A 144,179-nucleotide genomic window follows, 5' to 3' on the forward strand; every position below is an offset into this window, starting at 1 on the left:
TTCATGAAGGATTTTTTTTCTTTAAACCTCTCATAACACAAGAGGGAAGGAAAAACCAGTGCAAAACCAGAACATTTATAACAAATGAAGCTTTTTCTGAAACAAAGTGGACTTCTGTAAGAGCTTATAAATGGCCTGCAGGATTCATTAACCTCCCCAGGCTCAAAAATGTATCAGGACAACAAAACAAAACCGACACTGAGGTGGCAAACTAAAAGGGAAACAAAATAAGGGTATATATTTCAGTGGGCCAGGACATAAGCCAGCTTCTAATGGAAGGGTTAGGAAGAAAATTCCTATATATAGCAAGGTTATTCGATGCTTGTCCACTCCAGGGATCCTTACAATTTTCCCTGAGGCACTTGTCCTGGCTATTCTGGGTGTGAGGATATTGGCTCAGATATATCTGCGGCCTGACTCTCTGTGCAGCTCCTATCATCTGTGTTTACATAATAAAGGAAGGCATTTTAATAGTTACTCCAAATTATTGAGTAGTCTGAAAAATTAGTATTGTATTTGCTGCAATTTCCTGCAGAATTAGGGTCTTTGTAAGCCTGAATCAGAAAACAGAAACATTGTGTTGAGAAGTTAAAAGCCTAAAAAAAGAATTGGCCATCTAGCTACTAATAAAATTAGAAGTTTCATAGACTTTCAGGCCCAAAACCATCACAACAATTATCTAGTCTGTTTACCTGCGTAACGTAGGTCACAACCTCCCACTGTAATTAGGCTAAACAGTACCTACTTCTATTTCAGCTCTGTAATAAAATACTTAAGACAATGGTTTTGATTTCAAGACTTGAGGGCCGGAGAACCGGACACATACCTAAGTTGGGGCTTTCCCCCCTTCCTCATTCTGAACTCGGCTACATTCTGCACTGAACTGCTCCATTGCAAATCTTTTCTTCCAGACTGGAGTCCATGACTGACAGCGCCTGCCAAGTACTCGTACATAAAAGAATTGTATTTTCCTTACTCTTGGATAAACTAAGCAGACTAGACTTTATTCTCTCACTTAGCTAAGTTTTTCCAGATTACCCATGCCGCTTTAATCAGCTCTGTCTGGGGTGTTTTAAGGGTTGGGTTGGTACAGCTTCATTTTGTGTGTCTTGCGGCGGGGGAAGGTTTATTCAATGATTAATGCTAAAAATCAATCTTCATCTAGATCCTTCTCCCAGCACAACTGAGACTTGTGTAAGGGGTGCACAGTAGCTGGTGTTACAGGCAACTGTTGGAGACTGTCCTCCCATGCACGTTCTTCTGTCCGCCTAGAAAATACTTAAGTTGTCTGCAAAACATACTACTGCTCTGAACGTCAGGTAACAGCTACAGCAGAAACATAAACCACACACCACACCTTATTAGCATACCATAGGGCAATGGCTGGAGTAACAAAACCCCTCAGCTACAACTTTAAGTGACAATGGAATCAATACACAGTATTGGAATAAACAGAAGTGGGAGAAAATTTATTTGCCAGAAATTAATCCAGCACTGGTTAATTGACATTGTTTCAGCAAATATTACTACAGGCTTGTGGGCAATTAACAGAGCTTAGTTTTAAGACTCTGATGGTCTAGTAAAATAATATTTATACTTATTTTTATAATCAGTTTTGACTAAGAGACTTTCTGGTAAAACAGCCCCATCCTAATTATAGCATATAAGGTTCAGTTCTGAAGGCTCTTAAAATTCTGCTTGTCAAGTGTAGGCCCTGTAAGTCACTGGCTGTGGCTTAACAGAGCAGAGCATTGCACGCAAAATGTGCCACTACTTTTATACCAGCTGCCAGGGAGTATTTAGTCAAAACAGTGGCAAAATAGCCCCCAAGCTATCAATTCTGTTCTACAGATTTTAAGTTTGCCATTTTCAATGCAGGAAAATCACCGTCTCATCCAGTGGAGGAAGTTTTCTTTCTTTTTCAGAAGGATGCACAACATCTTGTGCACTTAAAGATTCAGGTGCAGAAGGACAGCCCCTATCTACTAGGTCTAGGTTCCTCCCCTTCAAATACTTGCTGATGAGGAAGACCCGATGTGTCAGCCTAAGAGAAACACAGAGATAAGGGAACACAACAAGAACAAGAACAAAAGCATCTTCAGGGTTTTCAAGTGTGGAGAGAGAAGGAAACCCAGCAGCTTCACCTTGGGGAACGCAGGGGCAGGCTGGGGGTTTCCCAGTGCTGCTGTACCTGTCACCTCCTCCTCGGGAAGGAAGATGTGTGCAAGGAAAAGGAACAGGCTTGCTGGCGGCAGGTGGGGCGTGATGGAAGTTCATCAGCAGAAGTGTTTAACTGCATCTGAATCAGAAGTTTCAGCTTCTAACCTCTTGCGTGGTGGAGTCTGCTGCTTCTGAGGGGAGAGCCAGGGGATGAAGGGGAATGATTCTTCCCTAAAAAACAACGAAGATTGTGTGGCAAGGGAAAGAAAGAAGTTCCAGGGTGTAGCAAGCAGATGAGTTAGACAGCCAAAGCTCGGAGCTGGGAGTGTGCAGTTCCACCAAAGACAAGACAGCTGGAAGGAGGAGTGAGCAGCCAGCCACCCCTCAGAGGTGAGGAAAACCCTGCTAAGGGACTGGGCAGCATTTATTTCAACTCAAAGTCACACCTAGCCTAGAAACAAGGACACTGTGGGGAGAGAAAGACTGGTTTAGAAACTTTTCTCTTCTATCTTGCCTAGCCATTTTGAGTCAATATTCAATGCATGGTCTCACTAATGCTGAAAACAGAAATCCTACTGCCCTCTGCTCCTACTTGGCATATCTGCTCAAAGGATCAAATCTGTCCTTTATTTATAAGTATTTATTTACAGTGGGAACTCCTATACAGCCAGCAGTTGCCAGAGTCTCTCTTTTCAACGCCAGTGTATTCTGGGATAATTTCTTTTTGTGATAAACATCTGTTCCTTGTGGCTAGATGACCTTCCTTTTGCTTACTGTCAAACACACTCTTTACTAAGTGATTTGGACTACTCAGTGCCTTGTCCTCATAAATAACAAATTGGTAGAATAAAAGGATTTGTATTTTATTTCATAGTGTTTATGAAAATATTGTACATTGTTGAACAGATCTGCAGAATTATGCCAGTTAACTGCAAATGGGAAATTTTCTCTTCAAAAGCAATTTAGTATAAATTGCCCTTGTGCAGTTTTTCTCCTTCAGACCCTCAGGTGAGATTACAAAACCTCAACAATATTTTGTCATACAATAATCAGCCAATCTCATCGAGTTTAGTCTTGTAGTTTTGTTTAGCAAACCCACTGTTGCTTTTTTTCAAAGCCACGCTGACGGGCCTTACTGAGGTTAGCTTATTATTTACTTATTGCACAGGCCTAGAGTTTGATCTTATTTATCACTGTCACAATGTCCACTTTTTTGGAACTTTCCCAATTTTCCAAGGTAAACTTAAAAATCTGTACATCACAATCCAGTGAGCTCCTTGCCACCTTTAATGCTCAAAGATCAACTATCCATTCTTGTCAGCCTTTAATACCTGCGCAATAATGTAATTTACAACAAATCCTACAATTACTCAGCTCTACTAGATGCTAGCACTAGCTGCTCTGAATTTCCTGACGTATCGCTTCTCCAACCTCATGGAGAAGTCTCAAACCAACTGGCTAACGGTACAAAAGCAGACTGACATTAGCAAGAACAACTGACCAAAGAGACCTCTTTATTCCGCAGAGAGCCTAAGGACGTAAGGGAAATGTAAGTACTAATGGATTTTAGCTATATAATGATACTAACAAAAAAGCTTTTTTTTCAGGAGGAAATACTGTGATCTCAACAGTAAACTACAGCACGTAACACATCTGAGCATCTCAGGCACCTGTTTTTGCCCACCCTTCAGACACCCGGTCCATTGTGAGCCCCGTTCTTACAGCCCTGCCCATTACTCTGCAACTTCTTGTAAAGGAAGCTGCCCATTTACAATCAGCCAGAAAGGTACTTTCTCTGTATGCCCCATGGGCTAAGCGTGCTATTTTATAGTATATTTGAAGCTCACGGTAGCTCTCAGAGAGGCAGGGGGAGGAGGAGGGAGAGAAACACCTGGAACTGGGACCTAACTGCAGCAATGCCCCTGTGCCCTGAGCTAACCTGCAGCAAGCCTTTTGGTACATTTCACAGGGTGCATTTTTTTCTTAAATCAAGAAGAGATGTTTCTTTGTAAGCCAGGGTGAGCACACATGACATTCATGTACCTTTTTTATTTGCTGCCTCAGCTGAAATTAGTGCTATTTAAAAATGCAGAGCATCCTTTCAGAAAACCTGTGACAGTTACCAGAAGAGGAAAAATACAAGATAGAGTCCTGAGAGATAAAAATTTATTTATATCTGATCAGCATGTCATGATATGGTCACAACTTCATACAGCTGACATTCTCATAGCCAAAAGAGGGATGTTTTTTCTTTTAAAAATACATTTTTCTTTCCAGCAGAAAGGATTTTTTAAAACAAACATTTCATACTAGGCAAGAATTAAAAACAATGGCTTTTTCAATATGACAACACGGCTGGTAAGCACTGGATCCCCCACCAGTGTCTCAATATTCAGATTTCAAGTTTTCCCTCCCACTTTCTCCCTCCCCCTCCCCGTTCCCCCCACCCCTCACAGAAAAACACCGCACAGAAAAACAAGACAAAACCCAGAAGGGAAACAAAGAGGTAGACGCAACTACAACCATGGCGCTGTTTTGGAAATTGTGCAAGATGTCTTACTATGCTCCACGGAATTCTTTTTCATTGTTTGATGTTGCAGTATTACGCACCAGCAGCTGATGGGAAAGGCGTCACAGAGCTGAGCGCTACCATTAGCGAGACATGCCAGGGCCACAGAATGAACAGCGCTGCTCCACTCGATATTGCTTTGCCTAGCTGAAGTTGCTTAAAAACAGAGCACTCTGTTAAAAAAATACATGTATCTCCAAAATGATTACAGCCTTGCTCACAAAAAGGTTGGATTCACATCTTTCTAGGATGGTGGCGATCCAGCGTCGATGGGGGCCCAGGTTCTGCTCTTGGTGTGCCCTCAACTCTCAGAAACGTGAAGAGGACTCATTGCTACGCAGTGGCCTGCGGAGAAACTCTGCAGCCCGAGCGCCAGCAGAGTTTCCAGCGGGTGCGGGAGTGAGGGGGGGCTGCAGAAGCTGCTTTCCCCCCTCCTCCCTACTGCTCCACTCCTCCCCTTACCACTTCTGGCATAGAAGCGTTTGTCTCTGTGCCCTTTCTGGCACAGAGCGTCCGCAGAACGCTCTAATCAACGTTATCTATCACAAATTAACACTGCAGCTGTATAGTGAACCAAAGTGTTATTTTGTTATTTGCTGTGTTTATGGTAAGCACAACAGAGAATGTGTATCTATTAGATATAAGCACAATAAATACAACCAAAGAAATTCACCTCATCTATCAAGGATCAGAAGCACATGAAATAATCTTGAAAAAAATCAACTTTATTTTTGCCACACAAAAAAAAAAAAAAAAAGGGAAAAGACACCTAAATAATCTCTGTAGAGAAGTGCTGCTTCTGGTATCTGTCTACATTTCTGAAAGACATCTTGACTGCTGGAAAGATTTGATAAAAAAATCCAATTAAATAAATTCAGTAAAATAATTCCAAACGTGACCAGCCCCTTGCAAAATCATCGAGAGTCTCTACAGGCTTCTGCATCCATTTTATCACACAAAACAAAAATGCAGGTAACACAGGAGGGAAGGAAAAATTGGAGGTGAAAATAACTGGTATTAAGAAAACTAATTTTTATCATACAAAATGAACACCATTGTAGAGTAATTTTAAGGAAATAACTCGCTTTAATAGGACAGTTCTTCAGTGAATAATTACTTCATTATCCAATGATAAAATAAAAAGGTTTAAGTTTAAAATGCATAGAATCCTTTTAAAGACTTCTTTTGTATCACAGCCAGGTAGTCTACAGTTTTTACAGTGAAAAAATAAAGCTGCTGAGAAGTGTTCATAATGTATGCAGACATTTTAAACCAGAGTACGGTTTCAATTTTGCTCTTCCAATTGTTCTGATTTTAAAAAAAGTGTAAAAACTATCAAATATGCAATTTTGCAAAATAACCCTTTATTTCATATGGCTCCATTATTTCCAAACAATACAGTACCCCAGATGTATAATTATGTTGTGTGATTGTATCAAATCACCACAAAATCTCCAGCTGACTATCAAGAGAATGCATCCAACCCCCGTCTCATGATTTGGAAATCCCAGTTTTAAGTACCTTTGGTCCCAAAAATTTTATGTCAAGGCAAAGTGGAGCAGTTGAATCCTGTCACACACAGTGATCGGTATCTGTATTATCTTCTACAAACAGGTGAAAAAAGTTAACAGCACTTTATGGCAGTGTCAGACAAAAAAATAAAAGTTACATCATTTGCAAAACAAGTGAATAATGAACAGTACCCACAGCGATCATCGTATTTGTACTGCAATTAGATGCATCTTATTTTTGATGCTGGGGGTGGAGGAGGGAGGATGAAGCTTTTAGTTTTCCAGTGAAATCTTGCCTTTCAAAATTTGGTGAGAGCAAGTTAAAAAAAAAAAATCCCTCCTGCAAGAGACATCATTGTTACAATCCTTGGCAGAACCGTACGCAGAGTCCAAGAGACCCCGTCAGGAAGGGGCACTCCCCAGCGGGCACTGAAGGAAACGCCGCTCGGTGCGAACGGGCTGATACGCTTCATGTCATGGGACTCGAAGAGCAGTAACGCCAGGCCGTTGGGACTTACATCGTTTCAACTGTAACAACTTGTTTATGAACAATTAAACATAGAAACATACAGATGTTTTGTGTGCAACCCTGGCAGAGAACCATCTTTATTCACAAAACACTCCAATCGCTGTGTTCTCACTTCTGTGTGCAACAGCTTTCAGTGAAGTGTTTTTTCTGTGAATTTTTCATTCTTTATCACTTTATACATTCTTCCATTATATTTCTCCTAATATAAATTCAAAGTGATACTAATTAACCATTTTGTGATTAACATAATTCCATTAACATCCTTTTCTATCAAACGCAATTTGAACTCTTCAGAAGAGGAAGCGCATGGATGGCGCAGCAACGTGCCCACTAGGTCTGTAACGCTGGCCAACTGCCAGAAGGTAGAACCGCACCGCAACCCACAGGAATGGACGTGTTACACACTAGCCTGCTAAGCTCCAGCCTTGACCAGCATGGTATTTTTAGCACAGAATTTCCTATCTATTTTATCCATTTTATGTTCTTCACTTAATAGAAAAACTTTTTACCTAATTTATTCTCTTTAATGAAGCAGCATCCAAGTTCACGCTGGGAGGGTACTTCGGAGTTTCCTAACAACGGTTTCATTCCACTGTCATCTACAGCAACTCAGCCGTAAGGAGACACACCGTCAGGCGCTCTTCACATTTTCCAGTGCAGGCAGAAAAAAAGCCTAAGACCTAATACTATCTCCTCACCTGACTGAAACAACAATCAGTGCTTGAAAACAAATGTCTCGCAATAGTAAGAACTACAGAGGAACAAACTGAAAATGAACAGGACCAGATAAATCAAATGATTATCTGAAACATTATTGCGCATTACTGATTTCTTTAGGCAGCATGTGAACACTCACTATTGACTGGAATCCACTGGAAAAAAAAACCACACCTGCATTTGAAAAAACAATAGGCTCTTACGTGGAGTTCACAGGGTCTATCTATAAAGAACAATCTCCTGATGTGAGTTACTGCTGTGCAATCTGCTTATATAAACTTCCCTTTTTATATCATTCCAGCCTGTCCTAGCTCAAACTAAAACCAGCTCTACTATGGGCATCTCTGTGGTTCTGATCAAACCACACGCTGGAGGACAGAAATAAGTAACTTGCCATCTGCATTGTGCAGTCTGGAGAGTCCGTTTACGCCCACCTGCAGCAGACATAACCACTTACACGGTAACAGCACGGTGCTCACCCAACACCCTCCTGTAAAATGGCAGATCAAATACATTCATTCTATCAGCTGTACTTTAGCAAGAGCAACAGGAAAAAAAAGTACTCCCAAGACTGCCTCCCTTTCAGGGCATACCTCTTTTTAAATGGATTTTACTTTACACCAGAATTCAGGTGTGTGACTGGGTGCAAAGAGATGGGATTTAGAAACAGTATCTTGCCTAAAACATGAAGCTGCAGGCAAACAGCGTCCTTTGCCTCCCAGCTGTAGTGGTTCTTTCAAGTCAATGAGGGGACTCATAGTTCAGGGGAACCTCCTACAGTGTACCACTTTGCAGCCCTCCCCACTGAGCTCCCTTAGGATAACACTGATGCTTCTGGGGGGGTAGGGGTGGCATCTTTGAGAAGGCATTTTTCCATTAAGTCGGGGAAATTGGCATTGCCTCATATTTTGGTAGGCTCTTAGCTCCTGCCCAAAGGGAACACTGGCTGGGTTTTGTATTCTGCACACCACCCACTGTGATTCATGTAGCAGGAGAGGGAAGAGAGAAGGGGGATCAATATTGCTAACTCAGAGCCAAAACTACGGAGGGCTTACTTTGTTCTCAGTAAAATTACTCTGTAAGAGGCAGTATGCCAACATCTGAAGTTCTGGCTATCCTGCTTGTATTTAGAGAGATTAGTTTTATTTTAGGAACAGCTCTCTCAAATCTGCATATAATCACATAAACACAATGCCAACTAGACCATACATCACTGACAGCCTTTCAAAAGTATCCTACGTTACCCATCTGAAAGTGTCTTCCATTCCAGTTTGCCTTTAAATTTAACTCATCCTTCTTCCAGTAACATTTTAGCATGAGTGAGCTAATTAATACTGCCCTCCATGTAGTTAATTCAGAGTATTTACCATACTTTTTTTTTTGCAGCAGTATCTTCATATCGATTTATGATAGCAATTATACCTATTCTTTCTTTTTAAGAAACTAGTTGGTCTTCTATTATTCCTTAGCAAAACACTAAGGTGGTTGGCATTGAATTATTTAAACTCTCCCACAAGTATATTTAGCACTGTTGCAACTAGCGGGGGAGAAAAAGGCCTCTATAAACCACTCAAAGGTCACCTTGGTTGGACTGCAGTATACAAAATACAAAGGTGGCTAAAAATCACCAGCAGACCTTCAGAAACAGCTAGAATTGCTCTGGCGTCCAACGCATGACAAATAAAGCTTTCCCCTACTCCCTAAGTTTTATGTCTTTCCTTCACTGTATTTTCACCCTTAAAAGTGCATTCTGAAAACAGATAATGATTATTGAGATACATTCTGAACAAAAAAGGAAAATAAACCAAGCGACTTTATATTTTCCAAGTTTCCTCAGAATACGAGATACTGGTAGCACACGGGATTCAGAGAGCTGATGGTGAGCCCACAGCAGGGATGGGCTGATTCATCACACGTGGATAGCTCCTACTCACACAATGACGCTGCAACGCTTTTTTGATGACTGAGTACTCACAAAACACACCTGACGCTGGATCTTATTTGGGTCTTGGGTTTAGATCAATGTGTCTAATACAACAACTGCTGACTGCGTAGCCGCAAAGATACCACCACCAGCTCTGTCGAGTATCTTTGACTCCAGCACAATGAGTTGCAATAAAGTACAAGTTGTGCAAATGAGGAACCTCTACCACACCAATGCTGTACAGACTACTGAAGAGACAAGTTGCTGAGTTTTCTGAGCTCTAACTACAATGCCAAGAAATACTTGTGGTGACAGAGCTTTCTTGTCACAGACATTCTTCTACGGTGGTTGTACGATTGCACCTTTTGTCCAAATGCTGAATTTTCTTAAGTGTGGGTGAGAGTATACATTTTTAAAAATACAGACAATTCTTAAAATAATACATCATCAGGTCACTATGTTACTGATCTTCACTTTTAGCGGAGTTTAAAATTTCCCCGAAGAGAGGTAAGAGTCCGTCCAGTATTTTCCTTTACTCTTGAATATTCACATTTGCACATAGAACATGATACTCATTTGCAAGAGCCTGGATTCCCACTGTGTCCTCAGGTCCCAGCCACTTTTAAAATAGGCAATGATAAAAATACTGAAAGATGCAGTACCACATACCGCCTGACAAAAATGCAAGTGATTGTATGCCGACTAGCCACAGGTTACTGAGGGTCATCTCCCGAGAAATAGCTTTTGTTTGACCCTGCAGTGGAGGAAAAGCTCCTAAAAGAGAAAAGAAAACACATTTAATGCTTCTGTGGCAGGAACAATAGCCTTAATGCACGATTCCTTATCATCACTGTTTGTCCCAGCACCAGTGCCCACAAATGATTCGTTGGTTACTTCTGTATTATGTCGTTAAACTTTCAAAAGATTCTCCGGCATTATCAGTTACCTTCAATTAAAAAACAAAACCAACCAACATCTTAACTATTGAGAACAATTTTCATTCCATTTGGACATAAACTTTAAGCATTCCTTAAAAGCAGCCATCCTCACTGTATTCAACCTTTGCAGGGAGATCCGACTATCAACTAAGTTTTCTGTGTTATTTTTATTTGAAGTTTTATGACCAAATTGAATGGATTCCACATTAAACTTTACAGCTGCTGGGTAATGATTTTGTATACTGCAAAGAAGCAACACACATACATTCTCGAGGTTCCTCTTGAAAATACACACACACACACACACTTTTTTTGTTTTAAACAACAGCTTCCATGTGTTGTTTGAACATTCATTGGCCAGTCTGTCATGTAGACTAAGGAAACATTGTAATTTGCCATGTACTTGTCCAGAAAGATTTTACTGAAATGCCTGTTTAGATGAGAAAGATTGACAGGAGATAGAGCTGACATAATTAAAAGATTTCTTTTTCCCTATTTTCACTTTTCTTGACTTACAACACTAAATTAAATGTGTCTGAATTCATCAGAGCTTTATGATCATAAACAAATTGTTTCCATATATTTACATGAGCATATTAAATAATCTGTGTTACATTTTACTGAGATGCACAAAGCCTAGATGATATGAACCACTTTGTTGTTGTTAATCCTGAACAGCGGATATAAAAACTCTGAATGTACCAGAGATGATGATGCACTTGCTGCGGCATTGTGGAGTCTCAACTACTCATAGAACAACAAGAGATGAATGATTCAAAGAGTAAAGATATAGCAGTGTCAATTTTTAATCTCAGAAACCACACAATTTGGGCAATTAGATATCAGCAGCAGCTTCTCTCTGCTTCACATTTGCAATCACCAGAGGAATTGTAATCAAGCATTGAAGACAAAGCTTTTCTTCCTGTATGAATGCTCTTAAATTAAAAAAAAAAAAAACAAAACACACTATAAAAAAAAAAAATCATCCTCTCCCTGACAGGTATTTTCACACATGGGCAGATTTGCCACACCATTTACTCCCCAGTAATTTTCACTGCTAAGCTTCGATTTGACCACTCTATGCTACAGTTGTTCTTCCATGGCTCATTTCTTTTTCTGTACCAACACTGACCTTTGGTTTAAATAACTTTCCTTTTTCCTTGCTACAGATAGCAACTGTCTCTTCCCCCTCTCCCAAGCCAACCTGTATCTTAGAAAGAAAACAATCCTTCACTTTCCTAGCTGAGACAAGCCAAGCACTTTTAATTGTCCTTCACAGAAATGACTCCTCCTTCCCCTTAATCATCTTAGCACCTATTATCTGTCCCTCTTGCCCACTCAATTCATATTTCTTGAATGGGGATGATGGACCTGTATGCAGAATTTCCAGGTGAGGTTTCCGATTTGGTACATGGAAGAGTATTCCTGTAGCACTGGTGAAAACCCTCTCCTGTGGCCCTGTAGGGTGACATGGCTGACATTTTTAGTTACATCACACCAGTTGGCTTATGATCAGAGCAAATGAGGAGCATGACGACTTCAGTACACAATTACTCATTTCCATCTGATAAGCTCCTAGTTTACAGGGTTTTTTTAAATTAGTCTCCAAGTGCTTTTGTCCTGCTAAATGTAATCTCATTTGTGTTACTGCAGCGTTCAAGGTTATCCTGCTGAAGACTTCAAAGAAATCACAAACTTGTCAATACAAGCTTTCCACTAGCTGCTAAAATAGGAGTCTTTGTGTTGCTTATACGTACAGATATTAACTGTAAACAGTTTTAATTTTATAAATGAAATGTGTAAAATGCACCCATAAGAAAGGATAGGACAGTATCGTTTCCAAGTTTTAGACAGACGCTTTGCTTAATTTTAAGAGGTCTAATGTTACAGGTTTTTCCCAGATCAATTAAAGTTCTTAACACTTTGGAATACAGGAGAAGGGAAAAAGGAGTTTTAGGCTTTGTTTCTTCCTCTTCCCAAATAAAAATAAGCCACAAGAATGTATTCCTACTGATGATATTGTCAATGCAAACTTTTAAAGCTTCATGTAGCATCAAGTATTACTCCAGCTTTATGAAGTAAGCTTTACAAACTAAGACAAGTTCCTAAGCAGTGTTTTTTTAAAAAAAAAACAAAAAAAACAAACAAATGCTGAAACAGCCCTAAGTCTTAAAAACACACCAACTTGAGACAATGTAACGCATCAATACAAAGCTGGCTCTTGAGCAGCTTTAGGGGGGAAGGGTTCCCCTCACATTAGGTCTCTGGACTTTTCCAGGGGCTTTCCCACAACCGCAGCAGCACTTTTGCAGTAAGCCAACAAAAGTAATGCAAGCAAGCTCTCAACTGGCATAAATGGTAGTAACTTTCAATTATGCTACTTTATGCCTAATAAGGTCCTATGTCACAGCATTTATATTTAAAACATCTTATTAATTCATACTGATTACACTGGCAAATTATAACCAATTATTCTATTTTGGAAGCGCATTTCAATGAACAAATCTGATTATATTCATTACACACTGAAATTTTCGTTTAGTTAGATTTTTGGGTAGGACTTATTTTAATGGTATTTGTGAAATAATGTCTCAGCAACAAGAATTCTTTCCCTCCTATTGTCTACACTTGTAGTTTTAAACAGGTTCAGAAAGTTATTTGTCTAATAAAGCCCAATATATGCATTTGGATGTGATTTATATAGCAGGGTCTGACTTTTGCCATCAGTGATGGCTGAGCGACAGCAGTATTTCATGAAACAAAATACAACTCTGGGTTGTTAAAGAATCCTATTAATCTTTTTAAGCACTACAATTGATAAATTAAGCGCTCAAAATCGAATGAAAGCAGTGTTTGCAATAAATCATCTAACAAAAGTACCGTCTTTGTTTAACATAGTCACTCTGCAATATTAAACTCAGTTGATTCAGGAGACTGAATGTTTTCCCCCCCTCAACAACTGTGATACTTGCTAATGAAGAGATTATTTTTCTTCAGAGACAAGTTGCATCATTTCATCTGGAGTCTTCCTACTCAGTCTATGTTTGATAAACTTCCCTTCCTGTACGTCAGAATAAAACTCTATTTTTTCCTCTCTGGATTTTCTTTTTCTCTTCTATTATGATGAATTCCTCTGTTTTATATTCTGAACACACCCCCACACCTGCTGGAGGGTGGATGACATACTTCAGTATCAACTGGATGGAAAAAAAGGGCCTTGAGGAAACACTTCTCCAGCTATAGTTTCAAAGTATCTACCTGATATTTTAAATCACGTTTGCCATTATCCCTTCAGTAACGTTATTAATGCCCTAAATTTATTTAGATTCCTCTGATCCATTGACACTGAAAGCATATTATGACAGTCGTGATCCTCAATACCTCGCAGCAAGGGGGTCAGTACTGACAGCACAGGGCTCCAGATCAAGACTCCAGAGACTTTATGCTATGTCATTCGTACAGATCCTTCCAATCACAGCATCTTTCTGTGTAGCCTAACAGGAAATGAAGAGGACTATGGTTTTGGATTAGACCTGCAGGCTACTTAGATCAGTTTTCTCTAACAGTACAAGCGCCAGAGAAACATGCTAAATAGCTGCACCACGCAGATAAAATAACCTGCCTCACATCAGACTCCCTTACAGAGTCTTTCTTAATCCCTTTTAGTCAAGAACTTGCTCATTTTAAACCCCGAAGATTTTATATCCCCTCCAAACTTCACATAAGCTCTGAATACTTCTACTATGCATGTAAATGTTTACTACCTCTTTGCATCTCACCAAATTATTCCACTCAATGAAACCCCATGGCAGCAAGTTTCACAGCTGAACTATATGTTATTGCAGAAAAAAAAGAGGATTTCCTTAGATATGTTTTGAATGTGCCAGCTGCCAAACACCACCCTATTCTAATGTTACCCAGGCAATTTACTTTTCCTAGATAATTTTTTATCAAACTTTTTTCCACATAAAATGTAGTAATAATTGTATCTACTGTATTCATGTGAAGAATATATATGAGTTCTTAAACCATTCTGAGATCCTTGCAAGAAAAGACACTAAGAAAGCACAATTCTCTTTGCTAGGTGTCATCCTACCGGTTTCATAGAAATGTGTCAAGAGATCCTCCTTTTCAATGAATCGTTGATATAGCCAGTGTGTAAGAGCTTCAGGCTCTGCAGGTACATCTTTAACTGGAAAAATCCTACCAAAGAAAGAAACATAAATTAAACCTAGGAAATGCATTCCGTATGAGAAGAACAGAACTCTTCCCTTCTGCCCCAGTCCACCCCAAAACAGATTTATACCAAACTCTTGTTCTCTAACTGCATGGTTCATTCTCTCTGTAATTCACAGATCACATAGGTATTAAGGATACAAAACTGGAACATTCCAGGTTACCAGCCGGATGCACACAGAAGACATTGCCATTATTAGCTTTTATCAAATGCTGTAGTACAGCATTTGATAAAAGCTACTAAGTTGCTGGGGTCTTTTTAAATAGAATACCACCACACTGTATTACTATCTTTTAAAAAATACAAACCGAGAAGCAATGAAGTTTATGTACTGAAACATAAATAGAAGACTGAGAAGGTTCATCCACAGTTTTGAAGAAACAGTTCTTCAACCAGCAGAAGCCACGTAGCGACATCACTGAGTACCAATAGCAATTCTGTGCCACAGAAAATGAGCTCTCTGTGCTTTTCAAAGGATGCCAGCGTCTTTGTTTGAAATTTCTAAGGCAGGTTTTACACTGAAAACTGACCATGTAAGTAAGTGCACTCAAATATTGCTGTTCTATTTTAAAAAACCTGATGGTTTGGTACTTCTACACTGAATACTAGGTCTACTTAGAAAATCAGATCTGCAGGGCAGAGTTCACTCAGATACTTACATACAGAAATTCCCAAATAACCCACCATATCTTACTGGATTTTCTTCAAAATAGAATTTCAAGTCTTACAGAAATTGTGAAATCTCCTCAGTAGACCCTAAGTGCCTTTTGATATACACAAGAACTTATATATCCACTATATTTCACTAGGAGGCCAATGCAGAAGAGATTTGTGTATCAGGCTACCCTAAAAAACCTTATATTCTGAAATGGAAGACCTTTACTGCAGGTTTCTCTTTCCGGGTGAGCTCCCATTTACTCTGTCATCTACGCCATGCTTCTATTTTCATTAGTGGATTTTTCATTTCATTTTTCAACACAGTCTTGATTATACTGAAAAGAATTTGAAGTAACACCACAATCATGTGGGCAGTGTCTGAACATATATGGGAATGTTAGACTACAGAATTAAGATGCTTCTGAAGAATGCTCCTGCTGCTGTTACTGTTTTCAACATCTTTGCTTGCTTTGTTGCCAAGTCATTTATACCTCTTCCTTTCAGTTTTATGCATGGAAAAAGCAGCTGTAGAGTGGAGGAGAAAAGCAGCAAAGCATTGCTCTAATGAGTGAATTAAAAGTAATGGTGCTTCAGTATACAGAAATAACTTCAATACCATAGAGTCATAGAATATCTCAAGTTGGAAGGGACCCACAAGGATCATTGAGTCCAACTCCCAGTTTACGCTCTTATATGGACAACTTGAACTCACAGCAGATCCACCGTTGCTAAAGACATCTGCCCACAGTTAGGGCCAAGAGGTACATGAGGAAGAGAGAGAGACAAAGAGAGAGAGATGAACAATTTTATTTACCAAGTATGGCATTAACACGAACTCTGATATTTCTGTAGCCTTTGTAGCAATTCTACCTACATCTTTCTTACACTGCAGAGTTCTCTGCGCTCTAGTAAAGCCAGTCTCAGTAACCAGAAATTAGCAACTGTTACCTTAGGTAAAATACAGTTTGAAGAAAAGTCTTTGGTCAAAGACAAATACTATGAAATAGTTGGTGGTGCAGTAAATGGCTCAAGTCCTCAGCGTGCATATTAAGAACAATGACAAAGACATGTAATAACTATTTTATCTTGAAGTCCAGATGTTGTAAAGCAGATTAAAATTAAACCACGTACAGGCAAGTAAAAAACACACCCACAGAAAGAGGACCATTTCTGATGACGGTATAACACTAACACAGGCTTACTCTCTATCTCCAAACACAACCGAGCTGCCAAGCACTATTTTTACTCTCTTTTGCCTATCTGCTGTGAAGAGATAAAAAGACTCAGCAACTGAATATTGTGTTTCACAGTATATTTTTGAAGGACAGATGCTTGCTTACACAGGTTTGAAGATGGTTCAGAACTAACAATGCATGTGTGGGCTCAGGACAGAAGTTTAGTATTACCTGGCTTCACATACAGTTTCCACTGTAAGCTGAAGATACTCTTCACCTCCACCTTCACTTCTCAGGGTAACAACTCTACAGCTCAATAAGCTACTTGAGCCTGGTATTTTTTCCAAGAATGTACCTTCTAGTCTGAAAACATTATCACAAGATCTTACAAGATACTCATTAGAAACAATTTATAAGCTGGCACTTTAATGGAGTAGCAAAGTAGCATAAGTGATACCAATATTATGAGAGACTAATGGAACACAGAGCATCACTTTCCTGCTTGAATCCATCCAGGCTCTTGGATGAACCAATTCAGTACCAGAATACATCACTGTCTGAATATAAACTCTGCTTCTTAAAGTTTAAGAAGCAATCACCGTTACACTCAGTTTGAATTAATATTAATGCAGAGTAGAAAACAACCGGTTTTCCAATAATGCTGCACTGGCTGTCACAATTTAGCAACGGTAAGTGCTAGTGTATTTAGAAGCATTTTCAAACATATTTTTAGATAATCCAGAGTTATTTTTACAAGCAGAACATTCTTACTAATGACTGAGCTGAATTAGAGATGAAATGTTTAAAAAAATCCTTAAACTCTGGAAACAAGCCCTTCCTGTACTAGATAAGGTGAAGCTAACCCCCCCTGTATTTATACTAAACATATTGCCAATATCATCATTCTCTGCCCATCAGATGGCTCAGCTGGCATCTGTGTTTTAAAAGAATACCCTCTTTAAGGAGACTGGGTTCAGGAAAGGTAACCGAGAAAGTCTACTGTTACAAAACTCCCTACACAGATGATCCAAAACAATGGTGGAAAGCCATTGCTCTGACTGGAGCAGGGTCATCCCCACCCATCAGCTGCGAGGTCTGCCAGGTCTAGTGTTAAAAGATGCAGGAAATAGTTTCTTCTTTTCAATGAGATATGTAAATAGTTGTCAATGTGGTCACAGCATGAGTATCATTTTGGTTCTACCCCACCTTTGGGTACCCAGCATCAGGAACACCCCTAAAAGCTGATCTCCTCAGGAAAATAAAATGTTATCACCACATAGAACTGTCCTTACAAGGAACAAGGTCAACATATAATATCTGAAGCTTCTAGATTATCTTGGACACTTGAATCTTTCTAGCTTTTGGACAAAACCTCACATTGCACGACAACAAGAGCATCTTTGTTCCTGGTGTGGCAAATAAGGAATTTAATAGCACTGGATAAGTTGTCCAGAAAATTCAAGTGAAATGGAAATGCCTCCTTTCATTTCTCATCAAGGGAACAGCTGCTTTGCTATCATCAGGGGGAAGTGGGGAAGAGGATAAACTTCAGTAAAACAGTGCCACCACTGTTAGAAGTGGTGGTGGTGGAAGTAAAGACGTACTCCGCTGGGTGTCTGCAAAACTGTCTCAGTAATGAAGCATTATCTTCTAGGTGGAGGTGACAACGGCCATAGCTGACTGAGGGACAGCAACTTTCTTAAACCACTACACAAATGTGTATCTGTCCTGGTTTCACCTGGGATAGAATTAATTTTTCTTCTTAGTAGCTAGAATGGTGCTGTATTTTGGATTCAGTATGGGATTTGGTACGAGAAGAATGCTGATAATACACTGACGTTTTCAGTTGTTGCTAAGAGATCAAGGACTTTTTAACTTCTCATGTCCTGCCTGTGCACAGGTACACAAGAAACTGGAAGGGAGCAGAGCCAGAGGAATGGACCCAAACTGGCCAGTGGAATATTCCATATCATACAACGTCATGCTCAGCGTAGAGATGAGGGTTGGCCTGGAAGCTCCCTCTCTCACTTCTGGGATTGCAGCTTCAGGATTCTCTTCTCTGGAATTGCTAGCTGGGAACAGGCTGGGCATCGGTCAGAGGGTGATGAGCAATCGCATTGTGCATTACTCGTTTGTATTTTCTATTATTACTATTATTGTTGTTATTATTATTATTTTATTTCAATTATTAAATTGTTTTTATGTCAACCTAAGAGTCTCCTTACCTTTATCCCTCCAACGCTCTCCCCATCCCCTGGGGAGGGGAGGGTGAGCCAGCAGCAGTGTGGTGTTTGGCTGCTGGCCGGGTTTAAACCATGACAGTATCTATGTTCCAAATCAGAATATATTAGCATAAATGACAGTCCAGGAAAGCAGAAAGAATTTTTAAAAAAGGAGCTATAACTGCCAAAGACATGTATGTTGGCATACATAAGAAAACATGGAGACTTACCTACTGATAGGCCATTTCTCAAAAGATACCAAATAATTTTCAGAAATTTGGCACTTTCAGAAACATTTAATCTCTTTTAAATTGTCCTTATTGGAGAAACAACCTCTGATTCTGTATTAAAATTCTAAAGTTCATAGATCCCACACCTTTAAGTACTAACTGCCTTTCATCATCTGTCCTACGCTGAAGTTCTTTACTACCCCCTATTCTTTCTAAATCATAATATAAAACTCAGCATGATGGGAGGTTGTTGGTAGATCTCAGGCATGACCAAAAATAAGTTACTTGCATAAAAAAGCATATTAAATTATACTGCTAAACTGGATGCCCTTCACAGACATTTCTGCAAAACTTATTCAGCAACCACAATGTATTCCATCTTATTTATAGCTAGGAGTCTCATTTATTTCAATAAATCTCTATCAATGTAGACACAAAACAAGAACTTCCTCAGTAGCCAAAAGCTTATTTCAACAACAGCACAGTACAAAAACTGGTACGAGAAAGAAAGGTGACACAGTACTCATCTGCATTATGGCACAAAGACAGCTGAGTTAGCTGGAAATAGTGTGGTACTTTCATGCAGCATAAATGCAGCCATCCTCTGCGGCAGAGGTGGCTATGGCTGGCGCTGACTTCGGGGCCTCGACATCACAATCACTATCACACAGGGCAAACACGGGATATGGTCATAAAGGGCAGGACCCAGCAGGAAGCTAACACAAAAAAACCCAACTCCACACCATTCTTGATCAAGGGGAAGCTAAGCATCAGACAAGCTTCATACCCAGGGTTTTTTCAATTTTTAAATTTCAGGTTTTGATAACAGAACTGCAGCACATGGGAAACCTGACTATTACAGAAACTTGGGAGACCAGCTGGGAAACACCAAGTCAGTTAGACTAAAGAAGTGACTGTGTAAGAAGAAAAGAAATAATCCCAAAACTCAACTCACTGTGGGGAAAACAGTGGGAGCTGAGAATAGTAGCCAGTATGAGGTCTTGCTACACAGACACCAAACCACTCAGCTTACTTCTGCTGAGTGTAACTGCAATGAATCTGGATTTATGGTCAACGCACATCACAAAATGACCCAAGCACAAAGCTAAACTGTTCTGAGAAGAGGAAACAAAGCTTTTCAACAGACTCACTAAAAGGCAGGTCTCATAGTCATGCCTCTAGTCAGACATGCTTTGCACCTTCCAGCCCTTTTTTTCTTTTGGTGCTTACTGCTTTAACAGATGGGTTGAAATTTCCCCCAAAAATCCTAACACAGTTTTGACCTGGAAGAAGTCACTATTTTCCTTTGAGTATTATGTTGCAGAGAGAAAACCCAGTTTTTCCAGCACTTTCCAATGAGTTTTGAGTCAAGTCTGCTAGGGTCAAAAAATTATTCCATAGTTAAAAGGGTAAGTTCTCAAGCACCTTTGTGTTTTGAAGAATCTGAAACTTCATTAATTGTCCTTTTTTCTAGGGAATTTTATTTTGACATCCTGAGGAAAATCAGGCCACAGCTTAGCCTAATTATGAACTTCTGAAAAATGTAATTTTTACCAAAATTTGAAGTTTGAAAAGCAAGGCTCAACTCATTATCAAAATTGAGCTTTCAAACAAAAAAAAAAAAGATTAATGGATTAGACTGTTCCTTCTCTGCCATTTCCATCAGCTAGAAAAGCATCTAAAAATGAAAACATAAGGCTGCTTGCTATGTCCTCCACACTCCTCTGTTGCTCCCTAAGCAGGATGAAAAAAAAAAAAAATAATCCTGCAGTAAAAGGACAAGCTATGAGAAAAGGAAAAAACACTAGATTTGAAAGACCGTAAGGCAGAAAGAGACAGGTTGTGACCAAGTGGGACAGCAGAAAGGACTGAGCGACCAGAACAAAAGAGGCTCTGCAATCTCCTCTGCTCCAGTTCCAGTAGGACAGAAAATGTTGCTTTTTTCCCCACTGCTGTCATACTTCAATTCCTCACTCTGGACTACTCTAAAAAGGGAAAAACATGTTTAAATCCTGATTCTCCTTTCATACAGTAGAGATGGCATCTGGTCAAAACAATTCTTTACTTTTCCCAAAGGGACTTTTTAAATTTATTTTTTTTGCTATAACTCAGGTTAAAGAAATGATAGATGAGAAACTAGCATGTTAAAGCACACACTCAGAACTTTCTCCAGGAGTTTAAAAATTACCTCTAAAATTTATTTCAAATATAATCTCCCAAAATATTCCAAATTACAAACAATATGAAAAATTTTATTTCATTAAATGAAGGAAAAGGGGGGGATTAACAACAATCCAGACATACTTGATATACGTTTCATAAAAATTTCAGAGGACTTTATGTCAAATGCAGAAAAATAGAAACACCTGTGATGTTTTCCATCTTTGGAAGACATTTCTGACACTTCCATCTTTTTTAAGATGAAGTCCATTTTACCTTGGGTTTTCCTTTACTAACTGAGTTTGTTTCAAAGAGTTAAAGAAATGCACCAACTTTACAAGGGACATCTCAGAGCTCAACATAGCATGGCCCTTTTCAAACCTCAGTCACTGATTTAATCCTTGCCTACACTGTTAAGGACAAAGAGTAGTTAATACCCAATTGTTATCAACATTAAGAATTACTGAGGAATCACCTCAAATTTGCGACCTGCAGAACAAGTGCTGGCATTCCCAGCTGACAATCCCAGATACTGTAATGCTCTGTTTCATCCATGTTTTGGTCTCCATGTGGAGGATGAACTTAAAGAAGCAGTTTAGACTTCCTGGTCAAGCTGAACAGCTACACAGGTCTAGAGTATCATCCTCTGCCATGCGGCTTGACCAGCTCTCAGGGAGCAACGCCACACACAGAAACCTCCCAGGATACTTTTCAGGACATTAAAAGGTATCTCTGCATTTTCAAATAGAAGTGCCAGGGACTAGAGGAAGAAGGCTGACATGGCAAGGATCAGCTAGCTGGTCACAAAGTACAGCTGTTTGTAGCATGCACTGTTTAACCAGCATAAAGGGGTTTGGTGTTTTCCCAGAACTGCTAGTGATGAAGATCTGACACAGAAACAGGCTCAAGACATCACTGTATTTTCAGACAAGTGAGGACGCTACCTAGGAGACACACATGCAAAGCTCCTGAGAGACAGTTTTCCACTGACTGTACCTGTAAGTTCAAAAATAAGTTCTAAGAAACTGATGTCAGCCTACTAGGCTTCAATTATCTGGCTTCCCAGCCCTGGAGAAGGTTCAATAAAGTGACAGCAGAGCTGTAAGGTTTTCTTTAACATCAGAAACCCTCTGGGAAAGAACAGTTGTTCCCTACTCTTCCCTGTCCACCACCCCCAGTTTCCCAGGTACATACTCCATCTTCAGAGGTTCTCAGTGGTACCAACAACTCTGTTCAAATCACGAATACATGATTTAAAGTTGTCAAAACCCTGAAGGTGCCCATCACATTACAGCATTCTGCTAAAAAAATAACCCTAATGAGTAAAGTCAGGTGATCTGGGAAAAAATAAAAAATAAATCAGTTACTGTAATGCCCTGAAGGGAAATTTCTGTATAAGCAATAGAAAAGGATGATGCAACATGAGTAAATTCATGTACACACGCTGTTCAGTTGCTCTCTGCTAATCCTGCCATGGATAAATATATCCTTTACGTAAAACAGAAAAATATTTTCAAAGTCACACAAAAATATCTAAAAATAAATTTTATTGTCAAAAACACTGAAAGTGAAATTTCACTGTATTCATTCCAGACTACAGCTCTAATTTCAGATACATTACAAGGTCGTAGCATATCATAGCTAGATGATACGCTAAATCCGGATAAAAGGATACAAAAGTGCTATGACTTTTTTGGTATAGAACTATTCTGGGTAGTCAAAGAGAAGAGTTGCAGAAGGACCTGACAATAGTTGCATATGAAATTAAATACCAGTAAGTGCAAGGCGATGAACACTGGGGAAGGAAAAAGCACCAGCAGCTACGCATACACTGCCACAGCTTCTAAGATTAGCTATCATTACTCTGGTAAGAGATCTTGAAATCACTTGGGGAATTCAGGATGTCAGTCAACTCACAAACTAGTTATAGCAGAACCAGAAAAGGCACAGACAAAAGGAACAAGATAACCAAGGAAAGGCTTTTGTGTAAGGAGACACCAAGCAGATGAAGACTTGTTGGGCTGGGAGGGGGACAGGCACAGCTAAGGCCGGATATCAGAAAGCTCTGTAAAATCACAGGCCACAGAGAGCATCACTGAGGAATGATTCATCCACTACTGGCAGGACACAGGAAACAGGGTGCACCCACCGAAGGCATCAGGTGGAGAACCCAGCACAAGCAAAAAGGAAGTGGTCCTGGCTGCCACCCTCGAGAACAGTTACACATTGTCATGGGAAACTGTAGAAGTCTAAGCAGGTTAAGAATGGTATTAGACAAGTTCACGAAGGCCAGGTCCATCAGCACCTACCAAAAGCAATCCAGATGCGATGCCTGCTCAGAACATGTTACAGCCACCACGTGTTTACGTGCAGAGGGATGGCGCACGGGCTGCCTTCCTGCGCCTTTGCTGCTACTGCCTGCTGTCTGAGCCAGGGTACTTTATCTTAAAAACATCTTTAAGAACTGCTACCCTGCATCCAGCTAAAGCCCTTAAAGTCCAGAGGACACATGGCTCAACTTGACGTGCCAATTTAAGAATTACAAGGACTGGAAAGTTAGCCAAAGCTCCAGTTAAATCCAAGACACTCATTTCTCATTTCAGAGGTATTACATCCAGCTCTCAGCCTTCAGAGACATGCCGCTGCATCAGTTTCCATTTGGGGCATACTTCAAATGTTTTTACAGGGTCAGCCATAACAACTAGAGGTTATTAAAGGGAAAAAAAAAAGAATCAAATGGAGAGCCTTGTCCCTGTCTAAACCAGTGATTAAGACTCTCTGGAATAAAACAACAAACCTACACCCAACAATAAACAATTTCTAATACTTTTTCTTAGAATTTTAGTACTAGAAGAACTGTAACATTCAAGTTGAATGCAAGGAAGGTTACATCATCTTTACGCTCATGCTCAAAAATAGCTTTTGAACATATACATTTAGAAGCAGGAAGTTAATTCAACTTAAGATAACGTCTTCTCTCTTTTAAAGGAAGTATTTTTGGATATACTCTTTAGTAAAATTCTAAATACATTCAACTTGCAATTATCCCAGAGATCTGAGAGAGTCCTAAGGTGATCTGAATAAAGCACAATAGATATTATGAAATCTTGCATAAATTAGGGTGCAAGTATGTTCACCTTTGGAAAAACTTGAAGGCAGATTTCTGTAAAAAGCAGGGACAGATTTAAACATGGCTGTGGAAAGAAGCTCCAGTGAGCAGCCTGTATTCTGCATCACACAACACTGACACAGCAGTGATGCTGGAGAAGGTCACTCCCAGTTAAACTGCCACCCAGGGGGATCCACACAAGGATATCTGAAAGCTTACTGTAAAAGTCTAAAAGCTCCTGAAATCAGCAAAAGGGAATTAAGACAAAATAATGTAATTTTGGGATAAAACGTGATCAACTTATTTGGTATAGGAAGAGTGTTAAAACATTTCTGGAGATTTCAGACTGGCAATTAACTGAAAACCAAAAGCAAAATGCAACTTATCTCTCCGTTAGCTCAAGTCTTGAGACAAAGAACTGCTGAGGAGAAAAGTTTTAATAGTATCCCATCCCAAGATGTCAATGAGATTTTCTACTATTTCCAGAGTGTTGCTCTGCTCAACTATTAAGAGGATGCTTTGAGTTAAAAAGCTGACATTTCTTTGTCAGAAAGTTAAATACAACATATAACAATCTCTCAGGAAACCTGTTATTTAATAACATGGTGATTTTTAATTTGTTGTCATTATTAAAAAAAAAAAAAAGTTGGGTTTACCAGCACCTTAACCTAGTCATGAAACATATTTCTCACAACTATATTCAGCCACAGGACATTAGTCAAAAACCTAAATGTGCTAAGATATGGAATGGTCACTGAACTTTTCAAAAGAAAACCGTGCTATGTTTAGATAATAGGAGTTGCCCACCTGTGTGAAACACACATAAAAAAGACATCGCTACTGATTTCCCATATCCTGAAACATGATGTTAGTGATTTGTGAATACTTGGTTTTTAACATTTCAGTTCAATATAAGAGAGAAGGTTTATTTCCTACCTGTAATGTACATGTGTAACTGTTGGTTGTCGGTAGCCAAGAATCCAAGTCTGGATGTCTATAGGTTCACCTTTGGGATACGCAATGGTTGTATCTATCACCCATTGGAGGCCTTTTGATTTACTCTCTAGGAACAAAAAGAAATGTGAGATTAAAAGTAATCAGAAAGTGCATGTCACTCATTTAATAGTTATTCCATTTTTATATTATGGAGATGAGGTATGGGGCACAAATAAAATAAGACAGCCAAAAATCAAATCCAGCTTTCATTACAGAGCACAGAAATACTCTTACAAACTTCAGCTAGACCAAGATTTTATTTTCAGTTATTTCTGTTGTTCTTACATATTGTAGTACACAGAATAGAACAAGTTCACTCACTGGGTATGAGTATAGTCACACAACATGCTGGCCCAAAAGCCAAGTGCCTTCCTCCATTCACCAAAAGGAAAACTTCAAAAATAAAAATCCAACTTTCTTGGTCCGCACTTCAAGCACATTTACAACTAGGCCTTTGTAAGAGCTCACAGTTGCAGCTCACTGATGAAGCAACAGCCATGCAGATCCCTCAAAGGTTCTTAAAAATTCGAGTTGCAGAATAAAGAGGAAATATACCACTTTGTGTATTAAAGAAAGCATAAAGTAGAACATGGTCAGTTTTTACAACGGAGAGGAGATTGCATCCACAAGGTCCCAGAAAGACTGATACAATACATGTTCATACGCTGCTCAGCATATTCAGAAACTGGAAAAAGGATCAAAGGAGGTGAAAATATTTACTATGAAGATTATTCAGGAGAGTCAAATTTAATCTGAACACAGGTTACTATCAGCAATAGTCAAGGTCAGATATCAACCTAGCCGTGACCTCTCTGGCACGTCTTCAATTCACAGGTTTGCAAAGAGGGAGAGCAGCAGATCTGGAAAGCAAACTAGGAAGGAGGGGCACATTGCCAAGAAGGCACTTTGAGTTTAGCGTGTCAATTTTATATCTAATCTGTGGAAACTGGAGCTGCCTTGTATCTGAGGTCATGTTATGTTTGGGCTAGTATAGTAATATTCTTACTTAATCCTTAATACACTAGTATAGTAATATACTTACATCATACCCAGCATTTAAAGCATTTAAAAAGTTGACTATTAAAAACAGCCACTTGTTGGCAGAAGCATTTAAGAGGTGTTAGGTCTTAGTACAAAGTACAAGACTTCAAGCCTGCAGCTGAGACAGCTATGAAAGAAATATGATAGAGGTTGACAAAAACACTGTTGGCATGAAGAACGTCCACAAGGACAGTTCACCAACTTTCTCAACACAAGAACAGATATATTCAAAATGAAGCTAAGAGGAGAAGTTTTGAAAGCAGAGAGAAAGGATTCTTTGTGCAGAGGGGAATAAAACTGTGGGGAGCCCCTTGCCAAAGGATGTCAAGGATGCCAGGAGTTAGGCTCAAGAGGAAATTGGACAAGTACATAGAAGAAATCCATTGGAGGGTTAACTAAACAGGCAGAAACCCCACCTGTCCTGGGAAACCTACCACACTGGAAACAGTTAGAAGCTAGAAGAGTATGTGGGAGAAATACAATACATGTTTGCTGTTTTCACACTCTTTCCTCTGATATCCACTTGGGAATCACGGAAAAGATGTTGGGCTAGACAGATGTTTGGTCTTGCCCAGAATTGTCACTCAAATTTTACAGAAGAACTACCGCACATGAAGAAATCTGCAACACACAGTCTGAGGTGCACTCTAAAAGCCACAGTTACTAACACCAACTAGTACACCCATGCAAGGACTGACTTGCGAGTTTCTACCTGCATTTAATTTAATTTGCATTTGATTTAATTTGCATCTAATTTAATTAAGCACAAGAAGACAATTGCAGCAACGCTATCACGTATATCTATGAATTATTTTAACAAGCAGCTAGTGTTTTCATGGTGTCTACTCAACAATGGAGTAGTACTGCTTTTTTACAAATGCACATACACTACCTGACAATAAGGCTAGGCAGTATTTCCTAATATTTAGGTTATGAGTTATTAATAGCATGCAACGTGCTACTCCAAAATTTGACCAAGGGCAAGCTACATGGGTCAAGCTGAAACATCCAGTGTCACCTTCTGGAAATACAGTATTTTAAAACCCTGACAGACACGTGAAATGAGACCACAAGGTCCCATTAGGGGCTCCAGGCTTGCCAGCATCATGACAGAGTGCTTGTCAAGTCTCTCTTAAGAAAAGCACTAACTATGGAGTCCTCCATTTTAAAAGTAGCAATGTATTAGAGAAAAGCCAATATGAAATTAATAGTAAATTCACAGAAGTATTCATTTAGAAATGGATTTCAGAACAAACCCATTCAATTTGTTATTTCCCAGACGTAAAGTAGGAATGGATAAAGACAAGTAAATTGTCTGAGTAAGCAACAAAGATCATTAATTGCAATTAAAAACTGCCAGATGAATATGGGCACATGATCTTATTATTTACAGTAAAATGTTTTAAAATCATTTATTAAATATTTAGCTAGTATTTCAAACTGTTCTTTCAGTGGCTAATGGTTCAAACTTCATTACGGGAAGACTCCTGCAGCCCTCTTCTGTGCTGATTTCCTACCTTCTGCTTTTGTGGAGCAGAGCTGCTGCATGGATTCCTCAGACCAGCTCCAAACTTACCTCCAACCCCTTTCCAGGGCAGGGTGGGAATTAAAACCTGCCTCTGACAGCCCACCAGGAACCCCAGGTTAGAGACTGGGGGAAAAAAAAATAAAATTCTGAAGGTAATGTCAGCCTCCACAGACCCTCCTTTAGAGCAAGCAGGTGTTAGTGCAGCTACCTCCACGTGCAATTACCAAGGCGTGCTATCAAATCTCAGTCACAGGCATATTTCTGCATGCTCTGGTTTAAAATAAGTCTTACATAATCATCCAAGATCTCATACTACCAAAAAAACCTAAGTCACCAAGGATTTCAGAAAATTAATTTTGAAATAAATCTTCTTGTCCTTTTTGGGGAGTTATACTGTATTGTGCCCTGTTCATGAGCACATTTATTTTACAGCCACAAAGCTCTAATAGATCCTGAAACTGAAAAAGAAACAGACAATTGCACACAACACAAAGGGGTAGGACCTTAGTATCTCCAAGGATGCTGCCTTCAGGCCTAAGAAGACCTTTGAACAAGAATAAACCCTATTACTTTTTAAATGGAACACACTAACAGGAACTCAGAACAGAAAGATTGCTGCATTACTCAGGTCTGGCATCTGTAGCTGAAAAAAAAAGGGAGTTGCAGTTGCATATACCTGTTCAAGAACTCCTCTTGCCAAGTTTAGCTTGGGCAACACAGCCACAGATGTTTCCAACAGCCAAACCCTTTTGAATTTTCTACCTACCACTAAAAGACACCCTCATCCTTCATTTCTAGTACCTACTGAAAGATCGAGCAGCCTGGCTGCCAAAAACTTCAGCAGAAGAAACTGCTGCAGAGACCAAATTTAGGCTGATCTCTCTGAGGACTAGATTTTCTTCTGTGGTGTCAGTCTGCTTGCCACTTTCAGTGTAGGTGGAGGATTTTGATTTCTCAAACTGCTTCAAAATGTTAGCAGTTTGATTTTTTTAAAATAGTACATAGCTGTTCAAAACAGGCCTGCAGGCATCTGTCCTACACAGTTGCATCCAAAGCATGTAGTAATAATGTACCTTAGTATGAATGGTACATACTTGCCTTATGAGTGCTAAGACAAGACTGAACAATCACATATATTAGCTTTCTAGCCTAGTCAAAAAAAATCAAAATAAAATGTAAACAGTCTCCTAACTTTTTGTTTTGGATTTTTTTTTAAGTCACCATCAGAGGCAAATCTTCATAACTATTTTTTTCCTTATTTTTGTTCTAGCTGTGGATTCGGTGATAGTAAGATCTTCATATTTAGTTATGAAGCAACTTACCATCAGCATCTTCAAGACACCCACTTTGTCATCCTCTACAATCCTCTCACAGCAGATACTTGACTGTCTACAATCACAAATGTAGCGGGGTTCAGAGCTTCTCTTCGTCCCTCAATATCCTCCCTGGGGTTACTCTCAACCAATGCTTAAAGCTGCTATGAGCAGGACTCTTCAAACCTGCCAGCAGATTGTCAGTGTTTACTGCTGAGAAAAAGAGCAAGTTATAAAGACAGGTTTCAGCAGGAAAACTCACTCCAGCTGATCTCTGGATGGTGCGATACTGTCGGATTGCATCCGGAGTGGAAAAGAATGCATCAGTCAGGCATGAACTTGGGGACTGCTGCTTCCACTTGAAAAAGAAAATATTTACTACAATTCACTAGTATTCAGGTGTGGTTTCCTGAACACTTATGTCACTCTAAACTCAGTGAAAAGAGGCTGTTGTCTCCCCCTGCATAGCAATGAGCTCTTGTAACTTGCCACTTGATCACACGAGGACAAGTAGAGGACAACTGGACCACTGACCTTAAAATTAACTCTCTTCCCAAAGATTAGCTCTCAGACTGAACATCTTACTCATTATCCCAAGATCTCTCTGTGACAAATCACCTGGAACAAAACAAGCAGCCCCTTTTCCAGGATTAAAAAAAAGTTATTCAAGTCACATTCCTCATATAACAGTGAATCAAAAAGTTTGATTAAAAAAAAAAAATCAATTACAAAGTCCAGTGTCCAGCTCTGCAGAAGGGAAAACTGAATTTCTCTGAGAAAAAGCATCAGAACTGAATGTACTGTGCTGCATTTGAAAACAGTAAGATAAGATTTCAATAGGGCTCTAACCAAGCTCACAGCAACCTCTTATCAGACCAAAAATTGCTGCACAGTAAAATAAAGCAGAATTAAAAAAAACATACTAGAGCAAGGTTGATCAAAAACGAGCTCTGGAATGCATATCTTCAGTGAACAATTGCTCTAAACTCCTTTGAATTGCCAGATGTTTAGCACTTTGAACTAGCTCTAAAACTCACAAGATGATCAATTCTTATTAACTAAAGAAACACTGTACTTGCAATTATGTCAGAGACTAAGCGTTATCTTAAAAAGGTAAACAAACAAAAAAATTCAAAACCATAAAATAACTCCAGCCACACACACATCAGTCCCTACAGGGTTATGGTGTGACGATGGCTATGCATCAAGTATTTTTATGCTGCCAGTATTTCTATTCTGCACTGAAACCTTCTCCTGGAATGCAGGCGCTGGCAGCAGCATTCTGTTTGGGGGGGCACAGCACATCTGTCCAGAGGGATACTTTCATCAGACACCAGAGTTAACTTAACACCATGTTTTCAGGGACAGACACCACTTAACGACATTGTCTGTACTTTCTAGCTTCAAAAGCACTCAAGCCATCAAGTGAGAGTACTACCTTTCCTATATGTTTTTCCATCCTTCCATTTATTTAGGAATAAAATTGTACAATTTCATTGAAATTAAACAAGTGTTTCAAAAGGCAGCACAAGCAACAACTGTTTTAGTCATTTAATTTAGCATTTACTAGCAATAAGTTAAATTTTACACCGATGAACTTGAGACTTGAATATGAAAGAAGGCTTGGAAAACTGTTACGAGGAAGAAATTAAGAAAATAGAGGCTGCTTGCCTTGGAAAAGCAACAGATAAAGAACTGATCAGTTTAAGTACAAGAATAATCAAATAGTATTGATCATCTAGCTCAGGAACATTTGTTCTTCCTGTCACTTTACAGAGGAAGAATCAGGTAATAAACTGTGGGAAACTCATAACTAGTACAAAAATAAACTGAAAAGGGGATTAGATATTAAGAATACTAATACCATAATTAAGGCTAATGAAATTCTGGAGAGGCTACTGAACCTCGTGCTTCACAACATAAACCCACCTCTACCAAAGGGATGACAGAAATCAGATTAGAGACTTTACAGAAGAAGGACAGATGATGTAGCATTTAGTTGTTGCACAATTCTTGAACTACTATTTGAAGGCTCTAATTCCAGTGACATTTGATGTACAAAAGCAAGCTAGTGGGCTGGGAAGCAGTGGGGTGACATGATGAAACCACTGTATGCAACTTGGTTTGTACCAAATTAGGGTGCAGCATAGCAGTATATTAAGAATGAACCATCTTTTATTGTAGTTGCTTTTGTCGTCTTCTTTCACCCAGTATTATACACCATTCCAGTTGAGAAAGTAGGATGGTATAAAATCTACAATGGTATAAGAGCTACAAGGATAATTTTAAATGAATTAAGTACAAATCAGATGACAGCACTCAAGAACACTGCAACTGTGTATCATGACTCATTCTAACATAACTACTCAGGAAACTCAACAGGAAGAGGACATAATTTTTGCTGAGGAGGAGTTACTCCTAATTTATACACCAATTTAATCAAAATCGGGTGGGGGAAGAACGTGAACTCCCATCATTATCAGTAAAGCCTGGTGGTAACAAAAAGATTGAGAGAATGATAAATAATGGAGAAGAAAGCTTATTATAGTAAGCTGAATAATTTGGTAACCCAGGACACCAGGAACATCATTAAATAAGACAATACAGAGCACAAGAGAAGTGGTGCAGAGGAAAATTGGTTTTGGTGAACCATGAAGTTCAAGTGCGATGCTACTGACACACAAGCCACTTCCCAATCAAAGGAGTACAGTAAGAATGTACAAAAAGTATATATGCAATCTCTATGCAAGACACTGGCAAAACCTTTACGCTGTATATACTACATCTTGTTCTAGCCCACAACTCAATGGTGGTAACCCAAAGAGGATACAGGCAAGTTTTGATTTCACTGAGCCAGGTTTTTTCATGTGGTTAAAAAAAGGGAAAGATAAAAGAGATAAAAAGTAAAGATGATCACTAACTTGTAGGCTTCCAACTTCATATTATAACCTTATCAATTTATACAATTATATTTCATTTAACTGAACAAACATTCTTCAAAAATTTCTTAAGTAGCAAGAGTACAGTAAAAGCACTTGGAAGGCAGAAGATTAGAGGAAGTCTTTTATAGATTAAGAATTAACCTTTTGTACGTCTCTGAAAGGGAAGTTTTACCTTGCTAGAAACATTTTTGTGAGCTTAAGGGAGGACTTAAAATATCTCATCTTCGTATGTATCAAATATTACTCTTTCCTAGCATATAAAGTCTACTTTCACATGTCTTTTTCATCCCTTTTATTATGTTTTCATGTCCTAAAACCACATATTTCTTTCCTATTTTTGCCCACTTATCTTTCCTTCTGACTTTTGAGTAGGATGGACAGATATGGTTCCATTGTATTTCTGAGACAATTCCTTTATTTTAGTACCCAGTTAGGTCAACTACTATCAAATGCTCATTTCTCCAGAGTCTGAATCATGCCGCTTAAAAAAAAAAAAAAAAAAAAAAAAAAAAGCCAGGTTTGATGTTGAGCTTAATCTAAGAGTATGAAAATATAAAATTGGTATTTGATGAGTGCTTTTGGTCCTCTTCCAGAACTAGAAGGCCTGTAATTCACATTTGGGGAACTTCTTACCTTTCATATCTTTTTGCCTTTGAGATGGGGATAAATAGAACAGGAACAGGCCAAACTTTTCTCCCTTAAAAAAACACCCTTTTAACAATGACTAGGGTATTCTGTTTCTCTTTTAAACCTAAAAATCTTCTAAGACAACAAGGGCTTTCTTCAGCCTTTCTTTTCTGAATGTAGCCTGAAAGGAAATGTTCTGATGCATTCCACAGCTTGATTTTCAGTTTGTTTAAAGTCTTCCCTCCGTTCCTGCAAGAACATCATCTCCATTCATTTCCTATGTTGACAAGATTAACTTCAAAACTAAAAATCTGGAAGCAATTTCTGTATGAGGCTTCCTGCTAACCCTGAAATCTGAACTTCAGCACAGAAAAAAACCCAAAGTCATCTGCATATGTGGCTTCATTAGGATGAATCTTTTGTTCAAACTGCTAAACGATTATAATAATTTGTCTATGGAAATACCAGCACCACCCATCAATAAGAAACCATCACAACCCCCCAATCCATTGTTTCTATAATAAGTAACAGAAATCCACAACTAGATTAAGTAAAATCTAACCCTGTTCTCTGAACGTGCGAAGAAGTTAATTTTAAAAATTTAGACTAAAAGCACCAAGTCCCATAACAACAGGCATTATTTATATCCCAGCTATACTCTCCCCTACAGCCCAGGCATCCCAGAACAATAGTCTTGCAGGAACATTCTTATTCCCTCATAAGTCTTCTAACATAAGACAGCCAAAACAATCCTTCAAATCTAGTCATCAGTGACAGCTAACAGCAGCAACCAAGGGGACAATCATCATAAAAATCTTGTAGAGAACAGAAGAACTTGAACTCAATAGAAAATAGTTCAAGAAAGAGGAATGAAGTATACAGTACTGGAAGCAAAGAAACTTTTGAAGACAGAAATAAAAATTTGACCATAGTTTGCATATTCCAGAAATACTTTTACTATAGTTCCATACTACCACAAACCAGTGGAAACCATCAATCATGCTGAAAGGAGCAGCCCACCTTCTTGCCCACTCTGGGTGCTCATTCCAGTATCTGCTCTACCCACCACGTCTACAAGACAAACATTCATGCAATCACACTTGGACATTCAATTTGCTTTTTATCCACAAGAGTGAAGTGGTCTTTACCTTTTATCACAGCATCTCTGCCTGCTGGAGTTCCATTTTCTTGTGGCGCTACAAGTGTTTTCAGAATTACTTGTGTTGCCCCAAGTCTCGGTAGGGTGACATGTTTAAGAAATGGCAAATTGTTTTTCTTGGCAAATGCCTGGCTTGTTTCTCTCCTCTTCCTAAGAAAGCCACCCTCTGGAAATAAAACAATCCATTTCCGATTACGGCTCCTGTAATATTTTTCTAGATGCTCCTTGAGTAACACAAGCTGGTGGTCACGGTGTGCTCTTCCCTATAAGGATAAAACATTAATTAAATAAAATGAATGATTAAAAGAGGTAACATTAAGACAGATAATTATTACGTTTCTATGATTCCTCTCTCTTTTCAGAGATACAAATAAGCCTCTATTGACAAGACAAAACAATACTCCCAGAATACCCACTGGTGCCCAAGTTAGTGCCACTTTACAGAAAGGCTGACAAAAAGCCCTTGAAATTGAAGATGAAGTTCCCAATTTGATGACTTCTCTGCAAGAGCGACATCCAGACTGTAAATGGGAACTCCACATAACAGGAGGATATATTTACAGAATTCTCTAGCTGTTACTGGGTCCCAAGTTGAAATTGCTATCTGAATTCTGCAAAGACAACGTAGGGGTCAAGCTATGATTTGGAGGTCCACGTATCATCAGTAATTTCTGCAAGCCAAACAGTACCTTTGCTTACACATCTTTCATGCGCCTCTCCCCACATCCCGTATTAGAATAGCAGAGGTAGCCAAAGACACAGCTGGACCTCAAGACCAGGCTTTACTGCAGTTACCACAGTAGAACCACAGATTTCTCCTAAACCTGTGCTGCTTGAATGCTTAGTCTCAACTGAAATCAGCACACTGATGGAAGCACTTATTGTTTGAGAGGGGGGAAAAAAAAAAGTATTGGGCTGTGATGTTTGCAGGTTTTTCTTCTTTAGGAGAAACTGTTGAGTAGGAAGTAATTTTATTTGTGTGAACTTAAAGCCTACAGCAATAAAATGAGATGCCCTAGCCAACAAGATATTGTATGACACTAGCTTCTAGTTTGGTAATTAGCTGTATATAGGATCTAGCCAGGTGATAATTAAACCTGAAGGACCAAGGGGAGTTAAAAAAACCAAAAACCAGCCTTCATTCATTCCTCCTCTTTGATGTATTAGCACAACTTTTTCACGTAAGACAATAAGATTTGTCCTTAATTACTGCAGAAGTATCCTCAAGAAAAATTCTTCTTTTCCCACTTCCACACACAGCAAGAGCAAGCTACCCAATTTTTCACAGGAATTAATTTACATCAATTATATTTGAGTGCTCCAAAGTGACTTTGCCAAATCACTCAAAAGACACAGGAGTCCAAAATTTAAGCTTCTCTCAGCAGAGGTGATTTTAATTCTCTGAAATGTCAACAAAACTGCCACAAACCTTCCACTCTTTGGTGTGGGGTGTTTTTTTTTTGGCAAGGAAGAGGGAAGGAGTGGGGTTGAGTGGAAAACAACAAGAAACAATATTTTACTGAAGACAAGATTTCTGAAAGTGTTTCTCCTAGATTTTGAAATCTCACAATTGCAATTACTTCCAACTTACTTCAGGAAAGGGAAGGAAAAAATCTCTGGCTGCTCATATTAATGCAATTAAAGAGCAATATAAAAGTCTCAGTTAGAACAGCCCTTTCCCACAGGACTCCAGGATAGCACAGCAGTTAAAAAAAAAACAGCAGCGAACAATAAACTTTTTGAACATTAGATATTAGAACTCTCCAAAACATAAACAAAACTAATGAATACAACTGGTGGATAAATTGCATTTAGCAAATACCATGAGGTTTAAGATGCTGCTGTTATACAGAAAAATCTACTGGACTAATGGGAGAGAGGAGTGTTTAAAAGCAACTGTGACTAGTGGAATACTGAAGAGTCCTGAAGATAAAATACAATTAACATACTGTCCAGAAAGAAGAGCAAGTCATACAGAAGCAGAAGCAGCTCCTTATTACAACCGATTCTTGAAGACCATGGCTAGTTGATCACCACCACAGGGAACAGGCTCAGCCTTCTTTCCTTTAGAGGAAAGAAAACAGGTAGCAGCAGGCTGCTGACAAATCATTTAGGATGCCATGCACTTTGTATCACCTATGTGGCAAATTACTGACAGTCTCGGTTTCCAGTAAACTTTTCAGCAAGAGAAGAGAAAACACTATCAACTTCTAGTAGACCTCAGCAGCATTCTGAGCAAAACTGCCTCTGGTGCTGTTCATGAAAATGAGGCCAATGTACACTTTTAACAAATAGGATGTATTGTACCATGATCAAATTACATTATTTTACAGGGAAAAAAAAAAAGAATTATTTGCTCATCCAAATATTACTAGGCCTTTCTATAGTTAGGCAGAGGATCATTACTCACTCACCTTAAGTTTTTTTGGTACACCCAACAGCTAATAACAGCCAAGAAACATTTTATCTTCGACTGGTTTATATTTAGATTCATTATAACATCATTTTATTTGTGATGTTGCATGTCTCAGCCACTTTACAAAAATGAGGAAAAGCCATAGTTTTTGCAGCTCACTAATGGTTTGGTTTTGTAACTGGAATTGCAACACCACATTCAGAAATTACAATTAACAAGCTGACAGCCATGTGTACCTCAAAATTTATATCTTGTGAATTTTAACTACTGAAATAGATTTATATTTTAAAAAGTGTCAAGCCTTGTTCTTTCTATATTCTCACAGTACACAGTTGTATATCTCTAGAGACTCTTATTTTATTATCTAAATTTGCCTGAGGTTCTCTAACCATGCCTCTAGTCTTAGTGAGACATCTCACTTTAGCTCTGTGTAGCTGTGATTAAGTACTTCTTTATTTCATTCTGAGTAAATTAGCTTCCCCTTCTCTGCAAAGTGAAAATTCATTAATTCTCTCTGGCTGCCCATACATTTTAAGTCCAGACAAATAAAAGTAAGGAGAGGAAAGAAATGTGTATGCTGGATGTTGCATAACTGGCAGCAGGTTCACACTTATCATTGTACTTTTAAGTTTCTACTTTTAGAGTGCAGTTTGATCAACAGCTACCAAACAACAAAAATAACCCCAAATTGTTAGAAATAGTCTGAGGTTTTCAGTTCTTAACATTTGAGATGCTGAGCTCAACACACATTCTTTCCCGATGCTCAAATAATAATTAACCTTCAAGAATCAATTAATTACTATTTATGCAGGTCTACCACCACCTTAAATTGGTCTACTGCCACGTCATCATCAAAATGGACCGTCTTGCCTTTCCTTATCTGAAACTCCAACAGCCAGAACAGTGACCTAACCAGACTCATTGCAGAGCTTCAAGGCCACTAAGGAAAGAAGAGAGGCGCCAACAACGGGCAGTCAGAAGCGGAGAGACAAAAAGGACTGCCCATGTACTTTGCTTGTACACCTCTCATAAAAGGCTCCCATCACAACTGGTTCCATAAACATTTGTGTCTAGGCGAAATAATAAAATAAGCTTGGAAAAAAGGCAGTTTCAGAACAAAGCTCTACCCAAATACACACATTACCGCATAGCTATTTCATCCTGCAAATCATCCAGGAGGTAATGTATAAGTCCCATAACACCACAATGTTTGAAATATAAGGATAAATCAAACCACTATTACATGTTTCCATTTACCTGTCTTATAAAGAAGTCCCCATGGATTAGAGACACAATGCCAAAGTTTGTATACTTAAAAATATGATCCATCAGCCACATCATCTGACGGACAACCTGAAAAGTTAAAAAAAAAAACCTTCAGTAAATATCAAGTGCAGAGAATTATGTATATACTGGTCACATTGTTGTCACCCTTGCAACAGCAGTAAAACTAACAAATACGTACAGAATGAAGTTCTTTATGCTCCAAAGTATAAAGCAGCACAGGTGCTACACTTCTCCCTTAAGTGCAGAATTAAACAGCTGCCTTTTTGTAATATACAGTTCTACACTATTAGCCATATGCCAGAGTAATTTCTACTCCGACTTTTCACACAGGTAGTGTAATGCTTCTTGCCGACATACCATGACAATTTTAAGCCAGCTGCAAACTAAAACTATTTTCAGTGTTTGTTAAAGTATGCAAAACAATACAGACCTGTGTTTGAAATGCCCAACTGTTTTATGTCTACCACAAAAGCATATTTCCTTATATCTTTTTGTACTTGGCAATTTTGGGGATGAGATAACATTGCTCTCGTGCCTCTGATGTGCACATGCTCCATACATGCTCACTCTATCTTTGTACAGCAGCATTCACTGAGACCTATGTACAGCCCACATGCCATTACTGATTTCTCTCATGGCAGAGAAGCCACATGCACCCCTGAGAATTTCATTACGTCATGCTCCTTGTCCTGGCCAAGAAGGATGGTAAGAAGGCAAAAATAGAGGTTGAGCCATTAGATTCACCTTGACCATCACTTCTTACAGGACAGTGAAGGCAAATACTATACCTGTTCAGTCCTTTGAGATTTAAAATAGAAGAATTACTCCAGAAGAGGTAAATAACAGAAGGGAAAAGCTTCTTCACTCACAAGGTCCTTCCCCTCTACAGCCCCTACATGTAGATTTTGAGAGGGGTAGGAATTGGCTCTCCAAAACCAGAAAATCCAGTGTCTCTTACATACTCTCAATCATACACAAAGCTAGCTGCCGCCTTTACTCTTCCCTATCAGGCCACACCACAACTGATTCAAGTTCAGTGAAACAAAGTCATATAACATAGTACTCTTCCATTTATCACTATCAAAAAAGCATATGGAGAACCATGACATTTCTCTGCCAGTAAGAAGATCATTTTTTGAATCTTAAACAGGCACCTTCTGCTTGGCATCTTTCAGTTGTCCAAGACACATAATTTGAGGCAAAGAGAGAAAGAAAGCGGTCTAAGAAATAAGGATTTTCTCTAGAAAATACAACGTATTGTTCATGTATTAGTTGATTACATCTACTGCTAAAGTGTACTCTACACTTCTCCTCAAACACCAGAGGCTTGCACAGTAACTGAAATATTCAGAATCCACATCCATGCCTTCAACAATACTAACAAAATAGTTTGATACAGTGAAAGATGGTGGCTTTTACTTGTTTTCACATCTTCACGTGTCTATGTGTAATTTGAAGAAAGCAGATCATATTTTGTACAGGAATTCTGTTTTGTAAAAGCAGCTCAATAATTTGCAATTTGTATCTAGAATTGCATCAGTAAGTCTTTCTTCCAAAGAAATCTAATTATCTCTTGGAGTGCTCTGATTACCTATTCTCCCTTTTGACCACAGAAGCTATAAATGAATCCTGGAGAAAGATAACTGCCACATACCCTGTTTCTTTTACTTATCCGTAAACAACCACAGGCAGACGCTCAGCAAAATGAAGTTTTTCCACATTTGCAAGAACATACCTGCCAAAGAACGTTTAAGATACTTTATTGCCTTAGACATATAGCTGATCTCCCAATGGAATCTGAATGTCGCATTTAGAAGCTAGTTATCCTTGCCTAAGAGTATATTAAGAATTCCTCAACTTTTGTGGTTTTTTACTACTAGCAAGCTTTCTATCTGAACATCTGGAATAATGCAAGACCACTCACTTCTGGACGCTCTATCATCACTAGAAGTGGAAAAGGAAACCATGTCTGAGAGAAGAGGACAGCTCTCAAAGACATGAAAGGTTTTGCTTTGGAAACGAGCACCTGTATCTTCTCTGTGACATGCTAGTATCCTTTCCTGCCTGCCAGTGGTATTTCTTACTAGATGCTACACATCCAAGGGAACAAAGACACACTATGTATTTGTGAGTGATAGAAGAAAAATTAGTTCCTAGATATATCCTCACTTGAGACTAATATTGGTGAAATGGTTTCTCATACAGCTATCCCCGGGTCTGTGTTAAATAAAAGAGAGGATCTTAAAGCAAAAATTCTTCCCTGCAGAGATTCACATTCTTTCCATTTCAGTAACTTAGAAAGCCTTAGGGAGGGGAAAAGAAAAGAAAGAAAAGGTGTGCCCTAAGGACAAGAGTTTTAAAAAGCATCACTGAGAGGTGTTATTGCTCTTCAAGGCACTACAATATCCCAAGTTCATGCCCGCGCATGAGCCCAAAGATGACAGGTATAGGGAACCATATCCTTTGAAAAACACCACCAAAATTCCACTGATGATAATTTAGCCTGCAGCAGTACCCATATGACTGTCAGTGTTCACCTACGACTTTGGCATTTTGACAATTATTGTTCTATCAAGCAGAAGTTAAACCAACATAATCTATTTTATACAGGAGAGGATAGCAAGCTTAATGATCTGCTTCCCTGAAAAGAAAGGGTTTTTGTCTTTTGAGGAGTCAACACTGGTCCCTAGATGTTTTGTGGCAATCCTGGAGGAGGAACTCTTGCCCAGCAATGCTAGTGCTCTTCTCCTCCCATACCAATTTTTACTGGTTTTTTATTTAAATGATGGTAGGTTTATCCTGAAAGTTGGATCATTGCTCTTCAGAGTCTGAAGTCCATCTCACCATGTTTTAGGTGACATGGGGCTTCTAACTAGCATCCCTGGACTACCTCAGCGTTTTTGAGGAGGAGTAATGCGATTGTGTCAAAGATCAGTGCGACATACAAGTTATAACTAAGACAAAACATACAGGCAGTCTGCTGCAAGTGGGCTACAAAGAGGCAAACTCCAGAGCTCAGTGATTACAAATCTGCCTATAAGCCTAGGCAGTGGTTAGTACAAAGAAGAAATATTTTTATGTATGAATTAATGAATACACACACTCTAACACATAAAATCAAAAAGGAGGAGTTCAAAGAATAGGACACAGTTATCTTCTTTGCAATCAAAAGTCAAACTAGATTAATGGATATTCATTCTGTTCTGCTACCAAGGACAGAACAGAGGACACTGCAAAATACTGGTGCTGTCTCTTCCATTTAGTATCCTCAGGAATGAAACAATGCTTATCAGATAAGTCTCTTATCACCTGCATTTCAAGGAGGTTTAAGCAAAGACATTCAGAAGTGTTTTGAGCACAGATTCATAGTTGGTTTAGATTGAAAGAATTTTTGGATGCCGTTTCAGGTCCTTTTTGCTTCATCCTTCCTGCTTAAATAAGTTCAGAATGTAGAAAAAAATTTTACCAATTTTATTTAAAAAAATCCAGGAGCCTCCTATTCACAGACCCACTTTCATTTCACACTACACAGATTTCATAACAAAGCAACCTGAATAGACTGACTTTCATCTTTCAAGCACCTCTAATTTAACAATGAAACCTGGGAATGCATGTCTTGGAACTTGGACTCTAACAGCTGCAAGCTCTACCTTTTTTTCTCTACTGCACCCTTCCTGGCACTGCTTTCTGCTCTAAATCAGAAAAAACAGCCACATTTATCAGTCCTAATCCAGTCAGAAAGCAGTAATAGCAGCATTTTAACCTACTTCTCTTTGTTAAACACATAACCTTTAATGCTTATGAGACCTCAACTAACTTACTAAGTTTAACACCTACTTTCACAAATTGGAACAATTTCTTGAACTATCTAAAAAGTATAATTAGGCCACTTCTGATTCAGCTGAAATCTTGCTTTGTGGAGCTTGCCTTATGGTAACATGTATCAGTCAAATGATACCAGTCCAGTCCTTCCATTAAAATTGTAACTTTTAGCTAAGTTCCACTTCCATAATAAAGCGAAGTTCCACTTTCCTTATACACATAGGTGAATCTGAAAGACAGGAAACATCTTAATACATGTATTTTATCTTACTGCTTAGTGAGATTAAACTTGCTTAAAACAGATAGGCTACACTGTCATTTATATATAAGAATTTATAAAATACTAGAAAAAAATACCATCACAGTTCCTGACATGGCCCTTAGGAAACATTGTCAAGTTACAAGAACGTTTCAGTATTCTACCTCACTACACAGAAAAATGTAGAACTTTTAAATCGAACGCTTCTGATGCTTTAAATTAACATTTTCTAAAAAGCAGCATTAAAGAATAAGTGCTTGCAGACTACATCTGGTTTCAGTCTGTATTGGCTGGCAAAGCAAGCAAAAGAAGTTCTGGACTGCCACAGGAGGAAGGTCTTCCTAGTTCTGCCACTGCACTACCACTGCCGAGAGCCTGCCTCTGGTAAGCTGTTTTACTTCTTTGTACACTCTTCTGTGTGAAATGTGAGCAAGACTTTCACCTTCACAAAATACTCTGAGAGCTAAAAAGTGTTGCCTGAGTGGTAAAGTGTTTAGGAATTAATGCAGCTTAACCATCCTAAAAAAATAAAAACAATTCTTGGAAATTACTATCATGTTACTAACAGATGAATATCAAGGTTGTGAAGGACTCCATCTTAAGTTTAAACTGTATTTAAAGAAAACTGCCTAATTTAAATAGTTGCCTATTGTATAATGATTTCTTTTGGACAGGTAGGATTGGCGTTCTTTTCCTCCAGTGTTTTCAGTCACTCAAAGACAATTGTCTTCTGTTCAGAAATATGAAGCATGCTATTTAAAAACACCTGATTCAGCAAGTTCTATCAAGGATAATCTATCCTGATCTTTCTCATTATTTTTAGCCCCTTGTACTACTCATGCTATATTTTAAGTATGTGTTGAAGCTTATACTTTTTTATTACTTTATTAGCTAAAACATTGAAGCCATACGAGGTCTGGACGTACATATTCCAAGAGCAATGACTGCAGTTATTTAAGGGAAAATATAGTGATTTTACAGATGTTTTGCTTTCCTGAAAACCTGCAAACCTAACAGTTTCCATGGTGAAGATTATTTGCTATCTCGATGCCTCCCTCCATTTTGAACATCTTCTGCATTCACTGAAACTTACTCTGTCTTGACTTTTAGCTATGGAGTCAAACAGAATAAATATGGCTTAGGTTTATATATACACTAGCATACATACATGAGTCAATAAAGTGCTATGATATTTAAAACACCTGGGACATCAATAGTCAAGATTATATGCAATACATATCCATAGGACTATATCCTCACCATTGTGTCTTCATCACAAGATTGTCCTATGTATAATTTTGATGAAAGGAATTGAAGAGTGTTTACTCTCTCATTCTACTCATTGGGGTACCATACAGAATACCATATATGTATACCTAATTTCCTCAATTCCAAAAGAAATTAAAGAAATTAAAAGTACTTTTAAAATACAGTCTTATCTAGGCAACAGTAGAAAGTCAGCCATTAATCTCTGCTCAATCTTGAGTGGCATTTTCATACTTTGATTTATGAGTTTGTTTTGCTTGAGTTTTTTATTTCGCTTTTAATCGACTCTGCTGTCATAAGTAAGATCTGAAAAAATTTCTTTAAAAAAATGTTCAATCACTGGTACAGATACAGTGTATACACAATCTATATTAATATACACTAAGAAAAACAGTGCCAGTTACGAGTTATGTAGATGCAACAAAAAGCAGTTGTTGTTTTCCTTGTTTCTTCACTGTATGGTTGCAAGAAAGAAGACAACACTAAGACAGACACAGCTAATGCATTTTTTCAGTTTGCCAGGTATGTCTCCCATCCTTTGTAGTCTAATCATACATACCCGCTTCCTCCTGATTTGCACATAGATTTAATTTCCCGTTTAGATCCCATACTCTAGTTTCCAGCATTACACTCCCTAGACATGAATTTTCTGAATGGCAATGCAGGAAACAATTGACATTAGTTGCATTTCTGACCAAGAAATGCTTACGAGTTTGTGAAATAAGAGCTCAAGCAGTTTTGACCTTAGCTAGCTAGCTTAGCTTGGACATATTCTCATAGGGAAGTCACTTTCAGTTTCTGAACTTCTACCAAAATCACACACACAACTTGCTTCTAACCTTGAGAAAAATTTCATGATGGAATAAAGTCATAACCAAGGAGCTAGACCTGCGCTCATTTGAGCAAAATTGGCATGAGTTGCATAAGGGCATGGGGTGAGGGGACAAAGTCAAGTACATGATTACGTGCAAGGAGATCTGCTTCCCTCTATGTTAACCTAGACTGGATGTACACTGACTCAGTTCATATTTGACCTTCTTCAAAGGCAACATTCAAGGTCTAAAACCAGCTTCAAGCCATTGGCGGTCATATTAAACCAAATCTAAACAAAAACCTTCCTATTCAGGGCCTTGAGATTATTTGGTGGATTAACACACAAACCAAACGTCAGTCATCAGGACCACACACAGATGCAAGCACACCCAAGGTAACAGGTCGTGTACACAGAAGCTATCCCACTCCCCAGTTGTAGCCTACCGTGCCTTTATCCTGAAGGCACATCATCAGAGTGCAGACGTCACCCGTTGCTTGATGGTTCACCAGCACCATGGCTTCATCTTCTGATACTGCTTTAACATCATCACCCCATTCCACTACTATTAAGAAAAATAAATAAAAAGGTAAATTTTACAATGACCACGTGGAAATTTTACTATCAACAAAACAAAAAACCCAGAGACCCCACACCCAGACAATTATAATAAAGAAACCTACATGCTACATGTCAATTTAAATTGGCACATAGCATAAGATAGGAATATTAGCAAGACCATTTTTCCAAGCAGAGGGTATCCAGCTTAGTTTTAAATTGCATGCGCAGAATAAGAACAAAACAAAAATATTCTACCAGAATATACACACTGCGATTGATCTTTTTGTGTCATTACACCATTCTATATTTATGGTCTCAAAATTACATAAGCTTTTGACCCAGCTTTCAAATTCAACTGTCTCACCTCATTAAATTAAAAAAAAAAAAAAATCACATTGTCAAAAATGTTTTTTTTGTTGTTCTTTTTAAACTTAGCAGGCTTGCTTCATTTCTATACTTACTATTATTAAACCACTCTGGTAAAAGAAAAACAAAAAAATCTGTAGTTGGATCATTAGGTTTAAAATGCTACATTAAACAAACTTAGTAATTCAAATCTAAACAAGTTAGCTATAGGCAAGAAAGCGGGTTCAGAAAATGCTGCTCAGATGACAGAAACTATTAGTCACTATTTTGCAGGCCAGAAACCAGATACTCCAGTGGCAAGAATGATGTCAGGAGGAAGCTACAGCTGTTGATCATCCAACATTTACACTGACTACAAAAAAATATGCTGAGGTAAGGAAAAGCAGTTAAAATTGATAGTTCCATCATCACAAAGTAACTAAATAGAGAAAGAGAAGACTACCTCCCAAAGAAGAACACAGGATGAAAAACTAGAAAAAGTCTGTTGCAAATTAAAGACCAGACTATGTCTAATGCTGTTACTGGGGCAAAGAGACAAGTGAGTAGAGTCTGGCCCTCCTCAGTAAAAAGGGATGATTACTGCAATGCAAGGGAAAGGGAAAGGATGGGCAGGCAGAGTAACTCTATGAAGTTCAAAAGGAAAAGATGCATTGGCCATGCATACAGGATATGATTATTTTTCTGTGTTTGTTCAGTATCTTAAGTGGTTCTTACCAGCTATTATTTTCATTTCTGACATCAAAGGAAATCTTTCACCTCCACTGCTGAATCTTTAGTACTGTTATTAACAGGTCTCCAGGCAGTGAACAACTCTCATCACAGGACAATTAATTACTTTACTACTATCTGTCTTTTAAGCAGTGATTTAATGATGCAAAAGCAACAGGCTACACACTGAAGACAAGAAGCATCCATGCATAGCTTCCCTGTCCTTGCAGAAATATAATTAGCATCACACCTTTGAAAACTGCCACTTCTATTACTTTCTAACGGCTCCCAAATTAGTACTGGATTGAGACTTGAACACAAAAAAAAAAAAAAAAAAAGTGGCATTTTGTTACAAGTAGATAGAAACAGACTAGAGATATGAAGGTGGGGAGGACTATTCATTCAATAATGTTCAACCTCCTTTCCTTTCCCTGGGCAATCTAAGCGTGGATCCCTTCTTATTCTTCTCAACATGAATTTGGAAGATCCCCTTTATCCCTCCTCCTCAATTATGTGCAAATTCCCTCCAATGTCCTCTTAAACTCCATGGAAGTTAGGAAAGTGCCTGGCACTCACAATTGACAGTGCACTTTCCTTATCAAGTATTTCACCTGTGGCAGTACCCCATAAGGCAAGAAACCAAGATGAGACAAGAATTGTTTTAAAGGGAAAGGAATCAACCACATACTGATTTTGAAATTATTACTTCAGTGTCTTTATTAAGCAACCAATATACAATAGTCTTACTGAACTGTGGCTTTCCAAATGTAATAAACACTAAGTAATAAATACATTAAGCATCTGCTAAGTAAGGTTTCTCACAAGTAGCTAATTATTTCCAAATAAAATTACTTTATTTCTAGATCACTCAGAGAAAAAATTGATTACTATAGATACTTCCCTGGAACATATCAATTTATACCACTAATCCTTTCTACTGTAGAGCAGTTGAAAAAGAAACTATTTTTCATCTTCAAAAAGGTTTCACAGATCTAACTTTTTGAAGTATTAAAGTAAAGTTAATGAGTGAAAACTGTAAGCCATGAGAATTAGCATGGAATTGAAAACAACTAAAGAGGAGAACTTATGAAGCTTCATTTGCTAGGAAAAAGTACATCTTTAGCATACTAGGTGAAGACTAATGTCTGACTTTGAAACTTTCAGATAGGCCCCAGTCAAAGAAAAACAGGGAAAAAAAGCTTCTGCTGTTTCCTAGAGTGTTTTACCTACTCTTGTTAAATACAATAGATGGTAAAAACACACAACCCGCTTACAATGCACTAACAAGTTTCAGCTGAGAAGTAGTAAAAAGGTGGGCTCTGTTATCCCACTCCAAATGCAAGGTTAAAAAAAAAATGTCATTTAATGCTTTAATTGATTTACTCAATTCATTTTATCTATCAACTGGTCAGGCTAATAGCTCAACTTCTGTGGCTCTGCTGACAGGTAGTAAGTTATTAAATCACAGTGATTCAGCTGGACATCCTCTAGTCTCTTTTCCCTCTGTCATTTCTCCTCAGGCAATCAGGCTGCCTCTTGTGCTTAATAACGCTTTATAGTCAATTGATTGACCCGATTATCAAGGAGAAAAGAATCAGTTTGTGCAAGTCCTTCACAGAGCATTTCTGGATCAGAAACAGAACAGCAAACCACAGAAGCGTGCAGAAAAACCACTGCCATTACCACAATTTTTTAAAGAAGAAAAAAACCTCTCATATCTAGAATTTTAAGTTCACAGTGTCCCTTTAAAATCAGTGGGGGGAATATATGCTTGTCTTCAATTTTCTCACCACACTGAAATTTTCAAAAGGAGCACCTTTTGCTTTAAGAAATACTTGTGTTATTACATTCCTCCACTGCAGTTGGAAACATTCAAATCAAAACCTCAGCTGCATGGCAGCAGAACCAGGAACATTGCTTTGCTCCACTGTAACAAGACAAAAAAACAGTTCAAAGACAAATATTTGTCACTCAAGGGCCTGAAAACCAGCAAACATTCCTTCACAGCTTCCTTCTATTGCCAGGGCACATCTTATAAGGATACCGGTTCTGTCTTACAGCCTCGCAATAGTTAGATTACTGCAAATGCAGTTTAACATAGTGAAGTAACATAAAGGAAGACTAGAGCAGGAGATCAGTTTAACATGGTAATTTGAAATCATGGTAAACTCAGTACCAAGAAAATCTGGTAATCCTGATTAGTAATAACATCTCTTACCCACAAGATTGAGATGCAAGAGTGGTTTAGCTGTAAGAAAGACTTCAATTGTGACTTAGTGTTTTAAGCAAAAGGCTTCTCCAGTAAAGGATGAAGACAAGTTTCCTTGCAATGACATGTGCCATAGGACAGAAAGATTTACCCTACTCTTGTAACAAGAAGTTCATCAAGAAAATATTTCATATTATGAGCTGCAAACTATGCTTTTTATGGGCTAGTCTTTGCAAAGCTTAAAGAAGAAAATAAAAGCAGGAAGAGCTTTTTCCACGTTTTTACTGAACTATTGCACATCTAAATGTAGCAACTGAGAGTTCTCAGAACACTTGGCTGCTTTGTAATCATGTCCTTAACATAACTGTGCGCATGTAAGGGATGCTATGAATAAATATTCAAGCACTTTAACTGCAGTATGTCATTAAGGCTGGGCAAATGAATACTCGGCTAACAATTTGGTAGATCTGTTTTACACTTTTTAATATACCTGGCAAGAACGGCAGTGTAGTATTCTGCACAGTTGCCCAGCAATTATTATGAACTACTTCATTTTGCATATTGCATTTTAAAACTTTAAAAATGTTCTGAAATTTATGACTGTCTCTTCTTCATTATAGTTAATTGTTCCACTACAGTGTGTGCTGTAAGAATTGGCATAGATTTTATTGGCATCTGAACACCTTAATTTCTGATGAGTACCTGGGGTTATTATTTCAAAATGTATTGAGTTTTAACTTCTTATTTCCCCACTGAATTGAAAAGAAAAAAAAACCAAGGCGCCTCCTGCCAGAAATTTCAACAGCAATTAGGAAATGGGCAGTGAAGGAACCAGATGCAATTCTCATACTAGCATCATCCAAATCTAAAAGCTACCAATATTAATCCCACAAATAAACATGAAAAGACTGATGTTTTATGGCAAGGTCAGGGAAACTCTTTAAGTGATCTAATCACAATTATTAAAAACCCCCAAACCCATAAAACAGCTAGATAAATCACCTGAAAGTTATGATATATGTAATCATATAATTGATTTGGATATCCACTTTATTTGCCATTTAGATTTCAGTCTACACACAATATTCAGTTTTCTCTAGAAAATGAAGAACCTTTACTCTAGAACTTCCCACTCCTTAGTTTATTTTTCTTCTGATCACTTGTAATCACTTGCATCCATGAGGCAAGACTTCAAGAAAACCTGTTCCAAGAACTTGCAGGTTGTCAACACTTAGAACTGAACAGTACCACCTTTTTTCAATCGCTTGGAAACCTTCAGTAAAAAATAAATGGCATTATTAATGGACAGCCTCCTTTGCTTCCTCAAAAGCCACCCTGCTTTCTAACAGAAGGAACGTCATTAGGTATTCAATAGTCACTGTAGCTCATGACAACCAGGTTTCTATGTTTTAAACACTCCTCATACTCAAGTACTTGGTTCTGGCAAGTTGCAACGCTGCTTTACTGTTATTCACAAATGACTCGCCAAAGCATGTTTCAGCTAGAGTAGCTCTGTACAGTTGTTAAATTCATTTGTGTCTCCTTTATAGATGGGATTCTTTGATAGTTGGCATTAAGAAATCCCAGAAGTGATGCCAAAGGTTAAATATTGCTTAGCATGCCTAGACCGCATTAAAAAAAAAAAAAAGGATTAAGACATGCTAAAGGTGGGTTTTCCCTCTTAACAGAAAGGTTAAGGCATTTGTCTCTGAGTTGGTTGCCTACAGTGAAAAAAACAGAAAACAAACCATGGACTAAGCAAATCAGCATAGTGAGTTTTTTTACATTTATTAAGCGTGTATTTTAGGGTTAGAAGGTACTTAAAAACACTTATACAAAATCAGACACATACTGTTGGAAAAATAGCTCTTCCTATCCCACGCATTCTTTCTAAAATTCATACTGCCAAGGAAACCTTCATACACTGTCTCTGAAGTACACATGAGACATACAGCTGATCAATAAAAGTACAATCCTGAAAAGGAGGCAAAGAACACACATACAACATCGTATCTCATTAAACACAGCTTCACTTATCTTTCTTGTCCCATTAAACAATGTATCCTTATTAACAAAAGTACTGTAAATTTCAATGCTATTACAATATACACATCTTAAGTTTGCAAAAATACAGTTTCAAACAAGATTTTGATATCAAAAAAGCATCTTTTGCATCTGACTTGATTCAGACTTTTATGATGATAATAAACTGACCTGCACTGACAAAGTTTTCCTCTTATTTCCAAGAAAAATGCTTATTGTAGAGAAATGCTTATTGTAGAGAAGTCAGAGAAGCAGCAGCAGCTGGGGAAAAGATGCCTGCAAATAAAAGGAGACTGTTCCTACAGTACATGTTAATAAACCAAGGCTGGGTTTAAGATGTCCCAGTCACCATCTTCATTTTCCTGCGACCAACCATTTTGCACCCAACTACATTTCATTGTAGGAAAGAATGCACATTTCCTTTTGCTTTCAGTCCCATTCTTCTTAGCTTTCACCTTCTCTTTCTGCAGTTTACAGACAGATCTGCTTTGTGGAGAAGAGAACTTTGGCAGTCACAGTATTTATGCCCTAAGTCAACCCACACTCTCATTTCAATTAACTGACAGCAAGAGGTTTTAGAAACAGGAGACGTTACAACAGAGACGCCCTGGCTCTTTCATCTTTCTCACCAACCCAAGAACCATGTTTTTCCTAAGTACAGCAGTTCCTTTTGGAAATAGGCCCTAGTGATGACTACTTTTGAAGACTGACTTAATTTTCCTGGAGTGCATGTTCAAGACCTCATGGGTACAGTTTGCTTGAGCTCCATAATTCACTGGCACAAGAGATGATGTTTGTGGCTGAAGAGAAGGCTCCTTTTACCCATATGTGACTGAGAATCAATAAAAGCGAAACCTTAGCTCACCTTCAGTGAAGCAAACTTCTTCCACTGACTTCAGTACAGGCAATATAATTTCAAGAGCTTCTCCATAATTAGGCCAGGCAACCATAAGAAAACTTTTAAAGTTAACAAATTCTGCCTGCATAGACAAGCTATACTCACTACAGATATTTAAGGAATCATTCCAATATATCTTAGGTCTTACAAGAACATACCTTTCACTGGACATATCCTCCACATTTTGCGGGAGGTCTCCTACAGCTACTTTATACCACTCCCACAACACTATTTGAATTATAGAGGCACCAAAGTCCCACAGCTCATAGTTCAGATCATCCAAACTAGAACCCCAGTCGTATATGGTGGTTACTGCTTCCAAGGAGTGGCACCAGACAGGCAACGTTCACAGCCACACAGGCAAATGTAGACTGTGAAACGTGAAGATTGTGATTGATGTCAGCTTTCATGACTATGCTGGTAATACACTGTAGCAGCCGACAAGCAACTCCACTGTCTGTTTTGCTGCTTCTATTATTAGAAAAGCAACTGCAAGACTGAAGAATGGGATGGAGAGCTGAAATCCTTTTGAAGTACCTCGAGCTCATGAGTCAGACCACTCACAGAAGGAGCAAGCTGTACAGCACATTCCTCCCCGGTGACAGATAAAATACATTAAGTATTAAGTACCCAGAGGACCATCAACGCATTCATGAACTAATATCCTAATGCTCTAATACCTTACATACTGTAGATGTTATAATGGCCAGGAAAACAAAATCAGTTTGTTTGAAGCCTAGAAAATGAAGCAGCAAAATGATGGGGTGGTCTCACAATTTTTTCTCACCATGAAAGAATAATTTTTTACATTTTTAACACACTTGGGAAATAAAACATCAGAACAACAAGTAAAAGTTATTAAGGGATACTGAAATCAAATAGTCAGGGTTGAAAGTTAAAAAAACAGTTCTAAGAAGTTTCAAAGTATGCACAAAAAATTACCTAGTTAGAAGCACGTAGTCACCAAGGTCCTAAAAATGACAGAAGAATCTGAACCAATGGTAAATATACTTCAGATTAACTGCTATCAGTTCAGTTTATATTTAAAGCTGGTACTCAGTACCATTTTGGTGATTCTTAGTTATATTGTGGAAAGAAACACTGTCAATCTTTGTTCAAAAACATTTACTTCCAGCATCAAATAAAGACAAAGTTTACAGCACTGTCTTTAAGATGACAATAAACCAACAAGATGTATATAAGCTTAAAACAAACTTTTGGCTTTTGCTGGTTAAAAGCTTCTAAAGACTCCAGGGATGACCAAAAAGCTGTAATACCCTAAGTGACAGAAGTGAAGAAACGTATTTCCATAAAACAAGCATCAAAGACACTCTGAATAGAAGGATCTCAGCTAAGTTGTTACATAGAGCAAAGACAAGATTTGTAGCTTACTAAGGCTGCACAATTTTATGTGGTGAGAAATCTCATTCAGCAACCACTGGGCCAGAAGAGCGCTTGTATGAAAAAATGTCCCAAAAAATTTTGGTCCACAGATGTTTTATTGCTCCCTAGACAGACACTACAGATTTTAAAATTTTAAGGAGAAGAACCAAGACATGTAACGGTTTTTTATAAGTTTGCACTTTCTGTCATTCAACCCCAAGGTCAGAGACAACAATGGAAATGCCACAGTCAATCCCTCAATGCAGAGGTCTGGCACTTCCCTAAATAGACCTTTCTGTCAGACAAGGCTGTGGGTCCTACATTTCAGTCTCTGTCTACAAGGATAATTTTTACAAGTGAGGAAGGATTCTCACTGCTCAAGCACATGACTATATACTAAATGCACAGAACACTTTTCCATTTTTTTAAAATGCAAGGGTCAAACTCTTGAAGTTTCACTGGTAACACTGATGTTTACTCTTAACAAGAAGGTAGCCCAACATCAAATTTGCATAAGTTGATACCACAGTCTTAGAAGTCCTATTCAGCGTTCTGTATATTGAAACTAGAGTATTTTAAGTATGGTTACAATGCCAAATGCATCCTAAGCTCAAAGAAAACTATATCTGTAAGACTGCCTCATGAAAAATAGACTGGCTTTTTTAGAATTAAAAAGAAAAATTACTTTGAAAGCAGGGCAATTTCAGAATACAACACCTTTATAACAATTCAAGCTCTGTAAAAAGTTAAGTACCACAGAAGAGCAGTGAGAAGAGGAAAGTGTTTCTTTTCTCTGATAAAAAAAACATACCAGTGCAGCTGGGTAATTAAAAAATGCTACAAATACAGAGCTTGCTATTATTGTTACCCTTATCACCCTTTCGAGCGAAGAACAGTTGGCTGCAACTCATATTTTTAATAACTTGAACCCAGCAGGTTACTACAGTACTTCACTCATACTCATCTGCCCCATTACCACTGCTGTGCACCTAACCAAGCAGGAATAGAGCAGACAAGCAGGGTCTGACATACCAAACACTGACAGGAGCAATTCAATAAAAGTGCCATGGCATTTTTGTTTTTATTTCCCTTTAAAAACTACAGGTATCTAAAAAAATTCCCATCTGCTCTGTGAGCTAGAGGACTTGTTCCCTCCTGGATTCAAGTCAGAAAAAGTCAGAGGCAGGCTCTCCCTCTATATATATCTGAAAAGAGTGAGAAATAAAACAGGAGGCAAGTGGAAGATTCATTTAGAGCACAAAAAAAAAGGGGGGGGGCAAGCTAGTCTGAAATTCAGTATGTCAACACTGGGACTTGAGCTTTAAGAAGGAAAGCTGTAGGAGAGAAAATCATCACCTCCAGCAGCACAAAGACCATCTGGAGGTCAGTCACTAGGGTTGTACCCTAGGGTTGGTACTGGGACCAGTACTGTTTAAGAACCTCATTAGCAGCCTGAACGACAGGACAGAGTGCACCCTTTACAAGTTTGCAGCAAGCTTGCAGACAATGCAGAACCGGAAGGAGTGGCTGACAGGTCAGATGGTTGTGCTGCCATTCAGCGGGATGTGGACAGGCTGGAGAAATGAGCCAACAGGAAACTCAGGGAGTTCAACAAGCAGACGAGCCAAGTCCCACACCTAGGCAGAGTCTTTGCAGAAAAGGCCCTGGGATCCTGGTGGACAAGCTGACCACAAGCCAGAAATGCATCCTCATGGCAAGCAAACAGTATCCTGGGCTGCATTAGGAAAAGCATTGCCAGCAGGTGGAGGGAGGTGGTTCTTCCCCTCTGCTCAGCACCGGGCAGGCCACATCCGGAGCACTGGGTCCAGTTCTGGGCTCCCCAGTACAATATAAGACACAGACTTACTGGAGTGAGTCCAACAAAGGGCCACTAAGATGCTTAAGGGATGGGAGAATCTTTCATATGAGGAGAGGCTGAGGGAGCTGGGCCTGTTCAGCCTGGAGAAGAAAAGACTCTGCAGGTGGGTTCTTACCCATATGTAGGTACCTGATGGAGGTGTGGGGAGAGGAGTAAAGAATACTTAGCCAGACTCTTTCCTGCAGTATCCAGAGGCTGAGAGGCAATGGGCACAAATTGAAACACTGGATATCCCACTTCAACACAAGGAAAAAAAAAGAAAAAAAAACCCACATTTTTACTGTAAGAGTGGTCACACACTGTCACGGGTTGCACAAGGAGGTTTTGGAGTGACCATCCTTGGAGGTATTCAAAGCCTGACTGGACATGGACCTGGGCAACCTGCTATAAATGACCTTGCTTTGAGCAGGGGGTTTAACTATATGATCCTCAGAGGTCCCTTCCAACCTAAACAATTCTGTGATTCTGTGATCTACAGCCTGACACCAGGAGGAAAAATGCAGTGTTAACAGAATTCTTTCTTAATGGATACCTTCAACTACAACAAAATTTCATCATGCAGCATGAAAAGGAGCAGCCTTTACAATCCCAAAGCACGTTACAAATACAAACTGGCAAGGTTGTCTTGTCTTACTGCCACAGAATTGCAGCAAAGATAAAAATTTGAAGGATAATTCAAACCTTAACATGGAAGAAGCAGAATATGATTCACCTAGGATCAGCAGACTCGGGCAAAAAAGTGGGACCAGTAACCAACAACATAAACTTGAGGCAAAAATGCATTTTAGCCTGAATAAGCCATTGCGTTCACTGCTATAGAGTCTCGAGATCTTTATCCGAAGACAGAGATCTTTGGGTCTTCATTTATATCTTTACCTGTATCTTTAGCTATATTACAAAATACTACGGCAAATTAAATTACTCTATTGAGATTGTTTTGTCTGCATGTCAAAAATGAAGTATGCAGGCAGCAACATTCAAACTGAGCTACTTTTAGTTACTCCAACACCAAGACATTCAAATTGCTACTTAACACTCAGATATAGCTACTGACACCTACTTAAACATAAAACTTAAAAATTAGAGTAGTAACCAGTAAACAAAAAACCCCAACATGTAAAGTGAGTCGGCCTCAATTACTTCCCCTGCTCTCTTTAAGATGTTATTATTATTATTCCCATTTTGGGGAAGTTTCTCTAACACTTGAAAAACAAGAGAAAGCCACTGCAACATCATGTGAGTATCTGTGCAGGTGAAAAAAAAAAAAAAAGGGGGGGGGGGGGGGCGGCAAGCCAGCACAATCAGAGCTATCAGAAGATGGGATGGTGGGGCAGCAAGCACCAGTCAGACCAGAATGAATCCTTATGGAACTGTGGTCTGCTGCACTGGAAAACCTGCTGGGCAAGTCTGGTTGGCCCAACGAGCAAAGCATAACCAACACGAGTCACCTAAGTTACCTTCGAAATTCCTATTAATTTCTTCTTAAAACAAACAAACTAACGTGGTCTTTAGTGCATAGCAAGTGTAGAATTTTGTTCTTTTAAAAACGTTAGAACATGTTAAAAATGTGCAATCCCCCACTCTTCTCCTTTTCCCTTCAAGCTTAAGTATAAAAGAGAAAGAAACTTATTTGTTATAAAAGTTTTGTAGCCATGTGCCATAGACACTACAGAACCCCTATCTACTCAGGGACAGGGTGACAGCTGTTTGAGTTTTAGTGGGCTTTGGATTTGTTTGGGGAAAGCAAACTAAAGAAAACATTTTCTCCCTAAGAGAACACTCTGAAAGCACACCCTCTGTCACAGATATATGTACTGCATTATAACAATAACTTGAGCTGTCTTTGCAGAGTCAACCCTCTAGGCAGCAGAATCTACCCAGGGGCAGTATCAAAAACTATGATACTATTACTACAGTTTCCTTTTGAGTCACTGGCAATGGTATGCGTTACTAATTTGATCCTGTTGCTTGTCCTTCCAGATGTGAAATTCCCTGTGATGTCAAAGAGTCATTCATAAGGTACTTCACTTCCCTCAACTGTTAAGGTGGCTCAAAAAGTACTGCTACCATATCATACAGTCTTAAAAAGCTAACAGATACAGGACAAAAGCAGATCTTTCCCAGTCAGGTTTCAGGGGAGACAATGCCCAAAGAATACAGCCAGGTTCACAGTCCTAAGTAAGGGGATACTTTTCAGATTGTGTAATCAACACCAAAACCCAGTATATCCAAATCAACTGTGTGAAAAATCCCATCAGGGTAATGGTCTATGCAAAGCAAATGACTTGTGAAATAGCAGTCCCGTTTCCTCCAGAGAAACAACTACCTCTTTCAAAGCAGGGGGAATGGTTGAAACCTGCTTTGCAGCCTCAGCTTTTAACTCTGAGGATCTTGATCAAAAGAGAAACAGAAGAAATGCAAGATGCAAACTAGTTGGGTCTAGTGCAAACTGGCTAAAACAAATGAACAAACAACAACTATCGTACAGGACCACAGGACTCCCACAGTTTCCATTCAACTGTTCGGCCGCTTACACAGTGCTGCACACTGCAACACCACAGGACTTTCTATTAGGAATCAAACTGCCTTCTCCATACAACAGAAATAGAGTCTGCACAGCGTAGTCCAGAATAATATGAATACTGGGGAAACCGGACAAAGACTCCACTGGAAAAAAATGCACCCACAAGACAGAAGCAAGCCTTCAAATAAATGATCGGGGAAAATCTGTAATACTGTTTTAAGAAGAAAATAAGACACTAGCAGAGTCTGATGGCTGTAAAAAATAAAAATGCAAATAATCTACTATCATAAATAGGTAAATAATTGGATGTAACCCACACTAGTTTCTTTGCTTTTGCTTTCAAAGTGGACAGATTCAAGTCCTTACTGCTTCTGGACAGCATTGCATAAGACTTGAAGGAACATGTTACAAAAAGTTTAAGTATATTCCGTGATAACTGTTGGACTGCCCAAAGTGAAGTCCTGTTATTTAAGAGGGAGCAAGCTCTATTACCACAAAGTTCTGCAAAAATTGCTGTTTAGCTCTTAAAAAAAAAAAAAAAAAGAAGAAAAAAAAAAGTGAGGTATTTAGAAAGCCACAGTTCTAGCCATACAGAAGATTCTGCTCCTACTTAGTCTAGATTTCCAAGTCAGGCCAGTTGGAAATACAGCTTTAAATAGCAAGTAACTGGTGACATATAGCAATGAACCTGCTCAGGAAGAGATGGCCATTTCCTCTCCTTTTAAGATTTGTAGCTTGCAAGCTTCCTGTATCATTTCAAAGAAACCAGAGCATCTAGAAGCTTTTCAGATGTTTTTCCCAAAAAACACAGCTGCAGAAATAACACGACATATTCAGCAATCTTACAACAAATATCCCAAGGCTGTTGAATATCAAGTCTTTCTGGGGACAGCAGAAGAACTCAACAGAATTTAGTTATTATCTACTGTGGGGATATAAGGGACCGGAGAGGCTAGCTAGCAATGAAAAGACAAGAGCTGGAAGTCTCATTTCCATTTTTAACTACAAGTTTTAAGTTACTGTATATTTTGGGACCATAAACTTTCCAGAGCGCTATACAAGAAGCTCATTCAGGTAAAAGATATGCAGAATGCAGAAAATTGGCACTGGATTGCACAAAAAAAGAGAGCAATTTCTCACAGAAGCTGATAAAGCACATTATTCTACTGCACTTTTATCGTAGCTAGCGAGATTACTAATCAAGTTATCAATTTCATGGTTTTCTGGTATCCATGAAATTCTCTGAAGTGCCTCAGGGTTTATCAAATACAGAAAACAGAAAACTGCAATAGCGCTGGAAGTGAGCAAACATTACATTTTCTTTAAACAAGATGTGAAACTTGCCTAAAACTCCAAGTGAGAGTTTGCATTCATGTCTCCCTACATACCAAGCCTAATTAAATAGCACAGTGAAAAAGCCTGATCAGCCCCCAAGCACTCAGCTACTGAGCTCTAGATCTGTACCACCAGGACTGGGCGCAGGTATGCCAAAAGGGTACACATCAGGAAAAGCTGCCAGAGTGACTATAGGTAGGAACTAAGACTATGCTTTTCAGAATAGGTTAAAAAAAAATAAAATCAAATTATACTACTGAGCAAAGAAACTGTTTTCCCAGTGTTCAAATCTAACTGGGCTCAGAAAAACATGATTTTGTATATATCCTTTAAATAAGACATATTGATTCAAAAAAAATACCAGATCTTCATCAATTTTTCCTCCTAATGGAAGCAAACTGCATGACTTTAATCACTGGCTGAAGGTTCAAGTCAAGAAAACAAACAATACTATTACTGGAAATCAAGATTCTGAATATTTTAAGATCACCCCTGTATCCCACCTCTGGTCATGACCTTCTGCTTATCTAAATCAAGTTCAGTTACCTCCCAGTTACCTCTTCATACTCTTCAGGTCTTGCTTAAGTTACTACAAAACACTGTTGATGCTGTCTCGTTATACAGCTGACATTTTTCAGCCCAGCTCGCGATACAGTACAAATAATCACCACATAAAAGTAATGCCAGATGTATTTGGAAAACACTTTGCTTTTAGATTATCTCTGTTAAATGGCCTCCATGTGAAAGGCAAAAGGCCATTCTGTGCATTTATTGTCTCCCTACAGTGACCTCAGAACAGAGGAGCTTGTCTCCACTTGAAGGACATTGACCATTTAAACCACTTCAACTCAGTCAACTCTGGACAGAAAAAACAGCTATTGAGCACCTGAATGATCATAAGAACAGAAACACATATTCAAACAGTGTATTTTGAGATTGCACAAGTAGCATAATCTAAAAATCAATATCCTCAAGCAATAAAACTGGCTACTAATCAAACAGCTGCACCATTTTCTCCCCCCCAAACACCTCTGCATCATCCTCCAGTTCCAGTGGGTTAGCATTGCCATACACCACAAAACAGAACTAAGTCACTGGACATTTTCAAGTTGCAATGTGGAGGGGAAAACTTAATAATGAAAGGCATGCAAAGAATCAAAAAGTAACTGGATACAGATGCAAGGAAGCAAAAGCACAAACCTTTTAAAAGAAGCCTTAAGTGTTTGCACTGTTAGGTTTCAAGGACTTTATATTAAAACTTCTCACCCACGCTACAAACAACAGTCTTCACAACAAAGAAATTATATCATGAACAAGAACTGTAAAAACATTTCCCCTTGGACTTTTTAGATTCTATGTTCATTTTTTTTTTCACATAATGGATTTTAAAAAGGCCAGGGGGAAAGCAATGTTCAGTTACCACAAATTTAATCAAAATAACTTAATCATAAAACAGTAAAAAGCTAATGATGCAGATTGACATAACAGCAAATTCCTGTATTCAGTTTTATGTTTCTGTTTATGCAAGTCCCATTATTAAAACAAGAGGCCATAGTAAGTTTGAAAAACATGCTGGGAAGTGTATGACAATCATCCTAACTGGGAGCTTAAGCTAGTACTTTTGCTGGTATGATGGATGCAGCAAATGATTCAAGCCAACAAAGCATCTTACCATACTTAATTTACCCCAGGTTATCCTATACCAGTTCAACAACTCTTAAGAGTTAAGTGTGTGGCCACGTTTCAGGTTGCCAGTAAGCAGAAGTCCATCATGGTAAGATCAGAAGCAACACCTTTAATGGTACTCTCAAGCTATCACAGATGAAGTAATTCGCAGGAAAACACAGCCTCTCTCATTAGATTCTTCTAGCTGATGTATCTCAAAGCAGCAGCAGAAAGTTTACTGTTCCGAATTTTAAAAAAAGTTTAGCTCTCTGGCATCTGTTACTATTACAGAACAAATAATCCTCTTACACCTGCTGACAACTGCAAAAAATACCTTGGATCTGTGGCTGACAGTCTTGGGAGTTTCAGTAGTACTCTTTACTGACATAAAATGGTCGGACTCGATAGAAAGAAATTTATTCAAACATTCTGAATGGCTAGCTCCAATACCTACCTTTCATCCTCAGCACACAAACTAATATTCAATGCACCTTTCAATGAAATACCTAGGTCCCAATTTTGAAATACGATGCTGCAATGACAGTAATTGAAGCTTCTCTTCCTCTCTCTCTTCTCCCTCCTCAAATTAGAAAAAAGTCCACATTGCAGATCAAAAAATTTTTCTATACATTGGGAACAAATGGTAAAAATGACAGCAGACAAATGCTGGGGGAAAAGAAAAGAAAAAGAGCAGACTTCAGAATACTTCAATTAAAACCAGTACTTCACTGCAGAGCAGTTTCTCTGGAGCACCCCTAAAGGGGTTGAACAACAGAGTTGTGAAAGAGACTGTGGAAATTGACTTCTCCATTTCAAATACAGCAAGTGTGTCACAAATGCAAGAAGATATTACAAATCTCAAAATTCCACTTTACAATTAAATGATTAATATGAATAGTCCTAAGCCTGTGGGTAGCAACAGGCACTGTAAGTACTTTACATGCAACTTGGCACGATCTGTGGCTACAAGTGCCTTGGCTTACTCATGAAGCACTTGCCCAAAGTGTTACAAATTACTCTTTCCTCAGACAACAAGTAAACTAGGCAAAAATGAATTTATTCAGGCTGCAAAAGTCTAGCACTCCCACAGAGTAAGAGCTTTGGTCAATACACTTCAAACATCAAATTCTACCTATCCAACGAAGTCCTCATGCTTTGCTGAAAGAAACCCTGCCTCAAAGCAAACCCAGTGACTGACCAGACACTGAGATTTACCACATTGTTTTTGCAAAGTATCAGGAAAGGGTGGTAATGGGACTGGAAAAGGAAGGAGCAGGCCACCTGCTATGGTTCTTGCTTCACCACAGCAGTCACCTAAATAACCCTTAGCCTTCCTACAGTGACACACAGCAACGCCACTCGTGGTTATGTGAACTCAGCTCTGCATTTTAGCTTTTAAAGTTCAGTAGGCTGTTAAAACATTTGCAAAGAATGTAAGCAGTAAAGGGGGGAAAAAAGAAAGGCTTGTTTCAGTATTTTCTCCTTCTGAAATAAATGAGAGACAATAGTGCTTCTCCAGCCTGTAAAAATTTTGTCAAACTCCAGAAGTCCAAGGTAGGCATCAAACAGTCTTTAAACTCATCCAAGACAATACTTACCTGGGTAAAGGTCTTGCTGTTGTCACATTCCCTTCCTACATTACTAAGTTAGGAGACCGAATTATTAGGTTTGATGATACAAATATAAAAGTCTCAAATAAAAAAAAAAACAAAACCAACTCTGTTTTCATGTAATCCACTACATGCAAGAGGCTTAACAAACATTTATACTAACCATACCTGCATCTGAAAGCATTTTTACAAATGTAAACTGAACTTCATGGATATTTCATGTTATATTAGTGTATACACAGGTTACAGTTATATTTATTTCCAAGTAAAGTTGTTGCTAGGAGGAAAAACAACTGAATTTTATGCCAGAGACAAGCACAGGAAATAAAAATGGGTATGAAAGAAGAATGCGTTTGGAAAGGAAATTGGCAATTACCAGAGTTGGAGTTTTGCCAGGCCATCTATATATATTTATGCATACCAAAATAGACCACGTTCAGGTACAAAACTCAAGAGGCCACCTTTCTAATGTAATGCCTTCACATGTGCTGCACAGTGGTACATAACCCTTCTTGACAGACTCACATGCTGCTTACCACCCACACCATTGCTCTCTCCCAGGTCTCCCCAAATACACTCAAATACACCTTGAGCCTCATGTTTCTACATGTCCCTGGGTCAGATTCATAACTGACTTCTTTAGCTCTGCCCTGCCTATAGTAATCTGAGCATCACTGCTCTTTCCTGAGAGTTTCAGTCAGGTTGATGCTCTTCTAGTCGTCCTTTTAGGAGGCTATGCCAACTCCTGTTTTACATACAGAGTAGAAAGTTTTAAAAACACAATACTTTAAGTTCTTTTACCACCTTATCCTTTTTCCTAATATTAAAACTAAATGGTTATCTGCATAAGCCTTTTGGATCTAAAAGGTTATGATAAGCAAGGTGGACTAAACACCATCTAAAGGAAAGGATTCTGCTTCATACACCGTCTGCCACTGCCAGATTAACACCTTGCTCCAGAAGCAGCAGAAGTAACAAAGTCTGGTTTCCCAAAAACTTGTTGTCTAACCTCCTTCTCCTCAAGGGGCTGGACCAGATATACCAGCACTGTGGCAAACCCAAACCCATTGATGCACGGGTTGGATGCGCAGCAGATGTCAAACAAGACACAATGGCCAAATCTGCCTGCACTACCCTGAGCTGAGGCACTAACCTGGGTCTCTCTCCTCCGCTCAGCTGCCAATTTTCACAAAACTCATGAGAACACCATTATGTCTGAAATCTGAACCATCTGGTCAATCGCAGACAGATTTGCAAGGAGGCAAATCAGAAGTGTGGGAGGGGTGAGAGAAAGAATAGCTGTTAAACAAGTAGCTTAATCCCACCAGGAAACGATGCTTAAAACACTGTCACATTTATCTACATAGATTATAAAATACCCAAGTCACCAAATTACATCAAAATAGTGTTCAATGGCCACCCTAAACACCACACTAAAACATAACTGATGCTTAAATTAACCAAAACCACATAGTCTTAATATTACTGGGTTTTTTCCCCAGTTCTGGCAAGCAAACACAGACACTACAGACTTTCACAGAAACTGCTCGTTTGTAACTTTGGGATGCTACAAAACAAATGAAACTAAATTAAGAAACCTCAGACAAAATCCTCCTTTTTGTCACCAAAAACCACATCCACAAGCACTCATGCCATTGTCCTAATGATTCAACTTTCCAGAACCCACGTCCTCCCAAACAGCAGCAGCGCTGGCCCTTGCTCTTGGAACAGCACTTCTATTTTTAGTTCTACATAAGTGAGAAGTAGTAATAAAGCTATTAATCTTTCCTCTCCCCCCTTACTTAAATTACAAAACTGAGGTGAATCTCTAAGCTAGTTTAAACTACTAGACTCCTTAAGCAGAGACAATTCCTTACCTTTTAGAATTGTAACATTTAAACAAGTTGTTTTCAGATTATGTTGTATGACTCAAATAACAAACACCATTGGCACTATCCCGTAAAGTAAATATTTGTGAAGAGACATAATGAAAGTATTTAAGAAAAAACAAACAAACACACACCCCAGGCACTGATGTCTTATTAAATCTTAAAGACTTTGATTTTCTACCTTCCAATGACACTAAGAGTCCCCTTCTTCTTTACACAGAGACAGGGAGATTGCATCTCTTCTACTCTATTCTGCCCAGGAAACAGAATCACCATTGTCCAATTCAGTTCCGATGCAAGTTCAGCTGTGAATGAAATTGTTCTGATTTGATTTCAGCTTGTACTACTGAAGCTGTTGACCCTTTCAGAGCCCCTTCTTAACTCTTCAATAGCTTTAAAACAACTGAGACAAAACCATCACAGTGTGAAGCCAAAGCACTGGTATTTTTAATATTATTCTCCATCTTGTTCTTTACATATTTTATAACAGAATGTACAGTTGTGCATTAAGCCAAAACTTTCCCTGAACTCTGCACCATGATACTTAATCTCTTTCCTAAACTGCTACTTTACTTAAACGGTTTTTACTTTAGACTGTTCAACTCTGAACAACTTCTGCATTTTGTTGGCTATTCATACAGCTTAAATACTTTTGAAGTTCTTTACAATTGTCTCTGTAGCTGACAAACTCAAACAGTACACATACAAAACTTCACTGGAACCCCACTGCTAAGCTTTCATCAAAATGAACACTGGTTTTTTTACTCCTTTATCAACCAGTTTTCAGTTTATGATAACCCTTTGTTATCACCCTACACTTCGTTTTCTTCTCTAAAGCAACTTTGTAGAAGGCACTCTTCCAGTCTAAACAACAGTAACCAGTTAACAAAATAGTAAGAAAAGGTGAAGAAGTCTACTTCAGTGACATTTTAGTCACACACTAGAGCCCTATTCTGCACAGGACTGCTCTCCTGAATTGGGGGCCATAAGTAGTAGTTCAACAAATACATTAAAGCTGCTGGTACTGTCACCAAAAGATGCAGTTCCTTCCTCTTTCCCTTTGCTATTTGTACCGACCTTCTTTCACCACACCAGCAAAATGAACTCGGTTAGGGGTTGTGTTTTGTAAGTCACCCAGCAAAAAAAGGGAGTGGGTAGTTTTAGTGTGGATCAGGGCTACGATCCAGATCACCACACAATCATTAAAATATCTGGCCAATAAAACTGAAGCAGCAGTGGTAGGACAAGTCTGAAAGGCTCGGACTGGCTCTCTTCAGAGGCACTCCCTGCTTGAAATGCTTGTGGGGGGAGAAGAAAAAAAAAAAAAAAGAAAAGAAAAAAAAATACAGCCTCACATGCAGAATCCCTCACTGATCTCATGGAACATTTTTAGGAATGCAAACGTGTTAGCCTTATTTATTTCAGTAAGTGCATATTCAAATGGCTGGACTATTATCTCAACTGTGGTGCCTACAACAGCAGTGCAATTACATGCCTACGCAATCCCGCATCTGACATGTCATCTTAAGCATTAGAGTTTATATTCCACTGTAATAAACACAAGCAGATTACATATCTTGGAGCTGTATTTTGGCCCAGTTCACACTGGAAAGTTACACCACTAAGCTTATATTCCATAAAGGATTTACTAACTACCCTGTCTAATTAAGGTTGCACAACTTTCCCACTTTTAAGATCCTGTTTTCAGCAGCTTAAAATCTTGCCAAAGTAACCTTTGGCAAGACTTCTCTGTCCCTCACGCACACCCGACAGAGAAAGGGAAAGTGATATATTCTGTTCATCTGTTTGAGTTTCATTCTAAAAAAGTAACTTCCCAGCACAAAATGAGAGAGAAAATAGGTTTTATCCACATTAAACATTCTATTTCTTCTCCAGTTTTCTTGAAAAGCTCTAAAATTCCTATGCTTCAGAACAGTTACATTAAACGAGAATGAGAAATTGCATCTCTGACATGTTCCAATACAGATGCGATCACACTATCGAAGTGGAAAAAAATTCCTCCTTCATACACTCTGCAAAGAATTTGTGGACAAAGAATTTAACTCCCTAAGATTTTGGTTCTCCAAATCAGGGCTGGACAAATGCTTTCCTGTAATTATTTCATATGTTTCCTAAAAGCCTACCATCAAGAAAAAGAACAAGAAAAGGTACAGAGAACAGAGACACATCTCTCAGGCATTCTTAGTCATATCCTTTCAGGCACTCAACCAGCAATGAAGGGAGAAGTAAGTTGACTAGCGTGAATAGATACACTAAAAACAAAGGCCCAGGAGAACTAGGATGGATGAAAACACATCCTAAGAAGAGCGAACTCAGCCACAAGCAGGAATAGAACCCAGAATTCCCCAAACTTTGTCCTCCTTTGGCCATTAGCACATAAGCTAAATCAGAGGCATCCCACAGCCATTTCTGGATTTAAAAGTAAATAATCACACCTCTCTGTATAGGTATTCCTCAATAATTTCATCTTTACTATCCTTAGGCAGATGTGACAGATTTGGTATGCTTGCAAGAGTATTTGTATTATCCAGAGTAAGTGAAACAGGAGCAGAGACTAACCCACTAAAAAAAAAGAAAAAGATTGTAAATAGCAACAAAAAACAAAAATATCACTAGCAAAAAACTAACAGTGTGTGCTTTTACTCTAAGTTTTGTGCCAAAAGGCAGTAGCTTCCTAAAAATAAAACTCAGAGAGCATTTCAATACCTAATCTTTTGGAATGATCTTTTATAGTTAAATGATACAATAGAAAAATGAAAGATAAGCTTTTCTGCTTTTGACACTTCACTGACACTAGGTGAACTACAATGAAGTATTGGTAATGCCTGTAACTCATGTTCCAAAAAGGAGAGAGGGGAATATCCTGGTGTGCTTTTACGTATTACTAAAATAGGACAAGGGTCACTGTATAGCACTCTTTACAAACAGACACATCACTTGCACAAAGAAGTTGACAGTAAGTTCACTGTACTGCTTACCTCCTCTGACGCAAAGGCACAATGAGCCTTTGCTCTGAGGCTACAGTAGAATCTGCTCCAATGTCCCCAACTCATTCAACTCTGACCTTTTCTTATCAAGACAGCTCACAAATTACACACAGACTTCCCCTTACAAACAGCAAAATAACTTCAAAGATCCCTGCTTGATCTCAGCATAACCTACACATAAATCATACACATCAGAGAAAGCTGCATTTAAGCCAGGGATTATCTAGAAACTCAACACATAGCCATAGCATAAACTAAAAGTTTCTGTGTGGTATGCTGCTATCCAAATCTACTGAGTCACATCAGGTATTTTTGCACATTCAAAGAAAACACAAAATGAGAACAATTTTGTTTCTCCATTTCACACACCGCCTGACCTCAAAACACAAGTGGTTTCCTCTACACCCCTCCCTGCCCAGTCCTCAGAGTAGTGACCAATCCCCAAAACAAAATATTGCCAGTTAAACATCATATTGTAGGAACAGAAGAGGGTAGAAAACAATAGCAGGGTTAGAGGCACAGATAGGTCTCCTGAAATAACACCTCCTGCCTTTCTTGGGGAAAAAAATTTACTTTATCTCATCTGCTGTTCTCCAGCTTCTGCCGCACTTCCTGCCCGAGGAGAGGGGCCAACTTGTCACGAGAGGCAGTGCAGACAGTGTACACTGCAGACAGTGTACCAAGGAAGTGTTGTCACAGCAGCTCCACCTGTATCTTTTACAATTCTGGAAGACAAAAATATTCACATTCTTAATAGATTAGAGGAGTTGAGGCTGTGACTGATGAAATAGACACAAAGAAGATTTTGAATTAGAGAAAAAAAATGTGTGTCTGGTGAAAAAATTATAGAGTGGTGACTACTTAATCATACATACAAATCAGCCAATAAATTTTAAATCACTTGAGGGAAAAGGAGGCAGGACGCAACTAAAAATCCAAATCTCAATTTTATTCTACTTGGCTGAATAACAAGAAGGAGGAAAGGGAAATTCTCTTGGCTTGACAAAACTTGACAATTCTAACAGACACTCTTTAAATGTCACCTTCCCAGATGACACAGAACAGTAACAGGCAATACGGTAGGATTAGTTCACTTTTTATTAAGCACTGCATCATTGTATCAGTAAGCATAGTCACACCACTAAGACTTTTCTGTGTGTGGTACACCCTTCCTTTCATCAGCTCACAGCCCAGCAACCTGTCCAACATTACTGCAAGACTATGTATGTCGGCAAGGGGCTGAAACAGAAGGTTTTGTCAAGTTGTCCTGTTTACTTCTGGGGTATGGAACACTCCAAGCACAACTCTCAAGGAAACCCCTTCCCAAGACACACACAACCCTGCTGACCACACACAATCCTTCTCTCCCTGGGTGCTCCGACAGGCAGAAGAGCGCTGATGGTTGCTGCAGACATAGGACACTGACCCTGCCCGCCAGCTCCTCCTTGTCCCCAGCCAGAGATACAGGCTGGGCATGCATCGCCACTCCCTGCAGTGGCACTGAGCTGTGCGGAGCAGAGCGGAGCACAAGATGAGCATCAGGGCTGCATTGCTAACCTATTACTCTGCTGTCCCACAGACTTCTAATTGCAATATGGCAACATCACTATCACAGGCTAATGCTAACTTCTGCATTTAGACAGCAGAAGACAACAAAACAGTTTGCCTAAGCGTATTTAAGCAAAGCAAGCTTCTTCTCTAGAAGTCCTATTTTTAGCAATTTGATTAGATACAGGGATATTAAACTTTAGTCTGCAACAGCTACTTGCCCAAAGAAGTTCAAATCTAGAAGATGGTTGCTTTAAAACTAGTTTTGTAGGTGAGCAGGAGGTCATCAGAAATTCACTACCACAGATATGCTCCATCTCCCTCCCATTACATCTACTGCACAATTTAGTGGTTTCTGGTTTACTTGTATATTAGATAACAAATTATAGTATAGGGGGAAAAAGGTACGTGCCAACAAAGGATCAAGCACTCTCGAGTTTGCTTTTTTTAGAACACGTCTTCCAACAAATGCAGGAAATATTCAGTGTTATTCAAAGGTGCCTTTCAAATCACACTAATATGCAGATTCCAAGTGTCCTAACTGAACAGCTCCTACAACGAGAGCAATACATTTATATAAAAAGCCTTAAAAAAAGAAAAAGGCTTGGAAGAGTTATAAGAAGGCCTTTCTGAAAGCATATAAAAATAAAATAACATTTCTAGACTATCTGAACATTCTTCATAAAAAGACACTCAGTTTTGCTTTTCATAAGAAACACTATAGAGTTCAAGAGAACAACATAGATATTTATCATACTCTGGCCTTTAAAAATCAAAGGCAACCAATTATACCCAAGTTCTCTCTCATACTTGCATCCTAAGAAGAAAAAGATTAGGGAAAGGAGTGACCTTTACAATTTCTCTTCCCGTTCCTTCCTTTATTTTTCTTGTCCAGTTATACACTATCTCTTTACATAACATCAAGTACCTCTGCAAACAGAAACACCTACATTTATCAAAAAGCACAGATTATAGCTGCTGATATAGACACAGATCATGTAATCTCTGTGACAAATCCTCTAGGAACCTAGCACAAAACCACAGGTTTATGCGGGGGTGGGGAGAAGGGCAGACCTAGTTCATGAGTTTTCCTCAGCTCTTTCAGCTTTATTCAATAAAATATATCAACAATTATGCAAGAGCAGCAAAGCCCAGAAGGAAAACCTAGCACTCACCATACTGTCTTCATCTGGTGTTGAGCTCTCTCCTACACAAACTTACGGGGGGGGGAAAAAAAGTCCGCCCTGAATCCACTTTGCAAGCTGAGTTTAAGTCCCTAAATTCAAATGGTTTATGTCACTTCTCACTCAACAGGACCCGAACTCAGAAGGGGAAAAATTAAATAAACTAAAAAACTGAAACATACCTTCAACACAACTGAAGCAGAACACTACCTCCAACTAAAAGACAAGTAAACTTATTTAGCTAGTTACCCTCTCCATCAAGAAGGAAAAAAAACCCTCACCAACTGCTCTGCTACTCAAAAGAAAAGAAAAACCCTTAGTCTTCTCAATGAACCCATACACACCTACCACCTTGTATTTACTTTTGCAAAGATGGAACATATTGAAGTCTATCTTTGACTTAGTTTTTGGAATTGAAAACAGAAGAATTCTGGAGCAGTATCTCTTTCAGATGCATGCAAGTCTTAGACACCAACTCTAATGAAGTAGTATTTCAGTTCTGAATTAGTCATGTCGTACTCTATAAAAAGAGGGGACCTAGCGACAGTCTTTTATAAATCTATCAATCTGGAAACAGACACATAAATTACTCTGGCTACATACATCAAAGCCAGAAAGATACACTTTCCAGGTTTGTTCTGCATGTGGTGGTGAGCACTGATGAGGGTAAAGAAAGACTAGACAAACAAACAAGCTATTCCTGCTATTTTGTAGCTTTCAGTATAAAACATGTTAATGTCTTCATACCAAATAAAATATATTTAAACTGAGACTTTGTACAAGCATTTGCTTAAAATCCTCCCCAAAACAAAAGCCATGCTTTATAGTGAAAAGCAAAAAGGGCCTCCTTACCCATACATCATCCCAGAAAACACTTCTGTGTAGCTGTTTGCAAATGATACTTCAAACAAACATACTAAGACATTTCAAGACTGTAAAACAAATGATTTCAAATTGTCAAGATACATCAGCAACACCAATCAACAGATGCTTCAGGAAGACTCTAGGATATGCAGATCATGCTAAGACCACTTTCCAAGCAATAGGCAAAAGAAACCACACAGTTCTGCAGTCAGCAGCAAAACTATCCCAAGAAAACTGTATCGTCATGGGACAACGGCTTGAATTTTAACCAGCACATTCAGTATACACAGCAAATCCCCGGGGTCATATGCTGTATGACTTTACCATTACCATTATGCCCATAAACTTTCCCATTTCCAATTAATAATACACATGACACCTTGAAAGTCAATCCTTCCTTCCAGAAGGCCTTTGGGCTTTAAGGCATAAAGCAGACTTAAAAATATACCTGCCACTGCAAATACTATGTGGACTTCTTTTAATGAGCAAATACAAACACATAAAAAGATTTTTGAAACAGCGTATCTGGAAAAGCTTGAGCTGTACCAGGCAAGGCAATTTTGAAGCAGTGCAACGTTGCGACAGTTCTAGCCCAATAGACCAGAATCTAGCTTGCTGCTGCCACCATCTCCTTAAGAAGAACTGGAAGCTCACCTAGAGTATCCACAGAAACTTTGTGCATCTCGGAAAGGCACACGACAGGGTACCAAAAGGCACATTGTCACAGAGGCTTCAGCTCTTGTAGCCTAACAAAAAGAGTGCTCCATCTGGGTCAACACTGACTTTCTGACTAATCAGGAGTCTGACCAGACTCCAGAGCTGTGTGCTGACATTCCTTTTTTTTCCTTGTTTACATGGACAAGACCTGCGGATGCAGCCTGGGCAGAAGAGAGGGAAAGAATTTTAGGAGGACTGTTCATATTTTGTACTCAGTAGATTAATTTCATCCCCTTTCCAAGGTCTAAGCACATACAAAGAATTGATGGCTGTTTTCTTGCACAAAGTGCAGCAGCCAGGATGAAAATCAGTGCACTCAAGGACAAGACTAGAGCCTTCCTTAATATTTTAGCTCAGTCCGTCACCTTGATGAGCCTGTGAATACTAACAAGCAATAATAACTGCAAAGCAAGCATGCAGAGGGGAAAAACCCTACGGATTCTGTAATGAGCTCTGCTAACAATAAATGAAGACCCATACAGTGGAGAAACATTGCGTATCCCTATTTGTATGAAAGAGGTTCCCTCTGTTTCCCTCCGTTCTGAAGCAGCACAAAAGACAGTTGCTCTTGCAAGGAATAGAAGACCTACTCTTCTGACATCAGCCTCGTGTCGAACTTCTTAGCCTTGTGTCCTGACAGCTTTAAGTGGAGATGATTCAGAGATGCATAGACTTAATAAAGAAAAGTTTGGCTCTAGCAGCTACATGCACTGTACAAATCAACCCTCTTTTGAGCAGATGTATCTTCTTCATGTAGCACTAAAACAAAGTGATCACGATACTTAGGAAAAATCCTATTTCTATTTACACTAAGACAAAATACTGATTGAGAAACTCTTATTTAACAGGTTAAGTTTGTACCTACGATTTAAAAAAATGTTTCAGTACACTCAGCATCTCAATCCAGAGAAACAAAGCATCTGTACAAGAAACCTGAAAGAAAAACATCCCACATATCCACTATATTTACATATTCCCCTACACATCCCCATACTAAAACATCTTTAATACTTATTTACATCTTTATATGTGTACATTTTGAATTAATAAGACATTCTTACCTGTATATCCTGCCCACCAGCCCCAGGAAGCCACCATAGCTAAAAGCCACTTAAATAACACTCCTTCGATATACCAGAAGCTTTTACTATCCAACACTCGGAGAGGCTGCAGCATAATTAAATACAAGACGTAGGACGGAATAGCAACCAGGTTATTGGCGACCATAAAAGCGAACCTGAGGAGTGCTTTCAGACAGGTATAGCCCACCCGCTGGGCCTGCTCTAGAGTCACGGCCATTCTCTTCGCAGCGGAGGGCGCGGGACCGTCCTACGGGGAGAAGAAAAACAAGGCACAGGTAGCGCTCCCCGAGCGGAGCGGGGCGCGGCGAGGCCAGGCAAGGCTGCCCGCCGGCCCGGCCCCAGCCCGCTCCCGCCTCCGCCGTTAGTCGCCGGGGAAGGGGCTACCCCCGCTCCAGGGGGGCACGAAGGAAGCGGCGCGGCACCGCAGCGGGGGCCGCCTCCCCGCGCCTCTCCTTGGCGGGCTCCGGGGGACCCCAGCCCGCTCGCAGCTCCCCTGAGGGGGACACGCGCGCGGTCCCAGCCGGCCTCCATCTTCCCCCCCCCAAAAAAAAAGGTCGCGGGCACTAAGGCGGCTGCCGGCGGCCTCTCCCCCCGCCCCGGAGCGGCTGACAGGAGCCGGGGCCCGCGGGCGGCGCTGAGGGGAGCGGGCGGCGGCGGGCCCGGCCGCGGGACTCACCTCCGGCAGGGCGGCGGAGCGGCGGCGGAAGCGGCAGCGGGGCTGGGGGAGCTGGGCCCGGCGGTGGCGGCGGCGGCAGTCCCGGCTGGCGGCGGCTCATGGACCCGGAGGTGGCTGGCCCGGCCGCGGCAGCGCTACTCGCCCTGCGGCTCCCTGCGGAGAGAGGGGGGCGGGCGGCGTGAGCACGGGGGCCGGCGGGCGGGGAGGCGGGAGCGCCGGGCCGGGCGGGCAGGCGCAGAGCGCGGGTTCACCTCGGTTCTCCCGCGCCGGCGGCCGGGCCGGGCCGGGCCGGGCCTCGCACCCCTTCCTTCCCTTCCCTTCCCTCCCCTCCCCTTCCCCGCCTGCTCGGCCCGGCGCGGCGCCCGCGGGCGGGACCGCGCCGAGCCCCGGCCCCGCAAGGACAGGCGGGTGCCGCGGGCGGGGGGAAGGACCCTGCACCTGTTGGGGGCGAGGGTCCGTACCTCGGCACCGCCGCCTCCGTCCCCGCCGCGGGCAGCGCGGGCCGCCCGGGATTCATGCCGGCCGCTGGGGCCGCGCTCCCCGCCCCCGCCGGCTGCGTGTCCGCCGTGACCGCCCGCCCGCCGCCGCCGCCGAGGAGCGGGGCTGGCGCTGCAGCGAGCGCCGCCCCCCGCCGGAGAGCGCGGGCGGCTGCGCCCCCCGGCCCCTTGCACACACACACACGCCGGGCAGCGGGGAGCGGAGCGGGCCCCGCCGCCCCCGGGAGCGCCGCCCGAAGCGGCCCGCGGGCTGTCCCCGCGCTGCGGAGGGGGCAGAAGCGGGGCAGCCCTTGCGGCGGCACCCGGGGCTTCTGCTGCCGTCCCGGAGGCCGGCGGGGCCAGAGCGGGACGGGCGGGGAGCAGCGCGGCGAGCAGCGCGGCCCGGCCCCGCGCCCCCCCCCCCCCCCCCCCCCGTGGCGACCTACTGCTTTAATGGCCCTTGGCCGCCGTTTTCGTTACAGTTGGGTAAGCGGGGAAGGTGCAAGAGGGGACACTTGGCACAGGTCCCCTCGGCACCACCAGAAAGACCCTCCTGGCCCGGGCAGCAACAACACGTTTTGTTTCGTCGCTGTAGTCCTAAATCCCTTTCGCATACTTCTTACAGATTAAATTTTCAAGCTTTTCCTTCTCTCTCATCCCTCGCCTGCAGCCACAAACACCATATTCCACTGCCAGAAAAACCCCTGTGCAGGTCTTCGACAGACGGTGACACTTGACCCCGGCCCAGACGCAGCCGAGGGGGGAGACTTCACAGCCCCCTCCAGACAACCTGCACCCCCACAAAACCGCTCCTGGGGGAGGAATTTTTGCCTTCTGGGTAACTGCATCATCCCTTACGGTGATACAGGACTGTTGCTTCTTGTCTGTGCACTATGTGTGTCAGACCCAAGCCTGCTCCTGTCTCTTCTGTAACCCCTGTACAGGCTGTGGAAGAGCACTCCCAGACCTCCTTCAGCCCTCTCCGGACTGACGGGGCCCGCTTTCTTCTGCTTAGTTCAACTATTACAACACCTACACTGAGCAGAATGGCTTGTGTAAGTGGTTTTAACTCTGGATGCTCAAGAAATAGAAGCAGATGAAAAAAACCAACCAACTACCCCTTAAGGAGACATGCTAGAATGTCTTTTGTGCTGAAGAAAAAAAAAAAAAAAGAGGAAATTTTGCAAGTTCTAATACTTAGCCTGAAAAACATATCTCTTTCACATACAAACCAATGCCATGTGTAAAGCTAGTCCACTGTTTCCTAGACAATAAGGCTTCAGAGATGACTGTACCGTCAACAAAATTAAATCCCAACCTCCATTCCAGGAAGAAAACAAAGTTGTTATTGCAGATAAATTTCATTTGAGAATTTAAAAAGGTAGACAACCAAATAATGCCATCATGTTCTATTTGAACAAAACAAATCAAAACTGCTGACCTTGACAAGAAGGACACATCTTGCATAAGTGTTTCCATGTTTGGGTGTGTTTCTGTCTACGTTATTTTTATTACTAGGTTAAATCTTGACAGTTGCACGCAGTAATCATTTTTGAGTCAGCTTGAGCTGTTCTGAAGTGTTACCAGCTTCAGTAAGACTCGGGTTTTGGTTTGTTGTTTTTTTTCTCCTTCCATATCTCATGCAAACAACTCTGGGCATACACTTGAACTTATTCTCAGCAAAATTTTGCTCAAAAATCCTCGGATAGAAAAAGGACAATTTTTAGGTCATAATTAAAGTTCTGTTCTAATTTTTACATCCCAACAGCAACATGAAGGCTTGTTTAATATTATTCCAAGATGAAAAACATGAATTATAATTAATTTTTACAAAATTTGGTATATTTTAATAATTTTATTCACACTGCAATTTGGAATAATATTCTCAAATCTGATGCATGAAAATGAGGGACTGCAGAAATTATGTTAGACAACTAATGAATTAGGCAATTTATATTGCAGAAAGGAATTGCACATGGGGAAGCAGGCGTACAAAGCATTCTTTGTCAGAGTGACTGCCTTAAAGCTTAGGAAGCTGTGGTTTAGCATTTTGCTGAATGAGCTAGTAGCAAAGACCCAGCCCTATTCCTCATTTCCTGGCCTTCACATGGACAACCCAAGTCCTAGGAAGTGTGCGCAACCAAATACCCCTTACGGATCTCGAGACGCCTGCTGTCTGTCATCCAGTCTGAGCCTCAGAAGAATCCTTTCTAGTATAAAGTAACACATACGTGTATATATGTGCCATTACTGAAAATGAAAAGAAGGAAACAACTAAACAGTAGAAATTTTTTTCATCTGGTCAAGAACTGTTAACTCTGAAGCTCAGAAGTTCCACAACTGGTTTTTGGTTTGGGTTTTTTTTTTTTTTTTAATTCTGATTTGTGAAAGCAATTCCTCATAATCTCTGAGCTTCATGAGGTTTTGTTTGTCAAACAAAAAAATGACAATCGTTTGTCATTTTACTATTATAAATGCAAAAAAGGCAAAAGATTCATACAAGCAACTCTCAATTTGTGGGCTTTTTAACCATTTCTCTGAAGTTCGCATATTTTTTGACTGAATACGCCCCTGTATCTATGTCTTTTCAGCCTCACTGAAATACCAACAGGGATGTCACTACTGATCATTTTAAAAATACATTTTAATGTGCTCAGTAACTGGTAGGTACAGATACTAACATTGGTAGTATTTGGTGATTAACTGATGTCAAGGATTGCTGGAGCAGATAATTAAATACTGGAGTTGTCTCCCACTCACCTCCAAAAACTGCAGAACAAAAACACAAAAAAAGAAGGTTGGACTTATTCCTGCCTATAAGAAGGAAAAACATGTTATTACTGAGGTGGAGATATTGCACAGTAATAAACACATCTGTTACATTTGGTTACTTTAAAAAGTTATGCTAAACAGCATATAAGTTAGTGCAAGGGAGCTGCACAGTCTGGAAGATTCTTAATTCACACCGGCTGGATTTGATCACTGTATCTGGCTGCAAGATTCAAGTCAGGTTTTAGTCATAAAATTCTTGAGAGACTTTTGAAGAAGATAACATTTTTTGTCTCTGGGTACATTTCAAGAACTAATTAGCCACTGTCATTCTCATATGCTACTGTTCAATGGCACATATTTGCATTCCAACTTTGCCACAGCATTATAGCTGCCTGCAAGCGTGGCTGCGAGGAGGGAATGCGCTGCAGACATTCAAGTTAGTCCACGAATCACAGAGGCATGGATAACCATAATGAAATCCAGGTTCGAAGCTGTAAACAGCAAACCAAGTAAAAGAAACAGCAAGTTTTGGAATGCTTTTGAACCTCTGTCTGGGTCAAAGATTGGGAAATAAAAAGCTGCTCATTGGCCCCCACCAGATTCAATCAATTCTCCCTGCTTGCTTTCCTTGTAGCAAACTGAAGTCACAGATGCCATATAGTGTGAGAAAAAAGGGTTAGGAGGATGCACTCGTGTGCTGATGACACTAAAACCAAAATTGCCTTTAAAAATCATAAAGGCCTGTCATACAGAGAGCAAGGACAAGAAAACTGCCTGAGAAATTTCAGAAATTCTACAGAGCCAAAAACAACTACTGTTTCCAACCTCTCAGAACGAGTAGCTTGCTACTTGGGAAATTGTATAAAATTTTATTAAAAAAAAGCATGACAGAAAAGATGAAAGTAGACAAAACTGCCATGAGGAACTGCAAAGATGGGAGCACATGCAGAGCACAGACTGCTGGAAGATACATAACATGAAATAGGGCATATACTCGAGGGAGCATAAATCCAGAAAGCATCTCAAGTGAATTAAATAGTTAGCACTGGATTTGGAAAAATAACAGTTTAAAGAAGCACCAAGAACAACTTAACAACTATGTTTTCTATAGACTGCGATAAAAAAAAAAGAAGGGAAAAGAACTAGTAAGGAAAAAAAATAAAAGGAGGTTGTGGGCCCTTTAAAAAAAAGACATAATTAAATTTTAACCTCCAATTCTGAGCTGCTTTACAGTGTCAGATACCCTGATGTGGAGGATTTTTGCATTGTTGTCTTCAGACCATTAAACATTTTGTTCTTTTTCATAACAGTTAAACCTTCCAAAATATTCTGTAACAGTAGATTCTATTACGTGTTCTGTATGAGAGGCAAAATCACCTCCATTCTCCAAGTACATTCTTAAATTTAAAGGACAGTATCAGTCACTCCATCGCTACCAGCTGTACCTCAGGAGGAACAGAGGAAACATGCTTGTTAAAGTCCCTTGATCTTCAGTGGCAAGCTGTTCTTACGTCCTTTCTCTTACTCATCCAACAGTAGTCCACACTTTTTAAAAGCTCTACTTTCAGTAATCTTTTAGATACGTGAGTTCTTTTTGAAGACGCACATCCATTTATCACACACAGGATCCAAAACCCAAGCCATTTTCCTTTTCTGATTCTTCTCCAGGAAGTAAATGTTAGCAGACTATTTGACCTTTTGGTTTTACTTGCATCTTAATTCTTTTAAGGACACTTAAGGGTAACATGAAGGAGCTATTAAAATTGAAGTAAATTGTGGCATTGACTTTAAGATTTGTTACATTGCTGTATTTATGTAAAAAGACTTTAACTGGCATGACACAGGGCTTAGCCCTCCAACAAGCTCCCTTCCCTTGCCCCCAAGTCCAGATCCCACATGCAGTATCCCTCACCAAGATCAGCCAGCTGCAGGTAAGTCAGCCTTGCCAGTTCCTACAGTTCTAGCAAACAGTTGTCATTTTTGTTCACTTCCTCTAATATTTCAAGCTCTTGGATGAGGGCCTAAGTTTTTTCACATTAAAAATTATAGGCCTTAGAAAAAATGACACAAGTGTGACCAAAAAATTCAGCCTCATGATACATGTATGCTCTTTTTTTTCCCCTCCTTTACTAGCCTGAGTTGACATCAGAACTCAGACAGTGTTAGTTCTAACTTGAGTTGGTTTAGGACCATTTTTTTCCTGGGAGAAAGTGGCAAAGAAGATTTCCTGACTTTAAACAAACAATCTATATAAACACACAACCAAATAAACCAAAGAAGCCAAAAAGTTACTGCTAGGGTAAGAGAGACTAAACAAACAAAAGGTATTTCTTCTGAATAAATAAAAATAGCATTGAAGTAGCAGTGTCATGTTGTTTGACCCCAAATCTGTTGTTTTATTTTGTTTTTTAATCAGGAATGATTAAATATTATGCAAGTTGGATTGTTACATAGTTCTTTGAGTTAATATTTCATTGCAAAATTTTTGTAAGCCTAAATGAAACCAAGGAAACATTTTATAACCAGGTGTTATTGCATTTGTTATTTTGCTCTAGGGAATTTTATATAGTTAGACACTGACAGAAGAACAAACTCTGGCTCCAGTGAGGAAACATCCCCTCACATTCCACTCCAGTGCAATCTTGACATTCTGTCCAACAAAGCAAAAATTAAAATTTGACACACAGCTTCTGGGGAGAGCAAGCTGAGCCATAGCCAAGGAGGCCATATGACACGGAAGACACAGCTACGCTAAATCAGTACAAGTACACATTATCAAGTGTGCTACCGGGGAAGAGAGAAGACCACTTGCATCTAATGCTGGGGCTGGCTATGGTCCCATCACTCTGTCTAGTAAGTCCTGCAGCAAAATGGATCTTTATACAGTGGGAAATCTCAAGAACGCACGTACTGCACTCTCCCTGCTCTGCACTTCAGATTGAGCTCATCTGTTGGATTACTGCTGCTCAATTTAATTGGCTAACATAGTTGGGCGCTCTCTACGGGAATGTATTTTTGTCCCGTTTGATAGCTAATTCTTATTTATCAGGTGTTTTCCAATGGTTTTCTGAGGCCAAGGCAGTATCAAAACAGATTTTCTGGGTATGAACACATAAAAAGTGATAGTTCGTAAACTTTTTCAGGTGGAGATTATGTTCTAAAATTTAGAAATACTCTGTAATTTATGATTTGTCAAGAGTTTGTTTTTAACTATTTTTGGACACATTTATTTCCTTTGTAGCTCACAAAAGCAGTGTAATAACCAGTGTCTGTACTACTTTCACCATGAAGAATCTAAAGAGACTTAAAGTATAAGCTAGAGAGGGGGACCAAGCCATATGATGCTTCAGTCAAGGCTATTCTGATCTCCCAAAAGAATTTGGGTAGATTAATGTCTGCATGTACTTACTCTTTTACAGCATAGCAAAACCAAATAAGGAATTTTTGAGCTGGATAAGAACAGCACACTCATCTTTGTTCATGACATTCACCATGTGTAACAAAGGTGAAAAAACAGAATACATCACCAGCTATCTGCAAATTTCATAATTTTCCACTTAGGCAGAGCTTGTTAGTCTTTACAACAATGCCACTCTTGGATTTTCCATCAATGTTTTACATAAAATGTAGACATCATCCTTATAATTTTTTCAGTTGCTTTTGGTATAGCGTATCAGGAATATAAGCCCTCTTGTACCAACTACATGTTCTGTAATTTCTATGCAGATCTGGTAAGATTACTTGTAATGTATTTCACAGTTGTCCAAATCAGTATCACCTTCAAAAACAGAAAGGTTAGCTCTCAAAAAAAGTTAGATTTTAAACAGCTAAACCCCTCAAAAGATATTTCAACCTTCTTAAAGATGCAGAAGTTAACTTGAAGTTCCCTTTTCTGGCTACAATTATCATGAGGGTATAAGATAAGCAAGAATTTAGTATTAACCATAGAGAGACAATATCTTGAGTCTCAGATTTGTGACTTTTGTTTGTTTCAACAAAATACACATTTTGATGTGACTCTCAACATTTCAGTAACCTAATATAAATATCTCCCAACAGGAAAAAACCCTCTTGTTCTTGCTATTACAATGCCATTTCATACCATACTAATTTTCCCATACCAACACCTGTAACTGTGAGCTGAATAATTCAGATGTTTTGAGGTGCTTAATTTCTCATTAAAACTAAACTGAAGACTTCAACAGAGACCACTTATTAAAGATGGAGAACAGATACACTGCAATGCAACCAGATGGTCAGCGAGCAATGCTTTAATTTGTTACTGCAAGTAATGTGTTTCTGCCATACCATGTGTGTCAATCAACGGTCAGCTTAAGTGGAGCACAACAAAGCTGGGTTCTCATCTCAGTTACACGGGTGTTTTTCACCCATTGACACTACTGTCACCAATGTAAGTTTGAGCCGAGGGTGTGGTTTGTCTGGAGAATTTTGGGGTGTTGTGGTTTTTTGTTTTTTTTTTTTTTTTTGAAAGGAACTCCAGAGTTACTCCGCCTACTTACTGAATCTTTAACCTCTCTGTTAGCTTGGTTATGAAATCTTTTATCCATGACAAATTGATTTAGTTCAATCATATCTACAGAATCATATTACTTCAGGCAATGATGAGATGCTGATTATATATAAACTTGCACTTCTCAAGATTTTTATAAGCCCATAAAGTTTGCATGTGTAAGCATGGTACAAAGATGAAGCCAACCTGTCTTTAGGCAGATGGGTCTCTTCACATTTTCTAGCTATCACACTGTTTTGTGATTAGCCATTTTAAAAAAAGAATGTAGTAAAAACAGGGACTTGACTGCACTGAATTAATCTCTAATATTTTTCTCCATCTGTACTGGCAAATTAAGCACTACACTGCATAGTCTTGATCATAAAGACCACATGCTGTGAGGTCAGTCATCAGATGAAGCTCCTATTTTCTTCAAACTCATTCAAGTTCATTTCAAGTCAAAATTTACCAAACTGACTTCGGTTTTGGTGAACTCTTATCAACATACAGTCAATGTTTGTAGATCAAACCGCAAATACAACAGAAGTAAATAAATACTTATCACTGTTATTAAGATGATTCTCACACTTAAATCCCTAGTGAATACCTTGTTATACAATTAAAGAGGTATTCAGACTACTTTATCCTTCTTATGTTTGTTGGCTTCTATATCATTACAAGCTAAAATTAATATTGATGTTTCAGAAGAGTGGGGTTTTTTCTAGTTGAAAAAGAAAGTAAGAGTCCAACAGTGACAGCTGCCTTTGTGGGGGAGTCTATTTGTCCATGTGCTGAATTCCAGCAACTTCAAACAGCACTGTGCAAAGTGCAAAGATCCATCCCATTTGAGCTGACTGAAGAACTGAGGACAAACTAATCAGCTCTGATCCAAGGACTACCGAGCATTTCTAGGAAGCAGGTATTGTAAAATAAATACCATCACTGAAATTTGATCAGGACCGAGGTCTATTAAAAAAAATGGTTCATTTTCCCTCCCCCAATTTAGCACACCATGCAACCTCCTTGTCTTAACGTGCCATATGCAGCTTTGCAACTCTTTTGCTTAGCTTCCTCAAGACTATGTTTAACTTGGTTACTGAAAGAAGGTAATGATGAATATGTCCATACTGCAAGCTACTCATGTAGTTTTTGCACAAGCTGAAGCTGACTGAAGAAATAGCGCGACACTGGAAAATCCAAAAGAAGTCACATCATAATTTGTATTTAAGCTACATTCACCCATATCCTCTGCAGTCTCACTACCTGCTTGTTTCATGGCTGAAAAACAAAACTGTTGTGTCTCAGCTGAATGCAAAATACTGTTGTGTCCAGTGTTAACAGCAATTAATCATTTCCTTGGGAAAAGTTCAGCTAAAGCTACTGTTGGCATTGGTTAATCAGTAATCATTAATTAGATAACACTATTAGTTAGGCATTAAAAGGTAGCTGCTTTTTTTTTTTCTTCTCTCCAGAGTTGGAGAGAATGTAGGAGAAGGTTGAATTCCTTATACATCTTAGTTGTAGTTTCATGTTAAGTTTATCATCCTAAGCCTGGGACAGTCCCACCATGCATCAGAGGGAGAGGAAAGGAGGAGGCTGCATTACAACTGCCATGTCACATGACTGGCGTCAATGAGAAGGCCCCTTCCCATCCTCCCCAGAGCAAATCCAAGCTAGGCCACTTTATGCTGATTTATACTAGCCAGCAGCAAAGACTTAAGCAACAGTCATCATCAGTCGAAGAGAAATTTTAATCTAAATTGATGAAAGTAATGCTTTTATATACTTCTTACCACAGACATTCAAGACCAGTTTCTCTAAGTTTGTGCCACAGCACAAACATGTTTGTAAGGACAAATATTCCACATTTTCATGCCACAGAGTCAAGTGCTGCCCAAAAGCTCTGCCAGTTGGCATGTGCCATAAGTGTTGGAAACTATTCTTCCTAAAATACCACAACTGTTTATCATTAGTGCTATCGATGCATTTCAACTTAATAAAATGTTATAAAAGCCATTACACCATTTAACTGTGGCTAAGAAAAGCAATCCTAATGGCATGGATGAATTCAGCCAGACCACAAGGAATTACATAGCTTGATTTGCTCAGCCTAAATCTCATAACAAAAAGGCAGAGGAAAACAAAACTAAGGTTTCAAAATGATCAAGACATAACTGTAATGCTACTTTTGCTTAGATTTATTAATCTTCTGTCTTCAGGAAAAATGATTAAACACCACAAAAACACAAAAGAAACTCCCTTTACTACACAGAATTGACGCAAGGGGAAAAGAAAAAACCCTTTCAAACATCTGCTAAACTATTATCCCTTTTTCCCTGCATAAGAATACTCTGCCCTCAATAGTGCCGGTTTCACTGAGCTCCTTTGGACACACATACACCCTTGTTAATCCCACGTGGCCCAGGCGGTGGCTGATCCAACCTACCAGTGTTTTATGCCCATGGCCTCACACTGTGTCTCAAATGCAACAGTTTCACTAAGGTCTCAGCTTTCACCTTTTAGCACTCTATAGCCCCAGGGAGTCGAGTGGAACCTGGAGCCAAAAGAGCCCAGAGCAGGAGGCGGCAGAAAAGCACGACCTGGTCTGATGGCATATTTGAGTAGGATATAGTACTTGCAGCATACTTACCCCAGGACACTCACCACGTTGTTTACATGGGGATGCATCCCCAGCTTTGAGGGTTAAAAAAATGGTAGTTAAATGAAGTTGTGAAATTGATAAATGAAGTCTGGTTATTGGCATAACTCACGTCTTTCTGGTTGCTTCCACTAATAATTGTCAGACAGCAGTGAAAGTCACTATAATTAGATTGGGGGGGGGGGTGAGGGGGGAGGAGAAGAGGAAACAGGCTGATGTGTTGAGGTTCTGAAAAATTATCAAACAAGATGTGCCTTGTGTTAATGGCGAGTGGTAAAGTGATACATCACAGCAAATTCAGTATCATAGAACCATAACTGCTTATCACACTAAGCTGTGAGAACTTTGTACTGACTTAATTGAGGTCAAAATTTAATTGCATGTCTTCTAGATAACATTTCTAAATGGCACCATCTGTCTAAAGAGAAGACATTAATTCAAACCTCCTAGGCCAAAAATTTACAGAGAAGCAGAAAGTTCCAGTCAGAGAAAGAATATGAAAAAAGTAAGTAAAAAAAGTTATCTTGTCATATAAGGCGTCTTGATTCGCAAACTGTAAGGAAGGATCAAACCAGTGATAAGCTGGAGAAATAGCTAGATACAGCAGAGTGTAGGCTTAGGTATTTCACCTACTGTTCAATGTTCCTTTCTCTGTACTTGTGTATTCCAGGGGATTCTTGCCTCCCAAGACCAGCCTAGCATCCTCTTTTCCACTGTTAATACTCGTGATGACTGGAGTTAGACCCTTACTAAAGCAAAGCTACTAAAGACAAACACAAAAACAAAATCCAGCAGTTGAAGAACAAGTATTTGATTTGTTACAGCTTCTTAGTAAGGATTCTCAAGCTTGAGTGGTGATTCTTGAACTTGGTGGTACTTTAATTCCAGACTATCTTGGTGCTTGAGATTACCAGCTGACAGCCTCATAGGGAGCAGCCCTAGCTAGGACAATATATCTTGGACATTGGAATCTGCAGGAGCATCTACCATGCCCAGCTATAAACTGTCTCTTTTCCTGAAGGCAGGGAGGAGTGGAAGCAGAGGCTTGACACCTAGTCCCACATGGGCTGTTGCTGTCTCAAACTGGGGTGGAGGCCAGTAATTTGGAGTATGCAAATTATATTGCACATTCCACTCCCTACAACACACACTCTTATTGTGGTAACTCCTGTTTCCAAGTGGAGGTAGTATAGGAGTTGTTACATACCTTAAATATTGATCATCTCACCCCTAAGGAAGGGGTACACATTAAAAAACAAACAAACAAAAACAAAGCCCCAAACAACCAACCCAAAACAACAGCAGTCATTAGATGAGACCACAAAAACATTCCCTGGGCTCCACTCTCATAGATGGCAGAGGCAGTATCTTGGACTGCAAGCAAGCATAAGTTATGCATGTCCCAATCTATAGCAGAAAGGCTCACATTCCAGGTGAGGAAATGCACTTAGATCTCTGCTATTCATTATGCTGCCAACCACCTTAACGCTTGCTCCTGGCCACTAAATTTTCTCAGTGAAATGTGAGCAAGGAAGAGAGCAGCCCAACACAGCCTGGTCAGGCAGAGGCCATTGCTCACTGTAAAGCAGCAAGGGTGATCCCTACTGTTATCCCACGACACGCACATTATTTCCTAACTCCCCCTGCTCTTCCTTCTCTCTGACATTAATTCCTAAGTATCACAACTTTTGCAAAGATAACTTAAGGGAATGACAAAAAGAATCACTAGGTATGTTTGGAAGGACTGGGTGCAAACCCTGTGGTACAGGATGATCTGTTAGAAGCTATGGATTATGCCTTGAGGAGATGGATGAAAAGGTGGAAGTTAGAAGCTGGATGAAGACACAACTGAGCAGAAATCCACTTGTGAATTTGAAGAATGAAGGCAATAGATTGTAGTGAAAAAAGTTAATCAAGTGTTTACATAAGATTGCTCAAATATACTACATAATGCACTCTGGAGAAGTCTAAACCACTGCAGGAAGTCGGGAAGATTTGCAAATCACTACTCTAACCAACACACCCAGAAGCAGTCTTTCTTCACCAGTATTTACCAGGGGCCTTAGAAAACATCAGGACTTGACTTAGTGATCAAAACAAAAAGATGAAAACATTGACTTGCAACTTGAGTCTTGCAATCCTGTTGTCCAGGATCAACAGCTGCCAAAACCTCCCACTATCTCTGGTCACTGTCTTTAAAAACGGAGGACAAATGAAACACCCTCACAAAATACAATGAATTAATATTCTGTTCCAATAGGAAAGTGTTGAGTGTCACAGAAAACCCCATATATTTGCAATTTTAGTTGAAAGCCTGTATTTTTCAAATATTACTACAGCTTTTCAGTAGAATCTCTACTTAACTTCTTTCTAGGTCTGTGTGCCGTTATTCACAGAGCTCTTCACCCTGTGATGCTATGCTGCTGGGATCCTATCAAGCCTGTAACAGCTGATCTGGTTTACACTGAATTTTAGTTGAACTGTTATAAAAATCCTGCAGGGTTTCTACAAAGGTTGTCACAATGTACACAAATGTATGTTCATTTATATCCTTTCATCATGCAAGAAGAACAATATTAATTACTGATTAAAAACAGTTCATATGAGCCTAGGTATTATATATATGCCAAAGACTACTTTTATATAATCTGATCATACTAGTCAGTGACTTCATTATGCAGGGAAACATGAGCTGGAATACTCAGATTTTTCAGTCCAGTCTACAGTTTCACATGTAGAGCCATTTGCATGCATCCAGTTCCAGGCTAAGTCTACTCCTAAATACATCTGTTGTCTGCAAACAGTTCAGAGCTGCCTACATAAACGCAAAAATCAAATTCTGAATTTGTGATACAATGCTACTGCCATTAAAAAAAAAAAAAAAAAAGAACCACAAAAACAAGCACAGGAGCAAGTAAATTCCAGCTATTGCTACCAGCTACATTAAAAAGGATGCTTATAAACAAGATTCTAGTTTTAGTAATTCAGAATTACTAATTCTCTTACATTAGATTTGATCAGCAGGTACACTTAAATTAGTCTTTAATCAGTAGTTTCATTACTTAACAGATGCTATTTAAGTGTATTTATTAAATGCACTGTTAACATCTCTCCCCCCGAAACTCAAATACCTCAAAAGATCCTTTTCAAATTCTCTTACAGAATTCAGCTTTAATCTTTGCTATTACAGAAGTATAAATGTGCCCAGTTTCTCTTACCTTCCAACCCACTTCACAGTAGCAGTTGCCTACACACGCACAAATACTTTAAAGACTTAAACTTTTGAAGAAAAGGTACAAAGTTTTCATGCATCTCCAACATACTTTAAGTGGACTGCCACTCAGCTGTAACTCTTTCTACTCCTAGGTAGTCAAAATAATTTAAGAAACAATTTAAATAATTGCATCATTAATCACAAGTAGCATTCTTTGCAATGACTAGATTCTTTGCCATTGCCTGGATAACACGGGTAAATATTTCACTGTATCAGGTTGTACGTCCTGCCAGGCTTGTAATTGAAGTGGCCTGGAAGTTTTAATATTTTAGAGTGGCACAAATGAGTCATGGTCTCAACTGCCTCTGCTAGGCATGAATTATGTACCTTGTTTTAACATAAGTCCAATACAGAACTATAGAAGAGATCCTATGCCCTCTGTCAACCCTACTACAGTGTTAATAGGATTTGTCCTACATTGAAGGAAACTTTTGTCTAAATTCTGTTTAGAAATTTGATTCCTGGAAATGGCTTGTGAATCTATCTAGACTGTTGAGTAACCAAATCACTGGCAAACAGAGTTATATCTCAGGCAGCACAACTGTAGATTGCTGCCCTCTTGCTGGACAAGGCCCTTTCCATCTCTGTCCTGTAATTTCAGCCACAAATTTTGTTATTACTAACACCACAACTAGTACTAGGAATGGGTACAAATGAATCAGTGCTCAAACAGCTAAACTGCTATGACTTAACCCAGACAGCATAGCTTCTTAAGAAAACTGGTCAGTCTTTCCTTGAAGGTAAAGAACAAAATGAGTTATGTTTATATTCTCAGTGATCTCAGTATTTCAAAACTTTAGTTTACTGAATACGTAACTTTATTAGTTGTAATCATTTCTACAAGCACAATCAGAGGGTGTTGGTTTTTTTCTTTTCTAAAAGGCAGAGTTGAGGAAATAAAGCAGGCGATAATTACAGTGATATATTTTTGAATTGCTAACTTGCCATCAACTTTTGTCAACTTGCAAGCCTCACACAAGTGCTCCCCACCTTCCGCCCCTACTTCCTTTTCTACAGGTTTGAGTGGAAGATACTTGGCTTGTAAAGCTTCTATTAAGTTACTATTTTGCTGTTCTTTTACTCCTTGAATGGCCAAATATATCAGGCACAGCCCAGCAAGACTGGGCATCTGAAGGCTAAATCAGAGCTAATTGAATTGTCTAACAATATTGTTGGAAGGACAGATTTTACTGAACGTTTGGTTCTTAGCTTTTTTTTTTTTTTTTTTTAAGACACACTTTCTGGAGTCAAGTACTAAAAATAAAAATGAGGAATAAGATTATGCAAAACATGATTTATGGCTATCATGATTGTGAAGGAGCAGCTGAAAATAAAAGCTCAAGAGATGGTAAGTGGCACTTCTTAAATGTATTCAGATTGCATAGCAGAGTAAGAGGTGGCCAATGCCAACTTCTCCCTGGGCTGCCTTGGAGCTGCTGGAAGCAGTCTAAAATTTACAGCAGGAAGAGAGCCTCAAGCTCCCAGCAGCTTTTCATGTCAAAGAACATTCTCATCTCTGCCAACAGAAGATAAGTGATCAAACATAGGTGAGAACTCATGAATCAGAAAAGCTACATTACATCACAGAAAAACAGTGGCTGATTTTGGCAGTGGATGATTAGCCTGTAAATGCTGTTATTAGCCATGATGGTAAGGGCAGTGCCCAGAAAGCACAAAGCCCAAGAGAAGCAGAAAGGCACATTTCAGGTGATTAGGCAGGCATTGCAGAGGGCTCTCCCATCTGTATTGTCACAGCAACAGCTCACTATGTTTATACTACAGAATGGGCTTCACTGAAAACAAATTTTAAGTTACCATACCCCTCTTGATAATCTGTTTTCTGGTGAGGTAGTGTTTATATATATACATAAATATATTCAGTGAATCATCAACATTCCCATCTGCCAATTTAGTACACTCGTATCATTAAAGAACAGACCTGAACATGGGTACCCAATCTGCAATGCTTTTTTGTTGAGAAAAGTTTTAATTTAAAAAAAGAGGGAGAAAGAGATTGATTCATGAGCATGGCATTTAAAAATAGTTTTTCACAAAAGCATTATTGCCAGGCAAGTTCTGCGCTGGTTTTATTATCTTGCCAAGTTGAACTACAGTATATATTGCAACACACTTAAGTCATGGGTTGGGACCTCCCTTTTCCTATACAAAAGAAAAAAAAAAAAACCACCATCCACAAAACACCACCACAGTATTTTGTATTTCCATAGGACCAATTTCTAAAACTCTGAAGAGCAAAGCATAAGGAATTAGAGGGTTTAGGTTTTTGTGGGAAAACCAACACACAATAACTAGGTGCTTTTCTTAGGGTCAGGCTCAAATATCAGGAAGAAAACTAAACTTACAGCCTTCAAACTATCCTTATGTTTCACCTGTATTGCCCTACTCCCCCCAAAAATAAAAATCAGGAGTATATTTTTGTTCTTAACCTAGTATACACATGCTAACAGAAATACAAATCTCTCTAGGGGATTCATCATGTGGGTTGTACTACCCAGATACACTCAGAATTAATTCTCTCAGAAATTCCTATCCAACTCACAAAGACTTTGTCCACACTAACACACAAACCCTTACAACCGGCAAAACAAGGAAAGGTTTTGCATCTCTCTCACAGACACAGAAGACTGTCAGGTCCATCTCCTCCTCTGCAAGGATGAAAATCTCTTCCTCTGTAAGAACTGCACATCAGTTCTTTACTGGTGACAGAGACAGACACAAAGAAAATAAACTATCAGAGTTTGTACACTGCAGACAGGATCAGTTCACACTGCTTAGGAAAAAATGTGTCAGAGTGATGGCTTCCTTAAATGAGTTACAACAATTAGCATAATTAATTACAATGGCTTCTGTTCTTCCCTCATGAAATGAGGGAAAGAGACCATCTGAAGAGGTCAGACAACATTTTTTATGAATTATTACGACTCCTGGAATTTCCTATCTGTCTGAAGTGGGTGACTAGCTCCAAGAGGTCTCCATCCATATTGTTTTTCCACTTCACTCAGTGGACAATGATCTAGTTTGAACATTATAATTTGCACAGACCATTTTCTGCAAATACATACCCATGAAACTAGTGCCAGTGGATATAAGATTAAGTGATAAAAGCCTGGCTGTAGCCAAAATTTCAAAGTGTTCATGTAGGAATAACACCAGTATAACTAAAAAATAATGTGAAATCAGAACCTTGACATCCACACACTTTAGGATTTTGTGAAACAAGGCGAGTCAGAGAGCTGTCATTGCTCACCGCTGTTAGCTACTGTCCATTTGCATTGCTGGCCAATCAGGACGTATTCAAGCACACCTCACCACGCCTGAGCAAAGACTAACTAAACTCACTGAGGCTTGGCCTCATCCACTGCTCCACAAGGGCATCTCTTCCCTTCTGCTGTCTCCCTCGTAGGTGGTGACTCACAGCAGATGGGAAGGCCAGACAGCTGGCTGGTTACTGCTGCAGTGATCTCTGCCCTCTCAAACCAGCCATGCAGAAATGCCACAGTTCAGATGCATGTACACAGATTGTTCCCTCCAGACTTGTGTTAAATACAGAAATATACCACAGATGCATGGTCAGTCAGTCCAACTATTATTTCTAGGATACACCATACGCCTTCCCCAGCACCTTCCTTGTACTGGCTCTGTTGATCAAGTTGCTGCACAGTCAGCCAAGACAAACCTGATGATTCAGCTGAAAAAACACCCTAGCTAAATGAAACCGTTTTAACTGGATAAACTCGTGATCTGACACAAAGAGCGAAGACAGAGGCAGGAAGAAGCAGCCAAGAGCCCCTTTCAGCAACACCACACACTTCGACTGTGTTAAATGAAGCATGAAACTGTACCCTGAAGATTCACCCACCACCTTTAGCAGAGTCCATTCATCCACATACCATTCAGTTTATCACAGTCTCTTCAGTTCAACTGCTACTCATTGTTTTTACCCTGTAGTTAGAAGCTGTGTGTTAACCATGGACAGCTATTAATTTAAAATTAACAGCATGCCTAAATTTAGTACTTCTAGTAAGCAGGGAAGGGATCTCTAAGAGGGACTGCTAGCAACTCACATACTTAAACAATTGAGCAAAGGTATTTTAAATCAGTCAACCCACACAAGTCTTCATTTTATCTTCTTTGGAGCTTTGTAATCACCACTGATATGTATAAAATACTCCAAAAAATTGCTTTTATTAATCAGAGTTTTAAAAAACTTCTTGAAAACCACAAACTCAAATCTAAGGGAATGTGAATGTAAGACTGTGAAATGGTTATGGCATAAGTTTTATTTCTACAGAATAGAAGAGCTGCAGTATCACCTTGACTGCTGTACTGGGTCACTGACAAAAAGAAAAATTACCTTTTTACTACAGTTAGGTGTCCAGTAGACTAGAGTTTAAGACATTGCCACAGGCTCTTTCTAGACTGAGAAAGATTTTTCTCTCACAATTCACTGAATACTCTTCTAACCTTGTCTAAGATCGTAGAATGGTTTGGGTTGGAAGGGACCTTAATGATCATCTAGACCTTCCACTCAAAGCCCCATCCAACCTGGCCTTGAACACTCCCAGGGAGGGGGCACCCACAGCTTCTCTGGGCAACATGTTCCAGTGTCTCACCACCCTCACAGTGAAGAATTTCTTCCTTACATCTAATCTAAATCTACTCTCTTTCAGTTTAAAACTGTTACCCCTTGGCCTACCATTACATCCCCTGATAAGGAGTCCCCCCCCCCCATCTTTGCTGTAGCTCCCTTTAAGTACTGGAAGGCCGCTATAAGGTCTCCCCAGAGCCTTCTCTTCTCCAGGTTGAACAACCCCAACTCTCTCAGCCTGTCCTCATAAGGGAGGTGCTCCAGCCCCCTGATCATCCCCATGTCCCTCCTCTGGACTCACTCGAGCAGGTCTGTGTCCTCCTCATGTTGGGGCCCCAGAGCTGGACATAGCACTGCAGGGGGGGGTCTCATGAGAGCAGAGGGGGGGAATCCTGTCCCTCAACCTGCTGACCACACTTCTCTTGATGCAGCTCAGGGGCTGTGAGTGCACATTGCTGAATCATATTCGGTTTTCCATCCACCAATATGCCTAAGTTCTCCACAGGGCTGTTTTCAATCCACTCATCACCCAGCCTGTATTTGTGCAGGACCTTGTGCTTGGTCTTGCTGAACTTCATGAGGTTTGCATGGTCCCACCTCTCCAGCCTATCCAGGTCCCTCTGGATGGCACATCCCTTCCCTCCATTCTGTCAACCACACCACACAGCTTGGCGTTGTTGGCAAACTTGCTGAGGGTGCGCTCAATCCCACTGTCCATGTCACCAACAAAGATGTTAAACAGCGCTGGTCCCAACACCGACCCCTGAGGAACACCACTCATCACTGCTCTCCACTTGGACATCGAGCCATTGACCACAACTCTTTGAGTGTGACCATCCAGCCAGTTCCTTATCCAGAGTGGTCCATCTGTCAAATCCACGTCTCTCCAATTTAGAGACAAGGATGTCAGGCAGGACAGTGTCAAATGCTTTGCACAAGTGCAGGTATATGACATCAGTTGCTCTTCCCTTATCCACCAATGTTGTAATCCTGTTATAGAAGGCCACCAAATTCGTCGGGGATGATTTGCCCTCAGTGAAGCCATGTTGGCTGTCACCAATCACTTCCTTATTTTCCAGGTGCCCTAGTAGAGTTTCAAGGATCCACTCCATGACCTTCCTGGGCACACAGTGAGACTGACTGGCCTGTAGTTCCCCAGGTCGTCTTTATTTCCGTTTTTAAAAATGGGGGTCATGTTACCCCTTTTCCAGTCAGTGGGAACTTGGATCAGAAGGTTGAGGCTAACTGAAAACTGCATTAACATACAGCCAAGCTGACCTTAATTTCAATAGCATTGCTTTGATGTGAGCAAGCAAGAGGTAGATAAAGAGACTTTATCCTAAAAGCAAATAAGAACACCAAGAAGATACTTCCTATTTCTCTGCACTATTCTGACAATCAGCAGAGTAGAGCAATTTCTGAAGTGTGCAGAAAAACAACTGGGATGAGTGCTCACTGAAATATACGTAATCCGTGACTTCAATAGCGAGTTTGAGCAGCTGCTGTTTGTCAGAGAGATGTCCCTTGGAGTACAAAGAACTCAGGAGCTACCTAGGGTCACCAATAAGATAGGCTTGTTTCCCAGTAACACAAACCAGCACCTGGCTTAGAAATTCACATGGGGAGAAGGTAACTGCAACACTACATAACATATCTTGTATGAAAAGCAGTGGAACATTTATTTTTCCCTTGCTTTCAAGAAGTGCTTTTGTCTCTATTATTCACTCTCTCTCTGCTTTGGAGATTAATAGGCCAAGGTTCTGGATGAGTCTCCTTTTGCTTAGCATCTAAGGTTGTGTCCTTGGAGGCACCTATGTGGGTGAAGCAAGAGCAGCTCCAATAGTGCTGGATGCTGGGTTACAGCAGTCGAGCAGAGAGAACTACCAGTTCTTGGGCACTACTCAACTCAGAACTGCTTTGTGAGCTGGCAGGGCTCCTAAGTCCTGTCCCTGCTCCCCTCCATCCTCTTTTATTTTTTACCCCTCTTGCTTTGGACAATGCAGATACCTGACTACACCTGCACTGCTGCAAAAGAAACAGATTGTTTTGAGAAGATGCTGCTAAGAATTGAAAGGGCACATGTGTAAATATGCTGACCAAGGAGACAGCAAAGCACTGTAGGCCAGCAGAAAGATGAGAGCCAGAAAAGAAATATAGCTACTTTGAAGGCAAGATGCTTCCATACTGCATTGTATGAGATCTCTCTTTCTCTATATACATATACACACACGCTGCACAACATTCAAAAGAAATTTCAGGAATGCAATATAATTCATTCAAATCCTATCAATTCCTTCAGTAAGTTGTGGGGTTTTTTAACTAAAGTTGTAACATCACTAAAGAAAATAATTTTAAAAGTTTATGCATATGTTTAAAGGACCATTGAACTTGCTTCTAGACCTGTCCAATTCCTGTCCAGTTTCAAAGGATTTATGTCAAAGATATACATATATCCACTATCAAATACAAAACCTTAGCTAAATTAAGGCATTTCAGTCCTCAGCTAAAATGAGTGCATATCCAAGAAAACAAAAATGGGAAGAAAGGGAAGTCTAAGATGCCATGAATACTCACAATGAGTGCAACTTCAGGGAATCACTTATGAAACACTTAAGTGACCTTAGCAGGAGATTACACTCTAAATTCCAGATGAAGGCAGAATTTGACAGGGGAAATTCCTTCCCTACCCCTTGTTGAGTTCCACATTGCCTTCAGCAAGAGACCAGCCAGGAATCTAGAAGTGACACTTCCTGGTATGTCTGAGCACAGGTTCCCAAGAATGTGAGTAGTAACTACTTCTGAGAGTAACTGGCTACATCATCCATGAAAAGCCAGGTTAAATTCTAGAGCCTAAGCACCAATTACCATTGGCTTAATGCAGAACTGCACGTATTACGAATACCTCCAGTCATCTTGATCATCTCCACCCTTTCCCAGCCCAAGGATTTATCAAAGCTAAATGAAAGCATATCTTAATCATTAAGACTAGATAATGATGTAACTGCCTGCATAAGCCTTTTTGTTGTTTGAATTCTTAGCAGCACCCTCAAGACCAGTGTCTAGCCACTGAATATTTTCCTTCCTTTTCCAATAAGTGAAAAAGAGCTGAATTGTGTTCCATGATCAGTGTGCAGCTATGCATAGTGATCAAGATACTGCTTTGTTTATTGAGAAACACTCAGATTTAGCATCCAGATTTTTAGACTTCAGTTATTATTTGCCTGGCTCTAAAATTGATATAAGTTACTGGAGTTCTAGAGGCCTCTCAGATCAGGTGAACGAACTTGTTTGGAGAAGGAACAATTTTTTCAACTGCAGCAGTGTTAATCTTACTGGCTTGCAGACAATTAAGCCTCAGGTCAGGTCAGGGCTTTCCCTAGGTAAGTTCGCTTCTACTAGGCTTCTCATAAGTTTAGCTATGCACTGTGCATATCATATGACTTACAAGAAAAGTCTGCTTCCCAGTGTGGAAATTTCATTTCATTTCTGAATTGTTTTGGAATGCTGCCATCATAGGTTTCCAGCAACATATTGGTCAATAATAGAGCAAGAAACACAGACTCATTATGCAGGATTTAAAAAAAAAAATATCTGTTTGACCTCTTAAGTCTTTTTTTTTTTTTATACATTACAATAAGGAGGGGTTTGTGGTTAAGACACTGATCTACAACTTTAATGAAAAAACCCAACCAACCACAAACAGTTCAGATCCTCAATCTGACAGACTGCATGCACAACACTAGGTGAAACATCTCTTTCTGGACCATATAACTATACATAGCTATAGGTACATGTATGCATGTGTGCATAAATAGCCATATGTACATACACACAAAACAAAGTATATAACTGTAAAAGTGGGCACCAGAAACCATCACTTTCTTCAGCCAGCTTGAAGGGCAGTGGTAGTTTCTGTCTCCTGCACAAAATAAAAGTCAGATTTAAGAAAGATGCTGGTGAATTTTTCACCAATTCTGAGTCTTCTATTTCCATCTTACATCCCAATTATCTTTTCTGTTTAGGATTATAGCCTGACCAAGATATTATGAAATCTACAATAATCACTTTCTTTTTTTTTTGTTAGTCTCAAGCCAAGAGAAAGAAAGTTGATTTCTTAAGCAACTATTATGGGGAAACACAACAAAAACAATTCTTCATCCAGCTATGCCAAAGAAACCTAGGCTTATAACAACCCATTACTATATTCTCTGCAAATAAAGCAAGCAGAATCTTCAAGCTCTAGTCAGCTTCTACAATTAAATCAACTTGAAGAAATAACAATATCTTAAGAATCTACTGAGAAAATAACAATGAAAAGTTCTGCTCCAATGAGAGAGATTAAACCATTCACAAACTGAAGTCTGTAAGAAGGGCCATCCTTCCTCCTCCCCATTCAAGTGGGTCCTACTTTCCTGAAGAGTGATAAGCAGAGATTATTTATGAGAACCAGGTGAAGGACATGTTATGTGACCTATTGCCTGGGAGTCCAGACACAGGCAGAGTTCAGTCTTTTACATCTCAAAGGAAGCATGAAAACTATGTATGAAGCAGCATATTTCCAAAATCATTCTGAATCAATTTCTAGTATTGGCAAAATCTCCTTCAAGTTATCCTGTAAAAGTAACCATTAAGATTAAATTGGTCAAAGAGTACACAAGATTACAAAGCTCTGGTATATAAAATTCCTTGTTAAAAACCAAAGCAGTTAAAACAAATGACAACTTGCAAGTTAATTTCCCTCTTAAAAGAACAAACAAAAGACCCAACAAGACCAAAGCCTTCTGAAATACAGATACATGAAGATTGAGAAACAACACAGTAATCTTTTCTGCATCCTCTGAGAAACAGTTACTTGTTCCCACCTGTTAAAATTCTGCCTCTTGTAAGACTCCCTGGACAACAACCCCTCAAGCAGTCTCCTCCTTCTACAATGACTGGGTATGAGAAGCCAGCCACAACATTTTTTTCTTTCAGATGCATGCATTAAGTGGTGCTGATGAATTGTAATAATACACATACACCAGCTGAATACTGGAAGTTGCTCTTAAAGTGTCGTTAAAAAGTATCTCTGGATATTCCTGCCAATTCCTTCACATTAAGAGATACAAACTTGGTATTACACTCAGTTCTGTATAACTAGCCAAAGTGTTTACAAGTGTCCTGTAAGCCTAACATTAGAACCTATGTGCTTCAAAAAAAGACAAGAGTACAGAAAGTACTTTTCTCTCATAAGAGCTCTTAGAGTCCCCTGCTATCAAAGTTTGTGGAGCCTGCCACAACAGGTTTGCAAACAGAAGTGATCAAGTAGAAGTTCTTATATTAAAAGCACAATTCCAAATTTGAACAGTGTTGTCTCTGCTGAATCAAGTTCAAGTTTACCCCAGATAATTTAAAGAGCAACAAATTGGCATCTGATACTTTCTAGGAGAAGGCTAAAATTGTATGTCTTTCAAAAAAAGTGTCCAAGACAAACTGTAATACCATTGACCAGCTTAGAGTCACTTCTGGGAATTAAAACCGTGAGTATGCTGTTCTTTGCTGCTGCTGCTGTGATGGCGGCTGTCCTTGCTGTTGCTGAAGACGAACCTGCTGGGAGTATGGATCCTCAAGAGATTTAACAAAAATAGTTGTTTTAGGCCCAGTTTTCCAGACAATACCATTTGAATCTATTACAGAGGACTCTACTGTGATGTTGTGGGTGCCAAGTATCACAAAGTTTAACAGAAACTGAGTGCTGAAGTAGTCGTTGTGTGGTTCCACCCTCTGCTCCATTTCATTGGTCATGTTGTCAATAGGAATCTGAGAACACATGGAAGGTTAAAATGCTGTTTTATATAAACCTGTTAAAATAAGTTTTCTGCTCTCCATTTCAAGGAGAGGAAAAAAAAGAAAAATCTTTGTCCTCAATTTTCCTAAACCAATGCATGTTTGAGCCAGCTTGACATGCTTTTTCATCGATGAATGAGTCATTTTTATATCTATTCACAGAAACAAGGTAGCTAACATGCCTTTTTCTCCCTGAGGTTCTAGTTTACCACAGAGTAAAATGAGTCAGACAAACATTACACACTTCCTAGTCCTGTTGTTCTTTTAGAAGCAACTGACTTTTTTCCTTTTCCCCCTCAAAGAACCCCATCAAACAAAAAAAACCAACACCCAAACCTACCAAAACAGGTCTTTCACTAAATGTCACACATGAGCAGAACCTGAACTTCACACATGCCACCTCTGATCAAACTGTTGATTTGAATTTAATATGCATCTCCTCAGGTGCTATTTAATTTGGACAGCCTGTCCTCCCAATTTCCATAAACAAACAAAAAAAAACACCTTAAAATGAGGATAAATAAGTTCTAGAGACTATGTGGTAGAGAATAACCTACTCCTGCCTCTTTTCCCCCCGTGGAGTTTCATATGATATATACCCAGGTTGAATTTTCCTCATCTCAAGCAGATTCCTAATGACTTGTTCTGAACATCACAAAGCCTCTTTTGTTTGGAAGAAAAGCTGTTACTAAAAAGGTATCAGCATACAGCAGACTTAAAAATCCCAGATCCCTTCCATGCACTATGCCTGGCTCTGACCAGTGCTTGAAGGTCAACTGTCAAAAGTGAGAGGATTACAGAAGAACCCATTCAAGTCAACCTGAAAATTCTGCTAACCAGAGCCAAACCAAAGAGCTGGAAAATACAGCAAGAAAGCTCAAGACTCCTGGCTCTATTCTATCCATACCTTATAGTCTTGTCCAGATTTGCTCTGCAGCACTGAAGAGACGTTTAGACAGACAGATTGGATTTTACGGAAAAGCCCTGGTTTAGATCCATGCTGAACCACTCCTTCCACCTTTAGGGCCAATTGCTGATTGTTCTGTACTGCAATAGGTTCTGCTGGATTCCTCGGAGATGGGGATAGAGCAAGCTGAAAAACCAAGAAAACAGACCAAAACATAATGTTACTATAATAATTAGTAAGCATCATCAGCAATACCAGATGTGGTCTTTATATCAGTTTCATTAATTGCACTTCTTCAAAAGAAGTGGAAAAAGTCTCCTACAAAATCATCACAGGTAAGTATATTAAACTGAACAGAGAAGTAAAATGCAGTAACAGTAAATATTAAAAATCTTGAGGCTTTCATTTTCCCAGAAAAAAAGAGCACTCAAGTAAAAAAAAAATGACCACTGAAAGTCACATATAGTCATTCTTACTCAGTTGATAAATATTACAATTTTCTTCCAAGATAGTAAACATTGCTTTTTAAAGGAAAAACAATACAAATTTGTAAAAGTTGCTTTTCCAGGACTAGAACATTATTCAGCTTTGCAGACTCAGAATCAACAAAAATTCCAGTTAGATTTTATCTTTAAGACTTTGCAATCAAAGAACTGAATCCTACTTGCCTAAGTCACAGCCTAGCAGTTCTTAATGATAAGTACATATTATTCAAGTTACTCCTAACAGATAAACCCAGATGCTATTTGCAGTTATGTATCTTCACTAAAAATGCTGAAGCTTTGTGCCTTCAGTAAGGCTTTTCTCATAAGTAAAGACTCTTTATAAAGAAGTTTTAGGCTACATTTGAGCAGTACTTACCTTAATACTTGTAGACTGCAGCTTTTGAAAGAAGTACCTTTGAAATGAAAGGGGTACCTTCAACAATGCAATGACAGCATTGCACAGACAAGCTGTGTGCTGTAAGAAACAGAGCCAAAACAATTGAGAAAAAAAATATCATTCATGGCATAGTAAGAAGACATGCACTTGAGGTACTGAAACTGCAGTAATTCACATGAGAAGTCCAGAAATATATTGATACAGTCACAGGATAACAGCCTCTATGACGACTGACTACATTCAACCTCTCTGTTTATATTCTGCCCTTTATGAAGAAGGTATTCTGCCCTGGAAAGCACAAGGAGGCCAAGAAAAAGAAAAATCCAAATCATTTCAGTCCTAGTGTTAAAGTCAGCAGAGCAGTATCTGCTTGAAACACTCATACACAAAAACTCTCCAATAAACAATTCCCCTCCAAGCAAACAAGACTGGCATCTACCACAACTTAATGTGGTGCAATGATTAAGTTTTAAGTCTCCTGTTTACTCTTCCTTTCCCCACTGCACTATAACGTCCTTCTGGCTCAGATGAGCAACAGCGGCGCTACTGAAGTCACCTAGTTGCATTGATATGGAGCCAGCAACAGCTAAGTTTGCAGGGTTTACCTTTGCTATGTTTTACACAACTCATTCTTCTATTTGGAATTGGTAAGGACTGTTGAATTTAGAAACCAGGCAAATAGGTGCCAGCCACGACAAATGAACTACCTCGTTCCCACCAACATGCACTTCAGCTTTATGATGTTCACTAACAGTAAAAGACAAAACTGTACTAGCCCTGCACTGGAGTACGTTATCAGCTCACTGTTTGCATTCAGCACACTTTACATTGTGTTCTCTGATGACCTGCATTGATAAGAGAAACACTATACTCACAAAACACAGTATTAACTGCCAACAGCTCAGTGACCAAAGCTAGGCTAGGGCTGGACCCTCCACCACTGTGCGACAGGGGAAGAATTCCTTCATGACAACAGCATGAACAAAGAGAATGCGCTTCAGTCTTTGAATGCAACTGTGGCAAGAGATCTGACAGAGACTTGACAATACTTTTAGTTATCTTCTCAGCATCTGCTATGTTCTTAGTATCAGAATTTTTAAAACATTATTTTGAATCAGACCAGTAAGGTTACAGATGTCTTAGCAAAACCTTTCTTGGAGAATATTTGAAGTAATGAGTCTCTGGAGAGACCATTTGTGCCAGTAAGAGGTTGTGTTAATTAACAGAGTGTGCTCTTCAGTTTCTTGAGCACCACAGATATATGGAGTTGCCAAGTTTTTGGAATCTTTGTCTACAGAATATACATTTAAAACTGTTACTTGCCAAGTAAGACACAGGAGCATACTTCCTGTTGAGGGATTCCACTTCTTCCAGTACATGATTAAATACAGACATCATTCTTCTTTCATATTCACTCTCAACATGTGCTGTTCCATTCGAGCTATATTCCTGAAAACTAAAAAATAAAACTTTTCATCATGTCTAACATACTTTCCTCATCATAATCTGGGAGGTGCACTCCTAAACAGGCCCAGCAAGACCATCCTCTGCTACAAACTGAAATCCATTTAAAATAACTATGTCTTTCAAACTGTTTACTCTGTTTCTTTATTATTTTTCCACTGTAAGACTTGCCCTTTACTTTTAAACCCTTTCTTAACTACAGTTTCTCCATCATTTTCTGTCCCCACCCTCTCACTTGAAGCAGTTACAGGTCTAACAGACTCAGCATGCTTAATTCCCCTGGCTTTTATTTAATTCTGCAATGTTTATGATGTTTTTAAAAGTCTCACAACTCAAGGAAAAGCAAGAATGCCAGTCAGAGTTAAGACTAAATCTGGAAGTCTATAATCTCATGCTTTGAATATAAATTCATCTCCTAGAAACCTAATGTTCTGAAGTTCACAGCTTCATACTTTTTACAAATATGATTAATACATCTTCTAAGCAATGCTTAATTCATAATGAGTTGGACAGTCACTTAGAATGTTCACTTATTTCCAGTTATAAAATCACACATTTAAAAAGGATGTTTATCCACATTATCTTCCATTTAATCTCAGCCTGGGAATCTTAAGGAGCGATCCAATTCATACGTTATTTTCTAGTGGGTATAAATTCACTGTTAAAAAAAGAGCCAGAGGTGATGGATTTACATTAGAAGTTTAAACTCATTTAGTGCATGTATTTTCAGGACTCTGAAGGAAACTCATGTGTGCTTACAAGAACAAACAGCAGGTATGGAAGCTAACACAGAATGACACAAGTTAAAATAGATGACTAAAGAAGATAATAGAAGTTAATTTCTATTTTAGTGCAAGTCTGTATTTAAGACAAGTCCAGTATACTGCTCTCAAGAGCAAAATCAGTATAAAATACAGAACCCGAAACATAGTCCCTAACCCAGGTATAGCACAGCAGCAACAGGTCATCAAGCCTGCCCAGAGCAGAATTAGAAGGGTCTACTGAGAAACTTTCTGAACATTCTTTGAATTCCTAGGCTTAAAGCTCCAAGGATTTAGAAATAAATAGCAAAGGAGTAGAAAGTTAGTTATCAAACCTACTTTGCAGATTCTGGATCCAAAATCAGAGCTTCTATTGCATGTGAAATCAACAGGCAGCTCTGCTGTTGTCTGATTATTAATACTAAGGAGTTAAAAGACTTACAAAGTTGGCACCTAAACCAAGAAATGCAGTATATTTACTGGCACTTTTCCTTATTTCTCTTGCTTTTGTGAAGTAATCCTACAGTCATTACTCCTTTAGTAAACAGAGCAAGTACAATGAAAATCCCAAGTTCTATGCTGTTGCAATTTTTGTGTCATAACTTGTTCATAAAGTAATTCCAAACAATAGTATGGCCATGTTTATTTCCAAATAGGTTTTAAGCCACTGGTACCTAATTTTTATGTTACTAACTGCTTCAAAATGACTTTGTGCCAGTGTTCATAGAAAAGAGGATTGTTAACTTCATGCTGTCCATGTGAGAAATGGACAAATTCTAAGATTTTGAAAAGGATACAGTTCTACATTCTTTAGAGTTGTTGAGTCTGCATCAAAAGATGACTGATACAGATCTCCATACCGTGTAGCGAGGTTTCGGAATTCCTCCATCGAATGTTTCATCTACAGGGCAATGTTACTAGTCAAAAAAAAAAATCAAAGCAAAGCAAAACAAAACCCCCCACATCCAGAAAACCACTGCACTATGACACACAACACTGAAGGAATAAGACAACATACTCTGGCAAAACATATTAAGTTCTTACTTCTTCACACAGATAGAAATCACCAGAGTGACAGACTATTATCCACGCATTAAACAGATATTTTTCCTGTAACACAGCACCAACATATCCTCCTTGGGTTAAAAATAAAACAAAAAACCTCACCAACAACTTCCCCTATCCCCTACTGGCAAATAAACCTGCTCTGTCTTTCGAAGAGTACCCACTCGCTCCTTCTTGCAGACTATGTGTATTTTAGAAACAGCCTGTCCTGGTGTTGGGTACGGTATCAAGTTAGTTGCCAACACTCACCAGAAGGAGCTGCAGTACGATCTAAAGTATATGTTCTTCCTTAGTGTAATCACAGTATCTGAGGTGTTTCAAAACAAGGTGTGAAAGGTCTTGCTGCAAGTTTGAGCATACTGAGTGGCTTACTACATGCACTTCTTGGAAGCTGTGCATGTGAACATACGAGAAAACATACGTACATGCTCAACTTCAAAATAAAGTCTGCTACAGGCAGACATTTTTATAGCTACAGGTGAAAACAAAGGCCCACTATTTAGCAACTCTTCACTACCGCTTTTCATTTCTTCTATCAGCTATGTTTGCTGAGAAACAAAATTCATACCAGAGTCATAAACGTAACTGCACACAAGTGGAACAAGAACACATGCCTGGTTAGAGATGCGTCCACACCTTTGGAGATCATTTCCTGATGTCATAGCAATCGTTGTGGCAATAGCTGGTGGTGGACTTGTTTTTAGGCTGTTGCAGGTACAAATGAGTTGAGAAAAAGCTTGCAGAAGGTCAATCCTGAGTTTCACAAATCCACACTGAAAGCTCAGAGGATTAAGTGGTGTACTAGCAGCCTGAAACACAGTAATAGGAACATTGGCAATCTAGGTCAAAAGCAAACATGGTAAAATAACTTTGCAATGTAACTGAACCCTTCAATTCTAAAAGCTGCTTTTTAAAAACTATGTTTAACAGATTTGCTCAATTTAAGTCATACTGAGTATAAACAACACAGAAGTTAAGTAATTACCAAGCCATATTTCAAGCATATCTCACCCCCGTAAGAAAGGTGACTTGAGCTGTTACAATGCTATCAGGGCACCTAGTTCCTCTTTTTCCAAGTCCAAGCCATTAGGCTTAAAATTACATTAGTCCAGACTGTCCTTACCATAAGAGAGAGCACACTGAATTGGAAGGCAAACAGAAACACAAAGGACTGAAAAAATTATTCTCTGCATTAGCCAGAAAAGAAAGAATTGGCTAAAGTTACCTGCAGCAAGATGAAGGGGTGATAACCTTTGATTTCTTTGGAACTGTGAAATGGACAGGAACATTATGAAGGCACTGAACCTTGCATTTGATGAAGTCAGAGACACAGTTCAGTGACAACTAAGAACAGCAGATAACAGAACTCCAGGAGGGTACACATGCTGCTATTTACAAAATATGGTTCTGTGAAACTTGGCTCCCTAAAAGCTTATCTGACTTGTAAAAGCATCTGGGACAGCTTAAGACACCCAGGAAGGGGTAAACTGCAGCACTCAAGATTTGATACTAGTTATGCCAAAAATCCACTACTTACTTTCTTACACTGTTAGATTTTGAGAAGAGTACATGTTCCTCTTTAGGGAGAAAAAAAGCCATCTGCAAAAAAAAAGCACTAGGACCTCCTCTTACTCAGAGAATGGAAGTATGTTAAACTCATGTGTGTCTTCCCCAGTACTTCTTATTCCCCAACAGAAAAGGTCAGTTCTGGAAGCAAGAAGTTATAACCCATCCCAAAACCTTACTAAGAACCATTTCTTTGCCAACAGAAAAGCAGCAAACTAGTTTCTCACAAAACATCACATCATCTGAGAACTGGCCCACTGTTGACTGAAGTGAGGAAACATCAGCCAACTGCAACCACTTTAAACTACTGAGCTACATTTCATTCAAAGAAATAAGACTATTTCATCACTTGAGCCATTCAGCCCCTCTTATCTACCACTTCTCTTTCCCTCTCCAAGGGCATTAAAAAAAATCCCTTTTGAATGGAAATTGTTCAGTTTATTCTGCAAGAGTGGTTTCAGAAAACCCTCTGTTGAAGAGATCTCACTGTGGTGTAATTGCTCTACAGAGACCACATGCTTTTATAGAGAGTAAAGTACCAGTACTCATATCAGAAAATCCAGACATTTTTAGTAGCACAAATTGGACTCAATTCTTGTAAATGGAAATACAAGCTTGTCTCATTAATACTGCAATTTACCTTATCTGCTACCCACATAGTCATGGGCAATAAGTGAGGTACAATTCTTTTTTTGAAAATTACTGAAAGAGTTCTTTGGTCCAGCCAAGTTCTTCAAACAGAACCACTTTGTTATCAACATATTTAGAGTTAGTGCTACTGAATCAATGGTTATATTCTTTGTTCAAGTTCTGTATCTTCTCTAGATTACCACCAGTGAAAAATAAGCATAATCACAGAATCATTCGGGTTGGAAAAGACCCTTTGGATCATTGAGTCCAACCATCAGCCCTACTCTACAAGTTCTCCCCTACACCATATCCCCCAACATCTCATCTAAACGACCCTTAAACACATCGAGGGATGGTGACTCCACCACCTCCCTGCGCAGCCTATTCCACTGTCTGACCACTCTTTCTGTGAAAAATTTTTCCTAATGTCCAGTCTAAACCTCCCCTGTTGCAGTTTAAAGCCACTCCCTCTTGTTCTATTGCTAATTATCTGTGAGAAGAGGCCACCACCAACCTCTCTACAATGTCCTTTCAGGTAGTTGTAAAGAGTGATGAGGTCTCCCCTTAGCCTTCTCCTCAAACTAAACAGTCCCTGCTCCTTCAATCACTCTTCACAGGATCTGTTCTCCAGGCCCTTCACCAGCTTTGTTGCCCTCCTCTGCACTCGCTCCAGCACCTCAATATCTCTCTCATATTGAGGTGCCCAAAACTGGACACAATATTCAAGGTGTGACCTCACCAGTGCAGAGTACAGGGGGACTATCACCTCCCTACTTCTGCTGGTCACACTGTTTCTAATACAAGCCAGGATGCCGTTGGCTTTCTTGGCCACCTGGGCACACTGCCGGCTCATGTTCAGCAGCTTGTCAATTAGAACCCCCAGATCCTTCTCTTCCAGACAGCTCTCCAGCCACACCTCCCCAAGCCTATAGCGATGCATGGAGTTGTTGTGGCCCAAGTGCAGGACCTGGCACTTGGCCTTGTTGAAGCTCATCCCGTTAACGTTGGCCCACCAAACCAATCTAAGTTTCTCTGTAGTGCCTCCCTATCCTCATGCACATCGAGACTCCCGCTTAACTTGGTGTCATCTGCGAATTTACTAATGATACACTCTATGTCCTTATCAAGATCATCAATAAAGATGTTGAACAGAAATGGTCCCAGCACTGAGCCCTGAGGAACACCACTTGTGACCGGCCGCCAGCTGGATTTAGCTCCATTGACCACCACTCTCTGGGACCGTCCATCCAGCCAGTGCTTGACCCAGCAGACTGTTTGCTGATCCAGGCCATGGGCAGCCAGTTTTTCTATGAGAATTCTATGGGGAACTGTCAAATGCTTTTCGAAAATCCAGGTAGATAATATCCACAGCTTTTCCCTTGTCCAATAGTCGGGTCATTTTGTCATAGAAGGAGATCAGCTTTGTGATAACGCTTCCAATGAGATGCATGTTCTGTGCCAGAAAGAGCAGGTCCTATTCAAAACCTTTGCTAACTCTACAAGCAAGTAAACAGTAAGACAGATGGGGACTGTGGCCGAAATACTCTATGACAAGTCCCTGCCCTCCCTCCCACACATCTCATCCGTAGTGGGACATTTTTCTTCCAGTGGACTAACTCACACGAAAGAACATTTTGCATTCAGCAATGCAAGACAGACCGTTGCATGTATACCAAGAAGGAATTGAGAAATTTTCTGACAAGATCAGACACTGTCTGAATACTTCATCATCTCTAAACTGGGCTGACTGAACATCTGCAACAGATTTACTGGCACAGTGTCTTCCAGCCACTAAACAGACAGCTACACAGGGTTCATCATACACACTAATGGTCTGCAGTACCAACAGTGCTGAGTCACACCCCACACTGAAACAGTGGCAACAGTAACTCTGAAGTCAGAGGGAAGAGACAGCAAACATCTTCAGCAGTAAGACTATCGTGCACTTTATGGCACTTTGCCCCTTTGAGATACTGAGTTCTGTAGATGCAAGCAGTGAGTGGCTCCTTTTACAGCTGAGACACTCAAGCATGGTTAGGAATTTGTCCTGAGCAATGCAACCAGTCAGCAACAGCCAGCAATAAAACCTAATCTCCTCTTCTCTAGCTCTCCAAAACCTGTACTTACTCCTCTGGACCACAGCCACCCACAAGGAAGGTACTGCACCCAGAAAAGCACTATGTGCAACACACAGGAAGTGAAGTCAGCAGAGGAGATAAGAACAGGAATCCTTCAACAGAAAACAAACTCTCTAGGGAAAGGCTAACGAAATTACTGAATCACAGAATGACTTATTTAAACATCTTCCTGCCTGTATTAAATGTTAACATCTAATTAGACGAGGTCCCCCCTCTGCATCTTCTAGACATTAGAAAAATCTTGAAATGTTGAATTAAAAGCCTTATTCATTCAACCAACAAGTTAAAGACAAATACTTCAGGAATGATGGAGCTTTCTCTCAGAGGACAAAGGTGTAAAATTTACATCCTTCCTGCTTATTCAGGGACAGTTTATTAATAAACAGTAATATCTGAACTTTATTAAACACTAATATCTGAATTGTAACAACACTGACAGTTCTAGTAACTGGAAAAAAAAAAGAAAAAGCAGTCTCATTCAAGAGACATACAAGAAAACTGTATGTAAAAATTTCTTCATGGAAACTGAAGTATGAAGGAAGGTATTGTGTGAAGCTAGATCTTTTGTTAAGAAGAAACTTCACCATAAGAACTGAAGGTCCATATTCATTAATGCTTTTTTGTTTACATTCACAGCATCACATCTAAATGGCAGTTCTTGCCATTTTCACCACTTCAGAGAAGCAGGAAGTATTTGCATAGAAGCAGGTACTATCTGAATTCTGCTGATTTGATGAGATTGAATTGCCCTCCCTCCTCTTAGTAAATTGGTGTTGCCTGGTTATTAGGATTCTACAGGATCACATTGTCAAATACAAAGCAATGTGAACTCAGCAGGAGGGAGGAAGACAATTAAATCCTTCTCCATATCTCCAGAAGATAGCAGCCAATTTAAGCAAATTCCCAGGCTTGACTATTATAATAGCATTTATTCAGCCAAGACAAGGAGTGGAAAATTTTAAGTACTGTAGCTTTAAAAAAGATCTGTCACATATCATATGATTTGATCAAGGCAGGAAGTGAGTGGGGGCAGGGAGAAGAAAAGAAGAAAGAGAAATCTAGCTAGTCACACTTTACTGAGCTACAGGATCTTCTTTCTGAAGGTGCAGTGTGTTACAACTGGCTCTGCCCTGCAGTCCTCTCAAAGTGAGTGTCAGGCAGGTGTCAGACTTCTCTAAAAACTTCTCAGAGGTTTAAGAACAGAAGCCAAACAGACCTGCTGCAGTATACAGAAACATCATCACTAAAGTAGAAGATCTGTGCTAACCGTCAGTGACGCTATTCCTTTGTGATAGGATTTTAAAGCTTCAGCAATGCAGGAAAGCGCTGAGCTGTAGTTGTCCTCCTGCAAACCTGTCAGACACTGTTCTGCATGGGAGAACTCCTTCAAGCTGTTCAGCCAGAAGTAGAAGTGTTCTGAAGCCACCTGAGTCAGCAGGCTTTGATACAGCTCTCTGGCCATGTCATGGTTGCCCTGTAATGACAAAAACGTTTCTAAGTGGGGACATGAAAGAAGGCTGTGCATTTCTACAAAACAGATACAAATAAGAAAACAGTAACAGCTCCAGAACTACTCTTACTTTAAAAATAGAAACAGTGAAACTTCTTTGAATCATTTCATCATGACAATCCTAACAATAAATAAAAGTACAAATGCTTATTTTATGGAAATATCAGCCTGTATAAAGAACAGTACTTACACAAGATAGTTCAACAAGATGAGAGACAAATATTGAAATTTACTTTTACCCCAGCATCTCATACTAAGGTTTCTATATAATTCTAACCCCAGCTGTGACTTTACTGAAGGAAAAAAAGGAAACTATCTTTTTCTTCCTTTCTTCACACTGAAGAAAGTGAAGCACACATCAGGATGGCCTATATCACCTTCTAAAGAACAGCTAGACAATGCAGGTTAGGCATGTCCTCAAGAAAGTATCAGGTCATTATTTACTTCCTTCTCAAGTACTTCAAAAGGACAAGTGAAAAACCATCCTGACAGAATGACTGCCTTAAATGGCATATAACTGAATCAGCATTCCAGGAAATTAAGAGTGCAAATTTTTTTTTTTGGTGCCCCCCCCAATTCCTCCTCCCGAGTTCTACCATTTTCCTTACTTTCTTTACCCAGTTCAAACAAATCACTAGCATCCTTCTAACTACACCAAACCATTTTCCTCCAAGTATTTTCACTTACCATTCTGGAAGCCTGCCTGGCTATCCTGTAGGCTGTCCACCCATTGGAGGCATTCTCAAGCTGCTGTTTGATAACAGTTTTGATTTCTGAAGATAAAGCTTTCTGACTGGAAACAAATATCACTGTGGCAAGAGAAACCTAAAAAAGAGTGAAGGGGTGAGGAAGAAGGTTATATTTCAGGAACTAAAACAAGTTAAAAAAGCCAATTTTGTTTCCTGAACTACCAGAAATGGTCTGCTTGATTCTGGACTCAAAACTACATAGATTATATATACATTTTAATTGAGGAACTTTTCTCACTCATACATATCTTTTAAGTATTTCTTGTAGATGAAAAGTCACTTTCATTTAAAAAAAAAAATCTTTACTGTGGCTTTAAGCTATTTCAAATGCTCCAAATGAATTAACAGGAAGCTTGTCATTTTCTTAAAATTCATTTCCAAATAGATCCGATAAAAGCATTTTTATCTCTTACAGTATATTAGAAGTCATGTGCATCAGAGTACCATACAAAAATTGAGCTAACTGCCATTTTGTTTTTCTAGAACCCTTATTTTACAGATACCCCAATAGTTTCAATAGCTAGGTTTGTCTAAGCAGTGCCATCTGCTGGAAAATCTAATGGAATACACTGCATAGTTCAGCTCCATCTATGAGCCGTTTCAACACCAAACACTGACATATATAGTCAAAAGTTAAAGCAAAACTGAAAACAGTGTCTATAGACTTGGACATAAATGGCTTCGCTGCCTTTTAAAATAAAATCCATCCACAGTAGTTTATATAGACTTTATCCATCAAGGGCTATTCACCAGAAGGTGGTCTTACCAAGAGTTCCTGTTTTTTATCTGTGGCAGATCGTCCAATTAATTTATAGAGGTCCATTAGGTCTCCTAGCATCCCATCTGCTAAGACAGGCAGCTGCATGGCGATAGCTGCTAAACAGTGGCACATGAGAATCCTAGCAGCATCCTGGGCACTGTGCAACTGGGTCAGCAGGGATTCAACGACTGACTGGCTCAGGTGAGGACGGCACTTGACCAGCTTCACCATACAAGTTAATGTGATCTGCAATTCACACAATCAACAGGTACAGTAAACACAATGTCTGCTTAAAAAGAAAGAAGCCAGACACACTTCTCTGCAAGTACAATTGCAGAAATATAGAAGATCTGGTGTTTTCAGATGTACTCCAGAAAAGATGAGATTTTTCTAAGAGCCCAAGCCTCTGTCCCTGAACTCACAGCACAAAAACATACCACAAATTCAAGAAACAATAATCATCTTTCTCATACCACCAGCTTTTACAGGTAAATAACTAGATAAAATTACTGGTAGCAGCTTATGAAGTGAGAAAATAAAAATAATCATTTATAAAAGTCTTGAAATTGTGTACAAGTGTACATTGCATCCCCATCTCCAAAAAGAAGGTTCTCTCCAAAATTCTCTTCATCCTCTGGAGACACCCCCATTCCATGTTCAAGCTCATGTTTTATTACAGCTGTTCCTCTGAGGGGAATGCATTGTTTTCCCCCTACAACAATAAACTCACTCTAGAGATGTGAGAAGTTGCTCTATAGTTATGCTCAGTTTCTCTACTGCTCTGAACCCTGATTATGAGCAAAACATAGAAAAAACCCTTCATTTCCTTCCAGTAAGTTATGCTTCCACCAGACAGGATCTTGTGCACACTAACCTTTCTGTTATACAAGCTATTACTATAACTTAGAGCTGTGCTAGGGGAAGACAACAGATATATCACCTTTAAGGTTGCCTGAGCTCCTGGACTGTCATCTTGACTACAAAGAACAAGAAGAGCTTCTAAGCCAAAAACTGCATCTTGCTCCAAAGGCAGAAGATCTAAGAAAAGAGAAACAGAGTTAAGTTAGTTCCCCATTATGTTTTCTGACCATAACTGATGTAATGTTTGCACTGGTGTTGCAATCATGACAGATAAGTATCCTCCTAATACTTCTGCCTTACCTTATTTTGAATAGAAACAATTCTACCATTACATGTCTTAAGTAACTACTTAGCAGTCACACCAACTGTGCCATTTGTAGAGCGTGCATAAATCTCTGTACTAAGACTTCTGAATGACCTGTTACTCTTTTGCAACAGACTTTGTGCAAAGAATTTTCAAAGGTTCACAAACAATTCACTAGTCTCACAGCAAAGGTAAGACAAGCATTTACTTAGCATGAGGTCTACTATGCCCAGTAATTTTCTCAAATTAGACAAAGATGGAATCTTCCCACCATTTGTAAAATCATACAGATTATTTTCTACTAGATTATAGTCCCCATTCTTCCTAACCAACACGAAGGATCAGACAGATTTACAGACAAGAACAGTTAATAAGTCTTAAGTGCATAAGCCTGACTGTAAACAGACACATTTCATTGTCCCTGCTTTCATTTACCTTTTTCCTGACAAGAGGCTGATATATTAGTCAGAATTCTCACACCATGAGCTGCAATGCCACGGTTATTATGGTAACAGCACTCCTGTGCTAGTTTTACCAAATCAAGTGATCTTGCAGTAGTAGCTGCTGTTCCTAAAGATGAGGCAAACAGGACATAAAACAGCACAGTCCATAACTACACAACAGATCTTTTCAAGTACATTTCTGCAAAAAAACCTATACTGATTTAGGATTAACTTTTTTTTCATATGTTTAAAGGATAGGAAATAACATCTTTCTCTCTCTCTCTCTACACACAGAGACTCTCCCTCCATTCCTGAACATTATATAATTAGACATACATGAGAAAGAATATTTGGGTCTGAAGGCTGATGTTCCAGGGACTCAGACAAATATTGCCTTAAGAAATATTTTATCTGATTAAAAACAGCTGGTGAGCATATTCATTATTAAGACATGCCAGAATGACTGAAAAGGATGTACTATTTTTCCCCATTTCTGCAGCCCATGTAGTTGAGCTCATAATAGTCATTAGGGCAGTTCGGCTTTCAAAAAAACAAAAAAAAAAGAAAACAGTATGATCACCATTTTAAGAACAAGATACCTTTAATCACTTTAAAACATCTACTCTGTTTCTCCAGAATATAGTCACAAAGCAGAAAGGTTCACCTGGTACTGAAGCAGGTCACAGTTTCACTGTGCCAGGGTAACAAGCCAGCCCACTCTTATACCATTAACCCTCCATGCCACTCAAAAACTACGCAAATCCATGGTTTCAAAGCACCTTAAGCAGAATACAGGTCAGCCATTTGAAAGCCATTACACTTGTTCATTTTATGAAGAAAAGTTGAAGACCCAAAGATAAAAAACCTTTCATATTACCCACAAAATCCAGAACAAAATCTTAGACCACAACTATTCATGGTTATACAGCATCTGACTCTCAGCTAGTGTTCTGAAGTTCAAAAATAGTTTAAGAACATGCTACAAAGTATTTAGATGAAACTGATTATCAGTAGATAGCCAACCCATTAGAAATGCCCAAGATGATAATCTAATCTAGTTTTCTTACCTGGAGCACTGCTGAAGTACTGTTTAATGGCAATGGTCCCTGATAACGTGGAAAGAACAGATAGCATGCCCAGTTTCAAGCTGTCATAAGGTGTGTGAAGAGCAGATTCACAGAGTGCCTAAAGATTAGCAGGAAAAAAAGATACAGAGGGAAGGAAGTCCCATGAGCTATCTGTATTAAGCATTTCGTTGCACTTGTCTGTGAAAAGTTTTGCAAGTCAAGATTTTTTCACAGAAAATACTATACTGAAATCAAAAGTTAGAAGTCATGTCCTGAAGCATCTGTTTTAGCAGACTGAGGACATGGTTTGCAGAAAAGCGACAGTGGGTCTCATATGCTAGAAAACACCAATTTGTCATTTGTTAATTAAAAATCAGTGGCAAAAATATTATCAGGTCTTACTGATCAAATATTGCAAAGATTTTAAGACAGTTCTCCAGTCTTAAAGGCATACTGATTATTTTGCCTTATAACCATCCGCAGGGCTTTATGTAAGCATACATCTCCGAAAAGTAAAGTTTCAAGTGGCATTTCCTTTAACAGTCCTGGTGTCCAACAGAATACACTTCAAGTTTCTTGATTAAATGAGTTAAATAAAATACACTTTAAGATGTTTATAGTAGAGCTCCTGTCATACTTTTGTGCTTTTTGCCAGATGTCCTTAGGCCTTATCACATCTAGATTGGAATAACTCTTAAAATGTACATTGTTCTCAGATTCATTATGCCAACACTGTCCACAATTTAGTCATTCACTGGTTTTGGAGGCTTTTTCACTCAACATGAGGGAAAGCAGTATGAGGCACAAATGAAAAATGTTAGTATATTCTGCCTCAGAGTAACTGAATAAAGAAAAACAACACAGAATTAGTTACATAGAACAAATAGAAACCCCAAATAGTGTTCTTATCAGGCATATGTATGTTTTTGTATGGTGTAAGAATTAAATTCTAAATAAATTTGTACTTTGTATCGATATAGTATTTTGCTAATCCACTGAATCTGTCATCAACAGACAGAAGAAGGTAGTGATTAGGGTTGAAAATAAGTCTTGGTGTCTCCCAAGACACTGACATTTTACTCCAGTGCTATTAGATCACCACTCACAGAGCATATTTGAAACAGCAACTATGAAGAATGGTGGGAGCACAGAAGAATTAGCAGGATGGACTGCAGACTGCTTATTACCTTTGCAGTCAGTAGGACTGCTCTAAGCATCAACAGCAACAGCTTCTTAAAGCTGATGTCTAGAAACCAGTGAAGTCTCCACAATTCAAAGACCAAGCCTCCTATCTGACCTACACAGACCCAACATGCTGAAGAAGTTAACACTGATGAAACTCTTGTTGGCAAAAGGGTACAAGAAGAAGGTTTTTTGACAAGGAGGGTCTGTTCCAGTCCCTGTTGTATAAATATTACCAAGTTGTTTACATATATGGAAAAGAGTTGCCCAAATAAAAATATTTGCTCTATATTTCAGAAGTCAGAAAAATTCTCATCACTTCTGCATGCAACTCAGCAAGCAGTAACCAGCTTCCATCAATTTTGTTCTAGCCCAGTCACTGGTTTAGTTCTGACATCAACGGAATTTTTTCCTATGCATTTCAACCATCAGGCCACCTACTTTAAGACACTACATAACGATAAAAGCCGTGCTATCAATGTATTTCATTGTATTGAGATAACTAGCAACAAGGCATAATGGTATAGTATTCTGACTGCAAAGAATCCATAAACCATTAAAGCAGTTCCTTAAAACTCCTAAAAGGAAATAAATTTCTGGTATTAATCCATTATGAAGAATAAAGCAGTTCACTAAAACAAAAACCTCTGCACACTCCAAATCATCTTATCTAAGAATTGGAGACAAAGCAAAACGTGCTTCATTTCTCACATGATTATTAACAAAAATCCACATAGTTTTTCCTCCCAGCTGCCTTATGCTCCAACAGCAAATAGCTAAAGTAACTTCCATGAGTAGCAAAAACAAACAAACAAAAAATAAACAAAACAGAAAAGTAGAGCATTAAGCCTGTGCCATTAAGTTCTTGAAATATTTATTTTCCCATTAAGGTAATCTGAAGTTACTTTCTACAGTCATTTCTACCAGAACGAGAAAAACAAGAGGAAAAATGTTCACATGCAACGGCTATTGCAAGAAAGCAGCAACACTATCTACAATGTAACAACTGTTTCGCCAAATAACACAGGTGCACTATAAACACCTTCTAGAGTCTCATTCATGAATAGGAGTCACAAGGATAGTATTAATGGCTCATTTTTAATAGTAAGAAATGAAGTCAAAATTACATTTGTTCTTTCAAGTATACCTTGCTGGATGACGTGCTTTGGTAAATCCTAGAGAGACTCTCTGTTACATGCCAGCATTAATACACACGCAGTATTGTAAGATTAACGTAAACATTCAGCTCTCATGTCTATTAGATGAGTTTGTTAGATGGAAAAGTTATTTCCTTACTGTAAAAAGGCCTACTACATGACACATGCCCTTCCTCAGTTACACTATTTCAACTTTGATCCTTATGGGTCAACTTACCCAACTAGAGATACTCTATGATTCTGTGAACTGTTCATTAATACCTGGCTACTCTGCTTGGCAGAGTAACCTTACTTAAGGATATGTAAGATGTATGTTCGTCCTTCTTTTACCTCCCAAATTGTTCTTCTGGAAAGAATCCTACAACTAATTGCAAAGTTTCATAATAAATTTTAGCTTAAAAAGGTATAAACCTGAATATTTTCTCTGCTCCAGGTATGTGGTGTCTTGTTGGCCAACAACTTCAAATCTTGGATTGCAAGCCTCTTCACAGCCTTCCTGGGGTCATTCTTCAAGTACTGCAACAAAAGCTGGATCTGCAACAAAGTAAATTCATTGCATAAGAGAGAGATGCTACTAGAAGGAAGTCTTTTCAAAAGTACTTGTGAAGAAATTTTGAGCATACTCAGCCAAAACTAACTTGCCTTATCTGTCTGATTGCTTGCCGCATGGAAAAGCCCCTACTTAGGCAGTGATGCCAGGGCAAGCTAAAACAGCCTGACAGCCAACTTCTACCATCCTGCTCTCCTTGTTCATGCACCCTTCTCTACATCACCTTGCATACCTGAGAAGCCTTGAGACCTGTTTCAGCACTCACAGAAATACTAAAAAACATCCCTGAGAAGCTCAGTAAACATCTTACACTGTCACAATTATGCTACTAGCAAGTATTCTGGGCATTTGATACCAATTTGGGTGTCCACATGATCTGCAGTTAACACAGCAACACAGACATACCTTGCATGTCTCAGTAGTTGACAAAAACAACCCCTACCCACACCCCCTGCAGCATTTATCTCAAATGACACTTACCTGCATATCCTTTGTTGTGCTCATTTCCCAAGAATTTACAGAGACAGAATAGCCAGCACATGAAAAACCATGAACATGCTGGCCATGGTTTTGCTCTGCAGTCCCCACCCTGGCTATATCACTTTTAAGCAGCATTGGCTGTTGTGTTGCAGAAATACAGCCTAAATCATCATGCTTACTGCCATAAAAAAAAAAAAAGGCACATCAAGTGTTCTAATGTGGTTTCAGTTGGCTTAGATTCAGTACTATCAAAAGCATCCTCTGAAATACAGAAGTCAGTCATACCAGAAAGAAGTTTCAGACAGATCAATGCTATTAGTCTAACAGTAACAGACACCAGCCTTCCATATCTGTACAGGACTGAAAGAAAGCAAATACATTTTCATGACTACTTCACAAGGATTAGTTACATGAATCTCAAATGTCACTGTGTTCAGACCTGCTATATAAATCACATCCACAAAGCACATTACCAGAACATAAAAGCATTGTACTTTTTCATCACTGCTTTCCCACAACTTGGTTGATAGTCCTAAATTATAGCAACAGATTCAAATTCCTCGGAGTTCTTCAAGAAATACATTTTTAAATGTCTTATGCTAGTGAAATATTCATTTGCTTGCATGCAAGGAAGGCAAAAAGCACACCCACAACCCAAGAGAATATACAGCAGTGAAGACTGAAGCCTGGGTTCTACAGGCAAGATGAAATGTTTTCAGGAAGTCAGGGTGTTTGCTCTCCTAAACGCTGATTCATCCTACCTGATGTCAATCCCAGCTGATTTAAAGAAAGACAGGTTATGATCTGTAAAGAAGGGTTCCTGTGTTTGATGGGGTTGTCTGGAAATGGGACCAGAGAGTGCAAAAAACACGAAAGCAGCAGCAGTTTTCAGAGTATTTTCTCTATAGCACACAGGAGCTGCCACGTGCTATTTCTCTATAGCACACAGGAGCTGCCACGTGCTATTTCTCTATAGCACACAGGAGCTGCCACGTGCTATTTCTCTATAGCACACAGGAGCTGCCACGTGCTATTTCTCTATAGCACACAGGAGCTGCCACGTGCTATTTCTCTATAGCACACAGGAGCTGCCACACTAGCATATCCATTGTAATTTATTTTTAGCATCAGCTAGAAACTGAGGGTTTTTTAAGTGTACTTTGTACTTTAAGTTGAAGGAATGAATTAGGAAGGATTACCTGTTTAGGAATGTCAACTAAAGAAGAAGCAGCAAGCAGAGTAAAGGTGTGCAGAGTAACAATGACCATCTTGGTAGAGGGATATGATGTTACCAGCTGCTGAAGCAGCTGCCGGGAGCTGGAGGCCAGGCTAGCGTCATGATGCATGTGCTGCAGAATAGGGATCAACTTCAATTTCAAGTCCACAGGTGTGGCCAAACCTGCAACAAGGAAGAGAAACATAGGCAGAGTGTTAGTCCTTCGTACTGGCTTTTGGCAGTACTGAGGCACACAATAGATCTGCATTGCTACCACTGCTGAACGCAGATTGTGCAGGCACCTGCATTAGCTTCAAACAACTCATCCACTAGCTAACGGCATAACGACAGCAGTAACAAGCACTTTCGTGGCTCTTCAAGAGGGTTGCTCCTTGCTTCATGGCAGGTAGCATACATATTAACTCATCTGAAGCAGCCTGTGACAGTCTATGCAAGCTTTTATCCTTTACCAGCAGGTGTTTTGAGAACTTGGATTTTAAGAGGACACAAGAGCCAGACATTAGATTACTGGTTAGCTAATTTAATTTAAAAACTGGAATCATTTGAGGTTAAGAGCAACAGTATTCTGATATCTGATAATTACATATAGATAATAAAGAATTCTCAGAGAAAGTGGAGCTTTTCCCTTTTATCATTTAATATACATATGTACCTTGAATCATCTCACTGATTTTATTACATATTCCAGCAGCAAAATCCCTGTAGAGAAAAGACAAAGTACCAGGTGAAATGAAAAGTAAATAAATAATAAAAAATAAAAATCAACTGAACTACCACTGTGTTTTAACAATAAAAATTTTCACAAAAGAGTGCTTGCCAAGACCTGAGTCATTTTAGAACACCTGCATATGGGCATGATCAAATGATAAAATGGAAGCTTTCAAAAATGTGTCAAAGTGATAAGCAGAGCTACATTTTGTTTCCTAATATAATTTCTGTAAAATAATCCTTGATTAAAGCTGCTATTCCACTTTGCATTCCCATATTTATAAGATTTCCGTTACTGTTTTAGAAAAAAAAAAAAAATCTGTTAAACTTGTATTCAGATTTCTCTACAATACTGTTATTGCACATAATTAAACGTTTCACTATAAATGACATGGTTAGCACTACAGAAGGAAGTACTAAGGTTTGTGAATGCCAGCGTCCATAGAGTTCCCATTCTCTGTAATATGAAAAACTGAAGAAAATAACATCTTACTTTGACTGTGCAGAAAAGTTAGCAGCAGCAAATATAGCAGCTTCAACTTCCACATTATCATGGGAATCCAAACTCTGACGAATACTGTGATGTGCATTCTTCCTTTCTGGAATAATAGATGCCATGCTGCCCAACATCCTATAGAAATAAATTACAGCAAAGTCAGGAAGAACAATGATCATGAAGAAATGCAAGATGAAACCAAATAGAAATGTAAAAGGACTGGTTAAAAGACTATTTTTATATAAATATGTGCTCTTTCATGTCTTTACAGAAACAAACAAATGCTAAAAGTAGGCATATAATTAAAAGGAAACAAGTTTTGTCATGCGGGTTATGTCAGTGGTTAAATAAAAAATTAATTACATTTTGATACCTTTTAGCTTGAAATGGGCAGAGTGAGAAACTTACCATGAATTCTTATAAAATTAAGAGTGCACTATGGCACTGGAAACAAGTACTTTTAAGATGTTTTTACATTCAAGCTCTGGTACCAAAACAACAGATTTAATGCTAAAATGTACTGATGGCTATTTTCAGACACATATGAAGTACACATCATGGGATATAAATTCAGAAATGTGGTCATCTAGGGAGATTTAAAAAAGCATTTAGAGAACCGTTTCCACCCTTTCTAGCCCTCTTCCCAATTAAGACTGCAGAAGTAAATAAGTCAAATGTCTGAACAGTCATAAATTTTAACCACATGCTAAGAAAGCAAAGTTTCTAGAGTGTTACCACAATCAAGCAAACAAATATCTGACTTTCATCATTTGTTTCCAAGATCTTTCGCTGAAGCAAGATAAGGTTCACTGGGAATAGTGAATACCTTTTCTGTAACTGCTAAAAAAGGAGCGAATCAATCTATACTTCGCTAAGAATATCTCAAACATACTTTTCAGACATATTTAGCATAATCCAATTAAAAGAAGAATGAAGGCAGGATTTGCACTGACGGTAATTTTAGCAAGAGTTCTATGCAAATATTTACACAGTTATCTAGCAATAAAATTCCACAAAGTTTTGTTTTAGCAGTTCTTTCAGCATGTTCTTTCTTACTGACACTACTTAAGGAGGACAAAAAACAAATCAACTGAAGATTTTCATCTGAAACTGCTGAACCAACAGGCATTTTAACTTTTCACTTGATGCATCTTGTGAAATGATTGGTAATTTACGTATTTTTTTAAATTGAGCAGATTCCTGGGACTCCTAGCAGTCTGTAAAGATAGCCCTCAATATCAGTCAACAACTGTAATTGTATTTACAGATTTCTATGACACCAGAGCATGAAAGCATAACCTCAAATAAAATATCAAAAGAAGAAATGGATGTATGACCTAATCAAACAAACCCCTGCTAATGCCACCCATTTTTCAATAGCAAAATCAGTAACAGTTCTAGATGGACAGAAGAAGACACAAAAGGAGCAAGAAAAGTGCTCTCTTCACATTTTAATTCACTTGCACAGGAGTTGGAAGACACAGTTAAAATGATCATGTTGGATAGTGTTAGAGACACAGACACCAAAGCAGCAGGACAGTGACATTAGAGACAGCTTAATTTTATTTTTTTTTTTTCCATTTGATACCCAGGAAGTCCAAAGCAATCAATACAATGGCACTTCCTTAGAACTTATTGATCAGACCAACAAGCAGTAAGCCTCTAGGATAACAATAACTGAAAAATAGGTGCCAGCATAACAAGGTTCATATAAATGAGTTTTGATTACAAGTTAACAAAAATGATTTTGACACATAAGGAAGCACTTTCCTTTCGGTCCTGGTCTAAATATATCACAGGCACATATGATACACTGCATATAGCTACTGTCTGGGTTCTCCATACAGCAGGTTCATTTTTCCTCTCTTGAGTACACAAAATCCCAACGCCGCAAATTCTATTTTGCCCAGTCATCCACAGAATTCTCACCATCCTAAATGGTTAATAACCTTGTTTTTCTGATCGCAGATCCTTATCATTCACCCCTTTTAAAGACAGATGTCTTTGCTTTTAACTCTATGACCAACGTAAAAGACGCCTCCTACAGTTCATTCATGGTAATTGCAGATTTTGTTATTCCAGACTAGCATACTAATAATTAGCTAGATTTAAAGTAAATTAGGTTCATTCATGTAATACATACCGAAGTGTAATAGCCCGAGCAACTGGATCATTGCTATGAATTACTGAGAAAACTCTTTTGACAAACTCATCCACATTTAGTATCTTCTCTAAGTGCTTCTCACTCTGTTGAGTAACTTTGAGCACACACAGCCTCAGGAAGTTGTTTCTATTAGAAAACACACACATTTCTTTATCAGGCCGTTTTATAATAAAAATTCAAACACGAAATTATTTAAAAATAATTCCGAGAGTAAATTAAAACAAGGAAAGGTCTATGCTTTAAAAACATTATATTTAAGTAGACTGATATAGTCAAAAAGAGACTATTAACACACTATTGTTTTATTTTCTAGTAAAAGGTAGTGTCAAATTTAGGCCCAATTCCAGGGAAATGAACCTATTAACACCAGTGAGAAGGAGTGTAAGCAGGTGCCTGTTTTGTGCACACTTAAGGGATATAATTCTGCTAGAAAACTATGTCCAGGACTAAGACAAAAGCACCTAATTGCCATTTCCAGGTGTGAGTGAATTTCTTTTCCTTCCTGGGCCCAATAGTGAAGATTCCACAACAGCAACAGATAACTTTGTAAGCTGTTACAAAGTAGCTCCAATTCCATCACACGCATCCTTTAGACATCAGGCACTTGGAAAAGCTATACTTCAGGCTTTGTTGTTAACATTCCTTAGAGACGGAATTTGCACATATCATTTGTCTGTTTATTAATTACAAATTTGAACGTGCCTATGGAGCAGAATTTGCACCAGTGAACTTAAACCAGTCAGCGAGGATATCCTCAAATCAGGACAGATGGAAAAGAAATACATCACTGATCACTCAGAGCCACTTAAACCCTAAAGACAGGGAAAGCAAGCTTCAGTCAAGCACAACTCATCCTCAAGAGAGTAGGTACCACTGTGGTATTATCAGGCAGGCAGAAAAATCCCACAGCTGCCCAGGCTCCAATGCAGCAAGAGGCCAAGATACAGTGTGTTACTACAGATCGGAGATTTGAATGGCTAGAAACTGACTGATGCTACTTACCCCACTCTGAAAACATCAGCTAGCTTTAGGAAAGCTGAATTAATGAGAATAGGGAAAGGATATTTCTGGAAGAGCCTGGGAAAACGAACGACGGCTTCGCACTGCTCCCCAAGTTTGCCAGACCTGAGGCCTAAACGAAACAACAATCATTACTGATGATACCGATGCTCCTTCAAAACCAAGCCCTTCCTCCACCCCCCGCTCGCCATCATAGCAGTACAGAACAAAGCTCCCAACCGCTGGGGACCGAAGGACGGGACGGGACGGGACGGGACAGGACGGGACGGGACCGCCCCCAAAGCGCGGCGGCGGGCAAAGAACGCCCGCCAAGGGCGCTAACTGCAGCCCCAGGGGGCGGGCAGGCGGCCCCAGCCCCGCTCCCCGGGCCGGCGACAACCCCGCTCCCCAGGCCGGCGACAACCCTCAGCCTACCCGGCCTCACCTTTGTCCAGCTCCATGAGGGCGGAGTTGGCGTCCAGCTCCTGCTCGCCATAGCCCGCATCGGCCAGGAAGGACTTGGCGCTGGCAGCCATACCGACCCCTCACCGCCGGCCCTGCCTGGCCAGACCCTGCCCTGCCCTGCCGCCACGCATGCGCAGTCACGCTCCCGCCACCTCAGTCCCGGGGCTGCCACGCCGCCGCCGCGCGCCTTGTGCGCAGGCGCGACACCATCCGCGCCGGCGGCATCCCGGTGAAACACCGCGGGGTGGGTGTGGCCTGGAGGCCACGCCCCTCTCCCTGCGCCACCCAATCAGAGGCAGAGGGCGCGGCGCAGGGGGAGCCTTCTGCCCAATGAGGGGCCGAGGCGCGTTTGGCGGGCCGGTCGGTGGCGGGAGTTGGCGCCACGAGCCGGGTCCGCGCGCGCCGGCCGTTCCTGGCCATCATGCTGTGCCGTGCGTTGCTCCACCGCGCCTCGGCCGCGCCGCCCTGTGAGTACCGCGGCCGCGCCGCTCTCCGCGCCTTCCCGTGCCGCCGCCGCCTCTTTCCCGGGCGGCGGGGCCGCGGCGGCGTAAGCCCGGGCTGCCCGCTGCCGCAGCAGTGGTCTCGGAGCTCCCGGGTTAGGCCCCCCCCGACAGCGGGAGGGGGGGCGGTTCGGGCGCCTCTTCAGCCGCTGTGGGGGCCCTGGGCCTCCTCGCGTCCGAGTCTGTGGTGCCTGGTGCGGTTACGGTCTGTCTGTCTCGTTGTAGGTCGGTCCTCGCCGCTTCCCCTGCAGCATCTCTTGGATGGCTACCAGTGCAGCCGAGAAGATGACCACTTGTCTTACGGGGAAACGGGAATGCCGGTCCCTCCTTTCGGCTGCACCTTTTCTGCTGGTAAAGTCACCTTCCGAAAGGCCCTTTTAGGGGCCAGCGTGTGGGCACTGCTGTCAGCTTTTGTTTGTTTGTTTAAATACGTCTCATATGTCAGTGCTGAGACACTGGAACAGGTTGTCCAGAGCAGTTGTGGCTGCCCCCTCCCTGGCAGTGTTCAAGGCCAGGCTGGACGGGGCTTTGAGCAACCTGGTCTAATGGAAGGTGTCCCTGCCCATGGCAGGGGGTTGGAACTGGATGATCTTTATGGTCTGTTCCAACCCAAACCATTCTATGATTCTATGATTTGGTTTCAAAGTTTCTTGTTTTAAAGTGAGCTGGTAATAGTGTACTTGCACCTAGATGTGATATAAATTGGATCATGGTGCTCCTAGGTATACTGGTGGATGGTATTCCCTTAAAGAAGCAACTACAAAACATTTATTTTAATGTCTCTCTGTTTGAGCTTTGTCTGTTTCCAGGTATGTCCTCTTGGTGACAGTGTTAGGCTACATAGCTGAAAAATAGGGCTTGGTTCAAAATACATAAAAGCTATAACAAGATGGAGAATAGTATGTAGAAATCAAAGAGGTGGATGGATGTCACTAGACATGTAGCCTTTTCTCATGATAAATACATGATGAGTGAAGTAAGCGTGGAAGCTCCTGAATCTTTAGGGCAAAACTTTCATTTGTAGTACTCTAGTTTTGGTGTGAGACTATACGTTTCTGCAAGACGGCTTCCTGCTTTTCCAACTCAGATCCATAGAAAGTACTGGAGGTTGCAGATGACTGATAGGTAGTATAGATACAGAAAACTATAACTAGCAAATTATAGCTGGTGAAAGAGGCCATTATCTCAAAACTTGCTCCTAGAGCCATTTGATTGCCCATGTATAGTAGTTCCTGCAAAAATGCTTGCCAATATTTCTGCATTTTGAACATTTGAATTGCTATGTAAGTACTGTTTATTTCACAGATATCTATTTGCTGTGTACCCTATTTAAAGTGTCTGTGGCCCTTCACAAGGAGCAGGGCGTGATTATGGATCAGCTATATAATACACAAATATATTTCAATTTCTTTTCAGCCCCGAATTTGGAGCATGTACTGGCAGTTGCAAATGAAGAAGGATTTGTTAGACTGTATGATACTGAAGCTCAAACTAACAGCAAACTCATCTTTAAGGGTAATTATTATATAGAATATGGTCTTTGTTTGATGTGACAGGTACCTGATTTACTGGAATAAAGAAAGCTTTTTGCAAGTCATTTAAACATAAATGTGGGCAGTACCTAAATCCTCTGGTATACTTTGCTGAGTTGTCTTTACAAAGAGCAGCATGAGTGTGCTCTTAGAACAGCAGTAGTAGGTGAATTGTTCTGTGTTGTTTTTCATGCCTAAGGCAAGCTATTAACAAGTTTTCTGATTTCAGTGTCTGATATTCTTTAGTCTTCTGCAAAATACCATACTGCAATCCGTTGATCTGATCTTGGCTTTTGTTTTCTTGTTAGAATGGCAGGCTCACTCAAACGCTGTATTTGACCTTGCCTGGGTACCAGGGGAACACAAGATTGTAAGCAGTCTTTTGTCATCTGACTTTATTTTTAATGCTTTGGGAACTGTGTGCAGAAAATGACTAAAGCTTTTTATGTTTTCCTCTCAAGGTCACTGCTTCAGGAGATCAGACAGCCAAGGTGTGGGATGTGAGAACTGGCGAGCTTCTTGGCATATGCAAAGGTCACCAGTGTAGCCTCAAATCAGTTGCTTTTTCTAGATTTGAGAAAGGTAAATGTTGATATTCCCTGTTGTCTGTTTTTTCCTTCTTTCCCTCTGGCACACCTGGTACCTTTGGGGCTAGAAAAGGGCTTTGGAAACTGACAGTTACAAATAGCACAGGCCGACTGAACAGTGACCCAGCCAGTGAAGCAAAACTAACTTGTTGGAACTTCACAGTGACCTGATGCTAACATCTGCACATTTCTGATCTTTGGCCAGTTTAAGATATGACACCTACTTCCATACGTAAGTGTGTAAATACTCTTTTCATAAGCAGGTTTCTCTAGAGTAGTAGTAAAAAAATGGTTAAGAATAGTAAGGAAACTAGTCAAAAAGCATTCCAAAACAATGGCCTGATTTTTGTATCTCTAGGACTGCCATCCCCAGTGTTGGGGGAGAAGAGCCAGATGCACATAGTACTGCATTCAGTTAATTAAATTAACACTTTTGGAAGCTAGTAGAACTCTTTTTCTCTCTCTCAGCTGTCTTCTGTACTGGAGGCAGAGATGGAAACATCATGGTCTGGGATACCAGATGCAACAAGAAAGGTAAGTGAACTTTGAGACGTGTATCAGAAAAGCTCAGTATCTCATATAAGAATAGTACTCGGATGTATTTTTTGGACTAATGCTTTTGAATACAATATAGGTAACACTTCAGTAAGAAGAGGAGGATTGTCAGACAACAGTTTACTGCTTTAGTACAGTAAAATAATGGAATAGGTATTTCGTCTATGTATAATACATTTTTCCATTTTGTAACAGTCTCAGATTTGTAGCATGATGTACGTGGTGGCCTGATAATACCCTTGTGTATTGGTAAGGAGATAAGGGGATACAGAATACATCTGTGTGTGGGACAGCATGGAGATGGATGTGCTGGGTGAGAGTACATAGGTCAGAGCCATCCAGATGGATGAAGCAAAGCTGGGAAGGCTCCAGCCAGAGTGGGAAGGAAGGCAGAAGGTGCAGGAGCAAAGGAACTTGTGAGTGCTGGGAACAACTGAATATGTTGTGGGAACACCTACTAAATTCAGGGTGAGCTCATTCTGCTCCTCTCTGTTTCCTGGAGCTTTTCCTTCCCCAATCAGATCTTACCCTTATGCTTCTTCCCAATTCCCTCCTCTGTCCCAGCAGTTTCCTGGTCTGTGCTTCCAGAACATGTCTCGCTCTCCATATGACCCAGGTTACATGGCTTTTCAAACTGTCAAGTGGGGGAAAAGGGAGACTCCATGTGATTGAAGTGAAAGGTATAGGGAAACAGTAGAAAAGTCACTTTGCTCTAGTAAAGCAGTAAGTTTCAAAGAGTGAGAAGTAGCAGGCAAAAGGCTAAATAGGAAATAAAATAGAGTGGAAAAGCACTGGAAACCTTGTGAGTGTGGTTCTGCTCGGGATGAGATGCATTGAATGCCCCAGACGAGGATGCATGCTGAAGAACAGACCAAGGGGTAATGATTTCCAAAGGCAGCCTGCCTAGACCAGTTTTAGTTTCAATGCCTATGCTACACCGACCTCTGTATTTTTTTGCAATATATGCTCCTGTTTTCTATTGTGTTCTTCTCATCGGTTTCATATGTAACTTTTTGTTTTCAGAATACATTAATGATTTTAAAAGATTAGTCTCGGCCACTTTTTAGGACTTATTCTAAGCTGATGCCTGTTTTATTAAAATGATAGCAAAATTGCACAGAAACTATTAATTGAGATGTCTTTGATTTCTTTCAGATGGATTTTATAGGCAGGTAAATCAAATCAGTGGAGCACACAATGTGGTTGACAAGCAGACTCCTTCCAAACCGAAGAAGAAGAGGCAGAACCTAAGAGGACTTGCTCCCTTGGTGGTAGGTATCTGGGGAGCAAATGAAATGTAGGCCTCTCTTCTGAGGAAAGTGTTAATCACAGAAGTGTTATTCAGTGTTATTCATAGAAGTCTTCCTAAGTAATTATTGTGAGGAATATTTGGCTTGAATGTAGTAAATGCTTCCATTTATCTTTGCAGAGGTAGGTTTTTGTGTCACGGTCACTTGCTATGGCTCATTTTAGACATTGTTTAGTTGTCTAACAACCCACGTGCCATCAAAGCCATCTTTGTGCAAATGCCATGTGAAAATACATCTTTTTTTTTTCCAGAGAGGAAACCAATGGCCAGCATTCTTTTTTTTGAGGAGATAGGGAGGATTGTAATTTTTTTTCTTTCTTTTTTCCCCCTATTTTGACCATGCAGATTACTGCCTTACTGGATAAACCCTGGTCTTATTTAATCTATTAAACCTTGTGATGAGGCAGCTCTCTTATCTGTGACCTGAAAGGTATAATCTCAAACTGCTGCCCAAATACTTATCACTCAGTGCCAGTTTTCCTAGTGGGAGTGTTTGAAGGGTTGTTGTATCCTAACTGGCATCTGGTATTTCCAGGTTCTCCTGCCTGGCTAGGAGGAGGTTTTCTCAGTATTCACTTGGCCTTGAACTAAGCAGAAATATCTCGCTGACTTTGAAAGAAAATAAAGTGGCTTTTTTTTTTCTTTTCTTTTTAAGGATTTTCAGCAGAGTGTAACTGTGGTGCTGCTTCAGGACAAGCATACTCTTATCTCTGCAGGAGCTGTTGATGGGTAAGGAGAGAGGATGCCTGCTTTTCTGTCTATTCTGTGTGTTCTCCTTAGTGGCACAGAAAGATTGGGGGATTTTTTTTTCTAAGATCACCCAGTGGCCCGTGAGACTAGAGTTACTATTAGGTAGAATCAACAGAGCTACACTGCCAGCTTGCATTGACAAAGCTGAATGCCGCTTCCTTACTGGATATTGCAGTGCTGGGATATGTGGTAAATGCTCATTTTAGTGTCTTAGCTATGGGGCAGAATGAGAGCAGTTCTTATCATCTCTCTCTATTTTCATGGACCTATGGGACCAGATATAAACAGACCATTGTTAGAGAGTGAGCTGTTTTGGGATGTGAGTGAGTGGTTGGTGCCTGGATGTGTGTAGGCATGCTTGAGAAAATGTTGCCTTGAGTTACAAAAGATGCATTCTTTTAGGTGCCAGATCCGTTGCAGCGTCCTGGAGCTCAAGCAAACTGTCTCATTGATTAGCATGGAGATTACCTTCTCAGGACTCAAATCTTTAGCAGGCTCCATGTGGTCAGAGCCTTTCTGAGGCAGATAAGATTGATCCTCCAGCCTATGGCTCGTGAGATAGGCTTGCTCCTGGAGACCAGAAAAAACTTGAAGAACTTTTAAAACTACAAGTCAGGAGTATAAAGGCATCCTTGTATTTCCTTTTACTAGTTGAAGAAAGTTGACTTGCTGGCTCTTGTTGTATCTTGTGTTGGTTACAGAAGACAGTGCTGCTTCCTCTTCCATATCCAGCAGAGCAATTGCTTTGCTTTCAGCACATCTCTCCTCTACTTCTGCTCAGTTGTGTTCCTTAGCACTGCACGCTCCCCAGTAATGAGCAACCAGTCTTCCTGTGCTCTTAAAAGGCCCTATCAGCATTGCAAAAGAAATTTTGAATTTAAAGACACTTGTGCTTTTCTATTTCAGTGTGATCAAAGTATGGGACTTGCGCAAGAACTATGCTGCTTATCGTCAGGACCCGGTGCCTTTCAAGTCTTTTTGCTACCCTGGGACCAGTACTCGCAAACTTGGTAAGTTATTGGAGGATGTATTTGTTAAAGTACAAAGTGAATTTAAGAAGTACTGACAGTGCCACCTCTTATCTTTTTAGCCAATTATTGATCAGACTGACAAGCTCAGCGGGGTATTTTGATTGCCAATACCAAATTTTCAAGTTGAGGAGTGAAAATGCCCCATTTTTGTATCATTGCACCAATGATAAAATCTTGCATAAGTTTCAGCAGTGCATTTTCAGAAATTGAGATGAGGGAATAGCAGAGCTCTTGAGGTAGAATTTAGCTACTCATTTTGATGCATGAGTAGAAATCATATTGAACTCTTTTGCACTGTAACTTGCAAAGATAACAGACCGGACTGGGTTTTTACATTATAACCTTCCAGAGTTGAGTAATACTTGAAGCTGTGTGTTAACCGAAAACAATAGTGCTCTTGTTCATGTTGTTCTGTGCTTCTTTCTATCTTAATGCCTTGCAATGCTCTGATGCAACACAGTAATTCCTGATGACTTGTCTAATCAACTATCCTGACATGGTAATGGTCAGTGTCAGGCCCAAGAACATGAGGGAAATCATCGAGGAGCTGGTTATGAAATAATTTGCTTGCAGGAAAAGATTTTTCTTGAACCTAAATCACTAGCAAATCAGAGGATGACTTCTTCTACCAAAGCATGAGGGTTTCTATTTTTAATCTCTGCTTCTACAATTGGTTGTTCCTGTTATCCATTTGAAACTATCAAATAACTTGCCTGCTCTGAAGGTGAGATTCGTCTCTAAATATCACTCTGAATCCTCAGGAGAAAATGTAGATGTTATTCTAGAAACTTTCCTTCTCCAGCAGGTGCTCTGTCAAACAAATAAACTTTTCAATGACAATCTCATATGTGAGAGGTCCTTTCCAAATTTCCCTTTCTAGGTATTTCTTTGAGAATGCCTATTTTCCAAAATGTTTTTTGTGGAGTTATTTCTTATGAAGAACTTCTCCTTTTGTCTATAGGATATTCTAGCCTGGTTTTGGATTCCACTGGTGCTAATCTGTTTGCTAACTGCACTGATGACAGTATCTACATGTTCAATATGACAAGTTTAAGGACCACTCCAGGTAAGCATGATATCTGTGGAAATAGCTGCAAAAAATAGCTATTCCAGAGCATAGAAAGGCAAGTTTCTCCCTATGACTTGGTGACAGAAACCACCTTGAACACTTAAGAAACCTATTCCATGCTCTTATGTCTAAAGCTACCTGGGAGAGAAGGAACCTGTTACAAGGGCTGTTCATATTTTGTGTTAAGCCATCTACATAAAATTAATAGCACAAAAACTTAAGTAAGTGCAGATACTGGTTCACCCAGACAGAGACTAATGTTGACTCTAGTTATCTGGTGAGGAATGGCTAGCATCCAGCTGCTACCCACCTAAAGGAAGCTTGAATCTTCTGCTTACTGGCAGTCACTGATTTTTCAAACTTAGATATGAATCCATGTAAAGTGATCAACTGATATGTTGTATTCAGATATTTTAAGGTGACTTTTAAATTTAGCTTCTACTGCAGTTTATGGGAGAAAGCATCCTCAGCATATTGTAGAGATAGTTCAGTTTTTTAGATTTCTTCAGCTTTGCATCTGTGACTTTTAGGTTGACAAGATAGCCCACAGCCTTTGGTGCACTAAGTTGCTTTGTCATAGGCCAGTGGCTGCTTCTCAGAAAGCAGCAAAACTTGTCAGATACATTCCAGCCGTACACATGATTTAGTTTCCATTGCCTTTTCTCAGTCTCTCAGTTAATTGAAATTAAATGAACAATGTGTCCTTCTGTCTGCTCTTCAGAAAGGCCGTCTGGTGGGTGGGAATGCTTCCAGAGTCAAGAAGTGGTGCAAGTAGTAAATATTAATAGGTCAGTTGTTGAGGTTAACCCCGGGTGCCACCGCTGAGCTGTGGAAATAACACTCACTGGCCTGCCTCCCCCCAGGAGAGAGCTCCTTCTAAAGTACAGGGCATCCTGCCCTCGGGCTCCTCGTGGAGTTCTTGCCTTCTGTGTGCAGCTGATAAAACCCAGCGAGCAATCTCGATTGATCCAGCTGAATGAAGCATGTACAGCTTCTCAGTGTGCGACTGCTCCCGCAGAGGGCAGCGCCTGCCCACGGATTGGTGCCTCTCTCCTCGCTTGCTGACTTGTATCCAGATTGCGGCTGCTCTTAGCCAGTATTGAGGCAGCTTTAGTTTGCAGGGGGACGTGAGGAAATCCTCACTGTAACAGGACTTGCTGGTAGGTCTGGCTTAGGAAAGGACTTGCTGTCTGGTAACTGCTGTGCTGAGACAGCTGTGGGTAAAAACTAAAGGATATTGTGGGTTCTCGCAACTTTTCAAAGACCACCAAAGGCAGCCACGTGTCCTCTGGTCACCTCCTTCACCAAAATCACTGTTAAAACAGGGTTGGCAGAGGGGGTGCCAGCTCCCGCCTGGTGCTACATTGGGAAACTCATCCTTTCTGCCCTGACGAGAGGATGGGACATGGTGCATCCGAGTGCTCTAGATCCACACTCAGCTCTTGTGCCAGCTGCTGGTTCTTATGATCATTGCAATAGGGGGAATGGCAGCCATTCGGGGTGATGGTTTCAAGGCTTTAGCAAACACTACTGAGGCCTTAAATACAGGCAGCTGGCGAGCATGACTGACATGATGAAAGTTTCGTTGATGAAATAAAGATACTGGCAGCAGGAGGAAGGAGCAGCAAGCGCCTTTGTTGCTGCCTGGGTGGAATAAGGTCCTCGCTATGTTTTCTGTGCAACTGCCCTTGTTAACGTAGTAGGACTGGTGACAGCAGCCGAGGGAGGAAGAGACAAGGAACGTTAATGAGAGTAGTGGGGCAGCCCAGGTGATGTCTCGGCCTGCTTGCAATACGGGTCAAGCTAAAGTTTTAATGAAACTGCCACCACTTCCTAATGCTGTGGAGAGAGCTATTGCTTCGTTTGGGAAGCCTGAAGGACTCCGGTTGAATAATAAAAACTTCCTGCTGCCAGAGCCTCTGAGTGAGGGAGCAGTGCAACCACTTTCTCCAGAGGATATGTGGCTCGGCAAGAAAAGCCTGTAAGATCAGCCCTCCTTGCGAAATTGACTCCAGGCCTGTGCATTGAATGAAGTTTTTATTTTCTTTTTTTAATTCTCTCTTCACAGTGGCCGTTTTCAGCGGGCACCAGAATTCAACCTTTTACATCAAGTCCAGCACCAGCCCAGATGACCAGTTCCTGGTCAGTGGCTCAAGTGACTGCAACGCTTACATCTGGAAGGTGAGGCAGTTGGGACAGAAGCATGCAACCCAGAGCTGCTCCGCTCTTCCGTTTTATTTGTTTTTCATGTTCACATAGGACACTCCCTGCCTCCCACTCCTGCTCAAAGCAGCATGGGTTAGCAACTGGCACGTTGTGCCCAGAGTGTGTTTGTTGCTGTCAAGGCTAGATGTAACTGTTTAATGTAAACCAGAGCTAACCTCCTGCCATCAATACGTTTCTCATCACTGCTGCTTATTGCAAGTTGCTGATCTTAATCTGGTTTTAATGGGCATTAAAATCCTCTTTCAATCCTGTTGATTTAGCCAGCTATGACAAGTAGACAGACAGGTCTCAGCTCATATTTATCAACGGAGCACATTAGCAGAAACCTAACAATTTTATTGTTTTAAAGGGCACTCTTTCTCCCCCACCTCCCCTCTTTCCAGCTCTTGCTTCAGACAACTTTTTCTCATGCTTAATTTACAGTAGTTAAAGCCTTTGTATTACAGCAAGGGCTCAGCCAGAGCCTTCAGCAAAATTCCAAAGCACCGTCTGACAGCCGAGAGGCTTCAGGCTTCGTCACTTGACATCTTGCACTGACGTGTAGGAAATGCAAATGTCACCAAGTTAATAGCAGGGATCTCAGAATAAGGCATGCTTCAAGTTCTGTTCTCCATACTTGACAGCCATATGGGAACAGAGTAGACTTCTTATTGAAGCAAAATAGACAGAAACCACAGGTGACTGCCTATTTCAGGTTTGAGGTAATTTTGGGGGAATGCTGACTTGTTTATCCCTTTCACAACGAGTTTGAAAGTAAAATACAAACCTTTCAGAGCCAAGGGTCAGCCTGCTGAAGTTGTGGTTTAAGCATGTAGTCTCTTTGATTTGGAGAACACTTGTAAGCAGCTGGATTGCTTACTCAGTAGTACCAGGAGTGTGGTAGCATGGTTACTCCCATGCCAAGTGGTATAATTTTAACCTTCCTCATGTTCTGTGTGAGTTCAGCAAAAATACCTGTGCAAACTTGAGTTGAGCATCCTGCATTTGTGTGTTTTGATACTTTCTTGGAACACAGGCTGTGTCTGGGCTGAGAGCATTCAAGGATGCCATTACATTTCAAAGTTTAAGCATTTAAAGTACATTTAAAATGCATTCATGTACAGAAGGCTTCTGTTGCTATCACATGAGTAACAGATCGTACTGCATAGTTATTAAATAAATCATCAGATGATTACTTTTACTTTAGTCCCATAGTCATGTTAGAATGTGGGACTCCCAGTGAAACTGTCTCTTTCAAGATCTGTTATATCCAGAGGCTTCTTAATTTGTTTTAAATGTTGGCAGATTTTACTGACTCAAACATATGTATCTTTTCCTGGTATGAGGACTTACTATGCTGTGAGAAAAACATGGTTAGATATTGCATGAGCAATTAACAGGTAATGTTGGAAAGAACTTAATGAGGAGTGCTAGCTTTCCATATCTAGAGAGGAATGAAAGGCAGAGGAAGGCCTTGTCAAGGAAGGAAAGGCACGAAAGGCAGAGAAAGACCTTGTCCACCCAGATTATTTCTTTGAGAAACTCAAAGAGCAATGCTAAGTTGTGTTTGGGTCAGCAATTCCCAAGGAACACTGGCTAGAAGCTATTGCTGACAAGGACGCTATTTCAGTCTGTTTCCATACATAAATCACTTCCAGGCAATGAACACTTGCTTTATTATGTTGTGTTTTGTTTTGTTTTGTTTTTTAATTACTAGTCCTGATTAATGAACTGACTCTTGAACAACCCTAAGATTATAAAAGCCAGAGAGCAGAGAGGTTTCTTTTGACAAAGATGGTACCCAGCTGAGATACCTTCCTGGTAATACAAAAATATACTTCATAGACATATACTTCCATTGTCTTTGAATCCTTTGGTATGGACCATGCTGAGGTGACCATATTAAGTTACTCTTTGGTCTGTCCCAGCATTGGAATTTAAGTGCTTCTGTATTGTATGGTGCATAAAACTATGTACACCATTTTATGCTGACTCTTGAAGATGGAGACAACAGCTGTTTCAGTGAGTAGAGTAACTAATAAAGTCTCATTTCCTAGGTTTCTCTTTTTAACCTTTCCACAATAGCTCTAACTTCCCCACCAATATCCTGTTAAATCAGGCAAAAAGCAGCAAGTGCTGGCTAATCCTGACTTAACATGCACAGGCTGGCCAGCTGTCTTCTGCTAAATAGAGTGCACACAGCTATAACTATGCATCCTCCTTCAGTTCACAGTATTTTAAGTTGGGTGTAGTTGGTTTAATTTACACTAGTAGCGTGAAACCATTGTGTCCCAGCAAGATTTATTCTTTTCCTCTGGTTTCCTTTCAGCAATCAGTGGCTACTGGACCACTATTGTGTCTGTTATGTGTGCATAGCAAGACTGTTATTAAATGTAAACGAAGGTGTTCCCTGCACCAAGATCTCCTGTTGTTTATTCCCTAAATAGGGATTTAGTTTCCATGGTATTGCATGTTTTGGCAGAGGAGGGAATACTCTGACCAAGGCATTTAGTGGATATTTAGTCAAATGATTGCCTCTGCTATGCCAGGAAAAAAAAAAAAGCGGCCTGTTAAGATGATCCTGTTTGTATGAGAACAACTTTAAGATCTGAAGCTGGATATTCAATTACAGTTTTGCAGGCTGTTGTACGAGGTGATCCACAAAAGAAAAACTTGTGTGTAGATCAGAAGCCTTCCCCGATGTCTTGCATCTTCCTTTGAAATCTATATGTAATATCTACTCCTTTTCCCGCACAGTAAAGGATTGGTTCATTCACTTAGTCATTCATGCAAATCCCCTTGATAAATCCCCCTTATAATGTCACATCAATAATGGTGACTCATAGCTCCAGAAAGGATTGCCTGCTGAAACCGTGCAAAATTTGGATATAATCTCTGTGTGTGTTTGTGTGTGTTTTCTTCCTTGGGCCACTTAATGCTAGCTTTGACTGTATCTGTCACTTACATGAGCTGTAGTTGAAGATTAATAGTAATACTGTAGAACAGAAGATAGATTTTTATGAAGGGTGTAAGAGAAATGGAGATCAGTTTAATGAGCATGAATGATTTAGGGAGCTTTTTTATGAATTCTTACAAGGGTGTTTGGTCCAGCTGGTTGGTTGGAGGAAGTACAGGCACTTCACAGTCCCACAAATGCCAGTTCTGAAGCCACTGAAGGTTCATCTACAGGATTTTGTTGGTGGCATGTTTTTTTTTTTAATAAACCATTGACTGGGACATTTGTAAAATGGCAGCAGAATATATTTGCCTATCCTGATTCAGCGTATGAGTTTCCCAAACTTTTCAGCATCCTACTTAATAGAGTAAAGTGCTTGTGTCATGTTTTGGGCTGACAGCTCTGGAGGCAGAAATCCTGTGTGTAGTAGGAACTGAACAAGTGTTTCCAGGCAAGTCAGTACATCTCAATGCTGATCAGCTGCTTCACCTCTAGAGATGAAACATGAACAGATCTTAGGTTCCATCAGTTGTTGCCTCATGATGACAGGCTGAGAGCATTTGATTTATCCGTGTCATATAGGAAAGATGGAAAGTATTCACATGCTTCACAGGTGGGCTGTGGGGTCTTTTCTTCGTGATGTATATTAGACTGTGGGGCTTCTGATTCTATACTTGTTTTTTTATGGAATTTTTAAGGTTTCTGAGCCCAGCCTTCCCCCACGGATACTCCTTGGTCATTCTCAAGAAGTTACCTCCATAGCTTGGTGTCCTTCAGACTTCACTAAGGTTTGTTTTCTGGAAAATTTTCTTTCCCGTGAAACAATAGACGTGAGGTGGCAACATCTGCTTTTCAAAATTGCAGCAGTATTTGTGTATTTGGGAGAAAATTTTTAGTCAATAATTTCTAAAAATGTTCATTTAGGTGGGTACTAAACGAAGCTTGTCACATGAGTACAATGTATCAGAACTTTTTCATATTTTCTAATCATTTAGGCTATTTGATAAGACCTAGGGAATTGCAAATGAACAAAGGTCTCTCCTGACGAGAGCTTGTGACACTACCTGTCAGAGACAAAACTGAAACCATTTAATCAGGGCTTTTGTAAGCCAAAAGCTTGTTTTGTGGTTCCATACTTACAGCTACCTTATCTGTCTGACCATTGATACACCTGCTAGTCTTGTACAGAGCAGCAAGAAGCTTTGAATGCCCTTTAAAAAATATGTGGACTCTTTTCATTGTGACCTTTTTTCAAAATCTGAGCTGTTTTTATGACATATTTGTGTGTACACCCAAAAACCTCCAGTGAAATCAGGTCAGCAATTATGCACCAGGTATCACTAAAACAAAGAGAACTGCAGTAGGAGGTTGGTTCAAATGATTGGCCTGGCTCAAAATGAGAAATAACACTGAAAAATCCTAGACAGTGTCCTAATAATAGCCAGTTTCTTTCGCCCCACTGTATTAAGCAAGTCAGCCACTTGCACCATAGCACTGGGTCTTCAGAAAGGAGTTGCAGTGTAGGAAGGTGGGAGTCTTGCAGGCAAACAGGAGGAATTGGTCTAGTTGTGTAAGATGCACAAAAATATGAGAATTAGCATTTTGGATTAAATCTGTGATCTAGAGGTAGCCCAGCATCCTGATATGATGTGTTGGAAATGCAGACCAATGCAGCCTTTAAAATCGTTACTGCCACAGGTGAGAAATAGTCAGCCATTGTACAGGTGGCAAAGGATGAAGAAAAGTGGAAAATGTGGTGCTAAGACAGGTCAGGTAGCTACTTGGAGTGATTTGAGAGCAAAGTTGCTTTCTGTAGGAACGATATTGGTGTCACAGAGGTCAGAGCAGAGGCACTTTCCCATCCAGGTTACTATGAACTTTGGCCACAGCATTTCCTTTTTCTTGCTGCTGATTCCCATGTGAGTCACCAGCTAATCTGAAGAGAGCCATAAAACATGGGCTAGGTGGGTTCTGCTGCTGCTTCAGACAAGATTCCACAGATCCTTTTGGAGCCTATGATGCTGCGGCAGGAATCTAGACCAATGTTTCTAGCAGAGTTGATTTCTCTGCCAGATACTGTTGACATCTGACTCTGAAGAGATAGCGCTTAAGGCTAGTGCAACAGCCTTCCAATGTCACCTTCTCGGTGTGTTGCAAATGTTTGTCCCCAAGCAGGAAGGGTCCTAAGTAACAGAGACAGAACTCGATGCAGGTGAAAAAAGCATGGCCGGTTTTGTCTCCCAAGTGATTGAAATCTCAAAATATGCCCTGGCCCTTCCTGAGCAGACTACTGTCTGTCACAGAGCTATGCAAGGCAAATGGTTACTGGTGACAGATTTCTCTAGCAGAAAGGCATGAAGGCAGCAGCGTTGCCTGCTTTAAAGCAAATACTGCTGTCTGGTACAGTAATGAAACAGAGTTGGGTTTTGTTTGGTTTATGGGCAAATCTTGTACCCCCTCAACCAGGCTTCACCCTCATTCATATTGGCATGGTGTGTTGGGTGTAGCTGTTCTACACTCTGTGTGATCCATAGGATGTGCCCTGGTTACTCCAACAAACTAATTTATACTGTAGATTGCCACGTGCTCTGATGACAACACTGTGAGAATTTGGCGCTTACGACATCCTCCTGAGGAGGAGAAATCAGCATTCAGCAAAATCAACTTGGTGGGCTGGGTCACTCAGAAGAGACTAGAAGAACAACGTGGAGCAGGTAAGGCCCCTGAGCTGAGGTATCTTGCTCTGCAACATGGCTTCTGAATCTTGGCTGATCTCTGTACCAAGAAAAGCCTTTGGCTTGTCTTACTAGTCATCTATTTTTTTCATATTAGGCAATATAGCCAGAAAAAACTTCTACTTGTAAGTATTTCTGCCACCAACAAGATGAGGTGGCTGAAATAGCTTACAAGTATGCCAAAGTTTGTATGACCAGACTGCAAAGCAAATATTCATTAATAAAGTTTTTTGGGTAGCCAGATCTTCAGTGGGTATCAGTAGGGTTCAATAATTGAACAGCCAAAGTAGATGTCATGTGTGCATGCACTGCAGCAACAAGTCACACTTTTTTTAATATCAAACAGTAACTGCGAGCAGTAAGATCGTATGTTTTTTCCAGTTTACTTGTTTACCCAGTAAAGGACTGATGGCACATATACAGTCTTGGAACACTGAACTGTTTCCTCCTGCCCAGTAGTTGAATTCTGCACAGATTTCTTTGCTGCTGCTATCAATATTACATCTCTTTCTTCAGCTTCATACGGTGGTACTGTCTATACAGACAAATGCCACGTAGTGAAAGTACTTCAAATATGCGTGTAATATATGCATATAATGTTCCAGAATTAATCAGCAGCATTCATCTATTCACATGTTAAGGCTAGTTAACAAATGCAATACCTTTTTACAAAGTCTAGGCGATCAGACAAGCTATGCAGCATGCTCTCACAGCTAGCAAGCAGATCTGGGCTCTATAGAGAAGCTACTCCGTGGACAGTACCCTAGACCAGAAGAAAGGAGCCCTAGATCATACCACTGCTTCGACTTGTCTGAAACTTACATTTTGTTACAGTAGAGTAGGTGAAAGGAGAATACCCCCCCCCCCCCAAAAAGTGAAATAAGGTAGGCTTCTCTGTAGAGTAGCTCTGAAACTAAGAATACAATAGCTTCCCAGCAGCTGCTGGTGTGCCTTCCTGTGTTCCACCTATCTTTTCTAGCCACCCTCCAAATGAATTTCACCTTGGCTAACACAAATAAAGGCTGAAGGTCTCTAAATCCCACTAATGGGATAACATTACCTCTAACCTTTTGCCAGTGAGTAAGTGTCTTGCAGGAAGTTTGCAGGACAATAGCAGGGAGAGTGCCAGGTCTGCTCTGTAGCCGGTAAATGGTTTGTGTGTGTGCACACTCTGCTTCAGAGAGAGCTCAAAAATCACTTTGAGTACTATTTTCAGCAAAAGAGAAGTAAGCATAGGTCTAGTCCAGAAGCCTGAAACCTAAAGTAGCTTGTACACTAAAACTTTATGAGTCAGCCTTGGCAATTATACTAGAAAAAGAACTTATTTCTCCATGCTCTTGCTGCAGTAAAGTAACACGGGAGGGAAGAGGAAGTACACAGACACTGCAAATACAACAGCAGGCTTCCTGCTGACCTTGGCTCTTGAACACAAAGCACATGCTGTTAGAATATGGGAGTTATCTGCAGAGACTGATTCAGAGCTGGCAAGCTAAGTACTATTTCAGACCCGCTGGGATGAGATCGAGGTAGTTCCCCACCCATTTATGTGGAACAAATTGTAAGATTGAGGTTACGTCTTGACTGTTGACCTATATCATCCAGTGTAGCAAGCACAGTTTCCTTTTCTTTGGAAATTATTTTTGTGGTTTTCGTAAGTTGCACTACTTTCTCTATGTTTTAGTGTAACCAAATTTTTGGAGCAGGCCTGTGCATGGACAATTTGTGACTCTTAAATCTGGAGATTGATAATATCACTCTAGGAGATAGAGGTAGCAGAGAGGGTAGGAAACATCTGAAATAACGTGCTTTGGTGTTATGCAGGTTGACTGCAGGTATTTAAAGTGTTGTACTACATGCACTGGCGGCGTAAATGGAAACAGCTTGGAACTGGCTTAGTAGAAACTTGAATAATGCATGCAGTCTTAACAAAAAGCCTGATCTTCATATTCTTTGTGAAGTTTCAGGATGTTTCTCAAGTGTGGGTTTGTTTCATGTGGTGACACCCATCAAACTCTCAGGATAGCTTTTTTCCCCTTATCCAATGTCTCCACAGTATAACTTTCAGACTGGTTTGGGTTTGAGAGTGCTCATACACAGCTATGTGTGCAATATTTCTGCCGTATGAATTTGTAGATGGTCATTAGGGATCAGGAGTTGCTGAGCTTGCTACTTCTCTTCTACCTCTAGGAGCTTAGCGTTTTAAGTGCAACTAATTCCCCAGCTGAGATATTGTTGTCTTGTAAGTGCTCATTAAAGTAAAGATTAGGAGAACCAATGTTGGCAGTTACTTTCTCTTAGTCCAGATTGAAGCAAGTTGTTACGAAGTAGCATATTTTATCAGGAAAGGAGCCTTTAACTCTGTTTTGTGTGTTAGAGTGTTTTGTAGTGGGATCCCTTAATACAGGATCCTATTTAATTTTGCCCTGATGCATCAGTACTTGTATTTCGGATACTAGATAACACAGTAAAAGGAAGGATCAAAAGAGTCTTAGTATGGTATATAATCAACGAGTCATGTAGGTGGCTCACTCGACATGTTATTTGTGAGACAGCCCAGCGTCCTAAAGAAAATGGCAGGTTATTCACACTAGACTTCTCATTGTTCTAATGAAGTGCTTTATAGTACAGTGCTAATGCTGAGAATTAGGAGTTTAGATTAAACCCCTGGTATACAGAAGATGTTTAGAGTTCTTGTGCTCAGCAGTGGAAATGCATAGAGTAAGCAAGGTGCTATCCTATTTAATTGCATCACCGCAAGTTAGATGAATGAGAAAGCAGGCACGTAACAAACCTGCTAATGTGTTCTCTGTTGGAGGGTGCCAGAAATAAATCAAATAAAAAATGTAAAACAACCTTCTCTAATATTGCTGCAGACCAAGATCTTTGCTAAATATGATTTCCACTGTTACGAGTGAGGTCCTTATGCCCCTACCTATAACTACTGTTTTAAGAAGCTGGATATTCAGAACCTCTTTTTTTAAAAGCAGGGGAGTTTACATCTTGGCTGCTGAGCTCAGAAGCCACTGTGAAATATCTATTTGGGAATAATTGCTTTAAAGGAGTAACTTACTGCAGTGACAGATTTTATTTTCTTTGGAATTTAAGTCCTTGTTCAGGAGGTGAAGAATTTCTCTTATTTCCCTGGATGTGGTAAATAACTACCATCTTCATACTAATACATCACTGCAGAAAATCCTCCAGCAAAAAGACAAGAGAATGTCCTTTCCTGTTCTCACTCTTGTTTTTTTCCATCTTTAAAATATGCAACTAATAACGCCTGACTAGGAACACTATTCATATGGTAGGCCATTATAGCGTATGGCTTCCTTGGTATTGTAATTAGCTGTGGGACCTGCTCACAGTCCCTTTGTCTCTCAACTGTTATGCAACCGTTAAAGATGGCAGTGCAGGTGAGGACCAGCCTGGCTCTCAGGCAGCATCTCAGTACAGAGATGTCTGGACTAAGCCACTGCAAGGCTTCCAGCAAGGCTAGATCAGCTTGGAATATTCAAGATCTGTTTTGTCTGCCCATCAGTCCCTTGGCTGTAGCTCACATAAGAGTGCTTGTTAGAGAAGGGATAGACATCAGACATTGCAAACGTACTGTATTATACTTACCGATATGATACAGGATCTTACACAGGACTTGTACCAGTTTAACCAAAATCAGAGGGATTTATGCAACCTCTTAATTCAAAAGGCTATGTCTAAGAAGCAGACTCAGTGCTAAATTCATCTCCTAGTTGGAAGGGGTGTTTATAAAAGGGCTGTCTTTAATCTGCTGTTCTGTGTTCCTCATCAGACTACTTATTTCTCCCCTATCAGGACTGCCAGCCAGCCCACAGACTACTCCTGCCAAGGTCTTCACAGTGGGCAGCCCGTGCATTTCCTCACCACGGCCGGCTGCCTGTGCTCCCATTTATTCTGGAGATCTTCCCTTGTCTACAAACACTCCAACGGGCGCTCTCAAAACCCAGACGGCCGCAGCCTGCACCCCAGCCAAGCAGAGTGGAGCCAGCCCATGCGCTTCTCCCAAACTGATCCCTTCCTCCAAAATGTCCATTAAACATTGGGTTACAAGGACTCCGTGCTCTTCTCCTACAGAGGTGGGGAAAAAGGCTCCTTCTCCTAGAAAAGCCCTGGCAGAAGTCACCCAAGGTCTCCTGGAAGCCGCTTGCCCTTCTAAAGCCCCACACTCACAGTTTGAAAAGCGTGCCAAGAGAAGGCTTGACTGCAGCAAGAAAGACAAGGCGGGGCAGAAGTGTCTGCAGGCCTGTAGCTGTGTGACTGAACTGGACCATGCAGCTAAGAAATCCAAGCTGAACTTATGTCATTTGGCTGAAGATCAAAATGCTTGTGATGAAGGCTCTCTCAGCCTGGCTGATTTGGATAATGACCACGAAGGCTCCAGCCGCAGCCTGAAAGAGTCTTCCTTTCCTGGAAGCCATATAAACCCACTGAGCATTCAAACTCCCCTTCATCTTTTCAGATCTCCATGTGGGAAAGACAGTGAGGTAGTAGATAAAGAGAATAGTTCACCTGAAAGAAAAAATTGGTTGTCTGCTCTAGGAGAGAAGCTACGGACTGGCAGAGCTGGCAGCCAGAGTGCATCAAACAGCCCCCCATCATCTTGCAGTCCTGGTGTCAAACGACAAGAGGCTGTGGCAGCAGCCACTTCACCAAAAACTGTAAGTAGGACGGTCACAGTGACAGTGGTCATGAAAGAACTTGTCCCTAGCTGCTACTCTTCCCTTGTTTGTTCTCTCATGCTCAGACATTCAAAGAATTATCTGATCCCTTTGATTATGGACAAAAGGGGTGATTTCTGGCCTAATAAGCCAGATACATTAATGCTGTTATCTACTAATCCCCTCTGTGCAGAAACAGAATTTTTAGGATGGTGGTGTCCCTCATCTTAAAAGGACTTAGGGCACACAGGAGCTCAGAGATTCTCATGGTCCCCAGCTGGATGTTCGAAGGATGTAGCCATCACCTGAAATACAGCTCTACTCTGAGAAGCACAGTAATGACAGCACCTTTCCTAGCAGATGTACTGTTTATGTATTCACATCACATCTGCCTGTTTATATACTGGAAAACCAGTTTAGCAATGGAAGAAAGAGCTGAATTCTACTCTAGCCTAGGTAGCAAAAGAATTTGTTACCCATGTTAAAACCATGGGGCTAAATAATGCCTTCAGTCCCTTCAGTTGAAAACTAGCAGAAAACAAAAGAATTGTAAAAGAGTCAGAGGGCAGGATTTGACCTACATAATCCTACTTTTGATGTACAAGAAGCCTAACACAGAGCTCATCCTAGGATCTGAAAGTTAAGCTTATAAAGCAGCTAAAAAAGTTGGCATGAAGGCATGAGGGTTTAACATGCAAACTGAGAAAAGATAATTACATTTTTTAAAACAAACCAAACTTGTCTTGGCTCTGAAAGTGGACTCCAAGTCCTACACTGTCTTTGATTGAGTGTTATTTCAGTAAATGTTAGGTAAACTTTCAATCACAAAATTTTAGTTGTACTCTCAATTGAATATCTGACGCTAGAAGTTGTTGCCATCATTAAGGCTTATTTTGGTATCTCATTTCTTACTTTATTTCACCTCTTCTAGCACTTCTATCAGATATGAAGCAGGCAAGTAAGTCACCATTCCTTAAGTTATGCATAGCAGCTGAACTCTTCATATTGTGGTGGTACCAAGAAATCTTGATTATAGGAAACCTACAACTACTTGTGCTCTATGCTGTACCTGTTCAACACAAGACAGAAAGATTTGCCCTGGAGAAAGATTACTATAGAACAATTACCTTTCCTGCTCAGTATGCTCTAGTTCAGATTTTGGGATGCTCCTGTGTTGTACTCAAAGCTTGAGGAGGTGCCTGGAATACCAGCAGCATTTGTTGGTTTGCTGCATCTTGGAAATCTGCAGCTCTCTTATCTGCTGTAGGGAAGCTGAAACTGCAGCCAGAGTGCTTTTCTTATGGCAGTAAGACAACCCTAGGTTTTAGGCAGTGCTTCTTGTAGGTAGTAAGCCTCTTATCTGCAAGACAAATAGCTTATAGTAAAGAACCTTTCATTTACTGTCTTAGTTAGGAAGCTAAACAAACTGGAGCAATGATGGAGGGGAGACTTTAAGACTCCTGCAGCATATGAAATGTTAACTTAGAAACGTTTCTTGTTGTTTTTTGGGTTTTTTTTTTACTTCCTAGGCTGCAACCACTTCAGTTTCCATGAGGAAGATCTGCACATACTTCCACAGAAAGCCACAGAATGACTGAAGTGGCATGCGGTGCTTGCACCTGATGGATGTTGACACTACGGTATCAAGACAAGATTTAGCAACAGCGACAATGATGCACCAGGATTACACAGTTTGTTGTCAGACATTCATAAACTTGGGGTTTATTCTTCTGTTTTTAATGCCATTAACAACTGAGGCCAGCTGAGTGTGGAAAATCTACACAATACTTACTCGTGGTCTCTTACTGACTTCAGATAGTGTATTTTTTATATAAATAAAAGCGGAGTATTTTTTACATGACAACTGTCATAGTCCAAAGACAGCAACAGCTCTGCTGTGCATTGTTGACAGGCACATATAGCTTGTCAGTTTATGTTACTAATCTGCCATTGAAACTTCCTCTACTTACGAATAATGTGTAAATCGTTAGACTCTCCTGAAAAAGAAGTGTTGGAATGTGTGTAGAAAAGCTTATTGGAGGTAGATCTGAGCCCCTTCATGCTGATGGCATTTCTACATTTATTCCTCTAGTATGTCAATGACTATCTGCTTCCAGCAGGGAAGCTATGAATGTGTTAAGTAAATATAAAGGACTTTTAAACACCCCGTGTCCATCTGATGGCTATTATAGTCTAAGAGGAGACAAAGTATAATCAAGTATGTAATGCCTGTACTCCTCTTGCCATCCTTTTTCTTGTCCCAGTCTGAAAACTTCTGTATTTACCAACTTATCTGGCTCTTGAACCATTAGCACTACAGCTGTTGAGGCCAACAGCTTGTCACTTCTCTGAAATAAAATACTGGCAAGGCATGTTAGAAAAATGAGTTTGATCTATCCGAAGTAGACATCCCATAACAGCCAGTTGCTCAGTCACCTCTTACAGATTCAGCCTGTAGCAAAGGCATTAACAACTGCTTATAACATAACTTCATAACACTTTTATAATACAGTATCTATAAAATAATAGCTTGTAAATTGGGGGAGGGGCACTTGACATTTTAGAAAGCACTTGACAGAGTTTACATATTAATATTAAATGCTTTGCCATTGTAAGTTGTCGCTGATGCTGATAGAACAAGGTCACTGAAATGAGATCACTCTCCTGCTGGCTAATGATACTAACTCCTCAGTCGTGCTTTCCCAAGGGGGAGCTACTAGAAGATATTTGTCTTAGGTTGGAGCATTTACTCTGTCTTCTGGTATAATAGTTCCTATGAACTTTCAAAAAAAAATCAAACCAAACCAAACCTCTGAATCCCTATTAAGTTTTTCTGCTACAAAAGAATTGAGGTATTTGAAAGGGATGTGATCCAACTGACTCATGTTTTCCATCTGAAATTTTCACACCTGCTTTACAGTAGCATTGAATAATATGGTAGCTGAAAGGGATTAGAGGAAAACATGCTGATTTGTATTTTATGTTGTAGATTGTATTTTGCAAGGAAATAAATGACTTGAGAGAAACCAGCTTTTGTGAAAGGTCTCTTACAGCTACAAAGCAAAAGTAAATGTGTAGTGTGTGTTTTTAAAATAAGAAAAATAGTCATCATCAAGTTGTATCTTTTAGCAGGAACATTCAGATATGTATAGGGACCAGAACAACTTTCTCCCATGAGCTTTGAGGACATGCCATTAGGAAACTGGGAAAGGTAATGTAATATTTCAGGCAATTTTTTATAGTTCTTGTTTTAAAAATGGATTTTTAAAAAGGGATTATCTGAATAGATCTCGTATCTTGGGCAAAACATACATATAAAAAAATCTGTTAGTTTAATTTTAACCTACTTCTGGATATTGGGGTACATGGAAGTAGTAGAAACATAATCTAAAATAAGTAGGTTTGGGACTGAATTCTGTCTTAGTTTTAATTATCAGAGCAACTCTGTAGGGTACAACCTGCCTTGCCTACAGCCAGATTTTCATGCAGGATTTATACATGTAGTTTGTAAATAACAGGTTGCAGGACAAGGAGATATTGACCCTATTGAAGTACATGGGTTGTCAGACATTTCAACAACAGGATTTCATGTTCCTTCACTTCTTTTACAATATTTTCCTCCTGCAGAAATGTTCTGCAGCAAACCCAGTATCTCCTATATCTTGTGAATGGCCTACCTAGAGATGGTTTACACTAATGGGTTGCCTCTTGGATGAATAATATTGTGTGGGGATGTGAGGATTTTCCCCTTTTCAAATAGTACTTGTTTAGTGGAACAACTTGTTTTATGGACCACCAGGCATAATTTCTTTCATCTTAAGCTGACGTCAACCTGGT

At 39.9% G+C, this 144,179-nt stretch overlaps 3 protein-coding genes across 5 annotated transcripts; 1 reads left to right on the top strand and 2 right to left on the bottom strand.

Moving 5' to 3' along the window:
* Positions 1 to 4,309: 4,309 nt before the first annotated feature.
* On the bottom strand, positions 4,310 to 72,328 carry LPGAT1 (lysophosphatidylglycerol acyltransferase 1). Of its 2 annotated transcripts, XM_074863663.1 has the most exons (9): positions 72,216 to 72,328; positions 71,755 to 71,907; positions 71,058 to 71,325; positions 44,052 to 44,170; positions 37,418 to 37,513; positions 33,734 to 34,007; positions 25,075 to 25,201; positions 14,445 to 14,551; positions 4,310 to 10,184 (listed from the first exon to the last, which is right to left on the bottom strand). In XM_074863663.1, exons 3-9 carry the CDS (start codon positions 71,293 to 71,295, stop codon positions 10,033 to 10,035), a joined length of 1,113 nt encoding a protein of 370 aa, XP_074719764.1. In that variant the 5' UTR covers positions 71,296 to 71,325; positions 71,755 to 71,907; positions 72,216 to 72,328; the 3' UTR covers positions 4,310 to 10,032. The 2 variants fall into 2 exon arrangements, with proteins under 2 accessions (XP_074719764.1, XP_074719765.1); XM_074863664.1 differs by lacking the exons at positions 71,058 to 71,325; positions 71,755 to 71,907; positions 72,216 to 72,328 and adding an exon at positions 49,302 to 49,365.
* Positions 72,329 to 81,247: 8,919 nt separating this feature from the next.
* Positions 81,248 to 120,601, bottom strand: INTS7 (integrator complex subunit 7). Of its 2 annotated transcripts, XM_074863675.1 has the most exons (20): positions 120,406 to 120,601; positions 119,964 to 120,093; positions 118,941 to 119,087; positions 116,795 to 116,932; positions 116,246 to 116,292; positions 115,556 to 115,755; positions 113,738 to 113,860; positions 110,988 to 111,105; positions 109,913 to 110,047; positions 109,253 to 109,350; positions 108,319 to 108,558; positions 107,491 to 107,628; positions 106,561 to 106,767; positions 101,574 to 101,768; positions 100,692 to 100,795; positions 100,234 to 100,302; positions 98,993 to 99,125; positions 97,649 to 97,747; positions 96,788 to 96,973; positions 81,248 to 95,853 (listed from the first exon to the last, which is right to left on the bottom strand). In XM_074863675.1, exons 1-20 carry the CDS (start codon positions 120,494 to 120,496, stop codon positions 95,566 to 95,568), a joined length of 2,886 nt encoding a protein of 961 aa, XP_074719776.1. In that variant the 5' UTR covers positions 120,497 to 120,601; the 3' UTR covers positions 81,248 to 95,565. The 2 variants fall into 2 exon arrangements, with proteins under 2 accessions (XP_074719776.1, XP_074719777.1); XM_074863676.1 differs by lacking the exon at positions 118,941 to 119,087.
* Positions 120,602 to 120,846: 245 nt separating this feature from the next.
* On the top strand, positions 120,847 to 141,940 carry DTL (denticleless E3 ubiquitin protein ligase homolog). Its single transcript, XM_074864850.1, has 15 exons — positions 120,847 to 120,892; positions 121,151 to 121,276; positions 122,342 to 122,440; positions 122,766 to 122,827; positions 122,919 to 123,039; positions 123,513 to 123,578; positions 124,755 to 124,870; positions 125,564 to 125,637; positions 126,565 to 126,668; positions 127,651 to 127,755; positions 129,827 to 129,939; positions 133,618 to 133,707; positions 135,495 to 135,633; positions 139,480 to 140,342; positions 141,872 to 141,940. Exons 1-15 carry the CDS (start codon positions 120,847 to 120,849, stop codon positions 141,938 to 141,940), a joined length of 2,193 nt encoding a protein of 730 aa, XP_074720951.1.
* Positions 141,941 to 144,179: the final 2,239 nt, after the last annotated feature.

Source organism: Strix uralensis, chromosome 3 (genome assembly GCF_047716275.1).
Source record: "Strix uralensis isolate ZFMK-TIS-50842 chromosome 3, bStrUra1, whole genome shotgun sequence".
NCBI lineage: Eukaryota > Metazoa > Chordata > Aves > Strigiformes > Strigidae > Strix > Strix uralensis.

Bases quoted from the DNA above. Each gene is read 5' to 3' on its own strand.
- INTS7 (XM_074863675.1), bottom strand. From the start codon at position 120,496: ATGGCTGCCAGCGCCAAGTCCTTCCTGGCCGATGCGGGCTATGGCGAG. The intron at 119,088-119,963 runs GTAAGTAGCATC...GTTTTCTAATAG, and splicing joins GCTGATGTTTTCAGAGTGGG to AAACAACTTCCTGAGGCTGT. The intron at 97,748-98,992 runs GCAAGTAACAGT...TGTTTCTTACAG, and splicing joins ATGCTCCTGTGTCTTACTTG to CACACAGCTTGTCTGTGCAA.
- LPGAT1 (XM_074863663.1), bottom strand. From the start codon at position 71,295: ATGGCCGTGACTCTAGAGCAGGCCCAGCGGGTGGGCTATACCTGTCTG. The intron at 37,514-44,051 runs GTAGGCTACAAC...TTAACTTTTCAG, and splicing joins GCCTTCAGGATAAAGGCACG to GTTGTCCGTCAGATGATGTG. The intron at 10,185-14,444 runs GTAGGATGACAC...TTTCTCTTTTAG, and splicing joins GACACATTTCTATGAAACCG to GAGCTTTTCCTCCACTGCAG.
- DTL (XM_074864850.1), top strand. From the start codon at position 120,847: ATGCTGTGCCGTGCGTTGCTCCACCGCGCCTCGGCCGCGCCGCCCT. The intron at 120,893-121,150 runs GTGAGTACCGCG...GTCTCGTTGTAG, and splicing joins CGCCTCGGCCGCGCCGCCCT to GTCGGTCCTCGCCGCTTCCC. The intron at 123,579-124,754 runs GTAAGTGAACTT...GATTTCTTTCAG, and splicing joins TACCAGATGCAACAAGAAAG to ATGGATTTTATAGGCAGGTA.